The sequence below is a fragment of the Cupressus sempervirens genome, chromosome 7, assembly GCF_028749045.1.
Source record: "Cupressus sempervirens isolate cs-2001-9-10 chromosome 7, ASM2874904v1, whole genome shotgun sequence".
NCBI classification, from domain to species: Eukaryota; Viridiplantae; Streptophyta; class Pinopsida; order Cupressales; family Cupressaceae; genus Cupressus; species Cupressus sempervirens.
In genome coordinates, this window is record NC_143124.1 from 532,865,095 (window position 1) to 533,009,273 (window position 144,179).

General features: G+C 35.6%; 1 protein-coding gene across 1 annotated transcript; it reads left to right on the top strand.

The window, feature by feature from the left end:
• The first annotated feature begins 6,035 nt into the window (after positions 1-6,035).
• On the top strand, positions 6,036-79,806 carry LOC149547857 (aspartyl/glutamyl-tRNA (Asn/Gln) amidotransferase subunit B). The gene is made up of 2 exons (XM_089791908.1): positions 6,036-6,122; positions 79,091-79,806. Exon 2 carries the CDS (start codon positions 79,144-79,146, stop codon positions 79,480-79,482), a length of 339 nt encoding a protein of 112 aa, XP_089648034.1. The 5' UTR covers positions 6,036-6,122; positions 79,091-79,143; the 3' UTR covers positions 79,483-79,806.
• The last annotated feature ends 64,373 nt before the right edge of the window (positions 79,807-144,179 follow it).

The following is a 144,179-nucleotide window of genomic DNA, read 5'->3' on the forward strand; positions in this document are numbered from 1 at the left end:
TACTCCCATCCTATTTTGTACAAGCACTCGAGGCATGGGCGAGAACCAACACAATTATCTTTTTAGGTTCATTTAATCCCCATTTAGTGTGTAAATATTATCACTTATTAACCAAACTTACAATGAGTTACCCTGGCAGCCACTTAGGGCCCTAGCTCCCATTGCAAGCCACTTTCCGACACTACAAGTAGATAACCTACCCTAAGCTCATGGAATCATAAAATCACCCTAGTCCTATACAAGCGACTGGAAAGAAAATCCAAAAGATAATCCATAAAAAGAATCATCAAATATCCATGATAAAAGTATCAAATATCCACAATAAGAATCATCAAATCTCCATGAGCATTTGAAAAGCATCCATAGAAAATCATGACCACAACAGTTCTCTATTGGCAACTGAAGGCGTCACTGATAATCATAAGTATCCATTGGTTCTCAATAACCAAAATATATCTCAAAATAAATCACCATATCCATTGGTTCTTCAACAAGCAACCAAGAATATCTCAAAATCATACTGATCGAAGACTCTGAAATGGTTGAGTCAAACATGTCACAACATGACATCATCAAGAAATAAATCAACATTTTAGTCCCATCATGGCGACTAGAAAATAAACCAAGGATAACTGATCGATGACTCAAAAATGATTAGGTCAAGTGTCTCATACACATACATCTCAGCTTCACACATGAAGGCTGATGAACAATAACAATCAGTAAATATAAACATTTTATAGAGCATACGATCACATTACCATGGTTGGGTTTATAAAGATCGAGACCAAATAAAATCAACATGCCATCACATCTCATAACCCCCGAGCCTCTGGTAACAACCTAAGACTGGTCAACACTAGTCAACCCAAAACCCAAAACAAGAAGCATAGAGAATACACAATGCAAACACATGTTTTGGTTTACTAATATCACATAGATGAGTTAAGTGTAGAGGTTTCCAGTTTTCTGTTTGCAAGAATACTTCAAGTGTATAAGATTTACCATTTGACCTACACGTCATCCCATTTGTTTCCCCGATAGCATTATCCTTCCATTATTTTAAAATAATATTCTAAGAATAACTTAAGGGTAAATATACTTTACTCATTAAACTGATCATCATTGACCTTTAATTAGATTGCTCTCTTTATTTAACTAAGATCCATATTCTAATTGATTAACTCTTCTTTTAAGGTTACCTCAACTTCCAACATATATCAATGATCATTGTTTGTTAAATTATAAGAGAGCCAATTATCAATCTTTCGAATAAGAAGATTATAACTTTATTGAAATGATCAATTAAATCAATCAATTAACATAGGTTCACAATCCATGACCTATTAATAGTTCTCAATTAAATATTACTAAGTCTTGAGCCTTTTTAATTTAATTGTTACAACTAATAACCATTAAAATATCTAAAGTCATTATTCAAGTCATTAGAATAAGACTTATCAGTTTCAATATAAATACTTCACAATTTCGCTAGAGAAATCGATATTAGTATATCAATTAAAACTTTGTAACATAACTTAATTATTAATTAAACTTAATTATTAATTAAACTTAATTAACTCTAATTAATTTAATTAATAATTACATATCCATGGCAACGTTCCAATTAATATAAGTTGACTAATAACTAACTATAATTTTGGAAGTCAAAAGTCAACTATAATTCAAATATCTAATATTCATATTAATAGTTTAATAACAGCTTGTTATTATTTAATAGCAAGTTATATTGGAAATCTATAATGACCACATTCGTCACTCTTTAATGAATACTAATATTTCCTTAACAAATTCGTATTAATGATAATCATTTCTAATAAGACTCTATTGCACAACTTAATTATTAATAACAATTCAATGAATATCAATTGATTAAAAAATCAACTATACTCCAAATCCAAAACTAATATCTTTTACAAAGCTTCAATTATTAAATAATCTCCACTAGATTAACTCTAATCAAATTTATTGATAACTTTTTAAACCATTATTTATTAATAGTTTGTTAGACCCAACAAGCATTAATTAATAATAAACTTATCAAAACTATTATTAATCGATCTAGAGAACCTTTACATAAACTTCATTAGCTAACTCTAATTATTAACCAATCTCAATTAAATTTAATTGAATTAATTAATAAAAACTAACTATACTTATCATTTATTAATAATTTGTTAATCTTAACAATTATTACTAAATAGTAATTTCAATAATAATTTGTTAATCTTAACAATTATTACTAAATAGTAATTTCAATAATAATTCCAATATTATAATGATTAATATTTGAATCATATTCATCGTTCATTTAATCAACCATAAAAAGACTATCAAATCCTCCATATCAATATCTCTTTCTATTTAATCTACGTCAACAAATTATTATTAAATAATAATTCATAATCAATCATAACTCATTGCCATATATATATATATATATATATATATATATATATATATATATATATATATATATATATATATATATATATATATATATATATATATATATATATATATTTTCAATCTTAAGGTATCAACTTCTTTATTAACAAATCTTAATTAATTCACAATTAATCAATTAATGGGACATATAATTCACCAAACCAAATTATGATAATAGTAACTCAATTAAAACTCGACTAAGTATTACCATAGTCCGAATCACTTAATTGAATTATTCATAATAATAATAACTTATTAATATCAGTCATTAATAACTAATAAAATCATTAACAACTTATTAATAATCATAAAGCTATTAATTAATATATATATAATATTCCATATTTGAAATTTATTAATATCTAATAATAATTTATATGTGAAAATCAAAATAATTAAAAACAATTTCACAAATCATATATTATAAACATTTAAAAAAAAAATGTAATCAAAATTTATAAAAAAAATGTCATTGTCATTAAAGCGACTGTCACGATGTGACTTTCGTTGCGACAGTCCTTCCGACGACAACCCGTTGCGAGTACTCTACTCACGCAGGTACCCTGTGACCACTGCATCAGGGTAGTAATATGTCGCGGGTACATTGCGTAGCAAGTACCCTGCGACATGTGATCGCAACCACCATATCCGCAGGGGGGGGTACGGGGAAAAGTATAACCCGCCCCTCCATACTTAATAAAAACATTTTATATAACATTTTTATGCGATTTAGTATTAATAAATTTTTTTTTTCTATCGCGTTTTTAACAAATGTATACACACACACACACACATATATGTATATGTATATGTATATATATGTATATGTATATGTATATGTATGTATATGTATGTGTATATATATATATATATATATATATATATACAAATTGTTAATCAGTATCATAGTGTTGTAAATATATATATAGGTACTTATATATATATTTATATATAAAAGTATGCAGACTTTATATTTAAAAAAAAAAAAAGAGAACATAAATATATATATAACTTTTAAACAAAAAGGGCTTTTCATTTCGATGAATTAAGGATGGTAATTGTTTTATCCATTAATTTCTCTGATAGGTTTGACTATAGATTTAGAAACCCTTTTTCAAATCTATTTATCAATTTTGATTCTAATTCGAACCCAAATCCGATTTAGATCTAATTTCCTCCTTAATTGGATCTAGGGTTTTCTATTGTTTTCTTTGCAACCTACATATCTAGATTCCAATTTCAAATTGCAGATTCAATCACAAAGAGTATTCAGACACATATAACAGACACGATGAAGACAGGAAGAGAAAGAGTGCAAATAGAATATGTGATTATCACGAGTGCACCTGGACACTAATGCTAATTTGCCATCCCTCAAAAGTCCATAGCAAATCCCTTCCTTCTCCAACATTCGCAATTCCTCCAAGATCTAAGTCAACCGAAATTCTCACGTAACTAGAGGTGCTTGAAGAAGCATAGAAGCATGTAGAAACATATGACCATGTAGAAGCATATGAGCTTCTCAAATGCATATAAGCTTTGAAGCTTGAAGCTTGTCCAAACACACTAGGAGTGCCTCCATTTAAAGGCCTCTAAGATGCTTCTAGAATGTGTCTAGAAGGAACTAGAAGATAAGCATGACAACTAAGCATGAGTCTACTCCAACCTTCTAGATAAGCCATAAGGTTGTAGACACCATGTGCTCAAATAAAATGCTAACTCCTAAGTGTAAACAACTTGTGCATTCTTAGAGTGCAAACTCCTGTGTTGTCTACATGACAACTCCCGAGAATTTGCAAACTCTTATGTGAATAAATATTAAAATAATGCGCATCATTAATATAATATTTACTTTATTCTTTCCAATTTTTAATTAATTTATTTATTAAATCTCATGCACTAACTTTAATAATTCCATTTATTCTTATTTTAATATATGTGCACACATCATGCAACCTTTAATCTTTTAATAATTTTAATATATTTTTCACTTTTAAATTTCATTTTCAAAACTTAATTGCTAAAATATTTATTAGCTTTAATAATAATATTATTTAGTCATTTATTTAAAAATGAACTCCAAATATATTATTATTAAAATAAATATTGTCACATTCCAAATTTAAACTTCTAACTTTTATCTTCAAATTTAATTATTTTATTTAATTAATTAAATAAAATAAATATTAAAATATCATATTAATTTTTTATTAAATTAAATCATTAATTAAATCTTTTAATTAGGCTTAATTAATAGAAAATACATCAAAGACTCATAAGGTAAAAATACGAAAACCCATCATAGCCAGAATACATACAAAATCAAACCAAGGGTTTATATCACGAATTACGTCATCCAACGTATTCGGAGGGTACTCAACTTAGATACTTGTCCTAATTTTCAATTATGACAAATGGCTTAAATGGTTGGGATTTGGACTTGAGAATTTATCTCCCCTCTCTTATCATTGAGATAATGTGATAGGGTACGCTTATCTTGGCAATTCAGGGAAGTCGATACCCGGTACTTGCAATCTGCATAAAAATCATGCATGTACAAACACAATATATACTAAGCTAAACATGCAATGGCAGGAAGTGGTGCATTGTGTAGATTCCGATTAGCAGGTGACTACGACTCCCTTCCTTAACCACATCAAACACGCCATACATAAGAGCAAACAAGCACACCATACACATGCAAGTATGGGGTAAGTATCCATAAGAAAACACATATAATATTAACCATCTATCTAATCATCATCAATAACTGAAATCACTTGAACAATCATCATGCATACATGAAATGTGGAGTCTAAGTAATCTTATCACATATCAACTGAATCTATAGCACAATATCTGATAGTCTCAAAACAGTGCTACTAACCATCAACATGAAACTAGCCCTAAAAGAGATCAACAATGATAACAAAAATGCGACCTAGGGGCAAGCACTACAGGGTCTCTGACTATGCATATGGGAGAATGACATTCGACATGTGCAAATATGTTGCATCGTAGCCCATGCCATTAAGTTGAGAGTTAAAGGTCCATTTTGCTGTGGGAATATAAAAATAGGAATAAGAATACTTATTCTCAAATAGAAAATTAGGTTACGTATTCCTATTCTTGTTTGGTTCACTAGAATTTGATACAGAATTCACAGACTCAAAAATTTATTTTTTCTAAAATAAAAAAAATTGGAATAGGAATACGTATTTTTATTCCACCTATTTAAATGGAATAGCAAATCCTCATTTTTGAACTAAAATTAGAATAAATATTCTAATTTTATTCCTATTCCAATTTCGACTTGGTGCATTCAAAGAGAATTCAAAATTTTAAGAATATACATATGCCTATTCCACTTATATTCCGATTACCAAACCAAATTACTACCTGGCAATTATAAGTTGCAAAGGGCCATTTACCACAATCAAATTGCAAACCTGACCCCGAGTCGAGGGCTGTCGTCCGCTTAATTAAAGAAAAAAAAAGAAAATGAGCTAAAACCAATGAAAAAAGAAAATGAGCTATAAAACCAATGAAACCTAGCCTTTCAAGATACATGCTTCGGTTGTTTTGGCCGACAAATCGCTCCGCGGGTGGCTTTTGTAGAAGATACGAGTCTGGAAAAATGAAGGTGGTGATGTGTAAGCTTCTTGCCCTCTCTTCTTTTCTTATTGGGCATATACCCAGAGTCTGCGATTACTTATCATATGCCTGTGTTCCCCTCGAAATTGAATGCATCTTCTCAACTGCACAGTAGCTATGATATTATTAGCAAATGTTATTTTTGCCAGTGTTCTAGAATTTTACAAAATTTTTCAAGTTTTACTGCAAAAGGGCCAAGAAATTAATGTTTAAACAAAACTCCTAAGAGAAATATGGAAGTGGATTGAATTTTTTTTGGGGGACCTTTTGGCTGCGTATAAACTCCAAAGTGTCTCAGCAACACACACTGACAAATTTGAGGTGCGGCCGCTCCGTTAGGTCACTGTCTACTCGTTAAGAATTCCTGCAACATGAATAAACATTTACCTCAAATGCGTGTGAGAATTCTTACGTATTCAATTGTCAGGTTGAATAAAAACAAGATTCGTCAGCCAACTGGCGGTGCGTTGCATGTTTTCTGGCATATCAGAGTAACAAAGCTATTTCCATTTAAAATACTTCACCATCGGAAGATCTTTTCTCAGGAAATATGAAACCAAATGACGGAGATACGTGCAAAACTTTGAGTCACTATTCTGTCGACATTAATTGACTATCGCAAACTCACATTTGGAATTATGTAGCTTGATTGTAAGAAGATAATATTGGTTTGTAATTCCAATACTTTTACACAATTGGACACAGGTATGCGAAAATGGGCTAGGGAGCTAAATAAGGCTGGTTTTTCGTTCCTTACAGGATTTTGGGTAATTCAGCAAATTCAATAGTGCTTAACTGGGTTAGATGCTAATATAGTACTCGTTATGATGTGATTTGTTGCAAAGTAATGCAACTGAGTCTTTGGTTGACTAATAAGCATTCATTACATAAAAACTTAGCCATTGGCACCTGCCACAATGGCCATTTTTTTGAGGTTTTATGTCCTCTTTGGTGCCTGGCTTCCTACTGGGCCTTGATGAACTCTAAACCTAGAACATTTGGAAACGTTTCCTTTACTATTTTTATTTTTGTTTCCCTTACTTGTTTTGGGAGTTTTCTAGAATTTTTTGGATTTGTATTTGTTCCTCAATTAGTTTTCTCTAGTGTCCATGATGACTTCCAACACCAATATCGTTTTCTTTTTTTCTTTTTTTCTCTTGAGGCAACTTTACTGAAGGAGTGATTTCTTATCTAAGAACTTAACTGGAAGGAGTGATAGGCTATCAAAGTATACTAAGTATTTTCAAGAACAGAATATGAAATACATTTGAAGCCTGCCATGTTTTGGAAACTCAAGCTCCGTAGCAATCTCTTCAATCCTTCGCATGATCATGTAAGAACCATAAAAGGGAGTCTTGAGTTTCTTAGCTTCACTTCTCTCCAAAGAAGATTACTTGTAAGGCTGCAAACTTAGAAAATCATATTTCCAACCTCAAAACTCCTTTCAATTTAGTGCTGATTTCCATATATCTTTTGCTGATTTTGTGCTTGTGGGAGATTATTTTTATCTTGTCCTTGAATTATTGTTTGTGATAACCAAATCCACAAAAGTTAGTTCTATTAGGATCAAGCAACACTGAGAGGGGCGGGGGGAGGGGGGCGTATCAGTGTTGTAGCACCTCTATACAAAGTAAAGCATACACAATAAGAGAACTCATAACACCATAATTTGTTCTTGATGAAAACCCGGCCAAATGAAAACCCCGGTGGGGATTGAACCTACAAGATAATACACTAATTTGAAAATGTCCTTGTTAAGAGACTTGACCTCATTAGGAGTCTTTACATTACATTTAGTACATAAGTCCCTATTAGGAGACAAAACCCTATTAGAGGTCTGCAACCTTGTTAGGAGTTGAGAGAACAAAAAGGGAGCTCATTGCTTCAGGGTGAAGGTTGAAGCCTGTAGGTGTAAATACGTATTTACGATGTACACTTACTTAAGTTTACTTAGGTTAATGCATTATTTTATTATTTATTTACGTGAGACACTTAGGAGTTTGTGTACTCTCATGAGTTGTCATGTTCACAACATAGAAGTACGCAACTCTAATTTAGCGCATGGTGTCTACAACACTGGAGTTTGCATCATTCACTGAGTTGTCATTTTGACAACATAGTTATTCGCACTCCCATTTTTTTTTTTTTTTTTTGGGGGTAAAATTTTTTATTGAAGATCAGAGAACAACATTACAAAAATGGCAGGGGACATAGGTCCCAAGTAAAAACAAAAGACCAACAACATCAATTGTTGCCATTCTCAGCCTTATCTTCATCAAGAATATTCACTAAATCTAGGCGGATCCCCTGGGGAATCAATTCCCACTCCTCAACTCTCCACCCCTCAGCATGCTCTGAAGCCCATTTTGCCAAACAATTAGCTGCCCTATTCCATTCTCTGGGGATATGGACAAATGTCACCATTTCCATCAAAGAACTAACTCGTAAAATTTGTTGCACCACACTAGCCAACTGCCAGCGCACATCAGCAACTTTCTGCTCAATAAGCAAATTGATCAAAACCTGTGAATCAGATTCACAAACAACTCTCCGCCACCCCAAAGCATGAGCTCTCTCAAGATCGTCCAAGATAGCCAACCCTTCCACTAGGTTGATGGTATGTATTCCTTCATATATCGAAAAGAGGAAGATCACTGAGCCTAGGGAATCCCTACCTATCCCACCAGTACCAGCCGGACCCGGATTGCCCTTAGAAGAACCATCAATATTTATCTTCAAAATGCCATAGGGAGGAAGTTGCCATTTACCATTCCTATCAATTTTTTGTTTCTCCCGACCCCTTCACTTAGCACTAGACAAGGCCAAGGAAGAGCCCATAATCCCCAATCTCTCCACCAACTCTGTGTCCCTTTTCCCCAAAGGGAATTCCACATCACATCTGGCTCCCACAGTCTCTTGAACCATACCTAATAACCTCTGCCAAATTTGCTGCACTACTCTTTGTTCTCCTTGAAAAATCCTTCGGTTACGTTCTAGCCAAATTTGCCACAATAGGAAAATAGGACCCACAAACCAAACTTCCTGCAAAAAAGTTGCCACAGCAGGAGGTTGGCCCATCCCCTGCCAAAACTCGATCAATGAAGAAGCATGAACACAAGGCGCTATTCAGACTTCCCACCAAAAATGCCAAAGTTGTAGGGCAAAGGAGCATCGGAAGAACAAATGGGAGGAATCCTCCTCACTAGCACCACACATGACACAAACAGAAGGCCCGCTAAATCCTCTCTTCCGAATATTATCCCAAGTCAAGCACTTATTCCAGGTCAACATCCAAGCAAAGCAATTGCATTTTGGCCAAGAAAGCTTGTTCCATACCTTCTTCCACCATTGAATTTCAGGTCCAACCAACTTCTGAGATAATAACCTATCATAGCCTGATGTTACAGTATAGATCCCCTTGGGATTGGGTGACCAGGCAAGCACATCATCTTCCGTGAGAGAGCAACATCTTCTACTGGAAAGGATGTTCTGCAACATAGCACATTCCTCCTGCAAACCTGCAACTGGCCACTCATCTCGAGACTTCCAACTAGCCAACACCAGCTGACCACAGAGGGCAAAAGATTTAAAGTCACTCACCCGTGACCAACCAGCCTCCAGGAATCTCTGACAGAGAACCGCTAAGTTGGGAAACTGAGAAACAATGGGAGGAAAACCATCCCAAGAATCAGACCAGAATTGGGCCTCTGATCCCCTCTTACAGATCCAGAATAATCCATCCTTAATAAGCATAGCCCCTTTCTTAAGGGTATCCCATATCACAGATCCCTTACCTACAAGGGGGTACCTAGAAATTTCAAGTTGAGCGATCCCTGGGAGATACTTCTGGGAGAGAATCTTGGACCAGCTCTTATCCCGCTCAGTACACCACCTCCAGTATAGTTTAGCAGCCAAGGCCTCCCCAGTCACAGCTGATTGCCTCAAACCTAATCCACCATATTGTTTCGGGCCACAAACCACTTCCCATCTTACCAAGCTCCATTTGGAAGACTCCAAGCAACCCGCCCATAAAAATTGTCTCACCACAGAATCAAGATCTTTTAGGAATCCTATAGGGGCAACCTGAAGCATGCACCTATAAATGGGCAAAGCCTGCACAACTGACGTAATCAACTGGACCCGACCAGCAAAGGATAGCCAACGATGAGTCCAATGATTAACTTTACCCCAAAACTTATCCAAAATTATCCACCAAGACTCCTTGGGAGGTCTCCGCACTGAGATGGGAATACTAAGGTAAGTCAAAGGGAGGTTGCTGATCTGAAATCTTAGAGTACGAGCAATCCTTTGCTGAATGCGGCCCAAAGTATTAAAAAAGAAAATGGAAAATTTTCCTTCATTAACCTGCTGCCCAGATGCAACCAAGTAAACATCCAAGACCCTTCGTAGATTAGAGGACTCCTGCATAGTAGCCAGCCCCATCAAAGCAGTATCATCTACAAATTGTAGGTGAGTTTGGGCAGGTAAGGTGCCACCCCATCTCCAACCTTGAATGAAACCATCCTCCACATTCCGCTTAATCCATCTCCCCAAGCCTTCTGCCAAAAGAATGAACAAATAAGGGGAAAGGGGATCTCCCTAACGAAGCCCTCTAGAAGCTCCAAAAAGCTCAGAGTGGCTTCCATTAATAAGCACCGAGAAGGACATTGAAGTTACACAGCTCCAAACCCACTGAATCCATTGCTCTGCAAAGCCAAAAGCACTTAGAATCCGCCGAAGGAAGGACCACCTCACCCTGTCATATGCCTTAGCCATGTCAAGCTTGATAAACATCGCTTTTTCATTTGAATTAGCCATAGAATGGATAACCTTAGTTGCAATAACAATTCCATCTAGAATTTGCCTACCTGCAACAAAACCACCTTGCTCTTTAGAGATCAATTCCACAAGCCCCTTCTTTAACCTGTCTGCAATAATTTTAGCAATAATTTTATAGATGACATTGCATAAAGAAATGGGTAGAAATTGGCTTAACTTGTCCGCCCCCTCATTCTTGGGAATAAGGGCAAGAAATGTAGCATTCAGAGCCCTTAACATCTGCCTATTATGTTGAGACTCCTGAACCACTGCCAGAAGATCAAGTTTGATTATATCCCAAAATTCCTGAAAAAACTCTATTGGGAAGCCATCCGGCCCTGGCGCTTTCCCTTTCTTCATATTAAACACTACCCCTTCAAGCTCTTCTAGCGAGATATCTCTCATGAGCTGCTGATTCAAATCTCCAGACACAAGAGATGGAATACAAGAAAGAATCTGCGCTTCCTCAGGAGACCCCCCTTGCGAATCCTCTCGAAAGAGGGATTCAAAGTACTGCACCGCCTCCCTAGACATATCCGGAAAGGAAGAAAGACAATCTCCCCTATCATTCACCAATCCAGAGATAGAGTTACCATGGCGCCTAGCTTTCACCAAGTTGAAGAAGAAAGCTGTGTTCTTGTCCCCCTCCTGAAGCCATTCAATACGTGCCTTCTGTTTCCAATACAATTCCTCTCGTAGCTCCCACTCTTCCAACAATTTGTTAGCCTTAGCCTCATCTCGAAGCAAATTAAACTGTAACCCCTTCCTCCCTTATCCTTCTCGTGACACCATCCAGCTTAGCCTGAGCCGGTGCCTTTTCACGGAAGATATTCCCAAAATGCAAACGATTCCACTGTTTGAGCTCAAATTTAACATACTGAAGTAGCTTAGCAAAGACATACATTGAGGTGCCATAGGCTGGTCTACCTTTCTTCCACCACTCAGAGACCAAGTCATACAAAGATGGGTCCCGTAACCACATAATCTGGAACCTAAAAGAAGGTTTTCGAAGCCTCTAAGTTGACTCCGTAACGAATTTAATAGGCCAATGGTCTGAACCTCTCCAATCCAAGATTTCAGAGTTAGAAGTCCACATTCCTCCAACCCAATAACAAGAGACTAAAAAGGGATCTAACCTTTCTTCAACACAAAACTCTCCAACCCGACGATTGTTCCAGGTAAACTGACCATTGTTGGGTTTGACGTCCACAAGATTCAGGGCATTGATATTATCTTGGAACAACAGTGCAGAAGGATCCAACCTCCTAGTTCCACCGTGCTTCTTAGCTAACTCACAAATAGCATTGAAATCTCCAGCCATAATCCAAGGATGAAAAGGCAACATGCTACGGATCAACCTGAGGTGAGACCACAAAACTTGTTTACCTTGAAGATCAGTAGGAGCATAAATATTGGAAAATAATATGACGTCCCCTGACTCTAGGCAAGTAGCAATCATAGACATAGAAGCTTTAGAGGAAATCCACCAAAGAGGCTGGATTTTTCGAAGATTCCATAAGCATGCCAGCCCCCCCGAAGCTCCTAGAGCTCCAATGCATTGACACTCCCCACTTCTCCACAACCTAGGCATCACACCTTGCATACTTTCAACAGATAACTTAGTTTCCTGTAAGAATACAACATCAGGACCTTGCCTTCTAATTAACTCATGAACAACTTTTTGTCTAGGGCCGTAGTCCATGATATAACAATCATTTCAAGGGGGCTGAAAAAATAGAATCCAGAGGTTTGACTGCCCCTGACTCCACCAAATTTTCACCAGCCAATTTGATCTTTTCCATATCCTTTTTCCAGCCAGGTTTAGCAAATTTCTCTGCCCCACCCTTCTTGATATCTTTTTGCAAAATGCCCAATTTGGGAGGAGGCTTAGGCTTTGCTGCCAAATCTGATCCACTATTCTGCCCAATAACCGGGGAATCGGCTCCAACTGTAGAAACAATGGCTAAGGGTTCCTGCACTTCAGAAATCCCCTTTTGTTGATCTGCTACCAGTTGCCTACAATCCTCCCCTAGGGGTTCCATAGAGGAATCAAGAACAGGATCCTCTTGGGTTAAGCCCACTAGCCCTTGATCCAGATTAACCAAACCTGGGTTAACTTCCTGTTGGCTGAGCTCATCCAAAATCTCAAATCTATTGAAGGTATTGTCCTCCTGCCTTTCTTTAAATGGCCTCTTTTGACCCCTGTTCCTGTTGCAAGCCCTAACCGGAGCAAATCCATCCGAAGTACCTACCTCATCCTGAGAAATACACTTCCCTTTATCTGTCTCAGGAGGGTTGCTCACAGGCTGTGAAGGCTGGGATTCTCGAGGCAAATTTCTTGAGCATCGCCTGTGCAGATGACCATATTCTCAACACAACCGGCAGCGAAAAGGAAGAGATTTATAGTCTAAATGCTGCACCCAAGAATAGAACCCGCACACATCTCTATTGCATCTGGTAAAGGCCTACTTAGGTCAATTTCAACACAAATGCGTGCAAAAGTCATTACCTTTTACCCAAGGTCTGGGATGAAGTCCCGACAGGTTTTCCAAGCACTGAGGCCAAAAGGTGTAACACATCCTCTCAACAGCACTCCACCGGAAGTCTTGGCAAGCGAACCCACACTGGGACACGATTTGGAAGCTCCTCCGCGGGATTGAAACCAACATGCCATGGCTTAATGAACAACTTGACCTTATTATGAAAATAGGGCCTCCCTCAAATACCCGATTGCAATTTGTTGTGCAATTAAAAGTAACCATGAAATAGCTATTAGCCAACAAAATTATCTCCATTTCCCCTTCCGGCTCCCAAGTCCTTCGAGCCCAAACCTCCAAAAATTGTAGAGAGACTCTCATCCCCAAAAACTTACAATATAAGGAGTGTTGTGAGTAATACTCCACATCTTCAGCAATCATTTCAGCTGGAATAACCGGCTTCGGCCTCTCTTCGCACCTCTCGAGGCATCCATTAGTCTTTGTAATCCTTGAAGCATTTGATACTCCAAAATCGGCAGTACCAAGTTTCGAGACAAATAGATTGTTGTCAAAGGTCTTCATCCCTTGATTTGAAGCCTTAGGGCCTACAGCCACCCGAAAATCCAATTGAGAGCTTCTCCCAGCCGCCTCAGCCTTGGCATCCACCATTCTTACAAACAAAGAATGGGGAAAGGGCCTTCTCCCACCTTAAATCCACCCGCACCAGCAAGATCTTCGCAAAGAAAAGCAGACCAGAGCCCTATTTGCACACAGCACAGAATAAGCAAAAAAACGCACTCAAAAAACTCCACCCGCGTCAAAATGAATGCTCGACCACCAAAGAACAGACCCAATCTGCCTCCCAACAGCAAAGCCACCCACTCTGCACCTTGCAACCACCAATCGACCACCACCGCAGCGCGAGAAAAGAACAGACAAAGCTAGGGCACGGGTGCCCTAGCTTGAGTAGCGTCTCAGACGCCCGTCGCAAGCCATCCGATCGAATTTAGCATTCTTCGCACTCCCATTTTAGCACATGTTGTATGACTTATCATATTGCTGATTTCTATGCATTCTAGAAGCATTCCAAAGGCCTTTATATGCAGACACTCTTAGTGTACTTTCACATTGAATTGAATAGCAATAAATTAATTATGGATATTGTTATTTTGATCATACCTTGTTGGTCTACTGTTGTGCTTGTGTTTGAGTTTTTTGATCTTGGGTGAATTTTGCCCTAAGGCAAATTCTTACATGGTATTGGAGCTTGGGGAATTTCTCTTCACATAGCCATTCGAGACCATTCTTGCTTCAGCACCTCGACCCAGATTCGGAGTATCATAGTCATTGGGAGTGTCTAGAGCCAAAGCGAACCTCGTCATTGCATTCAGAATGTCAATTTGGTGAATTGACTATAAATTCGCCTATGTTGGGCCATAGTCAAAATTGAGGCAACTTTTTTTTTCAAACCGGCAACCCAAAGGCTCGATTTGCAGAATTGGTATGATCATTTCAGATCTGCATTTTCTTTCATCTGCATCTCTACAATTTTTTCGGATCTGCATTATTTTCCAAATTTTTTTGGCCATCAAGCCAGTAGGAGAGATTTTTGCAGGTGAAGATTTGAAGTTTGCTGGCACAAATTAGATATTTGCATCACATTTAGAAGGTCAAAAAACCCTCAAATCAGATTTTGTTTCATCCAAATCGGACATTTGAGGCAAAATCTAGAGCCATTTGATTTTTGGAGGCGCGACGACGACGATTCAGAAAAAAATAACAGCAGAGGTGATTTTCAAACAACGATATCTCCTTCATACGGACTCCTTTTTGTGAGCAATTTTTTTTGTTTTGGGGTAGAATTTCGTGATCTACACATTGGTGTAGGAAGTTTGACATCTTTGTTCCTGAATTTTTCCGCAACTCCCAAATCTTGAATTTTGCCACTTCAAATGCTCCTTATGGGCTCATCTGGACTCCAAATCAGGTTCTATTTTTTTTGAAAGTGAATATTTTTTTGTCTATTTTCCAAATTTGCAATTAGATTATAGGTTCTGTGGACATAAATACTGCTTTCAGAAATAGGCCCTAAATTGCCCATTTTAATCGCACTATCTATAAAGTGCCAAATCATATATTAGGGGGGGTTGATTGATTATTTTTTTTGCATTTTGGGGGGTTACATTGATTAATCCATCATGGAAGTGGAAGAATTAATTACCTTGACACCAGACAACTATCAGGGGTGGAGTCAATTGGTTATGCCATATCTTAGTCAGCATAATGCACTACCATATGCGAGAGGACTTTTATATGATGAGGACACATGTTCCATCCTTTTTCGTGCACTTTTTCTCTATATGGATATGGAGGTTATGGATTCACTTGATGACTTGAAGTCAAAAGATTTATATGATATTTGGATCTATCTTTGGGAGCTTTATGGAGATCCACAAATTCCTCCATTCCCCAAAGACCTTTTACCTCCAGTTGCAGTTGCATCCTCTCTGGATGAGATAACACCTCCAGATGCTCCTGTTGCTCCTACTGATCCTATTTCAGCCATAGATGCTTCGGATTCAGTGCAGCAGGATCCTTCATGTCTTCCTAGTTTACCTTCATGCGACAACTTCCTTCCAAACATTGTAGGTTTGTTTGTGGAGTCACACATAGCAGACTTGGGAGACTTCTTTGATAATATATCACTTCTCTTTGATGAGGACGATCTTTCTACAATTGTTGCGAGAGCTCACTCTGACCCTCATGTCCATTCTCTACACGATCAGTCTTTACAGGCTGGTGTGATTGTGGATCCTTATGTACAGCAGTTGCAGGAGGTCTCTCTCTCATTTGAGGAGACTATTGGTTCTTTGAAACAGGTTCTGTAGCAATCCTTGCTAGATCTGCACTTCTTTTTAGCTGTTTTGGAAGGAGCCACCATCAATATTGACACAAGGACACTTGAACAAGTTTCAGAGACACCTTTCATCATCGAGATTCTTTCTGCCATTGTTTCTTCCAAAGGGGAGGAACATTATTCAGCGGTCATGGATCAACTTCTACATTGGAGCATTTCTCACTGGTTGGCACCTTACATTTAGGGTGGGGGACTACCTTGTCTCCTTCTTCTCTTTTATGGGGGGGATTTTTTCCTCCTAAGGGGTTTTGTCCTTCTCCCATTTCACTATTGTATATACTTGATGTATGTCGTAATGGGGGGGTCTTGATTACTCCATCCATCCATGTATCTTGTCTTTTCATCTATCTTTTTTTTGGGGGAGGGTTTTTCCCATGAGGTTTGCCTTCTTTCTCCGCTTTATGAGAGATTGCATTCCATTATGTACATGGGTACCTAACATGGCCTAGTAGCTAGGACCCATCATGCATTTCATTCTAGTTTTTTTAAGCTTAAGGGCATTCCCCTAAGTTGCACTTAAGGGGGGGTGTTGTTGTAAATACGTATTTACTATTTACACTTAAGTTTACTTAGGTTAATACATTATTTTATTATATTGCATTATTTTATTATTTATTTAGGTGAGACACTTAGGAGTTTGTGTAATCTCATGAGTTGCCATGTTGACAACACAGAATTACACAACTCTAATTCAGCACATGGTGTCTACAATACTGGAGTTTGCATCATTCACTGAGTTGTCATATAGACAACACAGTTATTCACACTCCCATTTTAGCACATGTTGTCTACAACATTATTTTGCGTGCTACACCTCTGTAGGCTTATCCTCTCATCATCGCACTTACTCATGTGCTTAATGGAGGATAACCCACTTCTGGTGGACATGTGCCTGGTTGTATGACTTATCATGTTACTGATTCCTATGCATTTTAGAAGCATTCTAGAGGCCTTTATATACAGGCACTCCTAGTGTACTTTCACATTGAATTGAATAGCAGTAAATCAATTGTGGATATTGTTATTTTGATCATATGTCTACTGTTGTGCTTGTGTTTGAGTTCCTTGATCTTGGGTGAATTTTGCCTTAAGGCAAATTCTTACGAAGCCACCTTCATTGCCGTAAGGCAAATTTTTACAAAGCCACCTTCAAGGACTCACTGTCCAATACAATGAAGTATTATGATGAAAGCTTTGATAACGTTACAATGCTTGATTAGTTCCAATGGAGTTCACATCTGCTGTGCTCTGACGTCCATCATCAAGGCTTGCATATTACATCACATTACCATCATATCATATATCCTCACATAGTGAAATACCTTCCTTTATTCCATTTTGATTCTTTATTCCAGATGGCTCCAACTAAGCTTTACAAAATGTGTTCATATACTGACCAAAATATAATTTCAATCCATGTTATCCAAGATTTAAGACCTTGGATGTCATCCCAACACTGCTAAGTAATTGAATTGACAAGGCAATTTAAGTTACTAAGCCAAAATATCTGATCTCCATAATTTGTGTTGAAACACTGTCTTCCTGGACCAGTTCGATTTCACATCACTGTAATTCACACTATTCTGAATGCTAACGCTGGTGACCATAACAATGTCTCACATACATCATATATAACACATTCACAAAATTATAGCCTTAACTGATAAGTCCTCTGCCGTTGCTGACCAAAATTGTCTGACTGTGCTCTGTATTCCTTTCCATGGCTTAGGCATTTTTCACCTTCTTATCATACCAAAACTAATCACCAACACAGGCAACCATGCTGATGAAGTATGTTGTGATCAATGATAACACCTAATAAGTCACTAGGCATTAACTTGCCAACAAGTTCATCATATCCATATAAAGCTTAGTAAGGAGTCATGCCAATGGATGTTATATTTTGAACCAGAATGACAATAATGCAATGTACTGAAATCCAAAACACAAAGAACAGTCAAGAGAAAAGACTAATCCTGGGAAAACCCTCTACTTGAGGGTGAAAAACCTAGCCCACAAAAATGATGATACCTTAATTGTGTTCTCAAAACAAATACACTAATTTCTTGTTTATGATTGATGACTTCAAAACAGTCAATCAACAAGCCTTATTACTTTTTACGGATTGAGCTCTTTGTGAATATATATATCAGAATAAAACAAAATCAGTCTTACAGAATAAGGATATTGATCATATACAGATCAAATCATACCATCAATATAGCTCTCAATCAATACACCCAAGATTAGCTGCTGAACACTCTTTCCAGAAAATCATGATAATTCCACTACATACTCAGTGATTGCATCAACTCTGAGAGTCAGAACCAATACGCTAAGCACTGCGTGAACCTGTACACCTCAGATTATCCAAGTCTATGTCCCGTGCAAGCGAATAGACTCCACCAAGAATACAGAACAATGCCCATTCCATGACAAGGAACTGACGGCAGTTACACATGAGTGTTTCATATCTATTATCAATATGATTCACATGAGCCTTGACAAGTGTCATGGACAAACATATAACCGTGTATGAGGAATGATGACAGAGTCAAACATAAATGATGCTCAGCTGGAGGTAGATGAAAGCTACAGTGGAAACATGAAGAAATCCCGATGAAACATTATGAATACAGAATGCATACAGCTCAATAAAACTCTCAGCTGGTTACCACAAAGTTGATAGTGACAATTAAGAAGATGCTGATTCACCTTTGGATGGACACAAGGCCTTAAAGAGTGAATAACGGACAGTAACAACATCCCAATAGTGTCTCTGCTAAAGATGTGAATCAGCTCATAGCAAAGCATAACAGAGAACCGAGAATTTTAGGATGACGTTCACACAGGTGTTTGAACCAAAAAAGAAGAAGCTGAAGATGCAATTCAGCATAACAGGTATTTACTGATAAAGCTGCTTTAGACAAATATGGGTATGAAAAATTTATCTCACAGCTACCAGAATTTCAACAATGGATATGTGATGTAAAGTTGTAGCAATGCTTACTGATATAGAGCCATTTGATTCATGTTGTTTGCTACCTTGCTACGTAATTCTTCAAATACACTTAAATTGACTTATTTACAATCTCTGTTTTTCTATCCTTTTGAGAATTAGTGCTTGTTAATTGGGTCTTTACGAACTGAAAGAGCTTGTGCAAAAATAAACTAAGGAATTTCTTGTTCCTATCACTCATTATGTTCTTAGGAAAGCCATGATGTCTGAATACCTTGCTGAAAAAGAAACTAGCCATTTATGATGCTTTCAACATAGAAAATTTAGCTAAAAATGAACATACTCAGTGAGTGTTGACTACGAATGCACAATCCTTATCTTGAACTCTTGGAAGGTTGGTGTAGAAGTTCACACAGTTGCTCTCTCATTTTTGATTGGGAATTGTTACAGTTTGCAACAATCTTGCTAGAAACATCTGTTTTGTTTTGTTTGGATTTGGTGGCATGTAATGTACTCTAATAAATAAACTATACTTAGCAAATACAAGAAAAAAGTAGCTCTAATATGATCTGATTTAGTTTTATAATGCAGTACTTAACTTGCTACACAACCTTAGTGACTTCAAACTGAAACAACAATACCATACTTCATTGTATAATAGTCTTAGTCATTACAATGAATAAATACCTCACGAATGAAGTTCAGTTATCTCAGGTCTGATTTGGAGACCATACTTGGAAAAGTCAATGATAATTGTTTAGCATTGGACTTCTAGTGACTGAAACAATACTTTGGATGGCTGCCATCAAGTCAAAACTACCACAAAGCTTGCCAAAGAGTTCATGAGACTGCTTAGAAATATATGAACATCAATTAGACACCTTTTTTGATGGATTAATACTCAGAGATCTCCCTGGTTATATGGTGTAGCTAATTTGCTGCACTTATTCATGGACAGCTAGATTGTAAACAACATCAAACTCATTCGGTAACACCACCACCCCTCCAAACTCAAATAACTTCTCCTCCAACACTAGATACCTTAGCTGGGTTAGTTTAAATTTGCAAAAAGGTAGAATGAACACACTAAACACCACGTGTCAAGGAAGATATGGCGCTAATCTCTAGGTAGGGTGATTCCTTTCTGAAAGTTCAATCCTTCTCCAAAATAAACATGTGATATATAGAAATGGGGTGCCTGGATAAAAGAGAACAAAATAAGATAAGCCCTCCTCCAAGAGATTGAAGCAAAATACAAATTTCTTGTATCTCGAAAATGAAGATTAATACATAGAAAAATCTATGTAAACCTGCATAAAATACTTGAAAAAAAGAGAATCTACATAAAATGCCTAAGAAACCTTCTTGATCACCCAACCAAATTCACTAACTGCAATCCAAATCAATGAAAACTTGAATTGTACAGCAAAATCATCTAGGGTGGATCTTCCACCACGAAAAATAGGCTAACTAATAAGGGATGTTGGCCTTAACAGTCTTCAGAAGTGTAATGACCCCTTCCTTGTTTGCCCTAGAATCACAATTGCAACCAACTAGTGTTAGGGTTACATCTTACAAAGTAAATATAGCTTTACATAATGTCAATGTTTTGGCCCAGAAATAGAGATAAACAATAAAAGTAGAACAAAATAATACATAGAGATTCAAAATATTTATTCTGGGAAAACCCTTCCACTTGAAGGGAAAAACACAGCCACACCAGAAAAATCTATTTTATTGATCAAGAAGTGTTCATAGTGGAAGGCTTTTACTTGATTGATTTACAATATACTAAGCAATCACTTAAATAGATTGCATTAGACTCTTCATCTTTCACCCAAATGTCTTTTTGAGTCCTGAAAATAAGACCTTTTATATTTCCACATATTCATACACATGCCTCTTCGCATGATATATGACACATGTCTTTTGCATAATATTAACTTAAATATAATTACAAATATCTTTTTCAGCTGAAGATGACATATTACGATGTAATTGGTAAAATACTTGCTTGCTATTAACAGAGTCCGAGAGGTCAATATATACAAAAGAATTGAACGATGTTTCCTTAGGAAATGATTTTAAAGAATAGAAACATTCTATTCTAGCTAAAAGAAAGCTAAATAAAGCTAACAGATAGCTACATACTAACTAATATTAGAAACATTCTAATATTTACAATAGATAACCATTAACTAATAATAGGAGCTTATCTATTATTATTATACCCTCCCTTAATGGTGAATCTATCCTCAACAACAAGTTGTCCTCTAAATTTGACAATCTTATCAGGACCAAGAGGCTTGGTGAAAATGTCTGTAGTTTGATCCGTGGTAGGAACATACTGCAAGTCTATTGTCCTGTCTTCAACCAACCTTCCTATGTAGTGATAGTGAACATTCACATGCTTGGTTCATTCATGAAAGATTGGATTTCGTGCTAACTTGATAATGCCTTTGTTATCAACAAACAAAGTGGTTGGTCGTACTAGTGACATTTGCATATCCCCAAGCATTCGACGAAGCCAAAGAACTTCACAACTTGCCTTGACTTTCCCTCTGTATTTGTCTTTTGTAGAGGAGAGAGAAACTTCCTACTGCTTCTTACTGGTCCATGTGACGACACCAAATCCCAAACTGAACACATATCCAAAAGTTGACTTTTTATTGTCAACAGAGCCTGTCCTATTTGAATCTACGAACCCACTGAGTCTAGGATTAGAACTTCGAGAGTAAAGAAGTCCAAAATCTGTAGGGCACTTTACATAATGAATCCCATGCTTTGCTGCCATCAAATGATCAGCCTTAGGAGTTGTCATAAAACGTGAAATGTAGCTGACTGCAAAGCTGATATCAAGCCTAGTAGCAGAGAGGTAGATGTGGCTGCCAACTAGTTGCATGCATGTAGTATCATCAACAGGGGGAGAATCAGACTTGGCTGATAGCTTGAGACTTTTCTCTATGGGTGTATATGCAGACTTGCAATCCTGCATACGAAATTTGTCTAACAAAGCCTTGACATATTTGGACCAAGAGATGAATATACCAGAAGATTGTTGCCAAACCTCAACACCTAGGCAATAATGCATGAGCCCAAGGTTAGTCATATCAAAAGACTGGCATAAATTCTGTTGGATTCCCTGAATCAAAGATGCCGAACTGCCAGTGATGATCAAATCATCCATGTAAATAATCAGAAAGATGATGTCATTGTTAGTAGTCTTGATGTACAAATTTGAGTTTGAAGAACTCCTTTGGAATCCTTGATCACTAAGGTACTTATCAATCATGTACCATGCTCGAGGAAGCTGCTTCAAGCCATACAGAGCTTTCACTAATCTGAGAACTTGATGTTCTATATTGACAACCTTGAAACTAGGAGGTTGTGTCATGTAGAGCTCTTCATAGAGATCACCATTCATGAAAGCACTCTGGACGTCCATCTGATGGACCTTCCAGCCAAACTGTGCTACCATTGCTAGGATTAATTTGATTGTGCTCATCTTTGCAGTAGAGCAAAGGTCTCATAATCAATGCCCTAACGCTGAGAAAAACCTTTTGCAACTAAATGAGCTTTGTACTTATCCAAAGTACCGTTAGACTTGTATTTGATTTTGGGTTTCTTCTTTGGTAGAAGATTTAGAAAGGACCCAGGTGTTATTCTTTAGCAAGCTCAGGTGTTCAGATGTCATGGCCAGTTCCCACTTTGGAGTTCCTTTAGCCTTGGAATATGTTTGAGGTTCAAATACACTATGAATGTTGGCCATGAGGGAAAAGTTAACAAACTTTGTAGGTTTGTTCTTTTTCCGAATGGTTCTCCCATCAATGAGCTCAGCATCATGAAGATCAACGAGTGGCTTAGCCCACCACTTAGGCTAAAGAGGAGAATGACCAACATTAGTATCATGAGATGCTCTATGATCAAGTTCTTTAGTTGAAAAATTTGGATCAAACTCAGGTGAAGCATCTATAAATTTAGGTGATCCTGCAGGAGAAGTTGGAGGTGTCTATACAGGGATCACTGGTATAAAGGGAGCCGCGGGAGCTACTAAAGCCCTCCCATCAGGTGGACCTAATGGAAGTCTAACTCCCAAATCATGAGCCTTGATAGGCTGATTTGCTGGATCAGGAACAAGAGAAACAAAATTGAATGGTCCCTGCTGCTTATCAAATACTACATCACGATTTACAGGAGACAAGATGTCTTAGTGTTGATCAAGCGATACGCTTTGTGAAGACTACTGTATCTAGCAAGCATGAGTTTCTAACTTGGCATGTCACAGATCAGGGATCCAAACGAAAGCAAGGTAGCCAAAAACTTTCAGGTGATTGATTTTGGGCTTAAGACTTGACCAGGCCTCTTTTGGAATCTTACCTTTGACCGCTACTATGGGTGACTGGTTCAAAAGATAAACTACAGTGTTAACTGCTTCTGCCTAGAACTTCTTCGAAACATGTTTGTGTTCGAGCATGGATTGAGCCATCTCGGTGATTGTTTTGTTCTGACATTCAACAACATTGTTATGTTGTGGTGTGTGGGGTGTGGTTAATCGACACTTAATGCCATGAGTATCACAGAAGCTTGAGAAGTCATTTAAACAAAATTCCCCCCCATTGTCTGACCTAAGAGCAATAATAGATTTCCCAAGCTCTTTTTCAACTAAAGGTTTAAACTTCTGAAAGATAGGAAATGCATCTGATTTCTTTTTAAGAAAATATACCCACATTTTCCTATTGAAATCATTATCAAACAACAAAAAATTCCTGGATTGAAGAATAGGAGTGGCCATTGGACCATAGATATCGACATGAACAAGCTGAAGTACCTGAGAAGCTCGCCATTAATTGCCAATGGTGAAAGGTGTGCAATGTTGCTTCCCAGCCTGACATGCATCACAAACTCCAAGTTGCTGAGTCAGAATTTTTGGCAAACCGAGGACAAGCTCTTCTCGAGCAAGTTGAGACAGATAATGCACATTTAAGTGCCCATACATTGATGCCAAACTGTGCTAACAGAAGACGTTGAGTAGCTATAGCTAAGTCTCGAGAATCACCAGGATCAATAAGTAAAAGACTATGATCCTCAAGACCCACTGCAACAATAGACTGAGTGGCCCTATCAGTGATGGTACATTGATGTGAACTGAAGGTGACATCCAATTGTGGAGAATGTCGTAGCAACTGACTGACTGAGAGTAGATTTAGTTCCATCCCTAGAATGTCGTACACATTGAGGAAAATGAGATTCCTCCCAACAGATCGAATCTGAATGTTGCCTTTGCTGACAATTGTGTACTCTACTCTGCCATAAAAAATAATAGAATCTGAATAAGGTTGATAGTGAACCAGTCTTTGCGGTGGATGAAGTGACGAGAGGCACTCGAATCAATATACTAGGCAGACGACTTCACATGATCTACGGTTCTTCTAGCCATGAAGATGTAAAAGGCAGATCCAATCTGCTCAATATGTTATGCACTGTTCACATTGGGTTGCGAACTTGATTCCTTAGATTGTGCAACTAAGCATTTCCAACATTCAACCTTCATGTGATCAAACTTTTGACAATATCTTCTAGCCATGAAGATGTAAAAGGCAGATCCAATCTGCTCAATATGTTATGCACTGTTCGCATTGGGTTGCGAACTTGATTCCTTAGATTGTGCAGCTAAGCATTTCCAACATTCAACCTTCATGTGATCAAACTTTTGACAATATTTGCATTGAATGTTCTTCTTCTAGGAGCCTTATGAATTTGGGGCAGAGGATTTCTGCTAAGAAGACTGCTGAGACTTGCCTTTATCCTTCTGAAAGGATTTAGCAACAAAGGCTTACTCTGTGGGGGTTGAGCTAGAACTGCTACCGAACTGTTGTTTCCATCGATCTTGTTGAAGCAGAAGTGTGCAAAGATTTGTGAATTTCAAATCAACACTAGAAGAAGTGATGTTGAGAGTCTCGATAAAATGCTCATAGGACTTGTGTAAAGTCCAGAGAGTGATGACCACAATGTCCTCTTCCTCCATCTTTTGCTCATTAACAAGCAATTGATCATGGATTTCCTGAATCCTATTCAGGTGAGCTTGGAGTGATGTTCACTCATCCATGATAATAGAAAATAAAGTGTTCGTCAAGAAGAAAGCTCTGTTTTTGTTAGAAGTCTCATGAAGATTTTTGAGATGTGCCCATATCATGACAACTGTCTTGCCAGATGGAATCTGAGAGAGTTGATCATCAACTACGAATAATTTGAAAAGCATCATCACCTCCTGATTATTGAGATCCCACATATCTTGATTAGTACCAGGGGCAGTCAGACGCTATGTAACACCAAGAACAATCTGATCAATATTCCGATATTCAAGAATTGCTATTATCCGCTGCTTCCAACTGACATAATTTTGATTATTGAATTTTTAATTGATCTTGAGCAAAATATTAGTCAAAGATGCCATAGTGCATTTTTCAATAACAAAAGCAATTTGTAAAGGCATGTACATAGAGGCAAAAATGGAAGATTGAGAAAAAATTGAAGGGGTACCCAAAAGAAAGCTCGAAAAATCTAGCAAGAATATGTTGCCGATTTTTGAATCCACTGGCTCGAAAATCAAGGGACCAAAATTGAAGCACCTAGAAAAAAACAGACGACAACCTAGTTGAGATCTCGAAAAGCCCATCAAAGAATCTGTAATTTTTTAGACCCAGTGCAAACAATTAGGGTTTTGAACAAAAACGACCTTGCTGCAAAACACAAAAAATGGCAGAAATGTGCAGAAAAACAGACGGTAGTTGTAGAAAAATGGCCCATAAGAAGCAGATACCACAAAAAATAATTTTGAAAAATATTGCTATGATAATTTTGAACAAGAAATTATAATATTTTTTGAATTTTTTTTAAAGAATTGGCTTTGATACCATATTACAATGTAATTGGTAAAATACTTGGTTATTATTGTCAGAGACCGAGAAGTCAATAAATACAAAAGCATTGAACGATGTTTCCTTAGGAAACGATCTTAAAGAATAGAAACATTCTATTCTAGCTAAAAGAAAGCTAAAGAAAGCTAACAAATAACTACAGATTAACTAATATTAGAAACATTCCAATATTTACAATAGATTACAAATAGATAACCATTAAGTAATAATTGAAGCTTATTTATTGTCATAATAGACCATAACGATCATAACAAACATATTTTATCTCATAAAATTAGAGATGATGATCTCTATCGCAGCTACAAACTTCAACACTTTCTCTTAGCAAGAGAGATTTTTAGTTAGGCATGCACACATAGCTACAATCAAAGATGATAAATTCATATGTTATCTCAATATAACATTATCCACCATAGTTACTTCATGAGCACATAGAATGAAGTCACACACATGACTTTCACCATGCTAGCTTGTAGAGGGTAGAACAAAGACTTTTATCTCAAAACTTCTCCCAAAGAGGCATATAGCTCCATGCCCACTCGCAAAGGTTGGTCCACCATACCTACTCATAGAGGGTGGAACGAGGGCTTTCACCTCAGGCTTCTTCTAGAGAAGAGTTCATTTCCACCATGCCTACGCACAGAGGGTGGTCCACCATGCCTACTTGCAAAAGGTGGTCCACCATGCCTACTCATTGAGGGTGGAACGAGGGCTTTCACCTCAAACTTCTTCCAGAGAAGAATGCATTAATAACTGAGATTTTCTCTTAACATAGACTCCCTCTCAGCAGGGACAACTTTAATAATTGAGATTTTTTCTTAACAGAGAGTCCCTCTTAGTAGGGACAACTTTAATAACTGAGATTTTCTCTTAATAGAGACTCCCTCTCAGTAGGGACAACTTTAATAACAGAGACTCCTCTCAGCAGGGACATCAATAACTACAGCAAGATGGCTGACTATTGCATAAACTTGCAAAGGGTTGGACATCTTCCTTTGTTACATAATCTTCCTCTAAAGCTTAATAGTCTCTCTCTAAACATGATCTTTCTCTTTTAATGAAGATAATATGCTACCAAGACTGCAAACAACGTTGCAAAAATCTCTCACTATCCCATTGCACCCTACAACTAAGAGAGATTTATAACAACTCATAAGATACACTTATCATAGAGATCAAAGCAAAAATATACTCTCTTGCAATTAGATACAAGAATTGTAGAATAGTTATCTCTTTGAAGTCAGATCTCAACATTCACACAAAAGAGATTTTGTCTTGTGCCTCTGCAGCCAATGCAATGCTCATTGCATAAATTTTACTATTAACAATCTGATAATACTTATCTCCTTATCATCTAGCAACACCTTTGAATAACTTCTTAAGGAACACCACAAGCCTCAATATTGTGGTTTAATCTTTAAAAACACCAAGGCATGATAAGAAATACATTGATCTAAGAAATTGAGTTAGCAACTTCTGTGTGTGCTGGTATCTCCAATCATTTCCAAAACACTCGCATAAATCCAGACCAAGATTACAACTCAACCATAACATGAACAATTTGTTGAGAGTCTTCAGACACTATAATATCCCTTAATGAATCACGAATTATGGTACTTGGTCTGTTACTGCTTGTTTAATTAAACAAAGCAGCCATATTCCTATTACTTCAAAGATTTGAAATCACACATTGATTAGAATTTTATGAAATGCAAACTGTCACAATACTCGGAATCAATATTCCCGATTCAAAAACATCAAAGATGTTATCACAAAATACTTATCAGAACACATTGTGCCAGCTTGTGCGTATCGTGCCGTTTTCAACAGTACTGAAAAATATCTTTCATGCACAATCTTTAGTGATCCCAAACAATCTACCTAGTGTCCTCGATCACAACCTTAACAAGGATACTTGTACATTGAAAATATTCAACACACGATCTCTTCCAGATATACATGCATAGGACAAGAATAGTATGAACTCCTGCGATTATTGATGTGCCGCTACCAATTCAACAAAATCTTCATAGATGATATATTGCCAATAAAGAGGATCTGCAGAATGGCAGGAGATGGTAGATGATATTTAGAAATCTCTAATTTCTCAACGATGGCAGAAGCGGTAATAAGAGATCTGCACAGTTCACAACCCTTGAAAATAAGATTTTGATTTACTTTTTCGTCCAGAGACGGAGATAAAATTCCCCCATGATTACGATCTTTGATGCACATCCCTTGATTTCTGAGACTTCTACTTCTATTACTGTCAATTTCAATTGCAAAAGAGAAGTTGAATCTCCGAACACGCAAAACTCATAATTAGATGCGATACACAAAAAAGGGAAGATATAGAATTTTGAACACAAACAAGAAATTATCCTAGAGAAGAACAAGATTGATCATGGAATTTGATCAAAGTCATCATCCATTTGAATCTTGCTATCATCTTCAACGCTCGTTTCTTCATTATGGTTACAAATTTAACACCATTAATGGCAACAAACTTCAAGCAAGGAAGAGTGTTGATAATCCAAAGCTTGTGAGAATCTATCTTGAAGCTTTCGTGCTTATGTGGATACTGATGGTGTCGTTCTTCACTCTCCTGATATCTCACCTTATTGGTTTCCAAGTCATCTTTATATAATTGGCAGTGATTTGTATGCCAAGCATATCTGACGTGAGCATCTTGAGTTGTATGACAAAGAAACGGCTTCACCTCTTGACCTTCTCTATCAGATTTTCTTTGCATGAGATCCTCTTTTCAAAGCAAAAGGTAAGTTCGAGGGATATAGCGAAAAGGGTTTGAGCTTCAATATAACTGAAAGGAGTTTGAGCGAGTGTGATAACAATGGCATTCATATAATATTCAGAAGCTTTTGAGAGCTCAGAAATCTTCATACATAAGTGTTCAAATCTATAGAGGTGTTTGAATTTCCTTTGACTTATTGAGCACTCAACCATCTAGTTATCCGCTCGTAATGCAACCTTTGTAGATGGAGATAGAATCGCAAGTATAGCTCCGTTATCTAACATGAAATGACAACGATACTCTACATAGAAGTATCTAAAAACTTATATCATTAATGCCACAAGAATTCCGTCAAAAGAAACCGCTTTTACAATTACAAAATGTAAAACAAAACTTTGTCAGGTACGTTAAAAAAACGTATATCCTTCAAATTTTTTTATGCACCACAATAGTGTAAATGAAAGATAAAACAATACTTATCTATCATAGGAGTTATTGCCTGCAAGGCAAGACTTGCATAAGATGGATAAGATTGATTGCTCCTAGTCATCTACCTCCGTGACTCGCAACAACCTCCGTGATTTATTATATAATTGGCAGTGATTTGTTTTTTTATGTATGTGCCTTCTTGTTGCTAGGAGCCAGTTTTATGATCAAATCTAAAGTGGTCTACATACTGTTCTCTTCTAATTCTCCTCTTACAGCCTAGGCCCTTCCTACAAGATGGTTTTCTGACAGTTGGGCATATTTTATATAATATTATGAGAACATTTTTAGCATTATCTATGACACATAAGCAACATGTGCACATATGCCAAAATTGATAGTAAGAAGGGAAGTGCTGAGAAGGGCAGATCTGAAACAATATCAGGCTGCTGTATCATGCCCAATCTATAGGTTAATTCCTTCTATGTATTGCCGTTAGATTTCTATGAGTCAAACTTAGGATTATCTGCTCTTATGGTTGGTGCTTTGATCTTTCTTGACTGATCTTCCTTGATGAATAGTATAGGTTTGGCTGATTGTGTTTGCTCTGCTGAAATGACTTTTATGCTGATTGTACTTGAGTGAATTGATTGATTATTGCCATTGGTGCTGTTGATTGATCAATTGGCCTGATTGAGCTTCTTTGGTGTGACTGTACTTATTATATATGCTTTCTTGTTTTGAATCCTCATTTTATCTGCTGATGATTTGATGCTTTAATGGATCGCTGTATATTGTTTCCTTTCTCAGTAGGATTGATATTCCTTTGAATTGATTGCGTGATCTTTCTCACGAGTCTCTATTCTTTCCGTCCATTAATCTCCGTTTAACACGGCTTACCAACTGTAAATAATCTGCAACATTTTTTATATTTCCCATGCATTTATCTTTAACCGGATCTACTTCTGCAACTTGTTTATTCTACTTAGGAATTATTTTTTATTCTACTCCTTTCTTATCACTCCCTGATTCTATTCTTCTTATATGTCTTCTCTAGTGTCTTTTTGCCCAAAGGAGGTGATTTATCAAGGAGATGGCACTTTATTCTTTAATTAAATGTATTCAAGTGCTAACACTTGTCTAAGGCGGCCTTCATTATATATAATACTGTTTTTCATAAATCACTGCCCTTAATTGGTATTTATTTGTTACCATTGCTGCCATTTCAATTTATTTGATATAGGTTGGCTTCATATAATTAATTCTATTTCATTGCCTCTCATTAAGAGTGGTTTCGAGCGGGGGTAAGACAAGAAGAAATCTAAGTTCATTCCAGCAGCATTTCTGTATCATAACAATGGCATAAGCAGAATGAGAGCCAAAAGCTTTATTTTATTGAATTTCAGTGAAAAGTTAGGGCAACACCAGATTAGGGCAAATTAATAATAAAATAATATGCTTTAGGCCTTTTTCATAATTCATTTTTCCTCCTCAAGCTTGACGTCCCCCTTTTTGCAACTCAAATATAATTTAAATCTTTTATTTTTTATCTTAATGCTCCTTAATGCTTGATGCATCCATTAGGTGGTCATATTCAAAGGCATTAAAATATTATTTCACCCACCTAGCCTTTGGGTCCGCTTTTTTTGGGCCCACAAAATAATTTAAAAAACAGCTGAGGTGAAATTGTTAAAGAGTGAATGAAACATTGCCAATACCAATGCAACAATAAATTAAGTTCTACAAATGATAATAAAAGCATGAACCAAAAAACAAGTAGTCTAAATAAAGACAATGTCTAAAAAGAAAAAGTAGACTAAATTAAGACAATTAAGAAAAAGTAGACCTAAATGACCATTAACTAAGATTCTAGAACTAGTAGGAATAGCAAGAACCTAGGAAACTTAAAATATAAAAAATAGTCTAATACTGAGCTGGCCTCCTTTCCTAAGGGTAGCCCAATAGGTCACTTCATGGACACTCCATTTCACTCAAGTTACAAAGGTACTTTATTAAAGCACTTAGGTGAAATAAATAAACTTTACTCTTCTAACCTAAGGAAATTCATCAAGGTCTGAAATAAAAAACACTTCACTCTGAAGCTGAGATCAATTGCCATAGATAGCTCTTACTATAAATAGCATATACTAAATATAGAAACACTGTCAAAACTCACTGGAAACACAGGCTCAAGCACCATCAGACAGTGATAACACCATATATAACTTAATGGATATCTTGTCAAGATCACTGAAACATTTATCTTCCAAAGTGACATTATTCACATTATGGTATTGCCAACAAAGGAACACGCTGTTAATTGGACGGAAATTGGCATTGGCTTAACCATTCATCACGTGCGACAAGAATGATCACTTATGGTTATGCCATCCAAAAGCACATGCTAGTAGTGGCTTCACTAAGAAAAAGTGTAGAAGACATCTTCAACCCCTTTCAAGGTTTCATCCTCTCATTCATTCATATTTCTTCTCCTTCCATCATGACCATTATCGATCAGGATCCTCACCAAAGGCATTGGCTTAACCATCCATCATGTGCGATGACAATGATCACTTATGGTTATGCCATACAAAGCATGTGCCAGTAATGGCCTCACTAAGCGAAAGTGCAGAATACATCTTCAACCACTTTCAAGGTTTCATCCTGTCATTAATTCATATTTCTTCTCCTTCCATCATGACTATTATCTGTCAGGATCCTCACCAATTGTTATCTTGGAATCATGGATCATCCTACAAAAGTTGTTGGTTGAAGTAAATAACTTTTAATAGGACGATCTTACAAATTGACTAGGAGAAGACATGATTGACGGTTTGCCACAAGATCAAGAGTCAAATGACAACAAATCTGATAAAAAGGAGCATAAAAGATGATTAATATATAGGTACCAACAAGCCACATAGAAGCCTCCTTTTAGTTTGTAACCTAAATGTCTATTGTTGGGTATCTTATGGTCAAATAAATCAATAAAATGTAATGTGAGGACTTTTCAATTTAATGTTGCAGGAAAGGATAAAAGGAAGACTGAAAAACAGTGCACTTGGGTGTGGGCACCCCATGAAAGGTATGGATGTCCTTCACTTCATTGAAGAGTGTCTCCTTGAGTAGAACCACAATTACAGGACAAAGAACACAGGGGCAAGCATTCTGGTCTCTGACATTAAAATGACCACATTAAAAATGAAGATTATTTGATAGAAATAAAAGCAGAAGTTTACAGGAGAAAAGGAAGTTAGCTGCTTTCATAGTCTTGTATGCAGAATGTGAGAGCATTGTCAACACACATGAATTCCTTGAGAAGTGTCTAAAAGAAATGTAGTCTCCTAAAATCCAATGATAATAGGATATGCAAAAAATCACGTGTTGAGAAGGCTTTAGAAAATCTAAAGCAAACATAATGGGAAAGGGCATTAAGGTGACAGGAGAGGACAGGAAAAAGACATGTTCTATGAATTCAGACAATGAAAATGGGACGAATAGAGGTCAATTGGAGAAGGAGAACTTGAAAAGAGAAGATGGATGTGCGATTGGATAGATCATGGAGAAATTAAAGAAAACCATTCTAGCAGAAGCATTTTAGATGACAAAGGAAGAAATTTCTGGGCAGTTTTAGAGGCATAAAAACCTCTGTAAGTGACTGAAAGGAGAAGTTTTTGAGAACTCTGGAAGTAGAAAGAAATATAGATGCATTTGGGGGAGAAAAGGAAAAGAAGTTGTACAGGTTTTACTAATTTCTACCTATTTGTAATAGCAGCAGCTGTCACATTAGTGATTAGAAGAAGATTCAAAGCTTGGCAATGTTGTTTCCTGAGCATTGAGCGTCAGTGTTGAACATGGCTTCAGGGAATGCAAAAGACTGCAAGATTGCCTAAACTGATTTTTTCCAAAGACTTAAGAAACCTCTAAGCAGGAGCAGTTTGTTAGAGAGCACAAGGAAAGGAATTTGTAGGGAAAAGGTAAGGGAGCGACCTTGTAGAGATAAGATAAATTTATTAATGTTCAACAAGAGACCACATGGGTCTAAGGAACTAAAACACACACTTGCAACAAAAGCACAAGCGGTGCCTGGGAAAAAACAAGCAAAAAAAAATGAAAGAACAACTAAACAAGAACCAGAGGAAACTAAGAATACCTAATAGTCGAGAAAAAGTCCAAAACTGAGGCTTACAGTCTGGGGCAAATATGGGTCCTAGAACGTTTCGAAGAGCTGCTAGAGATAGTGACATTGCCGAGTGTACTCTCAGCAAGGCCTTACAGACTTGGTGTGGCTTGAAGAATGGGTGAGAGACCTCTTTGTCCCTCGGGTAGAAAACCTAGGGAAGAAGAAGGTGATGAGCTGGTCAGAAGTTTGGCCCAAAGGGAGTTGAAGCTGGAGAATGTGGTTCCGAAAATGCAAGGTCTCCTGGAGTTAGAAGACAAGACACTGCTAGTTAGTGTATCTAAGGAATGAAGAAAGGGTTTGACACTCCCTGAACAAACAATGAAACCTTCCCTTGATCTCATAGTAGGTGGGACAGCGAAAAACAAAGTGAGCCTTAGTCTTCGCCTCCCCAAGCATAGAAAGGCGACAAATGTTGTCCTCCCTATTAATCCGGTGATTGCTCTGTATATGCAGTCGATGTGAGCCCACCCTTAAAGACCCCAAGGAGATGTAAAGGGTGTGAGTCTAACAATGGGTACCAAGGGCGTACAATAACCTTGTCCTGGATATCCATCTAGTGCTAAGCATAAAAATCCATCAAGCCCCTTGGGGGGTTTCTCTATATCGTGATAATGTACTACCTATAGATACCAATCCTGACATGCTCATTTAGCTCCTGTTGTGAGGGAAGCAGGTGAGCAGGGGCATCTAAGGAGAACTAGAAGGAAGGAAGGCGGTCCATCATGATCCCAACTGAACCAAGAAGAGAAAGGGCTTGGCAGAAGCAAGAACAAAATCTTCCTACAAGTTTGGAAATTGCCACTGCCTTGGAAGAATAATAGGCCAAGTAGGAATCTCCGTGGTGACCCTCAGTATACTCAGCAAAACTCCAAAATTGATGAAGAAATTAGAGCAAGTCAAAGATGGTTCTAAGCCTAAAAGGATGAGCCCTAAACTCAGCCAAGATGATATGGTGTGGAGTGGACCTGATGGAACTTTGAAATTTGACAAAATTTAGAGTCCCAAATCCTATGCCAAATAAGTTTTTTGTATGAATGGTGGAAAGAATACAATATGGGGGATGATGTGTTGAAGATTTGTTACCAGTTTGTAACATATATATAATAATTTTTTTTGTATAGGTACTATGTAATGTATGGGAAGCTCTGGTTTGCAACAAACCAACACATCGCTCCTCGAGTTTTATAGCAAAACCTGTGGAGTCAATATAATAGATCAATCCAGAATGCCTACTTCCATAATGTAACTTTTAGAGATATTGTCAGACTGTAGCTTCGTATTCAAGTCTCATTAGTGGAAAAGAAGTTGAGTCTATTTGTCATTTGTTGGATAATGATGAAGGCAACAAAATTCTAGAAAATACCTCATTGATCAACAATGGAGCAAATCTTGCTATCCTGCTATCATTTGGGGCTATGTGTTTGTGGATGTTGCTACAGTTGTTTGTGAGAACATCAAGGTCTTCTAAATAAACTTCAAAGTTGTCAAAGTGAAAGAATAAGAGCATTGAGCAAAATGAAACACTTGTTGAGTTCACCATAACCCGTGGGGAGTTAAAAAGTAGTGCAATGAATCATGGTATATGCAGCCGGTCTAGCAGAACGAAGAAGAATGGAAGATTAGTTAAAAACGTTGGGAGGATAAGCAACACGAAAACAAGGGATCTATAGTTGACGACAAAGGAGGAACACACAATACTTCTTTAAATGACGGATATGAAGAAGAAATCCAAAGATACCCCTAACAACGATAATGAAGCGTGCGGAGAGAAGGAAAAGTGCAACACGACAACTGGGAAATGTTAATATTATTACGTAAAGTTCCACAGTGATGATCTTCAACAAAGAAAAGTTGAAAGCCGTCAGGAGCATTTATGTAGTAGAAAGTAGGACGCCATATACCGTCAAAGATGGGAATGCAGAACAGAGCCGTATAATATCGAGAAAATCATATCCTCGTAGGTCAGAGATAAATTGATAAGTCTCGCCGTTAATAACAAATTAACATGTCAACATAAAAATGCTATAAATGTTTCGATTAAAAGAAAATTAAAATAATATCCACTATGATATAAAAGTATCAAAGGAATCCTTCTATGGCAGTAATAAAAAACATTTGAATAAATTTGTTATGAAGAAATGTGACCCTTTGAAAAGTCACTCTATGAAATATAAATAGGAGTGAGAAATATATTCTAGAAAAAGAACATACGAACATTCATTCAGATATTGATAAGAAGCATTTTATATTTTATATATTTTTGTAAGGAGGAATAAGGGCTCAATATGGCTTTGTAGTATAAATTCCATTATTTTATTTTTAAAAATAAAATAAAATATCTTTTGTTTATTTTTAAATGGCGTGGAGATTTAAACTGCAGGCGAATCGTCCTTTGTAATTGTTTTTTGGAATTCTGTATACAATTTAAATATCGGATAAGTGGACAAGGTCATTTAGCGTTTAAATTCGATCATCACAGATACGGCGAAATATTTAATTGTTTCTGTATTTGTGTCCAATTTGTCTCTCAGAGGAGTTAAAATTCAATTTGGACTAATTTAAAGATTGCGTATAATTGATCTGTCACATCTTGATTATTTAATTGTTGGCAATAAAGTGTGTAAAATATTATGAAGTTGTATGTGAAAATTCACTGAAGTTGACTCTATTGCCCAGATGAGTAGAGGCACTGGTCTTTTTATTATTGAAGTCAAAAAATCTATAATTTCCTTCCTGCAAGCATCAAATTAATTATTATTCAATTATACAAAACAGCCAACCATTATTCAGCATCCAATGCATTTTGATTGAGTTTGAGGACTTTGCCAGCCAGAGAACTCTCAAGATTTGAATTCGCTTTAGAAAAGCTCTGAACCAAGTAAACAGGTTCGAGGAGAAGGTCTACCCGCCTAGGTGTAGTGAAGCCTGAAGTGTAGGGGAATCGAGTAGTATTCCTGTTCGTTGGCCAGAACTAATTGAGAAGTCCTATCGGAGAAGTGACAGGCTCTTGGATTTCCAATCTGCGGTTTTGGGAACCAACAGGATCGATGCCATCTGATAATGAGATGAAGGAGGGTCTGGACTCTCTCAACCAAAGCCCAATTTGACTGAAGGAGACAGGGCCCCTATAGAATAGAGTCGTAGAGGATAGTCAGCCTGACCAAGGAGTCTAAGAGGGACATCTTGGTGATTTTATCCTGGAAGTGGTGTTTGAAGCACTGCCTCTCAAGTATAGCAAGGGAACCAAGGCCCTTGTTAACTCGAGGCTGCATGGCGGGTTTCAAACTAAAATGTGGTCCAAATAACTTGATCCCCAAGTAAGTATAGAAGGAAGTGATCTCTATCTCCTTGCCCTGAAAGTAAAAGTGGAGAGGTAGGGTCTTCAAGGAGTTGAAGACCATCACCTGGGTCTTACATGGCTCACAAATAACTAACGCAAGTTGCAGAAGGAGGCCAAACCGTCGAGGAGGTGTTGTAATTCCTCGATGGAAGAGCCTAAAAGAACCACGTCGTCGGAAAAGAGCAAAATGAAGATAAAAACTTGGTGGAAGTAGCAACCATTGCTAGGAAGCAAGAAGCCCTAAAGGAAAGCCTCAAGCTTGTCAATGTATATACCAAAAAGAGTAGGGGAGAGAGGACATCCCTATTTCACCCTGATAGTGCTTGAGATAGGATTTTATAAGCCTTGAGGAGTCCTGAACTTGCCCACCACACACTCGTATAACCTCATGATAGTTGTCAATGAAGTATTAGACACCCAATATCCCTTAGCTTCTGGAAGAGAGACTCTCGGGGAATAGAATCAAAGACTTTGCAGAAGTCAACAAAGCAGCAGTAAACCTATGTTGAGTGATGACAAGCATCCTTGATGATGGCCTACATAATCAAAATATGGTGCATGGTTTAAAAATCTGTACAAAAACCAGCCTACCCTCTAGCCTGACAATACTGGTGGTCAAGCTCCTTGGATAAGATAGTATTTAGCACGGTGGTGTAAAGTTTGGCAAAAGTAAGACTGACAATTATGGTCATGTAGTTGTTGGGGTCAAAGACTAACTTGGTCTTGTAAATTGAATAAATAGTGTGCCTTGACCAAGAGTTGGGAAGGCTAGTACTAACAACTTTGTTGAAGAGCATTGTGAGAAAGGGGGCAAAATTGTAATAACAAGCTTCAAGAGCTCTGCTTGGAACCTTTTTCCTCATCAACGAAACTGCTACTATTCATGCATCTAAGTGCCTCACTAATGTTGGAGAAGGTGAAGAGATGACAATGAGACTGGGGGGTAAGGTGGAGAGGGACCTGACCAGGAACCTCGAGGAGAGTGGCAGCGTGGGAGACAAAGGAAACATGATCTAGAGTGGACAGGGTTGGAGGGTGGCAAGGGAACATGGTGCACCAGAAAACCTTCAGAGACTGCAGGAGAGAGGTGCAAAAGGGATGTACATTACAACGAGATGAACATTCGCCAACTGGATGAATGAGGGGGAGAGAGTAGAGAAAGCCGAGCGGACCAAACAGTGAAAGGACTTACAGTCCTCATTAAATCACTAGTTCATTGGGCAACTGCTCCTACACTTTGGGCCATGGGAAATGGAGGCAGTGCAATGGGCAATAGAGAGGACATACTACTACATCTCAATGGCTAAGAGATCAAACATGGAGGGAGCGTTCTCGGAATCAATGAAGAAAGCCTGGGTGAGGAGCTATCTAAGTTGGTGGAAGAAGAGGTCACAGTTGCCCTCGGGGAAACAAGAGGAGGTAAACTCAGAAGACGCAAGGGGAGAGAAGGGGAGCGGGGGAAGGAGGGTAGAGGGAGGTAGAGCATGGTCAACGATGGGAAGGCAAGAAAGGGTGAAGTGACTAATGGAGGGTATGTCTTGCCCCACCACAATGAGACCAACAAGTAAAAAGACTAGAACCAAGGAAGCAGGAAAACCCATTTAGGATCACTAGGTTTGAGGACTTGCATAACTGTAGTAGACGACAACCATACCTAGTGAGGGATCCTTGCAAGTCCTTGTTAAAACATTGTAGACCATGAGTGCTCATATCTTACTCTATCGTACAAATCGAATTTGACCTACTGTTGTGGAGGGGGGTTTGATGCTCTTTGGTCTGTGTATTAAAGTCCCACAAGAGGATGATATCACCCATGGCAAAAAATCTCATAATATGCTCTAGAATGTCCTTGAAAGATTCCCCGTTCTTCGTGTTATGAATTACATGGTACGAGGAAGCCAATGAGAAATAAAACATTGCAACAAAGATATCCCTATGATGTGATGTTGTCTTGCCAATGCGGATCCACAGGAATTTGGCAAAGCTGGTAGACTAGACCACAAATTTGTGTTGAAGAGGTGGTCCTTGACTAGACAGGAAACCACATTAGAAGCCTTGACCCCAACATAAGATCTGACTTCATACCTAAAGCAAACAACCATTGGAAACCAGAGAAGCTATGGAGAGGACGAACAAGGGTCTCATTGGTCTCCGTGACAAGGAGAATATTAGCTTGTTAAGTTTTATGAGAATCACTGCAAATGTAATTGCACTGCCTGATTGGTATGTACTTTCCAAATGACAGCGTCCTCTTGTATTTATATGAGAAATGAACCAAGAGAAGAGACATGCTCCTCAATGAGATATGTCTATTCATCAATATAATTAATATAATGACAAACTTAATTATAGTTAGTGTTATATATATATATATTTTTTTCTCTTTGATCTAACAATTTATCCTACTAAAGCTACCAAAACATCAACACTCCCTCTTAGCTAGGGAGGATAAACACATGACATGTATTACACCATTGGTAATATTAGGTATTGCAAATTTTGAAGATATCTTTGACTAGAAGATAACCACCATTTTGATATCAACATATGATATCAAGAGTATTGGCCTTCAGAATATCAACATATGATATTCACCAAAACTCTCAGTAATGGTCTCCAGAATATCAATACTTGATATTCACCATGTATTCAATAAGGCAATGGTCTCCAGAATATCAACATATGATATTCATCATTTTGATATCACATTTGAGTATATTACGATAATAGATAGTTTCTATCATCTCTGTTTAGTATCTAATGGTTATCTATTGAAATCTTCTGTAAATATTAGAATGTTTCTAATATTTAGTTTTCTGTTTCTAGAATAGAATGTTTCTATTTTTTTGTTAGTTGTAGATAACTATTAGTTTTCTCTTAACTAGATTAGAATGTTTCTACTCTTTATGATTGTTTCTTAACAAAACATCGTTCAGTCTCTTGTATAAATTGATCTCTTGATCACTATTAATAACAAGCAAATATTTTCCGGTTATTTCGTAATATGGTAGCAGAGCCAATACTCTAATTTTTTTCGAAAATAATTAGAATTTCTTGGTTGAAATTATCTACCTTTTATTTTCAAAATTATTTGCATGCATATTTGCTTCCCACTCTCTATAATTCAACTAGGGTTTCTGTTCTAAGAGATCTGCATCTGCATACTTCTGGTTCGGTTCTGCAATCCATTTTTGTCCAGATCCCTCTATTTTTTCTGCACATATTTGCCATTTTTCGTGGTCTTTTTGCAGTAGGGCTGTTTTTGTTCAAAACACTAGTTTTTTGGTTTGTAAAAAAATTCTATTTCCAGATTTTTGGTGGGTTTTTCGAGAGCTCAACTGGGTTTTCATAAGATTTTTTTGGGTGCCTTGATTTTCGAGTCAACTGATCTAGAAATCGACAACATATTTTTTCTAGGATTTTTGAGCTCCTATGTTTTTAGAGTTTTTTGAGCTCTCTTTTGGGCCACCCTTCAACTCTTTTGGGTCGCTACTTTTTGAGGGTTGCATGTACTTGCATGTTGTTTACATGTGCTGCTTTACCATGCAAAGTCTATTGTTTTGCTTCCCTTAAAAATTCTAATGAGTTTTCATAAATTTTTCCTCGAGAACAATAATTTCTGATGGGTTTTCATATTTTTTTCTCTATTTTTTTATGGGCTTCTAAAAATTTTCCCTTAAAATTTTTTGATTATGTAATTCGCAAAGTTGCGTGGGATTCTTGGTGGGTTTGTAATTTCTTTGTCACAAATTATCTGTTGGGTTTTACCATATTTCCTAAAAAAAGGCCTTTTGTAATGTTGGGTTTTGTTGATTTTTCACAAGAAAAATCATGTTGGGTTTTGATTGATTTTTCAATTCAAAAATCATGCTGGGTTTTGATTGATTTTTCACCTCAAAAATAACGTTAGGTTTTTATTGATTTTTCACTTCAAAAATCATGTTAGGTTTTGATTGATTTTTCACCTCAAAATTAATGGCTTTTTGTATTTTGTTTTGGAGCATTATCCAAAGTACCATCAACAGTCTTCTTAGCATACATCCTTTGCTCCATATTCAGAAGGCTCCCAGAAGAAAAACATTCGATGCAACTATAGCCACAAGAAGGTTGAATGTCAGAAGCGCTTTGTTGCCTTATCTAAGCAATTTGGTTTGCACCCCATAGCGAACAGTGTGGATCCCCTTGAGTAGACAGAATCTACCTTTTACGCTTTTTGACAACTTTGTGCTCTTGATAGATTAACCATTAAGGGAGGGTATTACGATAATAGAAACTTTGGGCACAAGAAGGTTGAATGTCAGAAGCGCTTTGCTGCCCTATCTAAGCAATTTGGTTTGCAGCCCATAGCGAACAGTGTGGATCCCCTTGAGTAGACAGAATCTACCTTTTACGCTTTTTGACAACTTCGTGCTCTAGATAGATTAACCATTAAGGGAGGGTATTACGATAATAGATAGTTTCTATTATCTCTGTTTAGTATCTAATGGCTATCTATTGAAATCTTTTGTAAATATGAGAATGTTTTTAATATTTAGTTTTCTATTTCTAGAATAGAATGTTTCTATTCATTAGTTAGTTGTAGATAATTGTTAGTTTTCTCTTAGCTAGAATAGAATGTTTCTATTCTTTACGACTGTTTCTTAAGGAAACATTGTTCAGTCTCTTGTATAAATTGATCTCTTGATCACTATTAATAACAAGAAAATATTTTCCAATTACTTCGCAATAGAGTATTTGTCTCCAGAATAACAATATGTGATATTCACCAAATACTCTTTGAGTAATGGCCTTTAGAACGTTGAGATGCAAGATATTCACCAAGTACGAGTAATAGTCTCTTGAATATCAAGTTGTATGATATTCACCAAGTACTTCATGTAATGGCCTCTAGAACATCAATTTGCATTACATTCACCATATACTCAGAAATGTTTATAAGGTATGTGCACACACATTCTCATAATGTGTACCATATAAATATCCACCATGCAAATTATAATCTATCATGATCTACATAGATATCGTAAGATATCAATCATAATAGCAAATTAAGTTATTGTAAGATCGCCACCTTTCAATAACTTCTGCAAATACAAGTGATAATGATTTGGAAGTCGTCACTTCCTCATGATGTACACAGGGGGTAGGCCCATTCAATCATGTAGTCACACACATGACACCAAAGCTTACATGAAGTCAAAACTCTCTCTGATTCTAATATGATCAAGATATTCAAAGATCAATTGAAACATATCCTCTATCTTCTCCTTCAAATGTATGTGTCAAACTCCCTCTGAACATCAATCTTTTGAGCTTCCTTACCTTTGAAGAAGTGTTAGACTTCATCTGAATCTAATATCAATTTCCCTTTTCCTACAAAATCATTTTCAGAGGAAAAGATCAAGGAAAATAACTCTTATAGTATGTATAGAAATAAAATAAGAGAGAGACTAATATAGTACTCAAGGATAATAAATACTTATTTGCTTGATACAAATTTCTCCAATTGGAAAATATCTTTATACAAGTATTTCTCAAAAATGAGAACGGTTCATTGATTATTATTGAAATAGATGTCTCTGTAGTTTAATGCATATCATAAAACATATGCTTTGCTTCCAATATTAAATCCCCTTATTCTTGCAAGGAGTTCTGCGATATCCAATTATATTTCTACGTATCACAATACTATTTTTCCTCCTTATACTCAAGTATGTGCCTTATTTGTAGTCCAGTCCAAATATTACGATTTTTATCAATTGTTTGATGGACAAGCCATTTGACTTCATATCTCTTTCGCATGGCTGTCTTAACTTATTTATAATTCTTATCGCATGTTAATGTGGCTTATCGAGCACTAAGTTAGCCTTAGCTTACGTCACTCCACTTTTTTATTTCAATCACCTTATTGAGTGGAGAGCCTCCTTGTCCTCCATGGCATCCGAGGGATGTCTAATCCTCTATTTTTCTTGTCCTCTGCACATGGTGAGTCTTCTCAGAGTTGGCATGTATATATTATTTATCCTTCGTAGATGGTTTGTTTTGCAGAAATATACACATTTGTTCTCAAAAAATGCTTCCTTTGTATTATTTGTCCTTCGTGCAAAATGCAAGATACATCATCCTTCCGATTCACTGCAAATAAAATTTGTGTTGAGGAGTCTCATAGCACTCACCCAAATATGAAATCTTCATTCTCGCATATACATCAAGAGTTTAGATATAACACAGATTCTCTTGAAAATATAATATGTTGTTCGAAGAATGTGAGATGATAGCATATAATGTATTTCATGCTTATACACTTTAGACTTTGTTCGATTGCTTCTTTTTAGTTTTGAATATTATTCATTTCCTTGGACTTCTCTACAAATATAGTGGTCTTGGAGAAATACGATATTTCATAATGTGTTTCTTTTAATTTTCTTTTCTTATTGTCGTATATTCTTTGGCCCCCACTTCCCACTTAGATGATAATCACATGGGCATTTCATGCAGGGTATGCAAAAGTGTATATCCCATTTTAACAGTTTGCACTGGTAATGTCATCATTCATAAACCGTCGAGATGAGATTGAATAGTCTTGGATCCCTACGCGAGACACAATGAATGTGCTTGACCAATCGGATCAAAGGGGGATTACACTTATAGTGACGGTGAGATATATAGGCATCGATAGGGGTATTGTAGTCCATATCCTTTTTATATATTCTCAAGTTGGAAGTGGCCCACTCTATTTTCTGGTGATGACAATATATTGTTTGATGTGTATACTTCCCATTTGCATGAAGGGAGATGAGCTTTTAATTCGCACACAAATAGATATGTTTCTAGTTCACTCTTTTCCAAATCCAACTAATGGAAATGGGCATAGGCTCATCATTCTCACTTCTAATCTGGCTATACTAGATGACTGTCTCTGTGAAATTCCTAGCACCTCTTGCTGCTTCACGTTCTCATCATGCGGTTCATATTGTGGTGATTGCAGGGATTATCGTCTATTATGACACAATTATCATCCTTAGATTAATTACAATAATTTTCCTCGCATTCATTGTGGCATCTATGATTGCATTTGCAACCCGCTCTGATACCATGTTAATTTTCAGAGATCGCTGCAAATGTAATTGCATTGCTTGATTGGTATGTACTTTCCAAGTGGCAACGTTCTATTGTATTTGTATGAGGAATAAACCAAGAGAAGAGACATGTCCCTCAATGAGACATGTCTATTCATCAATATAATTAATATAATGGAAAACTTAATTATAGTTGTATATATATATATATATCTCAATTTCTCTTTGAACTCATAGGTTTATCCTACTAAAGCTACCAAAACATCAACACAGTTGAACCAATAGCATCCAGAAGAAGTCCCGACAAGGTCTAAAGTATACCATTGCCGATCCATTAGATGACATGCAAAGAACCATAGGGAGTTTCCAACATGCTAAACTGCTAAGGGGACCATCATTTGGCTATGGTGTCCGACCTTGACTCCCATCCAAAAGGAGGAGAATCTCGAACAACTGCCCTAAGATTCTTGATAATCACCCACTTCCCATTGTGCCTAGCGTCTACAACAAGTCCTCGAGAGTGTCTTAACTCTCTCACCTATGATCTAGTGAGATCTTGATCAAGAAAAATCTTAGTAGAAAGATAAAAAAGTTTCCTTTTCGCCCTAAGAGCCCAAAGATAGTCAAACAATGAGAGGAACTAGAGAAAGAGGGTGCCATTTGGGCCAACCTGAGCCTTTTCGAGTGTAATATTTGAGATACCAAGTTGATCGCTGAGGTAAGAGTACCTTGAAGAGATAGGATCGATGGAAGGGGCGGGGGACACTACGAACTCTAAGATTGAGCTCATGATCCCCCCTAACCCGCTCATCAGTCAACCTAGCATGTTAGAGTTTTTCCACACTAGAGGGGTATAGAGTTGGTGGTATTGCAAATGGAAGCATAGGATTTGAGTTGCTGCTCCATTTTGGTCACAAAAGAGGTTTTCTTGCTATCATGTTCCATTTGTTTTTCCTTGATTAAATTGATATCACGAGCGTGTTCTTTAGTGGAATTTAATTGCAATAAGAGGTCTATTGTTTCAACTTTCTACCTCTACAGGCTGGGCTCAATGTGCAGTTGCAGGTTTGAAAGAGTAGAGGCAAGGGACAAAATACTGTCCTGCAGGCTGAAGTTCTCCACCTCTAACTTGGTCATGCGGTTAATGAGTTTCTCATAAATAATCAGGGTAGAAGGCATCTCCATATTCTGAAGCATAACAAGGAGGAGGAAGAAATGGCCCTTGGAAGGCAGACCTGACAAAAGAGAGAGAGCCAAGGGTTAGAGAGGCCTCTGTTTGCCAAAGACAATATTGCACCACAAAGACAACCAACTGCTGAGGAGGAAGCAAAAATCAAGGAACATAACCAAGCTGAACAATTCACCAACAACAGACCAAACAAGAACTAAAACTGTGCCAACCTTGAAGCAACTACACCAACCTTGTAACAACACCATAGAGGAATAACAGAGATAATCAACAACAAAAGCCAAGAGGAGAGCTAATGTTGAAAGGATGGACATAGAGGGAGAACAAGACATGAGCAGAATAGAGAGAGAATGCAAAAAAGAAACCAAACAACAAATAGAGCAACTTGAAGAAGGGCACAATGAGGTAAGGAGTGCAGGTCAAGAAGATCCCTCAAAGTTAGACTCAACAAAACACAGTAAGAAACCTTGAACACAGAGGTAAAGCATTCACAAAGCCAATGACTAGACACGAACACCATAACAACTTGAGGAAGCCGAAAGAAAACCAAGTAGAGACGACGACAAACAACGTGACCACAAAGATTTAAGGGTTTGAAAGACCAGCCCACAAACGATAACAAGGCAACACAATGATTAACAACCAAGGAAAAACGATCAACAAAAAGGCAAATGACAGTAAAGTGTGGGCTGATGACCAACAACAACAACTTGACTAGGCACGATGAAGACATGCACAGGTCTAGATGTAGGAGAAGCCATCACCATGCAGGAGAAGATGTAGTGTTAGTGCCAAGATTGGTACGGGAAATATCGTGTTGGGAGCCATCGTCGGGAGCATAAGTGTAACTCATCAATAATTGTCACAACTTAAGACTTGACTAAGTTTGCTTCTAAGTCTACAATATATGATCTTCACAAGGAGATCTGTGCAAACCTTACCAGACATTTTGCAAACAAAGAGAGATCAATGCACCGAGGAAAAAAAAAAGCAAAAACAAAAACAAAGAGAGGGATTTCTAGGCTTTACTGTGCATATTCTCTAAAATTAAAGGAGCCAAACATAGGGAAGGTGGAGGTGTTGGGAAGTTCCTCGAGGAAATGTGGACTTAGGGAATGTTACCCAAGAAATTGGACTTAATGAATGGAGTTTTTTCCAGAAAAAGAGTGCGTAAGTGAAAATACCAGACAAGATACTTTTGATGGCTTCTTGTTTTCCTTCGATGAAATGAAAGCCTTCCAATGGGTCATGTATGTCGCTAAAAGCATAAATGATAGAAAATCTTTATTGGAATGGTGTGTTTATGTAGAGAAGTTATTCAGAAAGATATGATCGAGAGATTTATGATGAGGAGCTGGTGAAGAGCAAGCTGCGAGAGGTTGTTTAGTGGTGGCAAAGGGCCATACTAATGCGAGATATACTGCTTTGTGCTAGAATGCTTTTGTTCAAGACTTGGGAATGTGTAATCCACAACTTGATAAGGCTATATTAGAGGTTGTTAATTCTTTTATGCAATCCTAATTGGTTTTACATTTTTAATGTTGACTGTCTCAAAGATTTATAATTTCATGGTTGTCAAAATATTGGAGCCGGTAACCAAAAAGTGAAGTCTAAAAGTTCTCCAATCTGCTGCGTACTGATGAAACTATGCCAAACTAGCAAACAAAGTATTTGAACATTAGTTGGCCATGAATGACAAACAACAGGTTTTGATTTGGTTATCATGTATGTTATCAATTGATGACCACCTCAAATAAGTGCTAACTATGTCAAGCCACACATCATCATTATGATGTATCATACCTAGAAGAAATCTCGTATTGTCCATGAACTACCCTTCAACAATACAACTCCTATGCTCATTTAAATTTTCCTCTATATTCAAGCTAGCAAAAAAATTATGTATTATGTACCCCTTCAATGTCGTCATCTCCATGTAAGCAAAGAAAAATTAACCCATTGTGAAGAATCATACCCAACGTGGAGCTTGGATCCATAATTGCAACCTCATTTTTAGCCATGTAATCTTGGTTCAAACGATGCTTCATAACACAATCATCTGTATACAACATATCTATCAACCCATGATGAAGGAAATTTTATGGAGAATGAGATAATGGTCTTTAGTTCACAATCTTAAAATCGATATGTGCCTCATACCTTTCTTTGATAACTTCATAAAACTATTTCATCTCTTCTTCAAGTTACTCAACACCAATTACCGATCAATCAAGCGTACCCCTCTTAAATCTGCATGCATTACCTAATATAGCAGCAAACCCATGCTTGCAAACTACATCATCATGTGAAGATTGATCCTCCAATTTTTAGATTTCAGATTCATGGCGTGGTTTTCAATCCCTATCACCATATTGGAGATCCTCTGAATGTAAAATGTTAGAGTCATTGTGCCTCATTTTATCCCTAAGGAATTCATCAAGCCCTTGCACTCGCCTGCACTTGTTGGGCCTCTACTTCACTTTGTAGCCGCCACCCTTTGTGTAGCTGCTAGTCCTCTGTTCCTTGTTGCCTTGTCTCTTTGGTCTCCTTTTTCTGTGTTTACTTGGCAGCAGTGTGGGTCTTGCTATTTCTGCCATCATGAACGACTTTGGGGGAGGCTAGGAGAGGTTCTCAAATTCCACTAAGGATGTTCAAGAACCTTTGTCAGCCTTTCAACTTTCATACCATTATAAGTCGACTTTTAACGCAATTGCTTTGTAGGAGCTATCTAACAGGGTCAAATGGCTAGAGGTAGACAATTTTATTCTCAAAAACTCTTTGTAGAGGTTGTCTAACAGCATGGAACTTGTCCTAGTAGAGAATGCAAAACTTAAAAAATGACTTTCCTTGTTCGAACAAATTTCAGCAAAGGACTCGAACATTCGAAACCTTAGAAACAAGCAATTTGAGTTGGTCTCAATGCAAGATTCACTCAATTGTGAAACTGGAAAGTAACTACAATCCTATGCCTATGTTTGCAACAACAATAACATTGCAGTGCCCCTTATTGGGGTAGAGGAAATGGTCCATGCTAAATTCACTAAAGAGTGCACTAGGAGGGCTCGAGATTTGAATTTGAAGGTCCGGGGCCTTCCTTGTTCCTCATTCGATCTACTTACAGTAGGGTACTCTTTTTTTAGAGATCAACTAGATATCTAGGATATCACTCTTGACAGAGCATGGCTTGGCTTTGATTGCACTCTTTTCCTCCATTTTTTCCCTCAATTGATTGCCTATAGGTCCTTAGAGCTATGAGGAAATTGTTTCCTCTCCCCACATAGATTTATATGTATGAAGAACTTACTAGGTCATAGGTGGTTGAATTTAAACATTCCCGTGGACATGTGGTAGCAACGAGGCACAAGGGCAAATGGGCTATTAGTAGGAAATTGAAGGCATTGATTAGAGATTCGTTCCCACTAGGTTAGGAAACTTGGGAAACTACAAGTACCAAATGACGATCCTAGGTACAGTTGGGCATAAAGGAGTACAATATCAGTTTCTTGCATGTCATTTTCGAGAATGAGAATGGGTCATTTTGGTCAATGTTGGGCTTCCTTCTTAATGCAGTTGGCTCTGTTGACCTTGTAACTGAGACCCATGAGATTCACGCCCGACCACTCCTTGGTATCATTGGTTTTATTCAATATCAGTTTCTTGCATGTCATTTTCGAGAATGAGAATGGGTCGTTTTGGTCAATGTTGGGCTTCCTTCTTAATGCAGTTGGCTCTGTTGACCTTGTAACTGAGACCCATGAGATTCACGCCCGACCACTCCTTGGTATCATTGGTTTTATTGGCCTTTAGCTCTTAGAGAAGCGGTTTAGTGTTTTGGGGGTGTGGGGCTCTGGTGGGGTGGCTTGCCTTGTCAGCAGTCAACTTCGGTGGCTCACTTCGATAACTTTGCTAGATTTATGTGGGTTTGCGTGAGACATGGGGACTCATGCCTCCGATATACCTACATTGTTGTTTGTTACTTCCCACCAACATTATATTTTTATGCCATTCATAGTGGGCTGAAGGGGGATATCTTTACAAACTTATTTGACAGTATTACTAGGTACTCTTCCCATGGGTGGGGGGGGAATTCTTATTGTTGACGACTTCAATGCATAGTCGAGGCGTGCAAACCCTCCTCCACAATCGGTTCTCGTATTCAATGTGCATGATTGAGTTAGATTCGGTCCCATTTGGTCTTGAGAGGTCTTTTGATGATTCTTCGAGCCCTCTCATGAGGCATGACTATTTTTCTCTAGCAATACGAGTCCGTAGAGTTGGTGATTCTGAACAAGCTTTCGTGCCTCCTTGGTTCTAGGTGTTTCACTTGTTGGCCTCATTATGGGGGTGTGATCGTGGTGGGCTAAGCCCTATCCTATTCCTTTCTCATTCCCTTTGTTAGCCAATTGTACAGCCTTAGTTCGCCTAGTGGTGGAGAACTTGTACTCCTAAAAGATAGGTCACAAGTTCAAATCCCACTTGGGGGTAGGGTATGTATGACTTGTTTGTAGTGTAGTTAGGTACCTCCCGAAAAGGAGTACAAGGTAGTCCCATATCATTGTCGCCATATGTCAACCCACAAACTGTGGCTGGTGTTGTGGACTATAAAACTCCCTTTCCTTTCCTTTCCTAGTGGATCATATCCTCCTTAGCCTTACCTTGGTGGCCTCCTCCTCTCATCCACACCCTCCACAATCCCCCACCCCATCCGATCCCACTCCTTTCCCTTGACTTCTCCTCCCTACATCTCCTTTTGCTTTGACAACCGATACTAGGATCTTTTCACATTGCACCTCAGAGGTTGCTTCCCCTAGACTCTGCCCCCATACTTGAGAGTGCCTCCACACTACTCAGTTGCCTTTCCGCTTCCAATTGGGAGTCTCCCCTCCTCTCTATGCCCCATCACACCACCCCTTGGACCTTCTTATTCATTCGCAAGAACAATCGCCTCGTAAACTAGTGGTTTGACAATGATTGCAAATCTTTTCACTACACCTTGCGCTTGGCCTTGACCCTTCACTTGACTTCTCTTGTTCAAATAATGTACTATTGCCACTTCCTTCTCTCTAAAAAGCGGGTCTTCTTCTTGCACCATAGACAATCCCTTCGAACCTCACTCCTATAGTCTCCCAAGGCCTTTTGGCACACCCTTTTCTCTCGCAAATCCTCCCTCTCCCCCAACTTAGATCACAATTCATTGGTCTCCCACACCTCCAGCCTCTACGATATCCCTTGCTAACCCCATATAGTTGTCACCCCTCCCCCACTGCCATCATTTCAATGTCTCCAACATCAACAAGGCAATTAAGTACATGAATAGTAGTAGGGCTGCAGATGAGGAAGGGTTCTAGGTTGAACTCTTCAAGTATGGCATCAGGTTGCTGGGATGGTTCCCCACAGATTTGTTCAACAAAGTGCTTGCAGGGGGTCCCTCCCTCTTGGTCATGACATATTATCCATCTGATTCATAAAGCTGGGCCTGCTCTAGATCCCAACAATTATAGGACCATCATGGTTGGGCACACTTTATCTAAACTTTACGCTACAGTCTTGCATGCTTTTCTTTCTTGGGAGTTGGTTTAGAGGCATATTAGGGCTTGGGGGCATGGTGGCTTTAGTCTGGATTTTCAGACTATGGACCACATACTGACCCTCGGAGTGATAATTAAGGAGGCGTGTGTTCGCTCCTCAAAGGTCTACTGCTGCTTTGTGGATTTTCGCTAGGCATTTGACCGAGTTCCCTGAATGACCCTCTTCTAGAGGCTTCATGACATTGGTATTTCTGAGAATTTCTCGACTGCCATCATGAGACTCTATGAGATGTTAACAATCATTTAAGATTAAATCAGAACGAGTGCTATAATCAAATGTATTTCAATCACTTACACTGGTCATCAGGAAAAAACAAACAAACAAACAATCAATTTAATTAGTAATTGTCAGAAAGTCTAAGCCAGGGGCCATGATAATAGCTGCTATAAAGAAAATAACATGGAGAGCATTAAAACATACACACTGGGAATAACATGTAAGAAAAAGAAAATACGTTAATAATAGAAGTAATTAGAACCAGCCATATCACCAGAAAAAATAACATTCGTACCCGATGAATAAGGAACAATAGCATTTGTAGCAATTGATAATGGAGCAATTAAAACACTTTTTAGTATCTGGAGATATAAATGATGGCTATCCCTATATGCTGCCATTCCATGTACAAGAATAATGACAACAATAGTGGGGATGAAAATATTCTTATTCATGTCATCTTAAAATAATCTAAATTACTTTCCCTCAAATTCTGTAATGCTTCATCCTTTTGAGATATTCTGTAAAATGGTCCATCATTATGTCAAGCGGGTTGGAAAGAATGTTTCCAGAGTTAGTGATACCTGCCATGCATGATGCTCAAACATCTCTCTCTTAAACAGAATTCTATTTGCCATTTTCACAGCAGTCAAAGCTTTCAACGAACCTCCAAAAAGGCTCCAAAATACCTAAAACTGATATCTATATATATATCTATATATATATATATATATATATATATATATATATATATAATTGCTACCTTTTAGGGCTTTACACTATCACTTATTATTTTGGCTATGGGCAGTTTTTTGAGCTTACATTTACTTGACATAGATAAGTGGAAATACACACTTCACCACTGCAGTTGTGGTGTTTCAACCGGAACCCTCGGCTTTTAAAATTCCCTACACAAAAGGATCCTCCCTCATAATTCTAGATGATATCTTTGATGCCTAAGTTTTACCTGACCAGGTAAAGCTATTTACTAAATCTATGAAAAGATGAGAAAAACATGGAGTAATGGTGGAGGAGCTGATCAGAGAAGACGATGAGACATAGCAAAGAAATATACAAACATTGATTATGGAGGAAGAACAATAATTAAATAAGAATGATAATATATATGCTTTCCAAGTTAATAAAAGCAAAAGCTATCAGTAAACAATAATACAACAGATTCAAAAGTATCGATAATGAATAATGACCCTGAGAATACTACTGAGAAACCGTTTTGCCAAAATAAACATTACAAAAGAATGGTTGAATGATTACATAATTAATCGAACATGGCTTGGTCAATGACTATCATCTGCATTGCGTAACAAAAAATGATGAGCGAAATTGATTTGTACAAAGAAGACGTGATATATAGACAGTGATCTATCATGCATGTGTGGGTGCGTACCCTTTTAACCTTGCAAATGCAAATGAGAAGGATAAAATAAATATGATATGGAGCTGTGTGTTAAACAAATAAATTATATCAAGCATATAAGTCATATCGAAGTGAGAGCAGCACTATGATATAAGCTATGGTGATCTAATCAGAGACAACAATGGCTTGATTATTTGATAAGAGAATGCAATGCTAATAAAGAAAAGGTGCAATCATGAGGGGATACCATCATTATAAAAAAATGTATTAACAATTGATCTAAATTGTTTAAACAATCAGATTAGCACATACACATCGGTTATGATGATATTGTATGTTAAGAGTAAAACATTAATTAAATGACATAATAACGATTATCTCCAACTATGCAACAACTCACATAGAAAGATATGATTGGTAAAGAAGGTATAATAATTATAATATTAAGGAGGATATGGTTAGACTTGAGAAATAGAAACCAATGGAAAAGCAATAAGGAAGGACAATCCACAAGGGAAACAAATATAATGGAGTAAACGCGGTGAGCAATCAGTTTGACTGATTAAAGTAGATAAATCAATTGTATTGTTATTGAGACCAACCATATAATATAAGAGATCATAATATTGTTCTTAAGTAAAATGGGATAAGAGGATAACAATTGATTGGATAGAGTAATATATATATTTTGGATCATTTAATTATTGTAGAAGAAAATAGAATATGAGGTAACATAAAAGAATTAGAAATCATAATAAGAATAATATATATACTAAAGAAATACATATCGTTCAAAATAATAATTAAATAATTACAATTATATATTTTATACATGGTAATGCGCGCGCGCACACACACACTCACACATTCGAGATATATAATTAAAATATTATATACAAAAATTATATCCAGCTCTTATTACTATTTGGCTAAGGAGGGAAGATTGAAGTGTTATTAAGGCGCATTCTTGTTTAAATCCAAGCAACTAGATCTTTGTGACAAGATAGGGTAGGGGTCAGCGATCCGTAATCCTTTGAGATGCGGACTTGGACTTGTAAACTTTGAGGGAATCCTTTGCAAATTTGGTATCAAATATATTATTATTTCCTTTTAAGATACTAATAATATTTAGTTTGTTATTAAAATTGATCAACTCAATAATCTTGTACGTGTGACATATTTCATAATAGAAGAGGATACTCATGTAGTCTAGAATGCATGCTTATCAATTTGGAATATAATGGTGAGTGACTACATAATATGGAATATACATGTCATTCACTAGGTAAACGTTATGTCAACATAAGTTTAATGTAGATATTAGATGATAAAAAATCTACATCAAAGAAAATAGATTGTATTATAACACAAATCTATAAATTTTAAATATATGAGATTAAGCATAATAATTTTTTTTTTTATATTATAAAATTGAGATATATTTGTATATATAGTTATCATGATAGTTTTGATAGAAAAAAAATTCTCTTGAAGTTCTTTTTAATCTAAATAAACAAATAAAGATAAAGAGATATCTATGAATAAACATACGTATAAATTTTCAATTATTAACATATTTAGTTATTGATTGTGTGTTTTTGAGTTGTGATGTAGATATATCTAAAGCTACGAGGACAATAGCTAAATTGCAGGGGGGAATTGTTATATGACTTTTTTCCAAGATGAAAATAAATGATATTATAATCCTTTGGTTAAAAAAAAATAGTAATAATGATTTTTTACCAAAAATACCTTTAAAAGATAAAGAGTGATTATATTCATTAAAGGGTAATTAAAGGTTACCTTTCCAAAAAGATGAGATGGTTTGGAAGCTAACCATTAAAATATATATAATTCATTTGTGAAGAAAGGAGGAGATTACTCATGAAAGGACGAGAAAAGAAGAAAATAAAATATAAAGGAAAAAAATTATATAGTGGGTACATAGAGTGCATAGTGAGGGAATTGGTTGGGATTTCGTGCATTGGAAAAGGGGCACATAATGTGTGTCCAACTCAGGGTACAATATATATTTGGGAATGTCTTGATCAAGGCAGTGTTATTTTCATGCTGTGAGGCATGTGTTTCATACCATGAAGGTATGTGTGGTTCTGAGCAAAAACCATGTTCCTCCTATGAATGCTTCTTACTTAGTAAAATGCCAAGACCAGTAACTACGCCAACGTCTATCAATCTTCTTCTGTGGACAAAAACTTCTTTGTGATTAAAAGATATGCTTAAATACAATTCATATGTTAATACTTGTCTCATAATTTTTGTATTATATCATTTCATGTTATGGCTACTTTGGCTATCTATGTTTAAATTAAATTGATGATCACATCCGATAATGATCTAACATTAATATTTAATCTACTATTTTTGCTGCAATTACTTATTTAAGTCTTGGAGAATAGTGTCATTATAGATGTGGTCTTCTTCGCCTCTTCCTTTGATTGGCTGCAGAGACTTCTTGAGGCCTCACATCTTTTTGTGATACACGACAACTGGTAGTCAACTTGAGTAGGACCAAGGTGATGGTCTTCAACTGTCTCGAGATCTCACACCTCTACTTTTTTCACAACATAGTGGTTGAGATCTCATCTTCCTACACATATCTAGGGGTTAATCTTTTTGGCCCTCATTACAACATGAGACCAACTCTTCAGCCTTGTATTAATAAAGGGTATGGCTCTTTGGCCCTTGTTGAGAACAATGTTTTTGGCATTACTTCAAGGACACTACGTCCAAGTTGATTTTGGACACTTTGATTAGACTGACGGTGCTTTATGGCTCTGTGGTTTGGGGACTTCCTTATGGGGTCGGATTGGGCCTCATTTGAGCCGGTTTAGACTCTTTTAATTTGGTGCAGTATTCATTATTGGCAGTCCACTCATTGCTTGTTTTGGTGGAGCTCAGAGTTAATCCTTTTAGATTTGGCATCATATTTGAGTTGGTTTGGTTCTTACATCGCCTATAGTTGTTCGTGGATCCTTAGAGGGGCGCCTCAAATAGTCATACCTTGCTAACCACTCCTCAAATGCTATTGTGTGCTCGAATCCCACTAGGCAAGCTTGATGTTGGTTCGCTCAGGTTTTGACTCTACTGGGTTTTGCCAAGATTGACATTGATTGCCTTCCTCTTTTCTAGTACTCCTTAGATGCCCCTTCATCTTCTGCTGCCTCAACATGAGTTGGACTTCTACATCAGGATGAATATTTACAAACATTATATTCTTACTACTTGGGTTAACCCGCCCGAGGGGTTGGGGGGGGGGGGCGTAGCCTGAGAATGGCTCTATGTGGAGAATTTCCTTCATATCTAGGATGAGACCATTGTTTGCCCTTCATACCTATCCCACAATTGGTCCCATGTGCTTTGTATTTCTCTTCCTTCATAGTTGGTTTGCAGCTTTGCATTTAGTCTGACCATTACTTGGCTAGGGAAGACAAGATCTGCTAGTTCTGTGATATGGGGGCAGCAGAGGTCGTGACCCACTTCATTTTCCACAACCTCATCTACTACAAGATCAAAGAGAGATTTTACTGCTGGTTTAGGGAGGCTTAGTCTCTCTCTTCCTTTTTCACGCATACAGATTAGGGGCACACTATCTGTTGTAGCTCTCCCTTTAAGACTGCTTTTCGATCAGATCATCACATCATTCTTCACTCTAGTCTCCCCCCCGCATCCTCATGACCCCCTGTAATGTCCCCATTTTTGTTAGTATTAGAGTTTCAAGGATTAGCCTATTATTGTGATCCTCGTAGGCTAATTATTGTGGATAGAGCGTCTTTTGAGGCAGTGGCTTGGGTTGGGAGGGTCTTATCTTCTCCACAATTTGCTACAGGTTGGTCTTTGTTTGGCTCAGATTGGAGTCTCTCTCTTCCTTTTTCACGCATACAGATTAGGGGCACACTATCTGTTGTTGCTCTCCCTTTAAGACCGCTTTCTGATCAAATCATCACATCATTTTTCAATCTAGTCTCCCCCCCCAAGCGTCCTCTTGACCCCCTGTAATGCCCCCATTTTTGTTAGTATTAGAGTTTTAGGTATTAGCCTATTATTGTGATCCTCGTCAGCTAATTATTGTGGATAGAGGGTCTTCTGAGGTAGTGGCTTGGCTTGGGAGGGTCTTATCTTCTCCACAATTTAGTAAGCTACAAGTTGGACTTTGTTTGGGCTTAGTTTTGTGTACTTATTATTTGTGGTAAATTGGGTGTTGATAGAGATGGACCCTTTCTATTTTTTGAAAGTGCATTTGGTCACATGGAGAAATAATAGATATGACTCCTATTTTAAACGACATAGTCAAATGATGTTTATTTTAAGAGTTATATTTTTAGTGACCAAATTATTAATAATTTACTAAATGTCTTATTATAAAGTTATAATGTAACTTTATAATTTCACTTAAGTTGAGAGTTGAGTTATCATTGGAAAGAGCCATTTATTAATTAGTTAAGCCAAGTCAAGTGAAAAAATCTAATGGAAGCTTCTAATTAATGTTGTGTGGTGAAGCTTCTTGAGTCAAGTTACATTTTGGCAACAAAAAGGGCTTTGGAGGTTATAAATACAAGCCCATTTGTTGAGAAAAACATGCTTGGATATTTATTTGCTTTTGTTGCCTTTGTGGCTTTTTTAGAATTCTAATTTTTGTGCCCTTGTTGAAGTATAAGAGTCTGAGTTTTGAGTTGCATTGACAATTTTGCTGATGTATACAATTGGCCATCTCTCCTATTGTATTTTCCTGTGGCTAAGGAGAAGTCTATTGCTGAAGGTTGTGATCACTCCATTTCCATTGCCATGGCATGGGATATAGATGGAAGAGTGGTGTCTATTATTGCAAACGCCACTTTGATTTTTGGTGGTCTGTTTCTGCTCTTAGTGTTCAGCCATAGCAGGTGTTCATGCCTCTATTGATAGTGAGTTTGTGTGTGAGATTATTCCCTGCACTCCAACTGTATAAGAATTGATGGTTTGACATGCAAAGCAAGGATTGTGGGATTTCTGTAATTAGACCAAATGCTGGAAGTTAACAGGTTTATTAATTTGTAAATACTTCAATATTGTTGTAGCAGTAGTATATGAAAAAACTAAATTGATTTTGTAGAGAATTCAATTGTGTATTTCTAAATGATAATTGGAAGATCAATATGTCAGTGCCTTATTAATTTCAATATTAATTATTTAATTAATCTTGAAGTATTGGAGGATGATTGCCAAGTGTTTGATTAAATGTCAAATTATGGAGTTGTAAAAGAAATTTTTTGATTGTGTAAGTTATAACCAGCTAGGGTTATTACATTGGTATTAGAGTGGTTTCCTGCTAGCTTGCAGGAATTGGCCTCGGTTATTATTTTGGCTAATGCTTACTTCTGAGATTGTTAGATTAATTTTGTGATTGGTATAGTGACATGGATGGTGAGAAGAGATTCATTCTAAGTAAATATTATACTCGCAGAGGGGGTACTTCTCTGTCTAGGGATGGAGAATCTAAGATACAAAATATTGTGAGAGAGTTGGATGTGCTAGTGAATGAGATGAATCAAAATCACAAACAGATCACCTAATTGATTTTGAATCCGAGATTTGAGCAAAGTGTCATATCACTTTTTCGACGAGCAAAATGTGATGATACAGATGCATCTAAGGATTTGCGGGACATTTCTTATGAGACACCGCTTGAGTTGGGCGTAGTTGAGGTGGAATGTGATGAGAATTCATGTCAGGTTGAATAAGATGATTTAGTTGTTGGCATGAGTTCCCAGGATCATGTATTTGATGGCGATGCAACAATAGTGGGAGTAGGAGCATGCAAGGATACTGTCATATCAACAACCACTTCTGTGCCGGTTGAGCCATCTAGCATGGAGTTTAGCAGTATGCATGTAGTGGTTGTAGATGTGTGCCTTGATGATAATCAACTTGCCATTGATGACAAGGTGAGTGGTGTCAAGGCATAGTCATGTTATAGTTCAATCAACATAGTGGTGAGGTACACTTCGTGGACAATCCTATGTTTGACATGGATACAACATTGTCTTTCGACAATCTGTTGTTTGAGGTTGATGTTGATCACTCACTAAATGGAGTTGGACTCAATTTTCACCATCTGTAGATTTGGTTCAGTTTTCTGTTGCGACAATTGGTGGTGTTCTTGCGTCCACATATTTTAACATGACTACAGGTACAGTTGGCATGAGTGCATATGGTTCTCCTGTGGCTACATCTTTTTTTGGGATTGTTGGTGATGATGAGGATTCTAGTCCACTATGTATTATATGGGTGGCTACAAGGAAGAAGAGTATGTTGAGGTCTCCTATGGAGTTATCTTTTGGTGATGCCCTAGCTTTCACATCATTACCTCAAGTGTTGGGTTCTATATTGTAGGCGATGTTGATGGACTTGATGATATCGACATGCAATTGGTTCAGTGTTGATAGGGATGCCATATGCTTCTTCGTTTGGGATCTAGGTGGAGGTTGAAGTTCACTGTGTTGTTGGATTGCTTGAGGACAAGTAATCTCGGGGAGGGAGGACTGTAATGTCCCCATTCTTGTCAGAATTAGAGTTTCAGGGATTAGCCTATTATTGTGATTCTCATAGGCTAATTATTGTGGATAGAGGGTCTTCTAAGGCAATGGCTTGGCTTGGGGGGGTCTTATCTTCTCCACAATTCAGTAAGCTACAGGTTGGTCTTCATTTGGCTCAAATTGGACTTTGTTTGGGCTTAGTTTTGTGTACTTACTATTTGTGGTAAGTTGGGTGTTGATAGAGATGGACCCTTTTTATTTTTGGAAAGTGCATTTGGTCACGTGGAGAAATAATAGATATGACTTCTATTTCAAATGACATTTAAATGATGTAATTTGGGAGTTATATTTTTAGTAGCCAAATTATTATTAATTTATTAAATGGCTTATTATAAAGTTATAATTTAACTTTATAATTTCATTTAAATTGATAGTTGAGTTATCATTGGAAAGAGCCATTGATTAATTAGTTAAGCCAAGTCAAGTGAAAGAATCTAATGGAAGCTTCTAATTAATGTTGTGTGTTGAAGCTTCCTAAGCGAAGTTACATTTTGGCAACAAGAAGGGCTTTGGAGGTTATAAATACAAGCCCATTTGTTGAGGAAAACAATGTTGGATATTTATTTGCTTTTTTTGCTTTTGTGGCTTTTTTAGAGTTCTGATTTTTGTGCCCTGTCTAAAGTATAAGGGTATGAATTTTGAGTTGTTCCATTAGATCTATAGCTGAAGTATTGTAGACTCAAATCAAAGATTTGGTTTAGAGTTGCATTGGCAATTGTGCTGAGGTATACAATTGGCCATCTCTCCTATTGTATTTTCCTGTGGCTAAGGAGAAGTCTATTGCTGAAGGTTATGATCACTCCATTTCCATTGCCGTGGCATGGGATATTGATGGAAGAGTGGTGTCTATTACTGCAAATGCCACTCTGATTTTTGGTGGTCTATTTCTGCTGTTAGTGTTCAGCCATAATAGGTGTTCATGCCTCTATTGACAGTGAGTTTGTGTGTGAGATTATTCCCTGCACTCTGACTGTGTAAGGATTGATGGTTTGGCATGCAAAGAAAGGACTGTGGGATTGCTGTAATTAGACCACATGTTGGAAGTTAACAGGTTTATTAATTTGTAAATGCTTCAATATTGTCGCAGCAGCAGTATATGAAAAAACTAAATTAATTTTGTATAGAATTCAATTGTGAATTTCTAAATGATAACTAGAAGATCAATTTGGCAGTGCCTTATTAATTTCAATATTAATTATTTAATTAATCTTGAAGTATTGGAGGATGATTGCCAAGTGTTTGATTAAATGTCAAATTATAGAGTTGTAAATGAAAATTTCTGATTGTGTAAGTTATAACCACCTGGGGTTATTATCACTCTTTGAAAAAATGCTATCATGCTCTGCTCAAATCTCAGATTTGAAATCAGCTGGTTCATCTATTTGTGATTTTGATTCAGCTCATTCACTAGCATATTCAATTGTTTCACAATACTCCGTATCGCAGATTCTCCATCCCTAGGTGGAGAACTATGCCCTCTGCGGCTATAATGAATACCAAACCTCTTGTCACCATCCATAACGCTGAAAACCGAAACTCTAAAACAAAGCACCAATCAATCTAAGCCCAATTTGTCTAGGCTAGCAGGAAACTGCTCATATACTAGTGTAATATTTGTGTTCGGTTATGCTTCTAGCAATACCATTTATTTAGACATTTGACATTTCAACAAACACTTGGCAGACAATCCAATTATCACTTATTATATGGTATTTAAAATTCCAAAACACAGTATCGGAAAATGCAACAATCGTCCACAAATTCAGTTAACCTTAGCCTTATACATTGCTAAAATAAATATTAAGCACTAGTATATAAATCTGCCATGTGAATTTGCATATTTATATCTAAAACAACAAATGGATCACAACAAATTATGAATTTATTCATTAACTTAGTACGCTTCAGAGAATTCTCGCTTGCAATCACATAAATATTTTATCACAAACAAAACCACAAACATCCAGCCTTGAGAAATCCAAATAAGAAATTACCAAAAATCAGAGATATAAATTACCAAACTCTCCAAGATAGAATTGCCCTCTCAGCCACAGTCAATATAGTAAGAGAAGACACTGAATTATTACAACCAACATTTGCTCCTCAGCCAAAGAGAATACAGTAGAGAAAATTCAACCAATATCCCAAAATATAATTAAATCACTATACTTCAACAGTGATTCAGAACAACTCAGAAACTAATTCACAATACCTCAGCTGTGAATTAAAAAGCATTTCTCAGCATCAAAACCCTTATACCTCAGCAAAGGCATCAAAATTCAGAACCTCAGAAAAAGCCACAAAGGCAACAAAAACAAATAAATATCCAAGCACGCTTTTTTCAACAAATGGGCTTGTATTTATAACCTCTAAAGCCCTTCTTGTTGCCAAAATGTAACTTCACTCAAGAAGCTTCACCACACAACATTAATTAGAAGCTTCCATTAGATTCTTTCATTTGGCTTAACTAATTAATAAATGACTTTTTCCAATGATAACTCAACTCTCAACTTAAGTGAAATTATAAAGTTAAATTATAACTTTATAATAAGCCATTTAATAAATTAACTAAGTTACTAGATCCTCTCCAGCAATCCTCAAAGTCTGGTTCAATTTTGCCCAAAGTCTAGTCCTTGTCAAATTCTCCCCAAATTCTCCTAGAGAGCCACAAATTTGAATCTCAATTTTTGATCTAGCTTGGTTAGAAATCCTCTAACCAATATTAAAAAAAAATCCGATAACTACACTTATCTTTTGATGATTCGTTTCATTCTCAAACTATCCCTTGATATGGAAATATGTCCCATGCATGCGACCAAGCAAGTGTATGATGTTGTATGTATGGCTAAATGATGCAATTAATATCCTATTATGTTGAAACATAGATATGGTGGTGTATTTTACTATGTTGCTTTGCTTTTAGCAGAATTTGTTGTTGCATACACACACATTTTTTTGTTTAAAATAATATGTTTTGGTATGGACAAACCCAAAATGATTCCGAACCCAACCCAAAAAATATCTAGACGAGTTTCGAACCCAAATCTCGAACCCACATCCATACCAGAATCCGAATTGACAACTCAGTAAATTAATAATAATTTGGCCACTAAAAATATAATAACTCCCAAAGTACTCATCATTTAAATATGCCGTTTGAATAGGAGTCATACCTAATATTTCTCCGTGTGATCAAATGCGCTTTCCAAAAATAGAAAGGGTCCATCTCTATCAACACCCAACTTACCACAAATAGTAAGTACATAAAACTAAGCCCAAACGAAGTCCAATCTAAGCCAAATGAAGACCAACCTATAGCTTACTGAATTGTGGAGAAGATAAGACCCTCCCAAGCCAAGCCACTGCCTCAGAGGACCTTCTATCCACAATAATTAGCCTACGAGGATCACAATAATAGGCTAATCCCTGAAACTCTGATATTGAAAAAAATGGGGACATTACACCCCCTAATCGGTCCTCTCAAACCCGTGGACCCATATGGATCCTTTATGCACTTGAGATCCTCTACCTTCTATCCTAGAGGCCTTCAATGACGATTCAGGATCCCATCTTGCCTTAGTGCTTATTCTTCGGTTCTGGATTTTCTCTTTGCTAATTCGGGCAACTAGTTGGGTGGTTTGTTTTGTTGGGTCTTGCACTTGTTGCATCGCTTTCGTTCTTTCTTTTCCCGGACACTGTTTGGTGGCCTTGTTGGCTATCCTCGTTTTGGCTATCCCTTGGACCCTTTTATTGGACATTAATAAAGTTATCTTATCTTATCTACTATTTGTTTGATCTCCATCATCCTTGTACTTGCCTTGTTCCTTGGTTGTAGTTGTAACTAATATCTGATTTTCTGCTGTGTATAGAGAGAAATGAGTCATACTTGGTAGCAATGATCATCAACTTCATTTTACTTATCTTCTTCAAATTTCATAGCAAGATCTCCATTCATTAACATTTTCAAGTAATCTGGTTTCATCTTTTAGAAAGCTTCTTTGGTTGTGTGCTATTGAGTTCTAGTTAATGCACTTTCAATCCCTTTATGCCTCTCTTTAATATGGGTTGTCTGAATAAGATCTATGTATTAATGATAATCATTTGCCTCGGTTAATACTTGCACAATCTTCTCTTCTGTGAACAATTATTTTTATTTCAAAGCCTAAATGCTAAAGGCCTTTGTTCAAATTCATCTAGGGAACATGGGTCGTTGCACATTAAAATTTCTGATTTGTTCTCAATTATAGGAACACTATCACTATCACACTCAATTGTCTTTCTAGTTGATGTCATACACTCTTCATATAGAATTATAGAGCAGCATTATGATAATGCATGGATTCATAAAAATAAGTTTTTCTCTTCATGCGTTTTATCAATAATCATCAGTAGGTCACCAACAAAGAGTTTTGAGTATTCCTCACCTGGAGCTATTGATTTTTCCTCCATAATATCAACCCTAGCTAATGGAAGCCATTATCCATTTTGCTTTTATCATACACAGTAACAGGTGTATCAAATCTGTTATAACAAATTTTAGCTTGCTCCTCATGAGTCAAGGCAGCATTTACATCTGCATTTTTGCCCTCATCACCACTTGGCTACAATAGATATTTTTCCTTATTAACTCCACAATTGAGATAAAATGTCCAAGCCTCTTGACATGTGAAACAAATCTGCTAAGTTCTCATTTGGTTCTTGCTCTTTTTTGGAGATCCTATAACCTATAATCCCAATAAATTAATTCTTATTCAACCAATTGTTTTTTGAACAACTGAATTTTCTGCCCACTTTGTTTCAGCACCTTGTTGACCAACTCATTAATAGATTTAGAAACATCTTGTTCTTGCCTCAAAATAGCTAACAACATATGCACACTCTCATTTACTGACATATTTTAATAGTCTTCATGGCAGCAGTAACATTTTCGTTGTGTTATTTCTTGATTGTGACCAAGAAGTGTTGAAACACGCTATGTAATAAATCATACAATCCTCAATCTGATTCATGCAAATGCTTTTAGGATGGAAACCCTTCTAGAGAAATGATGATTTTTGATCTCCCCAAGATCTTGAAGGCAATCAATTATTAGCTGAAGCACCTCCATTGTGTCATCTTCATAAAGTTCTTGAGGTGCTAAGATTCTTATTATCTCCATTAAACAATCAGTAACCACTACCCTTATCTCACCATTTCAATGCCTCAACCACCTGTGTTGACTCAAAACAGTCACTGTAGGAGCAAGAGAAATCTGCAACCAATCAGGAGGTGATTGCTCTACAATGGTCAAACATCCCTCTAATTGGATCAAAGTGATGAGAACATTTTTCCTTGTTTGTGATTCCAAACTAAGTTTGCTACATGTCTCATAAAGCACTTTGGCTAACTCCAGTTTCACATTTGATGCCATTTTAGACCTGAAAATCAGTTTTTGAATTTGCCTAATAAGTTGGCATTAAATTCTGGGCTCTAATGCCAGTGAAAGATGCAACCTTGTTCTGGTCTGATTTTTTTTGCTTTTTGAGTCTAAGAATGTTTGATAGAGAGAACAGAAAGAATTGATTTTTATTGCAACAAATACAATACTATGACAACAAATAAGAAGAAAATGCTTACAATATTTGCTTTAAAAAAATGAAAAAAAAAGCTGAAGATATTCAGATGGACAAGTGTCATTATAAACAAAAATACAACATAGCCACTCACTGGTAATGAAAATAAATGAGTGCAACAATAATAGATGAAACCCTAGGTTCTTCACCAAACTTCTCCAAATGATAGGGCTGGGTCTAGAAGTGTTAAACAAGAGCTAAGACCTTTAGGGTCCATTTGTATCGTGGAATTGGACTGGAATTGGGATAGTGGTAGCCTGATTTTGTCAAATTTACCGTTTGTTTCCAAAATGATAGTGAAATCAGAATTTCAGAATTCAAATTTTGCTACAAAATCAGGTTACTAGTCTTCCTTTCAAATAGGTGGTATTGGGAATTGACTTCCAATTGTACTTTTTAAGGATCGGAAAAAAATTAGAATGTATTAATTTTCAAGTCTGATGATTTTAAACCTAATTTATGTTACCATTATACTGTTCGAATTTTTACCATTTTACATTTGTGCATTCGGTTCGTGAAATTTTACAGAAGCAGGTAATGATCTAAGTCGTTTTTATTTGCTTATTATGTTCCATTTTCATTTGCCAAGTTCCTCAAGCTGCCATGAGATTAACAGCTCCGTAGAAATTTAGCAGCGATGAGAGCTAAAGGAAAGCATAAACCGTGAGGAAATCAGTCCACACTGCGTCAACTTTGGTGCTAGGAAATCCGTAAAAAGCTGACTCTATAAGGACACATATGTGGTATTTTTGCTAAACCAAGCTTTTGTATTGCTTCCTTTGACATTACATTGTCAGTAGACCATGAGTCTAAGATAACTTTGCACACCTTACCTATTATTTTTGCATGTAGTCCTAAATAATACCCTTCTCTGCTTGGGTTCCTCCTTTACTGGTTCTTTAACTAAGACTCTCCTCAACATGAGGTTCTCACCCTTTTCTACATCAAGGTCCACCTCACCTGTTCTGGGATTGTTTTCCTCTTGGATGTAGGTGATTTTCTTCTCTCCATAGGATGATGATGCCTTCTCTAGACATCTGTAGGCAGGATGCCCCAACTTGCCACAGTCGTAACACTTCATATTATTGAAGTGTGAGCCTTTGCTGCTGTTCCCATTTCTGCCTCTACCACCATTTTATGGATCCTCTTCCTCTATTAGAGCTACCCCTTTGACTGGTTTCACTAGTCTGCTCATTCCATTTGGAATCCCCATAGCCTCTTTGTTCATTTGTCCTTCTACTAGAGCCTCCTCTTGAGCCACTTATGAAGTCTTTACCTCTGTCTTTGTTCTTGGAACTTGAGTCCCCTTTTTTCCTCAACTTATCTTCCACTTTCCTAGCCATCTGAAAACAACTCTGTAATGTGGTGAGACTAAACAAGCTCAACTCATCTTGAAAAGACCACATAAGGCGATTTAGATACCTTGCCACCTTGATGCTCTTTGCCTCCTGTAGGTAGCCACATCAAGATCCTTCTGTTTGAGATTCTGCCTCTGCTTGTGTAACTAAATCTCATAATCCTCTGGCAAATAGGTTTCTTTTATCTTTGCCAACATAGCCTTCCAACTGGCTATTGGTTTCTTCCCTTCACTTTCCCTCTCCCGTTGCACAAACTTCCACCAAGTTAGTGCTTGTCCCTGCAATCTAGATTTTGCAAATCTCACCTTTTGTGCCTCTGTTGCCCCTTCACATTCAAAGTAGTTTTATATACTCTAAATCCATTCTAGGACCGCCTTAGCATCCATCTTGCCATGGAACAATGAGACATTTTCTAGGTTCTTTTCTCCAAATGCCTTGAGGGCTTTGAGGAATGGTTCTTGTTCACCAAGTGGAGGATTTGGCTCAGGTATTTCATCCTCCAAATTTACCTTCTCCTTACCTTTGTTAAGGTATTCATCTTCTTTTGCTTGGGCTGTTTCTTCTATCTCTTTTAACTTGTCTTTCATCTCCTCTATGGCCTCATCAAGAAGCTTGGTTTTGTAAGGAAACTTGGCAATAAAGAATATAACCGTTTCCACATAACCCATAATAGATTTGAAATAAACACGGAATTAAAATCCACATGCAAGAGAATAGACAACACACCCATAAAATGTGACACAAGATATACCCTGGGAAACCCTCATTGAGGGAAAAAACCCAGCCTCCAAAAGCATCCATCGCCATATATTATTCAGCAAAAAATACCATTGCCATACAACCATGGAAGCTTTCATGGCCATAGCCACAACCGAGAAAACTATGTGAACAAGCATGAATCCACACATCCCATGCCATACTTTCAACCTTCACAAATGCTCCCTTGGCTAACCTGTCAAGCCTTGTCCCGCTCGACTCTTGCCTTTTGTCTTCTCCTTGTCACTCTCTATACAACAACTACCCTTGTGGCTGCTTATATAGTAGCATGTCCCACAAAAACACTAAGTGGTATTACATAAACTATGTGCTACCTAACCCACTGACCCCACATTTAATATTGGGCATTTAATTCTTTTCCTCAATATTAAATAATTACATAAAATATTATCACAATGTTACAATACAACTCATCAAGAATATACCATGGGAATCTTTACATGTTGCATGTCCATCTAGGTACATCATTACATAATAAAATAAAATAATAAAATATAACAATATTATGCAATGTGTGCAACACCCATTATCTCAACAATCTCCCACTTGTTGTATACATTGCATAGGGTCAATCCGTAGCCACATAAATGAACAAGGGAACAATCCCTCCCAGCACATCCACCATCATGGATCAAAATACACCAAGTGCTCCATCTTGGTACCCGCAACAAAATCAAAGTATCCAGCATCTCAAACATGAATGATCTCACCTCCTATTATGCCACTCCCATTGGACATACATAGAAGCCATCCAAAGAGAAAACCACCCAACCTGTCGCATTAGAAGATCATAAAATTCTGTACCAACTGAAATTCCAAGCACAAAAAATCTGATCCAAAGGTAATTACATGTATCCGTAGTTGTCAAAATATCCATAGCTGAAATAACACCCACAACAAGTGCCAAACCCATCCAACTATCTATACCTCAAAAGTATAACAAGTGAATCTCATGTCATTGACATATCCAATCTATAACCTACAATCACAAGCCTCAAGAGCAATACCTGCCACATATATACCAAGAAGCTCCCACTGCAAAAGATAATGTTAAATCTATAACCAATCCACTCAACACATCTCAAAGAAGTGAATCCATGTAGTATCAAGGACGTTCACAATACATAAACCAATATCCTGCAAAAACAACTCTCATAACAAGTCTCCAATAGTCTCCCAAATTCTCCACAACTAACAGAGGAAAGAGAAAAAAATAACCATGTCATCTCTCACATGACATACATGAGCACAAACCAGTGATCACAATCTCCAGTCAATCTCAAATCCAATGTAGGCAAAACTGAACATCCAGGAAGATAACCAAGATTAGAGAAACCATGCAAATCATAACCTGTATCATGTCCTTCTACACACACTTCTAGATGTAAACTATGCAAGTATGATCTCCTCCATAAAACTCCAACAAGAAGCCTCAACAACACCCAAACCATACCATATAGCTAATCATGGATGTAAGCCTCTCACAAGAAGATCAAACTCAATAAACTCATTCCTAAACCAAGGAATAACCATTTTTAATCCAAAGGAAAATGCCCAATATAAAACCATCTCCCAAACTCAACCAGCATAACAACATATGCACATGGAGATAACCAATGCTTAAACATCTCTCAAATGAACCCTCCAGAACTAACTCATGTACCATAGCTCAAGATCCATATCCATGAAAGACAAGCATAAATATAATGCAACTGAGAGAAACAATGGGCTATACCTCTCAAGTAGCAAACCGCCGAGTAGACCAAGAGTGGGGAATGAGAATGCTCATCCAGATACCCAAGTCTCCAACCAAGACTCATCTAAGAACAATCTCCTCTCAAGTTCATATCAGGTGATTGCCTTTCGGACTTCCTGCTGAAACCATCAATCATCTCAACAAATACTTCTCTAATCCAAGAAAAATCAGTGTCACCACCATCTCTAAGTATCCATGAGCACCTGTAACCAATCAATCCATGCCAACTCCAAATGCAACATAGCAATATCATGAAGTATCCAGCTTATGATCAGTGTACTCAATACTAAGAAACTAAACCAAGATCAATGTCAAAGTTCCAACCATGGCCTCAGGAACATAAACATGACAACATGATCTTACCATTTCAACTAAAGAGATAACATGCTCCATATGAACACACCATAACATGTCACAACTCTAAACGCGTAGCAAGAGTATACCATGACATAATAATGAAACCATCCTCACACTAAGGATAACATGCCAAATAAAAGCATAAACCACACCTTTGCCAAGAACCCTGTGAGTCCTCAAGATGCAACCATCTCCACACACCATGAAGAAAACCATCTCCACATACCATGAAGAACCATTTCCACACACCATGAAGATAACCAAGAACTCCATGAGTCCTCAAGATCTAACCATCTTCACACACCATGAAGATAACAAGTGCACCATGCAAATGTCAAAGACGCTTCTGCAACAACAGGATCTAAGACAAACCTGCAATATCTGCAAACACTCAATAAATATATCAATGCCAACAACTCCCACTCAACTGTGGTACCAAGTCACCTATGGCATCATAAAATCCATCTCCTACTTGAAGATCCAAACCAAACCAGGAACTAATCCTGCACTGTCACCTCATCACTGTCACAAGCTCCCACTAAACCGTGTATCCAAGCTATCCATGACATAATGATGAAAAACCATCCTCTAACCATGAGAATCAACCAAGGCATCAAACTATCAAAGAACTCAAAGTGCACATCATGAGCTCCTCAAAAGAAACTAAACTATGATCCTCAACCAAGAAGATATACCACCATAACTGAATCAGAAATCCAAGCTAATGAACATCAAGGATGTACCTGTATAACCAATCATGTCATGCCAAAATTCATGACACCATGATCACATCCATGAACCAAGCATCCAGCTCTCAATGTGTCCAACCTGCCAGCATAGTCAACCACAATCTTCCACCATGACTGTACCTGGTAACAACATCTCATCCCTTCTACATGAAAATAAAATCATGTGACTTAAGGCATAGACAACCCAAATCCAAGCCACCAATCTGAATATGCATCAATAATGAAAGATCAATGGGCAAAGACAACCCATAACTAGCCATAAATGCAACCTGTAAGTATAGACCGCTTACAACACTGCACAACTTGTAGATCCAACAAGTCATCATGCATATCCAAACCAAATACTGATAACCATATCATCATGAGACCAATCTGAAATATGAACTGAGTATACAATGACATCAAATCTTAAATTTCCAATGCCATAAACTCACAATGTTACCATAGTCAAAATATACCTATAAGCTGTTCAGATAAATATATCACCAAATAAATCATGTCAAACCTGCACCAAATCTGAACCAATGTGTAGAGCTCTCCAAGAGCTTTCTGTTGACTACTCGAAGTCCAAAATCTGACTCCGTATGCCCAAGTTATGCCCTAATCCGTGCTCAAAATAAAGAACATCCGACTTTAGGGCTCTGAAAATCTGACAAAATTTTAAAATCACAGAACCAAACCTATACCATGTTGTAGTGCTCTGAATTAGCTTTCCAACGCCTGTAAGAACTTTGAAATCCGATATTCTGAGAGAAAGTTATGGCCATTTTACTAAGACAGTCTTTTTACCATTTTCAGTACGATTTTTCATTTTTTATTTTTTCAGTGATGAAAATTCCGACAGGATTAAATCTGACAGCCATCATGGGTTGAAACTAAAAAACTCTTTCATTTCCTTTGAACATGGCCAAACTAGGGCATATTATATATCAAAATTTATGGAAATGTCGACCCGGATCCAATGGTGAGGTCTATTTTTACTCAGGAGGTCATTTTTGCAAGCTACCCCCCAAAACCCTCATTTAAATAAAACATCCGAAAAAATCTTTTTGTTCAACAATTTCACATGCCCAAATCTTTTAACATCCCATCATAACAACAAATCTAAAACCCTTAGATCTGTAATAAATCATTCATATATCTTGCCTTTTCTTTTATCCTCTCATGCATTCTCATGGATTCAATCTAGGGTTACAATAATAAAACCATAGCTCTGATACCACTTGTAAAGAAACTTGGCAATAAAGAATATAACCGTTTTCACATAACCCATAATAGATTTGAAATAAATACGGAATTAAAATCCACATGCAAGAGAATAGACAACATACCCATAAAATGTGACACAAGATATACCCTGGGAAACCCTCATTGAGGGAAAAAATCCAACCTTCAAAAGCATCCATCACCATATATTATTCAGCAAAAAATACCATTGCCATACAACCATGGAAGCTTTCATGGCCATAGCCACAACCGAGCAAACTATGTGAACAAGCATGAATCCACACATCCCATGCCATACTTTCAACTTTCACAAATGCTCCCTTGGCTAACTTGTCAAGCCTTGTCCCGCTTGACTCTTGCCTTTTGTCTTCTCCTTGTCACTCTCTATACAACAACTACCCTTGTGGCTGCTTATATAGTAGCATGTCCCACAAAAACACTAAGTGGTATTACATAAACTATGTGCTAATACCATGTGCTACCTAACCCACTGACCCCACATTTAATATTGAGCATTTAATTCTTTTCTCCAATATTAAATAATTACATAAAATATTATCACAATGTTACAATACAACTCATCAAGAATATACCATGGGAATCTTTACGTGTTGCATGTCCATCTAGGTACAACATTACATAATAAAATAAAATAATAAAATATAACAATATTATGCAATGTGTGCAACACCCATTATCTCAACAGGTTTTCTCCTCCATGAACTTCTTCTGCTCGTCTACCTCCTTAGCCAGTTTTGCATTGGTAACCATCTTTGAAGACCCACTGGATTCAGGAGTATACAACATACCATACAAGCCACAAATCTCATGGCTTTGATACCAATCTGATGGGGAGGTCGTCTTCCACACTAAGCCCTACTCTCTTTTAGGACTCCTTGGACTCACTATTGAGCCTCCTAGGGCTACAACCTGACCCTAGCATTATGGGGAACTAATTCTCTTCCCCTCCTCAAGACTTCCTACCCACTGAAAGGCTATCCAATTACTCTTCTCTCTCCTCTCATGACTGATATAGATCAATCATGCTCTCTCCACTCTCATCTTCTTACTGCAAGTTCCTAATCGAGACATGCTTTGCTTGCCTAGGCCTTGCTTGGATTCTCAACTAGATTAACCACACACACAAACAAAAAAGAAGAAGAAATATTTATAGTGGATTCTTCTTGACTTTGGTAATCCATTTGGTCGAACACAAAGATCAAGAAGAATCCATTTATAGGATTGCTCTTAAGCAACACAATCCTACTCTATCAAGTCCTACCAATAACTGATAAATTTACAGATTGAAATCACTTAACACACACTGAAACTATCTTTATTGAATTCTGAATATCACATTACATTCAATAGCTTCTATCTCCTAGAAATTTCTTACTGGTTCTTAACTCCTAAAATTGGTTCTAACTTTTCCTCCTAACTCGTGCTTCTAACTTGTGCCACCCGAGAACATTCGGCTGCTTATAGCTCTGCTTCTACTCATTCCAACAAATCATCAAGATTCGATGAACTGAAACGTTCAACCACCCTTCGGGTCTACAACTCGACTTGTGATTGCTTCTTGGGCTGACGTAATTTTCTCTCTTTCCACGTGTCCATTCTCTCTTTGTCCTTATTGGGTTGCGACGTCGCGAAGATGTCACTTTCGCCCCGTTGCAACTCCCTTCTCACTGACTTCATTTTAAGTCGTGATGATGTGCTCAACTGTTTCTTGGCTGTTTCGCCGTGTCGCAACTCATTCTCCAACTGTTTGCATTCACGTTGCGATGTTGTAAATGCTTGGTGTGACTTTGCACCTACTTCCTCTAGCCGTTCACTTAACCTTGCGATCTTGCGAAAAGTGCTTTGCGCAACTTCGTTGCGGTTTTCCCTAACTGTCCACCTGCCCTTGCGATCATGCGATATGCCTTGCTCACAACTTCGCGGTGGTTAACCTGACTTATGCTTTGAGCCTTGTGATGGTGCAATATGCTGTTGACGCAACTTCGCTGCCATCAACTTGACTTAACCTTTTGCGGTGGCGACGATGCGAAACTATCCATGTTGACTTTAATCACATCTTCGTTGGCTTACCCCACGGTCATTCCTTAATTGCTTCGACGTTGCGTGATTGTTGAGTTCCCTTTATCACCACTTCGTTGGCTTCAACTGCGGTTAGTCACTGACTGTCTTGATGATGCGAAAACACCACAATTCCTTCTATCGCCCCTTTGCAGGTCTAAATTGTTGTTAGTCATTGACAGTTGCGACCATGCGCCAACCTTCATCTTAACTGTGTCACCACTTCGCGAGTTTAAATCGTTCTTGCTTGCCGGCTGTCGCAATCACGCAAAACATGCAACTTAATTGTTATGCCACTTCGCACGGTTATGAAACTAGGTTGTCTGATTGGCTGCGATCTTGTGGATGTCGGACGAATGAAAGTTTGAAGTCCTCGGTGGCTTATTCGATGGTCTTTATTTGATGTCATCTACTCCTGCGATCACGAACACGAAACTTGAACTAGGGTTGGAGTAGACCCTAGGGTGCTCCTACACTAGTGTTTAAAATTGAAATGGCTGTGAATGGGATGGCAGATTCCTCCCTTTGTCACCCCTAAATGCCCTCCAAACTTGCCTCAGATCTGATTACTTGTGAATTTGTGTTGCATATATCACTAGGCATGTGTTGGGAAGATTTCACTCTAATTTGAGTGCTGCCTATAGCTTCAAATTTGAACTTTACTCACACATCTATGCACATAAGAATAGTAGGCTCACTGAGAATTTTCTGACCTTTGACTGTCATCAATCTCAACTATCTTGAATCCAAAACTTAGACATTAAACCTAGTCGTAGACTTTGAAATGATCTACTCTAACAAGAAGGTCCGAGCTTGTATCCAACTATCACTTTCTTTAGGGGTTTTGTCCTTGGAAACCAATCACTGAACAATATTCTCATAACATGCTTTTGAAGGAGGACAAGGTTCATTTATAAAGACTCCTCAAACTCCAAGTGAACCTCCATGCTTAGTGTGAGATAAATCATCCATTACTCTTAATTTTTCCTTATGAAAATGACGTAATTATACTTTCGTATATGTCATAATATCATAAAGTCATTTAATATAATTAATACTATTGAAGTGAAACTAATTTTAACTAAAATCATTAAACCTTTGATAATTTCCAATATCAACTTATGGGAATAATCCATCCACTTCCCAAATATAGATATCATGCCAAGTGATCAACTGGATTACTTACTATAAATAGTGAGTATGAGCAAAATATCTAAGTGACTTACTAAAAATAGAGAGTGTGAATCAAAGTGTCCTGAATGGTCTTCTGAAGGCATTCACAAATAAAAAAGGTCTTTGAACCTAATAGTGCTGAAATAAACAACAAAATTTGGGTACATTACTCAAACCAGCAAGAAGAAGCATAATCTCCTTTAAGAACAGAATCATAAGCAACAACAATATTCAACATGCTCAAATGAGAAGCCCAATCTGTGATATCCCATTATTTCAAATAATTAAACATGTAAATAAGGGCAAGGGTAAGAGGCATCCTTGTCTTGTACATTACCATTGTCTCCTGCACTTTGCATAGCCGTTAGATCTGATCCAGTGGATTGAAGATTGCTCACAACCATCATCATAAGATTACCATCATAATACATCTCACTGACTCATATGCATACTCATTCATGAAGTACCATTACACACATATACATATGTATGATACTCCATTTAGATAACATCATATTGTCATGTCCACAACATCCATAGCATTGCATCACATCTCATATACTTGGGCATCCACATGAATGCATCAATCTATGACATAACATTTTATGCACATTCACATACACTTGGAACATTGCGTGACACATAAGTGCATTCATATAGATATCATTATTGCATTCATGGCATATGGCATTAAGTACCATATTCACATATATCTTTGTTTGATAATAAATCTGATGAGAGTATGCATCATTGAGACTAATATTACCACGCATCGCCATGATTGAGTAACCCTTCTGATTCATGGATCGGGCCATACATATATCATTCTAACCGATTGTATTCTAGGCTAAACTACTAATTCAAACTATCAGTACAACTAGTAAACTACTAATTCAAACTACCAATTAAACTTTACTTTCAAAACATTAACTAAATAATTGCTATAACAAAAAACTTAGATCACCGATCAATCACAGCACATAACACATAACACAATCATTTTGGTATTGTGAAAAAGCCATATTAGAAGGTAAAAAACACAGTGGAGATGATACCCACAAGCTTTTCATTGCAGGTAAAAGGTTGCCCTGTTAGGAGCTTACAAATACCCTTTCTGAGGGTTCACCCTATTAGGAGTGTTTGGTACATTGTTAGGACTACAAGAAGATCTGTTAGGATCTCCATCAGTTAGAGGATTTAGAACCCCTTCTAAGAGTCCACCTTGTTAAAGGATTTACAACAATAAGACCGATTAAGGTCCACCCATTTTTGGGATCGCCCTTATTGAAACTGCATCTGTGAAAGCACTACTTGCCTGTTAGATCATTTTTGCTCTGCTCACTCTATAATATTCCTCTCCTCAATCAATGTTTTTTGCTTGCTGTAATTACATGCTCTGCGTTCAGCTTTTATTGTCTTTGTGCTCCTGTTCTCTCTTTTTAACTATGTTCTTCCCATCGTTCTCTCTTTACTCACTGCTCGTCTTCTTTAACCAGTACTCACTCTTTTGCTGCTTAATCTCATCCCTTCATTCAAATTACAAGTTTGCCACACTCTTACCTAGTTCACTTCACATATCCATATATCCTTAGCTTGTTTACAATCACTGCTTTTATCGTCATTAAGTCTTCTTGTGTAATTCCCTAGATTAGTCAAAATGTATTTGACCTGCACTTGCTTCATCTCAAATCATCTCACCTATCTTGCTTGCATCTTTGAATTGTTGAGTTAATATCACTCTTTTCAAGAAAATTCATCATCTCTTCTTTGCCTTACACCACATCGATCATACCAATCATCCTTCTGTCACATGTAACTGATCGGGAAAAGAGGGGTAAAAATTTATTAAGACATAAAGGAATACAACAAGGAGAGCTCAACAAGGAGCTCGATCCTGAGCAACAAGATCATCAAATTCTTGCACCATCTCAAAGGACAGTTGCCTCCTATCCCTAATATTCCAACCCGGATCATGACTACATGTAACTGATAAAGATACAGTCTGATTACATTCTAACACATAGAATATTGTTTACCTCTCATCATTATGAATTGCTATCACAAGCTTGAGCATCATACCATCTTCTTTTGTGATCATTCCACTAGATTCACACTTCTTCATGATTGTTGCCAACAAACTTCTTTTAACCTGTCGCTTCTCCTTAATATACTAGTCGTGATCAAGTGTCACCGATCGTGTGCCTTGTGTCACGGATCAGTTCGGTTCCTTCTATTACTGGGTTGCGATCAATGAAAACTTGTCACCTATTTGGCGCACCAGCCAATCAAACTTCTCTTGTTAATTCCAAATGTTATTATATTATACAATCCTCATGGTGCTTAAGCTGCCTTTTTCGGAAAAGCACATTTTTTAGCTTTTATTAATGCTGATAGGCATTCTACAATGACAAAGGGTGGAGGGGGATGGTGTGAGTGTGTTAATGTTAACATTTATCTTTCTAGGTTAAATTTGACAACTATCTACATGTCAAACTCTTAATATTTATTACAAACAGAGTATATATTTAAAAATAATTTAATTAATATTACATAAAATATTTGCTAATATTATGAACTTTTAAAATATGAATAATCATTTTCTAAGAAATTAAAATAAAATCTTCAAGTGCAAAAAAGAATTGAGATACACGAAACATAAATGTTTTTAGATATAGTAAATTAAATTTTAATCATATCTATACTAGTGTCAATTTTTTGGGACTATTTTCCTGGGAATGCATTATCTTGGGAAATGCTTTTCTGCTTTTTTTTGGGAGTGCTTTTGTCTTATTTTTCGAGACATCTTTCTCTAGCTTTTATTTAGGAAAGCTTTTTTGCTATTATTGTGAGTGCTCTTTTCACTATTTTTTTAAGGAATGCTTCTTTATGCTTTAATTCTATCAGAATAACTTCCCTTTTTAATCTCCCAATTTAACATTAAATAATAGTAGGCCATTGATCAAATAAATCACTTTGGATTTAATATTTGGCTTTTGTAATCAATTAAATAAATAAAAATAATGATAAAGTTAAATATTTAATTTAACTTTATAAATCAATAACTTATTGTTATTTACTCTATTAAATAAATAAAAATAACGATAAAGTTAAATATTTAATTAAACTTTATAAATCAATAACTTATTGTTATTTACTGTATTAAACTATATCAGTATATATCAAGTCTCATGAGAAACATAAAAAACCGAGACTACCGTCTTTGTCAGATCATTGGCTTACTAAAAGTAGTAAATATAAATATAGGATAAATTGTCCTAAAATGCTCAAAAAAAAGCATTATACTCTTTATACTCATTTGAACAAGAAATTGCTTCTGTCAGCATATCCTGGATTCCTTCTAGCCTAGGGTAATTTCATGAATAGGATAACATTCTCTCCATGCCAAACTAACTTAAAGAAAGAAACATTACATAATATTGAAGGAAATTCTAATTGACATAGAATAAAATTGTTAATTTTGGATGCATAGTTTGTGAAAAAACTGTGCGAGTATAAAACATATTCAAATCTGAAATATTTTTGCATATAAGTCTTGTTGGGTACATTACAAAAGATTTCGTAATTGGCTTATTTTTGGGATAGTCTGTTGCCTAAAAAATGTGGCTAAGGTTGGTTTGTTTATTTTATCAATTTATAATCAAACTTTTAGCCTTTTGGGTGATTAAGATTTTTAGTTAATGTAATTAAAGATTGCTATAATTTTCCAGTATTTTTGTTAGCTCATGTATTGACATCAGGTAGTGAGGTAATTGATTGTGATAAATAGTTGTTAGTTTTGTAACCAATAGCCAATAGCATAAATTTTGACAATCAAATACAAATTATTGTGACTAGTGAGGGTGTTGTTTATGGGGTCCTCACCACACAGAGCACACTAGTACCAAATACTAATATATATATATAGGAAAGTTCTGATTATCCCTTGTCCATTGTGTTATAGTTACTTCTGAGATCTTTTAAATTGCAATTATCTGGAAATGAAGAATTTAGATGCAAATATTTTGGCACCATTGCCTTTGTAGAGTTGGATAATCAAAAGTGGGTTTGAAGAAAACATTATTCAATAATACGCACCATAAATGGGTTGGCCTATTGAAGAAATAGTAAAAATGATCGAACAATGAGAAAATGATTTCACAAAGGAACACTGAAGATGAAATTTTGAGTGGTCAATTTTTTTTTGTTTGGTGCAACTGGAATGCCTTACGGAGGAAGGATTGTTGAGAATGTTCCAAAATACTTTTAACACAAATTCTTTCTTGTGGACTCTCTACGTTTTCCACGGACCATTGTTCTATATTTCCATATGCAAATTATATGTCCCGTGGTAATGAAATCCACTAAAGAACTCAATGTAAAGGTCGTTGAAATCTCACCATAGTGCCATAAGATCTAGTTAAAAACGAACGATTTAATAACCCTAGAATGACAAATACATAAAATAAATGATGTGTGATTCACCACAGAATATTAATAATAATGCATTTTGGATTACATCAGAGAGGAAGGACCGTGATCATGAGTTACATATTTTTTCAGACGCGGCTAAGCTCCCGGTAAAATGCACTTTTGACCAAAATAAAAAAATTGAAAACATAACAGATTTTTCTGAAATTTTCAGCATTGATCAAAATTTAAAAATTGAAAACACAACAGATTTTCCTGAAATTCTCAACATTTGTTCTTCATGATCTGTATATTTTGTAGTAAAAAACAATAAAAAATTTGAAATAGAATCACTGTGTTTGCACAAATCTGGAAAAGAAGAAGTATGACCATTTTTTGTCTTTGGTGCATGTTGTCTGGAACCTATCCAGCGCCATCTCTTCCTCTATTAATACAATTTTTTTCCCGTACTGCTGTATTTTACTTTTAGTAACTACATGCTTCAGTACAGCTTAAATTATTACTTTATTGAAGGTTACTAGTTTTTGAGTACTTAAATTTAATTATTTGGTATAAGAAATTCTTATTACACAAACATTTTTCCTTTGGACAATGCAGGATCCAAGGACTTCCATAATTCAAGTTAGTGAGTGATATTTTGAAAGAAAGATATGGAGGCTTTGAAGACTATCATGGGAATGATCAATTATTCGATGAGTTTAATGAACGAATTGGGTCAGCGCGATCCAGTGAAACGGGTGGAGAAAGATATGTCTGAGTACGTGAGGGCGATGAAAGCACTGAAATATTTCCGAAAGCCGACTAGGAAACGGCTACCGGGTCCCATAGTTGGCAAGACTTTTTCTGAAATAGATAAGAAATATTTACCATATTCTGCTAAAACTGTACATCCCATACGCCCAAATGATCATTATTTAGAGATTATGCAACTCAAAGGATGGCTCGATCTGGATTTGGATGATCCAGATTTAAAGCCATTACTCAAGTAAATACATTCAGAGCAAGTTCATACTTGCTGCTGCTGATAGTAACATTGGCTCGAGTTTCGATTTAGTACAGAACTTGCTTAGTCTGGCAGATATTAGAACAATATTTGGATTCTGGAATGATATTGTTAATCCTGCTTTTCTGCTTTAATTCTAGTATTTCAACCACTCATTTTATTATGAGTTATATGCCATCTATTATAGTAGTAGGCATGTGTAAGGCGTACCCAATACAATTATCCGTCTGCAAATTTTTGTACATATTTTATCTGCACATCACTACGGGGAGGTTTTTTCTTCAATATTAATACTGTGAATTGAAAATCACTAAGTTGTAGAAGTTTACCAGATTAATACCGTTAATTGTAAAATCTATCCACGAAAGACAACGCAGTGAAGAGATTCATCTATAAAGTATCCCTAACATTGGTAATAAGTCGTTAATAAATCATGTATGCTTCTAGTATTTATTCTTGGACGTGGCTATCCTCTCCCAAAAATGTACAGCTGACCAATTTTGAAAAGATTGAAAACATTATGATTTTTTTTGGAAATTTCATCATTTGATCTACATGATCTGCATAGTTTTTAGTCGAAAATAACAAAATTTTTTGAAAAAAATCACTATGTTTTTGTGAATCTGGAAAAAAGAAGAAGTTTGACTTTGTTTTTATCTTTGGTATTTTTTGGTGGGAGATTAGCCTATACCTTTATTCTTGCTTTTTGTTTTCTTGGCTGATTTTCCTAGATGCATAGTAGAGTAAGTTATTGTAATTGAATTAATTATATATATATATATACACACACACATACACACACACACATACCATAGTTACACCACTCTGGGGTATGGGGGATAGAGGAATGGGGGGAAAGTTTTTGGTATAGGGGGATAGAGGGGCCTTAATTTGGGGACGGCAGGGGACAGCAGGGGGATGCCAGTAGGGGGACTGAAGAGTTGTGTATATTATACATATGGTACTAAAAATCCTAGTTATGAAAAAAACTATTGCAATATAAGATATAAAGATGTAAAAGAATAAATACTTGAACATTGTATTGAATTGTTTGAACATAAACAGTCAAATCAGCAAATAGTTAACACCAGGATGTTCCCCCATCTTCAATAGAGGTGGTGGAATTTGGTGGCACCGAGGAGTTCCCAAGTCTGCGATGTGTGGGGCAAAAAAAAGAGGGGAGGGTGGGACGCATCCTTGTGTTACTGATTTATACTGAATTGCTATTTTCAAGTCATTGAAGTGGACATCTTTGAGTTTGTTGTACTTAACAATAAGTAAATATTTGATTTAGAGTGATGATTTTCAATGTCTATAGATTTAATTGGAATGGCTGTGCAGTTCTTTGAAACTTCATATGGAGAGAGAAATTTATTTAACTTCGACCTTGTTAAAAGGTGCTAAAAAGTGTCTATACATGACATTGTTAACATTTTGAAAATTGTTGGAATGAGTAAGATTCCAAATTTTTAAGAATGTTTTTTGATATGATAACTATTGACTTTGCTGGTAGAATAAGACTAGGTAGGAAGAAGGGAAACTCACTAGATAGGTGTATTATTCCAAATGATAAACTAACCACCTCATTTTTAGTCACCTATATATAATAGGTAAGGAGCTAATGTTTAATGTTTTATGTAGAGCCAAACAATTAATTTTTCCAATAACTTGTGCCTATTATTCTAATATTTTAAATAATTTTTATGTATGGTTTGATGGGGAAGTATTTTCGAAATAGGGGAGAAGACCCAGATAATTGTGATAGGAGTTGTTGATTTGATACCTACACTTACTGACTTAATGCCCAATTTTTTTGACAACATTGTACCAATACTTGTGACTATAAAGTTGTAGTACATTGATGACTATCTAAAATGAATAAAATGTACCTTTAACAATAAAAATTAAACAATGATGTGATGCCACATCAGCTGTGCAAGTATGGCTACCCTTTATGCACGACCATTGGTCTCACTTTTTATTTGGGTTGTTTTGGACTACTTGGCAAAAAACATTATGATGTGGCATCATAATGGGTGATGTGGACTTGGAACTTTTATTATAAGTAGACGACTCACCAAATAAGCTTCTATAAAAAAATAGGAGTGATTTGAAATTTCCACATACGATTTTGATAAGTGTGAAGTTAGGGTGTATAGGGTCCTCTCCCCTATATTTATGTTTACTAATTTCTAAATTTCAATTAGTTACTATCAATTTTGCTAGGGGTTAAAATTATTTTTTAGACTAAAAAATTAGGAAAAATGCAGTTTAGGTTCATTCCAGTCTCCTAAATCTAGTGTATTCATGGCTTCTCTTCTAGTTCATTTAGATAATTGTCGATGGTGGAGGCCTGAGCCACAAAGCAGCTTGTCATTATTTAGTTGATAAGGTTATCCATAGATGTAAAGACTGAAAACCTAAATCTTATGCCATGTCATCATTGTAGTGAAAAACAAATCGCAAGACAAAAACACTTATGCATAGTCGAAAGACCCCAGTCAAGTCCATATTAAAATTTCACAAACTATTTTATCAAGTAAAAAAGTTTGACCATAGAATGCCAAAATAAGAACATTTCAATTTTGCCTATATATACAAGTGACTATAAGTCGAACTAACATAATTTACACAATGATAAATCTAAAAATTAAAATGTCAACTATTTGTCGAACGTATGAAAAAATCCAATGGTATAATGCATGTAGAACTCATTACTTCGTGTATGATAAAAATACATCCCAAATAAGACCATCTTGGTCTAGTCATCTAGGCACCACACTGAAACTTCAACCCTGTCTCCTAAGCCTCTAGATTTCATGTCCACCTGCGAATCCAGAGACATGAGTGTGGCCTATATGCTTTTACCGCCCAACCACAAAGTGGTTAGCTCCCCCAGGGCTCTTCTTGAAATGAAAAGCGCATCGACCCTTGCTTGAGAAACCTAGCAACTTGGCATTGATGAGTCGGAAGAATATTGCGAAATTGTGCACCTATCTTCCAAACATTCTATAGTCTAAGAAGAAATCATATACACAAGGTGGCACAGAGTAGCAAAAATAACTAACCAAGCATATTTTAACAACATATGCGATCTATACTTTGGCCAAAGCATCTTATATTCCCAAATTAAACTGGTAGGTAAATAATTTTATCTTATTTACCCTTCTTTGTCTTTCACATTACAACCTATTCTAATCTTTTCCTTAATTCGAATATTTTCCTATCGAACAATATTTTTTTTCAACAAAAATAATAAATAAATAAGTAAATAGTATTATTTGATAAAAAAAATCATAAAAGAAAATAATATTTCAGATTTCATAATAATAACATCAGAAAATAATAACACATTTCTATTTAATAATATTAACATAATTTCAAAATTAAACAAATGCATGAGATCTCCCACAATTAGTAACTCCTTTTTAAATCTTAAAACTAAAAAAAACTAAAAAATCATGCTCATCTCCTCATGAGAAAAGAAAAGAAATTAAACTTGTCACACAACTTTTTTGTTTTAAAACTAAGATTCTTCTCCTTCATATATACATACATATATATATATATATATATATATATATATATATATATATATATATATATATATATATATATATATATATATATATATATATATATATATATATTACAAATAATACCTTTTAATTCTTAAACTAGAATACGTGTATTCTTGAAGGAAATTTCAATATAAAGAATTGATTCTTATAAATTTATTTCAGATTTGGTTTAGTTCATTTTCTTTCTATTTAACCATAAATTATGACAGAGATTTTATTTTAGATCCTAAAAATCATTGAAAAGGTAAGATAACTAGAGTTTGTTGTTACTCAAGGAAGATAAAATAACTTCACAATTTCAAGTCATATATAAAACAATATATAAATAAATCATCCAATGAATTGAGTAAACAAAAGTTAGGCATAGCATTGAAAGTTTAGGTATATAATTTAAATATATTTAGTACAACACGCTTCCAGCTTTCATTTGAGTATAAAGAATAATGCTAGAAAATGAGTAATTAAACACATATGTAATATCAACAATTCCAGCAATCAATACGATCAATTGTTTGTCTTTGAACAAAGAGTTTGAATTAAAATTTAACTAAAAATAAAATAAAATGGGGCTTCTTATTTCTTTAGAGCACATAAACTTAGTTGGAATACTATGAGGCCTCACCCGATCCATCATAGTATAGATGACATAATTGCATTACGATACTTCTAATTTGATATTTTGATATACTTTCGAGACTATAGGGTTTTGTTATTTTAATATCTGCATTTTGATGATCCACATTTATGTCTGCACATTAAGACCTAAATGATGTAAGTAATGATTTCGTTTATTTACTAACCCTTTTCAATTGCTTTGATAGAAGCTGAATTGCAGAAATGCTTGTAATAAAATGTTAAGTGGGGGTATGTTACTTGCTTTTGATATTCAAAATTTGGATATTTTGACATTATTCAAGATTGAAGGACCATGGCTTATTTTATCTATTGATTTTGACATTTACAATAGTATTCCACATCTATGATATGTACTATGAACTTGATATTGTGAATGGAATGATCAAACCATACATGGATGCAACTTTATGACATGATAAAATTAGATTACGATATGATGATTACGATGGTTTGTGATTTAATCTGATATGCAGATAAATGTTAATTGATTATGGTGGTGTATAATTTAATGTAATTTGCAAATTTTTGAGGTTGAATGATTAAATGGTTTATAAGCAAATGATGGGGAGTAGGAAGTTATTTATGAAATGTGTTATATGTGAATTGTAGAATAATGAAATTATTATGTATCTTTACTTCATATGTATTTTATATGTGTCCTTTCATTGGACTATTGATGCTCAAGTTTAGTGTGTAGGAAAGGAATCCTATAAACATAATGAGGAAACAAGGTATAAACACATGTTAATATGACACTGCTAAGGTGAATCTTTAGAAGATTCCTAAACCTTGTTGTGATGTGTTTATTTTGTAAACGCGAGATGCATGTGTGTAGAATGTATTATATGAGTAGATTCAAAACATGTCATGTGTGATGTATAGTGAATTTTGTGTGTGTCACTTGACACTTGTACTCATTATGTGAAAATGACATGTTCTTTGAAGATGGATCATGTGGCCACTTTATCTCAAGTTAAATTTCTTAATTAAGAATTAGACTTATTGCCTTGACTTAGTAAGAGAAACAAAGGTTATCATTGTAGGAAATTCAAAATTGGACTTTACCTAGCATTATGAGGGCCAAAAAGTGACTCTAAGGTGAATTTGTGATAAAAATAAACCCTACCCCTAATAACACTTTAAGTTAGGGGGCTAATAGTGACCCCTAGGGTGCCTATAAGACCTAGGAGACCCTAAAACGAATGCATTTTTTTATTAAATCCAAAAATGGGAGTCTTATATAAAGGAATGGTCAAATTAGAAACCACTTATCCACTCTCTAACTTTAGAGACATTTAGGGTTTGGAGGGAGAAGATAAAGAGCTCTACAACAACTTTCATTTGCCATTGCTTGGATTGAGGTTGGTATCCATGACCCATGGTGTTTCTTCATTCCATTGCAAATTGATATGGTGTTTCTTCATTTTATTGTAGATTTGATATGGTGTAGAAGCGGTTTTGTGAAGAATCTTGTTGTATATGAGTTGAATATAAGAAGTTTTATGTGGTTTCTTCTTTGAATTTTGTTTTGTTCATGTTTCTTGTTGTGTAAAATGGGTGTGAAGCATCAATCACCTTGGGAGGGAAGAGATGCTTGGGTGAAGGGGTTAGTTGGGCACACCCATGTAGTTGAGAGACTCTCCCATGTGTGGAGATGAATTTGATGTGTTTCAGTAGAGTATGAACTTCATGATTACTTGCATTCTTGGGAGGTATAAGGAGGTGTATGAAGAGGGAAGACATTGTTAAGCCTCGAAAGGGCAGGTTGCTTATGAGAAAATGTGAATATATGTGATTCATGGTTTGACATTCTCCTCATAGAGAGAGCCCACCTTCATCCTATATCTTGATTCTATTGTTGAATCTATGTGCAAGCCTTTGGATGAGTTGTGTTGTGTTGTTATGGATATGCATGACATGTGAATATGAGTAGGTGCAACCATTTCTACCTTGTTTCCCCTACTTGGTGGATGGCTTCATAGAAGCCTAGGATGGGATGTGAGCCTCCATGGTTCCAAGATTTGTGTGTTTTATGTGTAGGTTTTGTGAAGATGCATCCTTGAAAGTATTAGGGTTTCACCCTTGATAAAGTGGAAAAGATCCAAGTGTGTAAAGAAAGACCAATGTTCATGTCATCTTAAGGGGGTTGTGATTTTGTAAGTCTCTATTGTTATTTCATTGTGATGTAAGGAGATTGTATCATTGTTTATCATCTGAATTGTGAAAGGAGTAAGGTTATTATTAAGAAGTTGTATATAATTTTACTTGCAAGGAAATATTCATTGTAAGATTTGATGTATTAGGAGGAAGCCATGTATGAGATCTTTCTTCTCTTTTAATATAATTGGTAGACATATGTTATAAATGTTTTGTGGAAGAAAATTATGTGTATAGTCGGTGGATTAAAAAAAAAACCATAGTTGTTGCTTTGCAAATTTATATGCACTCAGTAAGATAGAAGAAAATTGTTATATTGAATAGCTCCTTGTATATGCATGATTAATATTTCTTTTGGATTCTTAGTTCAAACAAAATCCTAGTAGATAACACCATCTCCTTATCAAACGATCACTAAAATTCTTGGTAGGAAAAATCAAAATTTGCTTGGAAAAAAAAAAGCATTTTTCTCAATTGTATGAGAAAGTCTTGGTGGAGATATACATTTCTTCTCTGGAAAATGTATGAGGAAACAAATTAGGTCTCTCCCCAAAATACAGGGCATTAAAATAATCATCTGAATATACCCTATAACCAAGTACATTAAATATTAATAATAATATAACATATACCCTATGAACAAACAAAAGGTATATATCTATACCTACATATATAAGCTAACACTAGTCAAGGCTAGGTTAGTGCCTACCCCTTAATACTAGCTTATAATCAAGTTTACAACATTGGTTTCCTTGCCCAACTTAGGCGTTACTTTTTGCTGCATGTCATCATATTTTAATATGGCATGGGGCTATGGTTATTCCCCCCTTGGCGTGTCTTGCTTTATAAATATATGTTAAATGCATACCTTTTGATTTGGATTTGACACAAATTTAGGAATCCCTTTTTCTTCTCCTTGGAATAAGACAAAAACATTTACCTTAGGTTTATTGTTAAGAAAATGTCCATTGTTTAGGAAATGTTTCCCTCCTTCTAGGCATACATGCTTAGGTTAGAAATCATAATTAACACCTGACATAAGTTAGGACTCTCAATTCAGGCCCCTGCACCTTGGGAAGGGAGAAAAGGTTGTGTTTTAAAATATGTTAAGCCTTGACCCATCCCATTAAATTAGAAACTTTGCAAATGTAAAACTTTGAATTCTTTCAATCCCACCACACCTAGGAGGAGGAGCCTTGCGCTAGGAAAGAGGGAAGGAATATAATGAACTGGGGAGATGGTCATGTCAAGTTGCCTAGGGATCTAATGATGGTCTAAACCTTGCATTTGAGTGCTTTAAGGTCCCGTTTGGTTGCTCGAATATGAGTGGAATAGGAAAAGGAAATTAGAATATGTTTTATATTCGCTGTTTGGTAAAGCTCAATCGGAATTGGGAATAGGAAGACATATTCCAATTTTGCCCCTAAAATGAGCATATGTCTATGCCAAAAAATATCTGTTATTGGAATAGGCCATTTCCATTCCCATTCCGATTTTCCATTAATTTTAAAAAAAAAATTTAAAATTTTTTTTTCAATTTTTTTTGGATTTTTTTTTTTGAATTAAAATTTTTTTTTTAAAACTTTTTCTTTTTGAATTTTTTTTGTTAAATTTTTTTTATAACAATTTTTAAAATTATATCTATTTGTTTAAAAAAAAAAAATGAATTAACCAAAAAAATAATAAATTAAAATTTTTTTTAGGAAAAATGTTTTTAAAAATACAAAACTTAACCTTATTCCTATTCCATTTTTGTACAACCAAACAATGGATTAACATATTCCTAGTCGAATTCCAAGTGCACCAAACATGATTGGAATTGCCCATTTCTATTCCCATTCCCCATTTCTATTCCCATTCCATTTTTCTATTCTAATTTTCTATTCCTATGCTAGCAACCAAACGGGGCCTAAGGGGGAGGTAGCAAATCATTGCTAAATCCTTTTTGCAATAATAGAAAAGGGGGCACGTGACACTATGTTGCTAACAAAATTCGAGGATAGTAGGTTAGTGGTTAGGATTATAGTTAAGTTGTAGATGGTAAAGTAGATGGATAATGGAGCATTAAAATAAGTTTATTTCATTTTATTTGTTTTAATGTCAGGAAAAGAATGGGATTCTTGTGTAAAATGGTTTTCTTTATTAAAATGATTGGGATTAGTTGATGGAGTTATAGTAAGCTTAGTGATAATAAATGGTAGTTGAGGTGGTAATAGTATAGATAAATTTAGTAGATTAATGGAGGTGTTAGGAATTATTATTATTGGGATGATAGACTTTAACAAACAGATGATAGATTTCTAATTGGTATTTAATTATAAATAGTTAGTAAATAAAAGAAGAATTAGAAAATAAAAGTAGAATAATAAATAAATGAATATATAAAAGTATAGTATGTATAACAATTATTTTGGAGACAAATATTTAAATAATCTATATAACGTCCTTAGTACGTACCTGAATTTAATATATGAAAGGATGCTAGTCATAGGGGACACATTAGGTGATATGCAGATCCTTAGTAATGATGTTTGGATTAAGTATATGATTGTTGTTAGAATTAACTTTAATGTTGTTAGGATTAAATGTCTTCTGATTTGATTTAAATTGAATAATTAACAAGGGTAGTATTGGGGGTTAGTAAGTATTGTTTTATAATTAAATTATGTATTTAGGAATAAGTGAAAAAGATTGAATATCATGTGCTTAATTTATGATGTGTAGTTAGGAGCTAAAGTTTGGACATAGGGGGATGGAGAATGGTTGTCAATGAGTAGTTGATGTTTAATAAGTTCTATTAGTTGGGAACCAAGTATTATGAAATTGATAGGTTAACTTTTAAGTGCAGACTTAGTTCTTCCAAGGGATAGGTCTAGAATATTATACTACATGAATGGTATCGAAGTAAAACCCAATGAAATTCATGCAATTGATTAGATAAAATGATGTGTAATTAAATATAGATAGGTAAGGTTCTTTAAGTTGTTAATTTGGGATTAAAACCTCAATGTGTCAATTGAGAGGTGAGTTCTCACCCTCATGTCAGAAGGTGAAGCCTGTGATCCTAACTTTACTAAATTGTACTTAACTATCTCAAATTCAATTTGGGAACTTGGAAACTCTAAATACCCCCATGATTGGATGACATACCCTAGAAATCATGAACCTATGGTTTAATTAATCGAACTCGACCACCTCGGGCTATGAGTTCCTATAGCACCACTTATAGTTTGAACTAGTGAAATGTGTTTTTCATTATCAGCTCTAAATCTTAATGAAATGTAATTAGAATTCAATTATTTGCTAAACCTGGAAACAAGAGCAAAATCTTTTATGCGTACCCTAACCATATCCATTTATCCTTACCCAAAACAAAGAAAACACTAGAATTATAGTAAACCCTCTATGCAGCTTCGAGACTTGAACTCAACATTACCTAATCATTAACTTTCCACAACGTATTTGATGTATGTATTAAGCATATCTATTATCTCCCTTTCAAAAAAAAAAAATTTGTTGGTTGTGTTCTGCCTTGTTAAATTTAGGGCATGACAAATACTGGAGATAAAACAATTATTGTCCGATTGTAAATAAAATGAAAGAAAGGATTAAGAGATTATGTAATTTTATTTTTGAATTTGAATGAGCCGAGATAGCTAAAAATAGGTATCTCCATTATAATATAACCAAGCAAACAAAAATATTATAAATATGTCTAGTTTAGAACAAAAAATGGAAAAATAAACTCGATTGTTAATAGAGACATCATGTAAAATTAAGATGGCAGGTGTTTTGGTCTTTCATAGATTTTCTAGTGAAAAACAAAATATAATAAAATGTAGATTTTTCCTTTCCAAATGTTCCTAAACAAAGTTTCTATATTTGAACTAAACTATTTCATTTGTTTCAGAACTATATTAACCATTTAATTAATTGTTGATCATATATTTCCAAAACTTTACTACACTTCCCAGTCTCAAAGAGGAACAACAAAAACAAAATAAAAACTAATCTTAACGACTTCGATCAACAAAAATTATGACCAAGTGAAAAGAGTCAAACAAGGTCAATAAATCATAGTAAAATATAAGAGTGTAAAAATCGATTGTGAGAACAAAGCATCCACAATCTGAGATTCCACCCTCTTTGCGTCATGCTTCCTGTGAATTTCACATTTGACTAATGATTTTGTTCATTCTTATGATGGAAAGATTCTTAATAGCCTTCCCAGATTAAATGATGTTGTTGTAATTTTGAGAGCATCTTTGATACAACAGACTTCCATTAGATCAAATAACCAAAGTGCGATGAAGGAGCTTAAACCACCAACCTTAAATGTTGGATTTGTTGCTGAATGTAACCTTGATGATATGCTGTTTGGGTTTCTCACAGCATTCAATTTGTAAGTTGTGCCCTTCCAGAACAAATTCAAATGGAGGCTCTTGTCATTGTGGAAGTGTTTATAACTTTCGTCCTCATATATTATGATTTTTCTTGCAAAGATAGAAATTTAGGATTAATTATCAATGAAAAGCTGATAGATTCCAAGAAAATCTTGTTGGACTACATTCACAAAAAGCATTAATCTGAGGCGGTACATCACTGAACTTGGTGCCCCGATTGTTTCGTCAAGGTTGCTGTCATTGTCAGCTTCCACAAGGATTGTATTAGATGGACCTCTCCCCACAAAAAAAAATGTGGTTAATTTTGCAATGACATTTCTATCAGTCGTGCTTCTTGAATGTAATAAGTAAATGAAATGCCTCGCATGTTTTCAATTAGAAGATAAACCAACTGATTTCTATGTGAGCTGGATGAGTGCCTACACATATTTTTAATTATAATAAAATGCTTTTGTAAGAATAAATTTTCATTTGATTTAATGATTGATAATTTCTGTGGGCTTTTAATCTTATTATTTTATTTTATGTTATTATTTTAAATTTCTATATATTTTATTCATATAATTGCTTTTATAAATTTTGATATAAGTCGCGAAAGATCATTATAAAACTTAAAAATATAAATAAGTTTATAATTTGTAATTTATATTTAAGATTATGTTAAATTATAAAAGATTTTAAAGTCATTACAAGATTCTATGTCTATAATTTGAATTTAAGACTTCATATTGAATGTAATTTGAACAAATACCATTTATAAATTAAGACGAAAATATTTATTATATTATGAAACCCAAACATTCACAATGCTCACTTTTTCATGTAAATATGTTTTAGGAAATTGTGATTTGTGATCTATTGGAGCATGTTGCATTTTTCATATCCCACAAATTTTCACTAAGGACTTCCCCAGCTTTAGCCTAATCAGTTAGTGCAAAATTTGATAGTAAATAATATTTACTTTTAATTATGTTTTGATTAGGGAAAAATAGGTTTGGAGGGGACCTGAAACCCCATAAAGTAATAGAGACAAGTACTGGTTTTACAGGGATTAGTAACCCAGAGTTTCAAAATATAATTTGGAGGCTGGCTTTACAAGGACCAACAACCAAGTCTAGCTAGTTTTACATGGACCAACAACCAAAACAATTCAACTAAACCAGCAGGCCAAAATACCAGTAACATACAAAAACTTAAAACCAATTCTTTAATAGCTCTAGAAATAGAAGAGCCTAACAAAGCGACCTCTTTGAGAGAATCATGGATGCTCTTCAAAGGAATCTGGACGTCAGCTTCCTTGGAACTTTGTCTGGTGCACCTGCTCGGACCACCATCTGTCATTGGAGCATGACTAGTTGAAGTTGTACTTTTAATTACTTTACTATATGTGACAATTATGGCCTATTAATCAACAAAACTTCAACACGGTCTTTACATGTGAAACCATCTCGGGATGAACATTGAGTCATTCAACCGAAATGATTTGGCAAATTGACCTGTTGCCTCCTAACTAGATGGATTTTTCCCTTGCTCTCAGAATGAGAAGCTGACAACTAGACCTCTAGTACGAAGGATTTTGTAAGCTATATGAGAATGAATTTAAAGCTAAGTGAAATGCATGATTAAGCTAAGAAATAAAAGAAACATATTATGCTAAATGAATGCATTTTAGAATCTAAATGATATTAATATGCAATAAAGATAATAAGTTATGAATGTATGAGCAAGTAAATATTCCAGCATAGGTTCGATGCAAAATCAATTCAACCTCTATAATGAGGAATTGAAGGCCTCTTAAATAGAATTCTAGAAATCAATCAACAGTTGAGATTAATTGGAATGATTTGAGATTGAAGATGAGATTCAGTCAAAATGGAAACTTCCTTGTGCAAATGAAGTTAACTGTTTCAGATTTGAGTGTGATGAAGAGTTAACTAATTCTGTTCCGAGTGTGAGAAAGAGTTAACTGAATAAATACCATTTCGAGTTCTAATTCACTTAGAATTTCCATTTCTAAACTGAAGAAAAAGATTTTGGAGAAGATATTTAATTTAATAAAATAAGACGTGACCTCATAAATGCATAAACTTTAATTAATTGAATAATTAAATTTAATAATTAAAATGAAGACATTATTAAATTAAATACATTTAATTCCTTTGTACATTAGCTAAAGAAGTAATTTAATTTAATTAAAGTATGAACACTTATAATTAAATTAAATTCAATCAATACGTGTAATCTAGATAATTTGAGTTGATACTCAGGAATTAAATAAGAAGTGTGATTAATGAAGATTAAGATTTTCTGCATTTGACACTTAGGTCAAGTAGTGAGTATCAAAATCAGAATTGCCTAGTACAATAGGACTTAGAAATGATTGAATAAACCAGAATTGGTTAACATGGTAATGTGCCAATTTTGGGGTATTACATTTGCCCCTTTTTGAATGAACATGCGAGCAACATGTTTGATTCAAAGAAATCAGAAGTATGAAGCATAGATTAAGAAATGAGATTGGCTTCAAAATTGATGATATGAAGACCAATTGATAAGCTTTTTAAGGTTATCTCCAGAACGGAGCTTAACCTTAGGGGATCTAGATAGAACACCTAGATACAGAGATTGATGAGATTTTAAAGGTTATCTCCAGAACAAAGCTTAACCTTAGGGGATCCAAATAGAACACCTAGATACCGAGATTGATAAAATTTTTAAGGTTATCTCCAGAACAAAGCTTAACCATAGGGGATCCAGAAAGAACCCTAGATACCAAGATTGATAAGCTTTTAAGGTTATCTCTAGAACAAACCTTAGGAGATCTAGATAGAACACCTAAATACTGAGATTGATAAACTTCTAAAGGTTATCTCCAGAATGAAGCTTAACCTTAGGGGATCCAGATAGAACACCTAGATATCGAGATCGGTAAGACAAAGATTGCCAAACTTCATAGAATTGTTCCCAGAACAAGACTCAATTCTTAGGAGTCAGGGTTTAGACTGTCCCCATACCTGTCCGTTAGAAGATGACAAGATCAATCATGATTCATAGAATTATCCCCAAAACGAGGCTTAATCCTCAGGAGTTGGGGTTTAGATTGTCCCAATACCTATCCATTGAATAATAATAAACAAAAAGAGCTTAGAATTATCCCTAGAACGAGGCTTAATTCAAAGCAAGAGTTAGGATTATCCCTAGAATGAAGCTTAATCCTTAGCAAGGATTTGGAATTATCTCTAGAATGAAGCTTAATTCCCCTGTGTCCAGACATAACATCTAAATAATGGTCCATGAAAGAGATAAAAAAACCTATCATAAGTTGTAGAATCATCCCCAAAATGAGGCTTAATCTTTAGCAGTTAGGGTTTAGACTTTCTCGATACCTGTCCATCGAACTCCTAACAAGAACTGCTATAAGACGTGATCAACTGATCAAAAGATGAGATAGATGAAAACTGATGCTAGATAGAGAACAAGATGCTCCGAGTGATGAGGACATAAGATTCAAATTGAGTTGAAGCCAGATTTGAAAGATTCAATGATGTAGTCATCCTGCCCCCTCCGAGTGAAATTGAAAGATGACACACTAGAAATGTGATGCAGAGTAGTATGTTGAGAGATATTGAAGAAAGTTGAGATTTAGAAGAATGTAGAATAGATTATAAGAATTTGAAGAACATTTGGAGTCAATTCAGAGCAATTTTGAGGTCCAAAAGACCAAGTTTGACCAAAGTTGACTAGAGTTGAATTGAGTTGACTTTTTTTTTAGAATTTTGGAGAATTTGAAGAAATATTTGATTTGAAAAGATTCCAAGGTTTACAAAGTATCAAAAAAATTTAACTGCACAAGCGTTCAATCGTGTTGGTCCCAAAATTTTAAAATGTGATTTAAAGCTATTTAAGTGTGTCATATTTCAAATTCGATCCTGAAAATGAGTTCAGAGTAGCCAAATTAGCTAGGGGTGATTTGTATATGGGAAAACCTAACCTGTCGGGAGCATGCGTAAACAAGTAAACGTTAGTAGCATATGCATTCAAGATTCAAATAAGATTTGATAAAACCGCTAAGTCTACTTGAATTTAACTAGTTGTGGAACCACAAATAAAGTCCCCACATAACCTCCAAGTAGCTCAACAAGGGCACCCATAAGAGGCCTTGTTGGTGTTCTCAAGTGTAAGGGATGTAGATGTGCTCTCCCAAAACACAACTATTGAATCCCTTGAATGATAAAATGATATGCCAAATGATATGATTCTAAGACTAAATGAATGGAGAAAACCTTGAGAAAATGGCTATGAGTGAGCCAATCCCCAAAGGATTCTAAGGTGTGAGATGGAAGCACAATGAAAGAAAGAAACCTATAACATCATACTACCATGAAAGCTAAATGAAAGTTAGAAATCTAAGTAATGCAAACAACTACCAAAGGTTAGATCTAAGCATGAAAATCTCTAAAAAGCTCTAACAACAAACTAGCATGATAAAAATGCAAATGAGGGAGATGGATAATACTTGAGACAAGGGCTCTATTTATAGGCTTGAGAGAGGCCTTAGGGAGGTGGCATCTATGTGGCATCCACATAGGTGCTACACGGGAGACATGGAGACAAGTCATGCAAAGGTCAACATTCAAAGTTTGCTCACACATGTGTGAGCAAACTTGAAGGAAGGAGTCGGGGAAAAAGGTGTAAGAAGTGTGGAAGGTGTGAGAAGTGTGAAAGGTTCCTTACACGTGTGAGCACACACTTAGGAACTAAAAGGGGTTTAACAACGTGTTTAAGATAAATAAGTGAGATTAAGTAGTGGGTAGGCTTAGAAAGATGAAAGTGATGGGTGTAGACTAGATTTTAGGATAGGTTTAAGACTAAATTAAATAAGATTTAATTTAACCATAGGTTTAGAGAATTTAATGGAATGGAGGGAATTAAGTAAATAAGATTTATTTAAAAGAGGATTAATGGAGCACTATGTATTAAATTAATTTAATACATTGGGGGGGGGGGGGGGAGTATTTAAATTAAATTAAAATACATCAGGAAAGTGAACCTATTTAATTAAATAAATTTAATTAAATAAGTAGAAGAATATGACAAATATAATTAATTAGAAAATAATTAACTATAATGTCAAAGGAAATATTAAATGAATTAATATAGTGTTTAGGACAATTTTAAGTGTCTACATTTTGCCCCTCTTTGATGTGATGTCGGAATGGCATTATATCAAAGAAAATAAAATATAGGTTGCTTCAAAAAGGATAGGAGTCCTAGGAGTGGTGTCGAAGTGACCAAAGAGGAGGAGGGTGTCCCCTCGCAAAAATACCACAAAAAGTAAAATTTGGGCAATTTTCACGAAAAGGTCTTTAGAAGAAAGAAAATGGAAAGAAAAGGGGATAAATGAAGACTTTGCATGACTTGGGGGTAAACAAGGGATTGAAGCAGCTTGGAAAGGACACAGGCTCAAAAAAGGGGCCTTGGAGGGCCTTATATAAGCCTCCTAGGGGCTCAAGGAAGGTTCATTTGCACACCTAGAGAGTAGAGAACTGTACCTGTGAATTATGGGCCTTTGAACCTCACAGACACTTCAACATGGTCATTGTACGTAGATTCATCTTGGAATGAACATTAGATTGTTCACCCGAGATTAGCCCTATGAGCCGACCTGTTGCCTTCTATCTAGAAGGATTTTCCTAATTAATGTCCTTAGATTTGAGGTGTAGGCAATCCAGACCTTCTAAGAACGAAGGATTTAAATGAAATGCAATTAGTCTATATGATCGTGCAAAGTATTCTAGAATGATATCAAAGAAAATAAAATATAGGTTGCTTCAGAAAGGATAGGAGTCCTAGGAGTGGTGTCAAAGCAACCAAAGAGGAGGAGGGTGCCCCCTCGCAAAAATAGCACAAAAAATAAATTTTGGGCAATTTTCATGAAAAGGTCTTTAGAAGAAAGGAAATGGAAAGAAAAGGGGATAAATGAAGACTTTGCATGACTTGGTGGTAAAAAAGGGATCAAAGAAGCTTGGAAAGGACACAAGCTCAAAAAGGGGCCTTGGAGGGCCTTATATAAGCCTCCTAGGGGCTCAAGGAAGGTTCATTTGCACACCTAGAGAGTAGAGAACTGTACCTGTGAATTGTGGGCCTTTGAACCTCACAAACACTTCAACACGATCATTGTATGCGGATTCATCCTGGAATGAACATCAGATTGTTCACCCAATATTAGCCCTATGAGTCGACCTGTTGCCTTCTATCTAGAAGGATTTGCCTAATTAATGTCCTCAGATTTGAGTTGTAGGCAATCCAGACCTTCTAAGAACAAAGGATTTAAATGAAATGCAATTAGTCTATATGATCGTGCAAAGTATTCTAGAATGAAAGATGCATTCTAATCTAGGAATATGTAAAGTAAATTAATCTAAATGTATGCAAGATTAAATCTAAATGACAATTAAGCTAACAATGAAAAGATGTAAGAGTATGCTAAAGCAAGGTGAGTGCAAAATGTGACAGTAATTCGATAGCATGAAAATTCAACCTCTTTGATAAGGAATTGGGAGTCTCTTAAATAGAGTTCTTGGAATCCATCAATGGGTGAGATCAACTCGGATCAACGGTCAGGATTGAAGGAAGATTCAGTTGAAATGGAAACTTCCTTAAGAAAGGAGAGTTAACTGAGCTTTTCATGAGTGTGAGAACAAGTTAACTAGATTGTTTCCAATTCGAAAGAGAGTTCACTCAGAGTTTCCATTTAGAACTGAAGGGTAGAATCAAGAAAGATATTTAATTTAATAAAATGAGATATGACCTCATAAATACCTTTTATTATTTAATTAAATAATTTCATTCAATTAATTAGAATAGGCATATTTATTAAATTAAATAAATTTAATTCCTCAGTACATTAGCCTTAAGGTATAATTTAATTTAATTAAAGTATAAATACTTAATAATTAAATTAAATATTAATCAATGGGTTTTTAATGTGGCTAATATGAGTAAATACTATAGGAATTAAATAATAAGCATGATGAATGTAGATTAGGGTTTTCTGCATCTGACAATTAAGTCAAGTAGCGAGTAGTAGAATAAGAATTGCCTATTAGAATAGGTCTTAGAATTGATTAGAATAGACTAGAATTGGTGATCATGGCAATGAGCCAATTTTGGGGTATTACATTTTGCTCCTCTTTGAATGAATGTGCAAGTAGCACATTCAATTCAAAGAAAATTAGAAAGCATGATGTGAGGATCAAGAAATGAGATTGGTTTCGAAATTGATGATACAAAGACCAATTGATAAGCTTTTAAGGACTATCTCTAGAATAGAGCTTAATCCTAAGGGATCCAAGCAGAGCGCCTAGATACCTAAGATTGATAAGAATTTAAAATACTATCTCTAGAACGAAGCATAATCTTTAAGGATCCAAACAGAACGTCTAGATTCCTAAAATTGATAAGCATTTAAAAGGTATCTTCAGACCAAACTTTGACCTTTAAGGATGCAAATAGAACACCTAGATACCTGAGATTGAAAGCATTTAAAAGATTATCTCCAAAACAAAGCTTAACCTTTAAGGATCCAGATAGAACACTTGGATACCTAAGATTGAAAGCATTTAGAAGATTATCTCCAGAATGGAGCTTAACCTTCAAGGATCCAGATAGAACACCTAGATACCTAAGATTGAAAGCATTTAGAAGATTATCTCTAGAACGGAGCTTAACCTTCAAGGATCCAGACAGAACGTCTAGATACCTGAGATTGAAAGCATTTATAAGATTATCTCCAGAACGGAGCTTAACCTTCATGGATCCAGATAGAACACCTAGATACCTGAGATTGAAAGCATTTAGAAGATTATCTCTAGAATGGAGCTTAACCTTCAAGGATCCAAACAAAATGTCTAGATACCTGAGATTGAAAGCATTTAGAAGATTATCTCTAGAACATAGCTTAACCTTCAAGGATCCAGATAGAACACCTAGATACCTGAGATTGAAAGCATTTAGAAGATTATCTCTAGAATGGAGCTTAACCTTCAAGGATCCAAACAGAACGTCTAGATACCTGAGATAGATAAAGCATTTAAAAGGTTTCTTCAGAATGAAGTTTGACCTTTAAGGATCTAGATAGAACACCTAGATACCTGAGATTGAAAGCATTTAAAAGATTATCTTAGAAATAGAGCTTAAACTTTAAGGATCTAGATAGAACACCTAGATACCTGAGAGATTGAAAAAATAACAAGGTCCAATTATGAGTCATAGAATCATCCCGAGAACGAGGCATGATCTTCAGGAGTCAGGGTTTAGACTGTCCCAATAACTGTCCATCAAATTCTAAGAAGAATTGTTATAAGATTGATCAGTTGATGAAAAGATAAGATAGATAGCAAAGATGCCAGATAGGAGGGAGCAAGATGCCCTGAGTGATGAGATGCCCCAAGTGATGAGGACATAAGATGGGAATGATATGCCCCAAGCAATAAGTATTCAATGATGTAATCATCCTACCCCCTCGAAAGCGAAATTGAAAGATGAAACACTAGAAATATATGTGAAGCAATAGAGCAATAGATACAGAAGAAATCTGAGATGTAGCAGAATGTAGAAGAGATCAGAACGATCTAAAGAAAAGAGAAGAGATCAGAATGATCTAAAGAAAATTTTGAGTTGTTATCTAATGATTGCAAGGTCACAAAGACCGAGTTTGACCAAAATTTGATCAAATTTAGCCATGGTTGACTTGAGTTGACTTTTTCCAAAATGAGATGTGAAAACATGGAGAATGTAGAGTTGAAAGGATTCCAAGAATCACAAAGTATCAGAAAGATTTGGGCTACATAAGCATTCGATCGCGTCGGTCCCCAAAATTTTAAAACACATTTTGGAGGCTCTTAGGTGTGTCAGATTTCAAATTCGATCCCGAAAAATGGTTTATGAGCAGCCAAAGTAGCCAAGAGGGTGATTAATCAATCATTTGTGTAGTTCATGAAAGAACATGATTCTTTGAAGACATCAAAAATCCCTCATCAGAGAAGGTGAAAGTAGATTTGCAATTGAATCGCATGCTTATGCAAGTGAAGTATGCAATGCAAGACTATGTTAAATGCAACCCTAGGTTTGGTTACCAAGCCTCGACAATTTATCATCACTGGACATAGAACAAAGCTCATATGTTATACAATTCCCACTGACATTGCAATCATGGGAATATGAATAGAACATATGTTATAGGTTTGTTGAGATTAAATGTAAGCATTCGAGGCACAAGAAGCCAAAATGACTAGAACATTTGTCCCTTTTAATATAGCAAGTTAACATAAGCATCAAAGCATAAATGCTAGGATGACCAGAATGTTGCTTGCATGATAGACACACCAAACACATAGGAGATCCATCTTATTCTAAGTATTCAGTATTTTTTCTATCCTCAACGACCCTTACGTTCGTAACCTGAGACAGAAGTGTGCTATATATACTCACAGTGACCCATACGTTCACTTAGCAGGATGAGTATCAATATTTATTGTAGCATGAAAATTTCACTCCAATAAACAAGGAGAAGAACCAATGGTATTGACGTATTCGTATAAAAAGAGTCGAGGTACACATGGCCATCCAATACGAGATGGAGGCTCTTATAGTGGACACCCCTTTTATAGGAATAGATCAACTTATTAGAACTAAACCGCAAACAAAAAGCAAAAAAAAGGTCATGCCCCCGATCATTCTTTCTCTAGTCGAAGATGACATCATTGAGTTGCTCGAGGAGATATGATAAAGCAAAACAAAGCAAACAAAGAAAACAAAGCAAATGCTCAGTATATCCAAACAAGTATGTCTTTTTTTTGAGTTCAATGTTTTCGGGATTGATGTTAGGTGTCAGTGTCCAGAACATGTTTGAAAGAAATCTCTTTAGTAGGGTGACGACAGTAGGTAGTGTAATCATAAGGACTGGTGACTGAGGTCAAAGAGGAATCTTCACGATGAAGAACCTAAGAAGGACTGAGTGACAGTAGACAGACACAGCCAAGACGACTGGTGACCGACACAAGAGAGATTTTTCATAAAGGAATTTGGAGACATGACTTTAGCAACAGTAGGCAGACACAGCTGAAACAACTGGTGACCGTTGAGAAAGAGATTCTATGAGGAGAATCTTGAAAAGAGTGACACTAGCAACAATAGTCAGACACAGCTGAAACAACTGGTGACTTTTGTGAAGGAGATCCTATGAGGAGAATAAAAAATAGTGACACTAGCGACAGTAGGCAGATGCAGTGAGGACCACTGGTGACTGTCGCAAAGGAGATTCTATGAGGAGAATCTCAAAAAGAGTGACACTAGCGATAGTAGGTAGACATAGTGAGGACCACTGGTGACTATCGCGAAGGAGATTCTATGAGGAGAATCTCAAAAAGAGTGACACTAGTGACAGTAGGCAGATGTAGTGAGGACCACTGGTGACTGTCACGAAGGAGATTTTATGAGGAGAATCTTGAAAAGAGTGACACGAGCGACAGTAGGCAAATGCAGTGAGGACCACTGGTGACTATTACGAAGGAGATTCTATGAAGAGAATCTCAAAAAGAGTGACACTAGCGATAGTAGGCAGATGCAGTAAGGACCACTGGTCACTGTTGCGAAGGAGATTCTATGAGGAGAATCTTGAAGAGAGTGACACTAGCGACAGTAGGCAGATGCAATGAGGACCACTGGTGACTGTCCTGAAGGAGATTCTATGAGGAGAATCTCAAAAACAGTGACACTAAGGGGGAATGCCCCCGAGCTGTGACAAGACTCAATCCATGGATACATGAGCAGAAAGCAGGAAAAGCAGGAAAATGAAAGCATGAAAGTGACTGTAGAGAAAGCTTGAAGGTGCGTTGCAAGATGGAGTGTTGGGAACAAGAGGCACTTGTTTAATGAGGTTGTTCATGGAAGAAAAGGATTCTCCATCTCTTGTTGCCTTAATGATTCTAACAAATGAGACATGGGATTAAATGTGAATCTGTCAGATCGTAGATGTACCATACAATAATGACTAAACCAATGGGTGGAGGATTATGGAAGAAGAGAAGAATGTGTGGGAGAGCAATTGAACCTTATGCGATAAATGGGGCCAACAACCTAAATGTAAACAAAATACCTTGATTTAGCAAACAAGTGTGATTATAGGATAAAAGTATCTTTTCCTAGCAAGGATGGTTAAATGATCTTTAGGCAAGATAGGACACCAAATTGATTACCCACTATTTGGAGATGGACTTGTGATCCCAAATGAGTGAGTGCAACTATGATAGATGTTTTCTTATGGATAAAGTTCTAGCGTTGTAATCTCATAAGATGTTTTTATGCACAAGTTTTAAGGTTCAAATGATCAAGCTCTCTAGAGGAAAATTTGCAAATGGAAGACTAGAAAATTGGGAAATGGGGTTGATGTGGAAAATGAAGGTGTGGTGGTTACTTATGCGGTTAACTCAATCCTCTCTCATCGGGAACAAAAATATTGGGTTTACTCTAGGGAAGGTAGACCAATTTCAAAGTTTAGCATTGTATTTGATTCTATCATAACGGTCTTGTTCAACTTCTTCTTTCTTGATGTCTTTGATAGCATATCGGAATTGTTTATCACTGTGTGCTAGGTTTTTCCTTTCCTTGTAGGAAAATGGTTTGGATAATTTCACCTTCTTTACTTTGAATTTTTAAGTCATGGAAGGAAAAAAACAAAACCCAATTTTAAGCATGAAAAATTTGCAAAAAATTGTAACTAGACTCAGAGTCAAGAGGACCCACTTACCATGATTTCACTCATTGAAAGTTTAGCTCAGCATTTCACTCATTTTTTTGAACTTTTTTGATGTTTGATGTTGGTTTTGGATGTTTAAACAATCAAGCACATTGAAAACATCAACAATCCTAATAAGGCTGCCACTAAGATGTATAAGGATTATCTAAAGTGAGTCCTCGAAATACACAAGTTACGTGAGGCCCAAATCTGTAGATGAAAGTAAATATTGCCACACAATTAGAGGGAGATGGTAACCAAAATCTCTACCTTCACTTCCCAAAGGTATAAAGTTCTTTGGAGCTTAGCCAAGAGTGACAAGATTTTACTTTCAAGAGAGGTGTCTTTCGATTCACTTCTCGATTCTTATACTCTGCCAGAACACTGGAGTTGAGGTCATCCCAAGGGGTGATGAAATCCTTAAGTAGGCCTCCTAAAAAGAATAAACAAGACCACTTATTTCATGTGCACTCAAGATCACCTGAAGGCACGAGAGGAGAGAATACGTAAGTGGCCTTGGGGTTAAAAGACACTTTTTCTTTCCCAATGAAGCTTTAAGTTTTGTAATCTACTCTTGAAGACACCCGTGTTTAAGCATGCATTTTTCTTTCCATCTTGACAACATTGTTAACATAATAAAAAGTGAGGATTTGTCAACAAAATAAATCGATCATGAATATAAACAAATTGCTGAAAATGAAACCGATTCCTTTAAGTCATTCAAGATTGAGTGAGTTCATTTTAAGCACCAAATCCAAATATTTCATAGCAAGCTTCATTGACCTTAGGCATTCAAGAGTGTATTTGCTATCTAAAAATTCATTCGAATGAAAGCATGTCAATTTTCTTAAGGCATTCAAGATTGTGTTTGACTATCCTAAACATGCATTCCAATGAAAAGCTTGTTCATTCCTTAATGATATTCAAGAGTGTGTTTTGAGCATCATTCATTCCAATGAAATGTATGTAAATTGCCCTTAAAAAACTCAAGATTGGATGTAATGTTTTCACCTTAAAGCATTCAAGAGCGTGTCTAAATTTTACGTATTAGTTTGCAACATACATTCCAAAGAGAAATGTTTATTGCATACAAGTTCATTAACCATCTAATCTTATGAGTGATCAAAATTACTATAATTTTTTCAGGTGATTAAAATCATTATAAATTTTTAAATCCTCTAAAGTTTGTTTCCTGCAATACACACTTGTTAGAAATCCCTGCCAAAAAATTAGTCAGCGAATTAAGTGTTTAAAATTTAATTAAATCTGCCAAAAATTAGAGACAACAAAAACCAGGTGCAGATGACAGAAAAGTGTAGATGCCAGAACTCGTAGATGACATTAGAGCATAGACACCAAAACTTTCAAACGACATAACATAGGGGCGTACATTTAGTAGTTTTGTGGTAACTTGTCAGATGCAGACAATAGATCAAATTCCCAAATGCTAAAATTCAGAGATGACAAAGTACTCGATACACAACATAGATGACAAACTATGGATTGTAGATGACAGTTCTTAGTAAAAGTCATAGATGAAAATATGGGTTTCATAGCAAGTTTTAATATCTTCCCACCACATAGACGACAAATGAAATGATGTAGATGCTAAAACTCAAGTTTAATGTCAGAACAGGTGGATTTAAAATAGTAAGGTTAGAGATGCTAATCTGTGTAGATGCTGGTCTATGTAGACACTAATCTGTAGAGACAACGACTTCATAAATGACACTTTGTCTAGCGCAGATGATAATGCACGAGTTTTAACAGTGGGTTACAATTTTGTTATAATTTTTTGAAGAAAAAATAGAGATATGGGTCCCACCAGATGTGCCAAAATATATATGGGAAAACCTGACTTGTCGGGAGCACTCTAAACAAGCAAACATTAGTAGCATATGCATTCAAGATTCAAATAAGATTTGATAAAACCACTAAGTCTACTTGAACTTAACTACTTGTGAAACCACAAATAAAGTCCTCACATAACCTCCAAGCAACTGAACAAGGGCACCTATAAGAGGCCTTGTTGGTGTGCTTAAGTGTGAGGAATGTAGATATGCTCTCCCAAAACACAACTATTGAATCCCTTAAATGATAAAATGATATGCCAAATGATACGATTCTAAGACTAAATGAATGGAGAAAACCTTGAGAAAATGGCTATGAGTGAGCCAATCTCCAAAGGATTCTAAGGTGTGAGATGGAAGTGCATGCAATAAAGAAACCTATAACATCATACTACCATGAAAACTAAATGCAAGCTAGAAATCTAAGTAATGCAAACAACTACCAAAGGTTAGTTGTAAGCATGAAAATCTCTAAAGAGCTCTAACAACAAACTAGCATGATAACAATCAAATGAGGGAGATGGATAATTCTTGAGACAAGGGCTCTATTTATAGGCTTGAGTTAGGCCTTGGGGAGGTGGCATCTATTTGGCATCCACATAGGTGCCACAAGGGAGACATGGAGACAAGTCATGCAAAGGTCAACATTTAGAGTTTGCTCACACATGTGTGAGAAAAGTTGAAGGAAGGAGTGAGGGACAAAGGTGTAAGAAGTGTGGAAGGTGTGAGAGGTGTGAGAAGTGTGAAGGGTTCCTTACACATGTGTGAGCACACACTTAGGAAGTAAAAGTGGTTTAGCAAGGTGCTTAGGATAAATAAGTGGGATTAAGTAGTGGGTAGGCTTATAAGGATGAAAGTGATAGGTGTAAACTAGGTTTAAGACTAAATTAAATAATATTTAATTTAATCACAAGTTTAGAGAATTTAATAGAATGAAGGGAATTAAATAAATAAGATTTATTTAAAAGGGGATTTATGGAGCACTATGTAGTAGATAAATTTAATACATTAGGGGGTGAATTATTTAAATTAAATTTAAATACATCAGGAAAGTGACCCTATTTAATTAGATAAATTTAATTAAATAAGTAAAGCAATATGACAAATATAATTAATTATAAAAAAATGATTGACTATAATGTAAAAAGAAATATTAAATGAATTAATATAGTGTTTAGGATAATTTTAAGTGTCTACATGATTTTCATGCAAATCAGAGCACTTTGAAAAATTAGGTCAAAACCTATATAAGGGGCCAAAGGGTCATTTAAAAATCATTTGTGCTTTTATCTTTTGTGAATAAGAGAGCTCTAAGGAGAAAGATAGTGGCCCCCATGCATTCACATTGATTCAAGCACTCTAGATGACACAACTGGCTGGCAGAGTATGGACATCCGATGAGTCATCGATAACCTTGCTTCACATTTCAATTTGCATGCTTTTTGAGATGTTTTAAGCATATTTTGGGCATTTTAATTTTTTTTCATGTTGATTCTCATGTGAGGATGTCTCTCCTCGCACATGCCCAATCACCCTTCACGCAAAGAAGTACCAGGCGAGTACTTCTTCACCTAGTGTAATGGGTTTCCTTGCATGGGAGACACCCATGTTTCATGTGAGAAGCCCTAAAATGGGTGACTTTTTTGCTCATTGCTTGATTGCTCTTCACGTGAGAAAGTGTGTCCTCATGTGAAGATGTGCAATATCGTGTAAGAACTTGAAATTTTTTTGTTTGAAATTCTGGCATAAAATGCAAATTTTGATGTTTGAAAAGTGATTTTTTTTGTTATTTTTCATCTTCATTTGTCTTGTTCATTTATCTAAGATTGATCTTTTGCCTATTGTGTTTGTGTGTGTAGGTTAACTTTCCTAATGTCAAATTTAGGTCCCATTACCCACCTTACAAAGCTTTTTGTGGCAGTTTGATAATGCTAGCATGGAACACATTGATAGACTCAGATTATCTTATCTTTGCTAGATCTTAGCAGTGCTGGTGAATCATGACTTTTGGCTGCACTAGTGGAGTGTTTCCATTCAGAGACAAACACCTTCTATTTACCTTAGGGAGAGATGACCATCACCCCAAAGGACATCTATAAGATATTGTGGATACCATTCCATAGGCTACTAGTTGTGTATGACATAGTTCGACGAACAGGGATAGAGGCACTAAGGGTCATCTTTCAAGAGGATTTGATCATGGGTCGAGCCATCACACGGGATGAGCTAGTACACAAATATGGGTCCACTCATAGGTTACCAACAGTTTTTGACATATTTGTTAGTTGCTTCCTGGTGCAGATAGAGGTCAACATGGATTGGAGTGTGGATGGGGTAGGATGTTATAGATGATGCTAGAGACACCAGAGAGATACACATGGGATCACTGCATGCTTTCCCACATGTTCCATGAGATGCACAAGATTGTTTATCATGAGAGGAAGAGCATGGCCGCTAAGTTCTATGTTCTTCAGATATGGGTATGGGAGCACTTACTAGTCACTAGACCCATTTTTACAGATGAGAGGTAGCCCATGGAGCCCTATATATGCCATTATAGAGGCTAGTTGACCTAGGTAGCTCTAGGGAAGACTGAGCAGTGGAGAGGCTGACTAGATGACTTGGTAGCACTAATATGGTGATTGTGGAGAGAGACAAATGATTGGGATGATACACTCGAGAGCTAGGGCACATGTTCACTTCTCGACCACTAATAGGTCATTGTGTGTAGATTGTGGAGAGATTCCCACCAACTTGCATATGGAAACAATATGGGCACTCATAAGATATATCATAGGAGTACTATTCATATGCATCGCTCGCTATAGATTTGGACTATGGATGGTCCCTGAGATTAGACCTAGGCAAGTCAATGATTAATGTGTGCAACTTAGCTGTGACACAATGGGATTATGCTGCTATAGTAGTAGATGGGGGGATGACTCCCACATGTCAAGCCTATTTTGCAAGTCATCCCTTCCTTTAGCTGATAGATCTAGTGGGGATGGTCACACCCATTCAGCTAGTACAGGCACCATAGGCACCACCATAGCAGTCCCAACAGGAGGGAGTTAGGTATAGGACACAACAGGTACTAATTTCTCCTCGACAGATGAGAGTAGACCTAGGTGCTGGTGGTAGGGTTATAGGATAGAGATGTCCTTGGGGCGAGATGGATTCCTTAGGAGCCATTAGAGGAGACACCTAGAGGCCACCGATTGAGGTAGAGCGGCTAGTCGAGCACTTTGAGGGTGATGAGGAAATGCATGATCATCCTATAGGACTACAAGGTAGAGATATATTGGCACCAACCCAAGAGGCCCTTAGGAGAGTGAGAGAGTGTAGGTAGCACAACGACAACTAGGCAAGCTCCATATATAGGTTGCGGTTAGAGATACCTAGATCGTAGAGTAGGATCGCGAGATCTGTGAGCTATGAGAGTAGCTAGAGTGAGAGGCTTGGAGATAAAAAGTAGGAACAAGATGAGGTTTGATTGCAGTTAGCTAGGGCATCATTTTTTTTTAGTGTATGCGACAGTAGTGCCAGATGAGGTAGAGTAGGTGCCCAGATTTTTACAATATGCACAAGAGTTGGGAGGTGCACGACCTCCAACAAGACCAAACATGCCTCCTCCTCCTCCTCCTCCTCCACTACTAGAGGGGGGTGAGGGGGAAGGAGAGAGTTAGCTCTATTTGTTCCATTTTTTGGTCTGGCTATGTATCGATTGGTGTGCCAACACCATTTTGTACCATTATTGAGATTGACAACTCTTGAGTAGTGTCCATTTTTGCACCGATGTACACTTTTGACTTGATATATATATATCTATATATATATATATATATATATATATATATATATATATATATATATATATATATATATATATATATATAGATATGGGATTTTGATTTGAGTGCCATTTGCATGTGGCGATTTCTCTCTTTATAGTTTTTTGTACGTGAGATATTTATGCTATGATTGTGAATGTAAATTTGATATGATGTATGAGTGTATTATAGATGAGATGAATCATGATAGTATGTATGAAATGCAAAGTGTGAATGAACTAACATATCATGTAGTGTTCTATTTTGTTGATAGTGATAGTTATCCCATGAAGATTGATAGGATGAACCAAAGAACCGAATGCTTGTGCAACTGTGAAGAAATGTGATACTTTGAAGAAGGAAACAACCCCTCATCATGAAGGATGCAAATACATTAGTGATTTAACCTTATGGTTATGCAATACAACCCTACACTAGATGCAACCCTAGGTCTGGTTACCAAGCTTTGACAATTATCATCACTAAGTGTATAGCTAAACCCCATATGTCATATGATTCCCATTGACACTGCAATCATAGGAATACGAATAAGACATTTGTTCCAATTTTGTTAGGATTAAATGTAAGCATTCGAGGTACAAGAAGCCAAAATGAATAGAACATTTGTCCCTTTTGATATGGCAAGAAAACATAAGCATCAGAGCATAAATACTAGGATGACCTGAATATTTGTTGCATACAAACACACTAGACACATGAGAGATCCTTCTTATGCTAAGTAATGAGTAAGTATTCTATCCATAATGGCCCTTGTGTTTGTAACCTAAGACAAAAGTGTACTAGGTATACTTGCAGTGACCTGTACATTCACTTAGTAGGATGAGTATTAGCATTTACTATAGCATAAAGAGTTCACTCCAACAAGTAAGGAGAAGAACCAACCTCACTGATTTATCCATATAAAAGGAGTTGAGGTACACATGGCCATCCAATACAAGATGGAGGCTCTTATAGCGGACACCCCCTTCAATTGGATGTGCTAGGTCATTGGAACTAAATCACAAACAAAAAGCAAAGAAAAAGATCATGCCCCCAATCCTCACTTCTCTATTGAAAGGAGACATCATTGAGTTGCTCAAAGAGACATGATAAAGTTAAAGGAAGGCAAAAAAAGAAAATTTCAACATATCCCAAACAAGTTCATTGTTTTGAGTTTAGTTTTGTGTTATAGGATTGATGTCAAGTGTCAATTTTTAGAACATATATGAAAGAAATCTCTTTAGTAGGGTGGCAATAGTAGACAAACACAGTTAGAACAATTGGTGACTAAAGTCAAAGAGGAATCTTCAGTAAGAAGAGCCTTAGTAGGAAATTGAGAAACAGTAGATAAACACAATTAGGACAACTGGTGAATGATACAAGAGATCTTCCATGAGAGGAATCTCAAAGTGACACTAGCAATAGTAGGTAGACACAGTTAAAACAACTAGTGACTGACACGAAAGAGATCTTCCATGAGAGGAATCTCAAAGTGACACTAGCAATAGTAGGCAGACATAGTTAGAACAACTGGTGACTGTCATGAAAAAGATTCCTATGAAACTGTAGGGCATTGCCCCTAAGTTATGACAAGATTCAATCCATGGGTGCATGAGTGAAAGTAGTAAACTAAAGTAGGAAAACAACTATATAGGAAGTCAGAAGATGCGCTATGCGATGTAGCATTTGAAACAAGAGGCACCTATTTACTAGGTTTTCACCTTCTTGGAAGAGATTCTTTTTTTTTTGCTGCCATGATGCCTATTTGCCAAGTTTTCATCAATGACACTTTTTTTTTTCTTTTTTCAATTTTTTTTTGTATTTTTGTATTTTAATTTTTTTTGTATGTTTTTAAAATTTTCCATTTTTTTGTTATCACCAAGGTGCATGTTGCTAGGTTTTCACCAAGATAATATTTTTTAAAGGACTTTTTGCAATTTTTAGACTTTTTTCAGGACTTGTAAGTATATATAGAGAGCTTTTGAAATCAGATCAGCTATAGAAATGCTTCAGATGGAGAGTGTTGATGGGCACCTTGAGCACAACTCCCTCAGTTGTAGAAAGTTGGTAAGCACCAGATCTAAACACTGCAGTGATTATGTATAGACCAAGCTAGTTGGGTTTGAACTTCCCTTTTTGTACCCATTCTTGGTAATTCTTAGGGTTTTCATGCAAAATAAGATCACCCAATTGGAAGTGACGTGGCTTAACTTTCTTATTGTAGCTTCTAGACATATGCTGCTAATAAGCTTAAAGATGATCACACGCCACTTGTTGACATTCATCTAACAATTCTAGCTCTTGAAGCTAAGATATTCAATAGTCATCATCAGTAATGAGGCCGACCCTTCATGGAGATTCTCAAAGTAGGAATCTGAACCTCAATTAGAAGCACAACATCTACTCCATATATTAAAGCAAAGTTCTGATACTTGTTCTCTAAGCCCAAAAAGCTAGATTAATCTGAAGGTGCTAGTCCCTTCCAGATTTGTTAACTGTGTGATGCAAGATCTTAAGGATCACCTTGTTGGATGCCTCCACTTGACCATTACCCTGGGGGTAATAAATAGAAGACCAATGTTGCATAATTTTGAACTTTTTGCATAACTTCTTAAGATCCTTATTTTTAAACTATTCTCCATTATCAATAATGATGGAGGAAGGTACACCATACCTGCATATGATGTAATTCATAATGAATAGAGCTATGATTTTTTTAATTGCTATAGAGAAAGGGACTGCCTCTACCCACTTAGTGCAATAATCTATAGATGTAATGACAAACTTGTGTCTATTTGAAGAGGATGGGTGAATCTGAACCACAAGATCAAAGGCCCATTGTTGGAATGGCCACAATGTGATAGATGGAATTAGCTCCCTGGTTAGAGCATGAATCAAATTCACATAGAGCTCACATTATTCGCAAGACTTGTCATATTTGATTGCCTCTTGCTCCATAAGTTTACAAGCTAGTATCAAGTTGTTAGAGTGAGATCTACAATTGCCCTCATGTACATCAATTAATGCACATTTGGACTCATCAGGTTCTAGACACCTAAGGAGTGTTTTTTTGAAACATCTCCTAAACAAGTCATCAGTAATAATAACATACCATGAAGCATTGCAAATAAGGTGACATTTTTCATTCCAAGTAAGATTGTCTAGGATGGTTTGGTCACTCAAGTAATGGTATATATGGTGGTAGCAGGATGAATCATGTCCTACAATAGGATAGATCATCTCAAATTTAGGGGAATTATAGGAAGGGTAGAGTAACATTTCCACTAGGAACTTGTGTCAAAAATCATTCTCTAGCATCTATAACATGGAAGAAAGAGTAGCTATGGCATCAATCACCTTGTTGTCTGCCCAAAGAATTTGTTGAAAAGTGATGTGAGCAAATTATTTCTTTAGGTCATCCACCATGCATTTATACAGGATCAATTTCTCATCTTTCATCTGATATACATCATTGACTTGGTTGATTATGAGCTATGAATCACCAAAGATGTTTAATTCATCCACTCTCCATTAAACTTCAATCTTCATTCCATTAATTAGAGCCTCATATTTTGTGATATTTTTGGTACAAGGGAACAAAATCTTGTACACCTTAGACAATGAATACCTCTGTGGTGTTATGAATAAGAGCCCAACATCGAAACCCTATTGTGTGAAGGAACCATCAAAGAATATCACCCAAGTTTGTTGTGTAATCATTAGAATTGATTCATTGGGGAAATCAATGTTTAGTGGAAGAAGACTCTACATTGGTGCTTCTACTAATTGATCAACATTTGCTTGTTCTTTGATAGCCTTTTGTTCAACATATTGAATGTCAAACTCTCTTAGTATCATGACCCACTTAGCCAACCTTCCTATTAGAGCTGCCTAGTTGAGTAAGTACTTCAATGGATCAATTTTAGAAACTAGCTATGTAGTATGAATGAGCATATAGTGTCTCAACTTTTGGGAAGAAAAGAAGACTACCAAACAAGCCTTCTCAATGATGCTATAATTCATTTCATAAGAAATTAGCATGCGACTCAGATAGTAGATAGCTCTTTCCTTGTTATCATTATCTTTCTGAGCTAGCAAAATACCAAAAGATGACTCTATTTCTGTGATGCAAAAAATTAGAGGCTTCCCATAGATAGGAGGCATCAAGATAAGTGTATTAGTAGGGTATTTCTTTATCTATGTTAAGTTCTAATCACAATCTTGGATCTAGTTATATTTCACACCTTTATGCAGAGTCTTGGTAAAAGGTTGTGACCTATCTGCCAAGTGTGAGATGAATCTGCGAATGGATTGAAGTCTTCCTTGCAAGCCCCTTATCTGACTGATATTATGGGGTGGAGGCATGTCCATGATTGATTGAAATTTCTTTGGATCAACCTCGATTCTTTTCATAGACACAATGTAACCAAGTAATTTCCCAGATGTTACACCAAATTCACATTTCTTGGGATTAAGTCTTAGACTAAATTTCTCCATGCGATCTAGGATAGGTCCCAAATCTTGGAGGTGAGTGTTGTGTTTTGTGCCCTTAACCAAAGTATCATCCACATAATCTTCCATTTTTTATTGAATCATGTTGTGAAAAATGGTAGTAATTGCCCTTTGATATGTAGCACCAACATTTTTCAAGCCAAATGGCATCACATTCCAACAAAAGGTTCCCCATGAACAAGTAAAAGAAATCTTTTCCTAATCTTCTAGTGCAATTTTGATATGATTATAACCAAAAAATCCATTCATGAGTGAGTACATTTCATATCCTACCATCATATCCACTATAATATCAATGTTAGGGAGTGGAAAATCATCCTTTGGACATGCTAAATTTAGATCACAAAAATCTGTACAAACTTTGACAAATTTGTCATGCTTGGAGACTGGAACAATGTTTGACATCCATTTAGCATAATCAATAGCTTGAATAAAACCAACTTTCAAAAGTTTTTCTAGTTCAGCTTTGACCAATAATGTAACATGAGGATGCATTTTCCTGAGTTTCTGTTTGACTCTTGGTGCAATATACAAGTGATGCATTATGAGATTAGGATCTAATTTTGGAATATCTGAGTATGTCCATACAAATTTTATCTTTTTCTCTTGGAAGAATGCAATGAATTCCTCTTTTTCTTCTAGAGATAGCAATTGTGCTAGATGTATCATGTGAGGTTGTTCCTCTGTTCCCAAATTGATTGACTATTTTGGTTCTATCAACATTAATGATCATTATTGAAATTGACTAGGAAGTACATCAAATATCTCATCCATAGGCTACTCAAAGAGGTTTTCACCTTTGGGTACATATTTTATTTTTACTATTTTAAGTTTTGACATTGCCACAATGTGGTTTTCACCATTGGACCTTTTATTTCTTTTCTTTTTGATTATATGACTGAGATATTTAATGTTAGCTTCAATTGTGTTGATGCTTTTTTTGTTGGTGGAAGATGTTATAGGTTCAAAAATGTTTAAGTAACAGGCAAGAGCACAATCATTTTAGAATGTAGGGACTTCCCTAGATGCATTGGGATTAAAGTCTATGAGCTTGGGATAGGTGAGTAAAAGAGATGTGGCAGGTTCAATAGCGTTCACAATGTAGTCATCAAATGTGTGGACAAGCAATTCAAGACCTAGTGTGGCTTTGACCACAAGTGTGTTTGAATACCTCTGAGTTCTGACATCATTAATTAAAGACTCAATGAAACTAGTTGGATAAGACCCATCCGACCTAACCCTAGATGATTTAGCTACTTTGAGGAGATTTTCATAGACATGAACTTGATCTATGTCTTTGTCTATAGTTGCTTCAGAGAGAGAGAGAGTCAAATTCATACTCTCGGGAATTTGTGCTACATTGTAATAGACTGTAGAATTCTCCAACAGTGATAGGGACAAATTATTCTTCATCATCTAGATTTTTACAATGGTACTCAATGCATAAAGCATGACTAGACTCTTCTTGTTCTTGTTGGGTATGATATGAATCAGTAGTATCATTAGAAGACACACTATCACCATCCATGGTGCTGAGACATGGTACAAAATCATCTGGTTCAGCAAAGAATTTAGCAAGATCATCAGGAATGGGATAAGGATAAGGATATTCATCATTAGCATTGTCTTCATGGTCATTAGACTTAGCTTGTGACTCATTTTCAGATGAATTCTCAGGTTTTGGTATAAATTTGTTAATCCCTAAATGGAAGGGAATCTTCTTGAAACCTAGACTAGGTGTATCTCGATTCCTTTGAGCTATCACTTTGATAGGATCAATCTAACCATTTTTGTTGCATCCAATAGGACCAGTCCCCTTATAGCCAAATCGTTTCATGAGTTTAAGACCTGGACCATACTTTTCAAAGTAATTTCATGAGGCTATTCTGTGAGGTCAACTAGGGTTTCCTTTTTGTAGATCCTTGCATCAATGATTCTAGTTTCACTTTCCTCCTTGATAGGGATAATATCTTTGACAAATGTACCATTGTACTTGGTTTGAGGTGTCAACACAAAATGTCTCTTCACTTCAGATGGTCTCCCATAATGATGGGGAGACTAAGAAGAGATGTCAAAGACATAAGTGGTTCTATGCGATATTCACCCATTACAGTTTCTTTCAGCTTGAGGGATTGCTCAATTTTCTTTAGCTTGTTATCATGATGGTATATAGATTCCCTATTATCAGGTACAAAGTTTTTAGCATATTTCAGCATGTTACAAGTGTAACTAGTGCATGCAAGTATGGTAACTTTAGAGCTGTGAAATGGGAAGTTTACGGATTGATGGTAAGTGGAAGGCACAACTCGCATCTCATGTATCCATGGTCTTCCTTGCAGAATATTGTAAGCTAAGGGAATGTCTAGGACTTGACAAGTGACATTCCTTTCTATAGGACCAACCCAGAGAGGCAACACAACAAGACCTAAAGATTTTTTCTTGACTTCGTCATATATGTTGATAGTTATCTTGTGGCGAGGGTCAATGGAGTCTTCATAATAGTCTAATTGTCTGAGAAGAGTATTAGGGACAATGTTTAAATTGGCTCCATTATTAATGAGCACATGACAAACATGTTTCTAGTGTATCATGACCTCAATGTGTAGAGGTCAATTATGCGAATGACTTAGTGAATTGTCATCATCCTCAAAGAAGGACATATAGTAAGGTGAGGTTAGATGACCTACCATAGATTGGAACCTTTCAAGATCAAGAACTTGATGGAATTTTTCCTCAGTGAGGGCTTTTTCGAGAATTTTCTTATGGACAGGAAAGATTTTGAGTAGTTCATAGATCATGATTTGAGCATTTGTTCGTTGTAATTTCTCAAGGATACTAGAGCTAGTAGCTATAGAAATTGTTGCAAGTTTTGTTCCTTTGCCAGATGGACCAGCAAGAGGTTTGTCTTTGTGTTTTTCTAACTCAAGAGAAGAAGGCATAGTACCTTTGAGCACTAACTTGGCATGGGAACACGTAACAATGTTGGCACACGTTTGTGATGGTTCATTGTTAGATGTGTTGGAAGTAGGGCCCCTTAATACAAATGGTGTCTTAGGTTTAGTTTTGTCTTGTTTTCCCTTGATGGTGATAATATCACAATAATCAACATCTATTGGTTCAACCATGTGGACTATCTCATCATCATCATTAGAGTACGTATAGCTGATCTTGTTATGAGATTTTTGTTTTGAGTTTTCTCCTTTTTCATAGTGTGGGAATGACTCTTTGAAAGCCTTGTGATATGAGTTCTTGTTATGTCCATCCACAACAATGTCACCATCATCAATTAGGGATAGGACTTTGTGATGTAGGTTAATGAAGTTGCTAATTTTGTGACCTTTGTTTTGGTAGTACTCACAAAATGTAGTTTCATTCCACCATGGTGGTCATGGTTGGAGATCATAAGGACAAGAGTTTTCCAATGGAGAAATGAGTTTGTTTTGTAGCAAGGTCTTGTAGACCATATCCAAAGGTTCACCAAGAGGTGTATATTCTCATTTTGGGTGTGTGACCTAAGATGCATTCTTCAGTTTTTTTCTAAATGTCTTGTTGTCAAAAGGAGGTTTCTCAAAAATTTTGGATGCTTTGAGACTATCTATAAGATTGAAAGTTGCTTTAGTAGGTTTAGGAGTAATATTGTCAACAACTCTGTCATGTACAACCTCTCAGTTTTTGTTCACATACTTGGATTTTTCCTTATTAGAGGTAACCTTTGTTTAGTGTCCTTTTGAAGGGTTAGTTCACCCTTTTTGACCATGAATTTATCTATCTAAATAGCTTGTGTGACCATGTCTTCAAAGGTGTGTGGACCTTGACGGTGAACTTTGTATCCAAAATCAGGTAGAAGATTATCTGTAAAGATATCAAGTTTATCTATTTTAGGGTTTTTGCATGAGTATTTGGTGTAAAGTTGTCTCCATCTCTAAAGGAATTCAAGGAAAGGTTCCCCAAGTTTCTGTTTAAGGTTACACAAGTATCAAATGTTAATCGAGTGTTGTATGTTGTACGAGTACTATTGGACAAATATGTTAGCAATCTCATCGAATATTTTGATACTAGTGGGCAAGTGTGAAAACCACTACATAACCTAACCACCTAGACTTCTTGGGACTAAACACATGAGATATATTTGATTATGCATAAATTCCATAGACAAGGTATTGAATTCCTGCAAATGATCTTGGGGATTGAAATTTCCAAAGTATTTATCGTACTTAGGTAACTCAACTCCTCTTGGAAAAGGAGGCATGTCTATATTCTTGTCAAAAGGAAATGGACAAAGAGCATCTAGGGTGTATGTTTTTGTAGGTTTTTCCTTATCACACATCATTTGGGCTAACTATTCTTGCATGATCTTCAGTTGCTTTTTCAATTTGGACTTTTTAGTTTCCTCTTCAGGTGTAATGATAGTTTCAATGTTAAAGTGATGAGGTAGTTTGGCTCCCTCTTGGGAAAGTTTGAGAAAGTATTTCTCTTTATCTTCATTAAGAAAGATTTCCATGAATTTTTGGAAGTTTTTGTCCTGATGACATTTTTCAATATGTTTGGGAAGTATTTCTACCTCCTTCTCATTCTCATCAATAAAAGGTTCCTTATGTTTTTCATTCTTGTGTTGATATTGGTCTCTACTATGTTCTCTGTGTTTAGGTTCTTGATCAACCATTTTAGGAATGTGATAAGTTTCAATCTATGTTGGTTGAAAAGGTTGTCTAAATAAGAATTCAGGTATGTTGTTAGGAGATGTATCATCTTTGCTAGTTTCAAGATCCTCTTGATACAAGGGGTTCCTAGTTTGTTATAAGTTTATGAAAAATATTCTCTAAACATAATGTGATCTAACAGGTGAAGGAGATCATGAAGACTACCCACTAGATGAACTAGACACAAACTATGTGTAAATTGAGAAGTGACCTCTATTGCGATTACAACCCCTAGCTCTACGTCATTTAAGTCTAAGGGGATAAAACACATTTCCTCTTCTTGTTGCCACTATCATAGACAAGGACAAAAAGAAAAAGCTTAGATAAGGACCACATTAGAATGTAGTCTCAAAGAAGCAAGATAAGAGTGCTATATACTAAGGTACGAGTCATTTGAGTAATGGCTAGAATAGCCAAAGATTATGACTATCATAACACAAAGTATGAAAAACATGAGAGGAAAAGAACAAGATAGACAAGTAACGAGACTAATTTGTGTGTAGATCACAAGTTTTTAGCTAAGAAAGAAGCCATTGTTTGATACTGATTGCAGACAAAGAAGTGGTAAATGTTGTAGATACAGATTAGACTTAGAGCATAGATAGTTCTAACAAAAAAAAATTGACAATTCTGAAGATAGGATTCCATGTGAAATTCTCAGGGAACTACATAAGGAAACACAAGGAAGGACATGAAGAATTAGAACAACAATTTTTGATTAGGTTTCTTGTGTGAGGACTTGCACAAAGCCATGTGAGGAATTGGTAGACCAACAAAAAGACAAAGTTTTAGCATAAAGGAAACTATTTGGAAAAATCTCGCATGAAGATTTGCAGGGACCCATGTGAGGAGTTCCATAGAGTCATGCAAGGAAGTGCTAACAAGGTGTTTTCTCATGCAAAATTTCATAGAATTGGGTGCAAGAATCTGGAAAAACTAACAACTTTGACTAATTTTGAAGATATTTCGTAAGTTTCAGATAATTATGGATAGATGGTTGATTGTGTTTATAGATTTTAGATAGATAGCAAGGTAGTTTTCAAGTTTCAGACAACATTTTGTTTTTCAAAAAGATAGTTGTTTTTATATAGACACGGGAAGCAAGAAAAAGTCATAAACAATCTAATCAAGGACAAAGAAACTCGTAGAGACATAGGAGTCTTGACCTTTTTTTTGTTTGACATGTTTAGGCAAGTTTAAAGACTCAAAACAAACACACTCTATCCCTGAAATGAAAAATGGTAGAGAAGGCAAAACCTTTTTCTCACAACTTATGTTCATGCATTCACCTCACACAACTGTGTCACCCTACTAGAGGGAGCCCATGTTTTTGGTGTATTGCAAGGGCCCAATAATATATACACTAAATGAACACCCTTGTGGAAGGGGTTAAGCACGTGTACTACTTTCCAACACCTAGGTACATGCCTATGGTGAGAATCTATAGGAGAGATTCTTCCCCCTCCTTGCACAAAGATTATGCCCCCTTTTGGAGGTGAACCAACTAGCAACCAACTAAGAGGTTTTTACTTGGCTTCCATTCATATCAACCCCTAGTGGCTTCATGAATGAAGTTGAGGCCAGCAAACCACATCAGCATTTGTAAGTGCATACACTTGACTAGAAAGATTGGGGCTAGCACTGACCAGTTTAGTTTATAGAGCCTCTTCTTGATATGTGATATTTGAATGAAGAAGAGAAAATTAATACGGATTTGGAGTCCTTTTCTCTACAAAGATTCTTTATTATAGTGAGTTGGATTCTCTGGAAAAAGGAGTGTGCTCATTTGGGTCATTCTTAGAGGTTGGATCACTCTGACAGGCTCTCTAAAGGTTAACTTAGATTGGTGGTTTAGATTTAAGGGTCCAAGTTTCTGATTCCCTCAAGGTGAAAGAACATACTCCTCTACCCCATCACCTTGCCCAAACACACAAGACATGTTAATCACTGAGTTAACTTAATTGATCTAGACTTGTCCTTTCTCAAGATTTTGATTTCCCAAAAGGAAATCATCATCCCTTCATAGAAAAGACTCATATAGGAGAACTGCTAACTTGCTTGCCTCCCTTGGGTACCATCTTTCAGAGGCTTCTAGGTTTTTGATTTACTCTTAGGCATCACTTCCAAGTAGTAAAGAACATACTCCCCTATTCCCCTATCTTGCACGCTACGAAGTTCACAAGCCCTATTTATACTATGTGTGAAAATCAATAAAAGAAGACTTGACATTTAAGTGGGTTTGAAATGAGTCTGTGACATGTGTATCTTTGAAAAATGTCCTGCAATCACATAATTAGTACATATTTCAAGTGTTTTGATAAGGTGTCTTTGATGAGCATCCTGCAAACCACTATCAAGCTATTTGAAAAATAGAAATTAGAAAGAAAATGGTTTAGAGAACACTATTAGTCAAAATATGATGATAAAACTGAATTCTAGAAACTGCATTTGCATTTGTTGATGTAAAATTTTGCACAAAATCATGCACATACCTATGTGAGAAAATTATGTGTACCATACGATGAACTGAGCATTTATACACTTTTTTGTGAGATGAATCGCAATGAAAGGGGCAAAATCCTCAGTTCTTCACGTGAAAATGAGATTTCTCACACGTGAATTTGGAAAATTGTATAGTTGACAATGACAAAATAATTAAAAATGTAGAAAACATAATAGATGAGGCAAAAAAACTTGATTTCTTGGCCCCACAATGGGCACCAGAAATTTATGCATCAATTATGGCTTGTTAATCAACCACACTTCAACATGGTCTTTACATGAGAAACCATCCCGAAATGAACATTGAGTCATTCAATCGAAATGATTTGGAAAAGTGACCTGTTGCCTCCTAACTAGATGAATTTTTCCCTTGCTCTCAAAATGAGAAGCTGGCAACTAGACTAATACGAAGGATTTTATAAGCTATATGAGAATGTAATATTTAAAGGTAAATGAAATGCATGATTAAGCTAATAAATAAAAGAAACATATTATGCTAAATGAATGCATTTTAGAATCTAAATGATATTAATATGCAATAAAGATAATAAGCTATGAATGTATGAGCAAGTAAATATTCCATTATATATTTGATTCAAAATCAATTCAACCTCTGTAATGAGGAATTGAAGGCCTCTTAAATGGAATTCCAAAAATCAATCAATGGTCAAGATCAATTGGAATGACTGGTTGAGATTGAAGATGAGATTCGGTCAGAATGGAAACTTCCTTGCAAAGATGAAGTTAACTATTTTAGATATGAGTTTGATGAAGAGTTAACTGATTCTCTTTTGAGTGGAAGAAAGAGTTAACTAAATAAATACCATTTTGAGTTCTAGTTCACTTAGAATTTCTATTTTTGAACTAAAGAGAAGATATTTAATTTAATAAAATAAGACGTGACCTCAAAAATGCATAAACTTTAATTAATTGAATAATTAAATTCAATAATTAAAATGAGGGCATTATTAAATTAAATACATTTAATTCCTTTGTACATTAGCTAAATAAGTAATTTAATTAAATTAAAGTATAAACACTTATAATTAAATTAAATTAAATCAATAGGTTTAATGTAGCTAATTTGAGTCAATACTTATGAATTAAATAAGGAGTGTGATTAATGAAGATTAGGGTTTTCTGCATATGACACTTAGGTCAAGTAGTGAGTATCAAAATCAGAATTGCCTAGTACAATAGGACTTAGAAATGATTGAATACAAAAGAATTGGTTAACATGGAAATGTGCCAATTTTGGGGTATTACAGTTACTTATATATGTTTATTAAGATTTCTTAAATTATATATGTTTGAAATGATAATAACAATTACCATTACAATTAAAATTGTAAATAATGTTTCTATTGATTTTTTTCATATTATCTATATAGTATATATTTCTAATATATTTTTGAAAAATGTGAAACTAATGTTAACTAATTGAATATTTTAAAGTTTGAAATGATTTGCATGAAAATGCATGCAAATCATTACCAAATTGTCAATTAGTTACAAAATTTTATAAACAAATTATCCAACCTAAGAAAAATATTACTAAAGTAAAAAATAGTTCTATAAAAAACTATTCTATTTATTTCTCGTGTACTGTAGATGTGAGTTTTATTCCACTACAACATACATAATCAAATATGTAATGTTTCAAGGAGAAACACAAAATGCTCAATCCTCTCTTGATGTAAGGTAATTTCTCATGCTAAGCTTGCAAAGTAAGATCATGAAATGAATTGAAGGTTCCTTCTTAATCATGGACTTTACTTAGTTTTATGACGTGATATGTTGGTTATCACAACTGGACTTACATTATTCATTCAATGGACATCCCTTCCACCTCTAAAGATTAAACTCTACAATGTGCAATGAAAATGTAATTTGATTTTTTGCAACCTTTTCACTTCAAATTAAAGTTAAATTCTACTACTACTTCTACATCTAACTAGGAATGGAAGGAATCATGGATGGACTTAGACTCTACTAGGTGTAATCTCAAGAATGACTCCACGCACCTGGTGCAAGCTTCTAAGGAATACACAAATAATTCTCACATCAATCTCCTCTCTCCAATCCCATCATTTGGATGCAAACCAAAGATTGAACATCAACTGAATTTAAGTGTTCATCAGCTTACCACACAAGGAAACCTTACTATTAACAAGAGGCTAGTGGCCCATATTTTTTCAAGTCAAATAAATAAACACCTAGAATAACTTCCACTCAACCAAACTACCTCAACATCAAAATAAATCTACTCCTAGTGAAAGATTGAAGGAACTATGCAATAATTCAAAGCAATATTAAGTAATCCACCATGAAAAACCAACAATCAATTATCCATTACTTTGAAAAGTATTATAGTAACAATTTCATCAATCATCTGCCTTGGCTAGCCTATTCTAATCCAGCCTTCTAATCTTTAGCTAATCTCCTAAGCTCATGCAATCTAACCCCCTATAAATGAGAAGGCTTTGGCCTTTTATAGTAGCTCGATTACAATGAAGGGCGAAGATAAAATCAAGATCAAGGTCAATATTTCTTCTCACAAACCCCAATTAGGTTTACTAAATTCACAACCAGTTACACAAAGACACCAATTTATGGCGTAATAAGAAAATTATAATGATTTTGATAGCCAATGAGAAAATAGGACACTTGGCACAATTTGATTGACTATGCTTGAAACTAATTTTTTTTTATTGGAGGAGGCAATCAATTGCCACCTCATCATCCTTATTTTGTGCTTGGAGTCTTGGCTTGTAGAGTATTCCCAACATTTGTGGTTTTCTCCATCCTTCAAAATTTCCTCCTGGAATTGACTTAAACCACTTACATCTTTGTAAATCCACGAGCTTGATTTTTCCTGATTCTGCCTTGAGTTTGTGGGTTGATAGCTTGATCATGAATCCTTCCTTCTCACTTGACTCCTCAGGCTTGATCCATCTCCTTGTAGTATCCACTTGAAGTTTCGAGGCCTTGATGATCACCCTACCCTCTAGCCTTTCCTTCCCATAGATGTGATGATGAAGTATATGTGCATTAATAATGCTATAGTTTTCCAAGGTTTTCCATGAATTTCTATCTACCATTCCCCCTCTTGAATTTACCTGAAAAAAAGGAGAAAGCATTAAGTTCGTGAAAAAATTTGAAAAGTAAAATCACATCGATAAACAAGATTCATCCCATTTTGCATTAAAATTCAATTATCTCACAACTCTACCCATTCAATTGGTCTTGAAGTAATTCAAATTTCCCTTTTAGATCTTCCAAAGTTAGGCATATTAGTGGTGATAAAACCCATATATTTTTAATTTAATTGCAAAAATTAAATCACCACCCTTGGAGCTAGGGTCACATTAACATCATCAATCTTGAATTTTTACTCTTAGGAGGCAAAATATTTCCTTTTGAACAATTTTAGCACTTGGTAGTAGATGGGAAGCGCTAAGTGAACTTTTGGAAGATTCAAAATTTCCACCAAGGAGGAGATTTCAGAAGATCCAAAATTTTTACCTAAGGGGAGATTTCAGAAGATCCAAAATTTCCACCAAGGGTGAGATTTCAAAAGATCAAAAAATTCCACCAAGGGGATATTTTGGAAGATCCAAAATTTCCACCAAGGGGGAGATTTTAGAAGATATGAAATTTCCACCTAAGGGGAGATTTCAAAAGATCCAAAATTTCCACCAAGGGGGAGATTTTGAAAGATCTAAAATTCCATCAAGGGGAAGATTTCAGAAGATCCAAAAATTCACCAAGGGGAGATTTCATATTATCCAAAATTTCCACTAAGACTTGGTGTACTTAAGGCATCTTCATTCTAACATTCCTTGGCAATTCTATAGCCCATTCTTGATTGTGATGTTGCCTCTATGCCACAAAAAAATTTCTAATGCCCTAGGGGATTCAAAATTGGGAGACTCAATGTGGGGAAATTTTGGAAGATCCAAAATTTCCATCAGTGGAAAATTATGAAGTTGCACAATTTCCATCAAAAGGAAAATCTTTGGAAAATCTATCAATTTCTTCCCCTCACCTTAGTAATTTTGCAATGCTTGAGTTGCCATCAAATGAAAGGTCTGAGCTTGAGATTCTTTGGGAGAAATGAGGAGGGAGATATTTTAGAAGATGTGAAATTTCCACCAGGGGGAGACTTTGCACAAACTTCATCCCCTTTTCAAACATATAAATCCAAAAATTTTAACTTTCCCACTAGACTTAGGCCACAAAAAATATTTTCTTTAAGTGGCATCAAAATGCTCACAAAAATTTGAGATTAGAACTTGTTTCCCAACGATCCAAAATTTCTCAAACCTTCCCTTGACTTGGATTCCTACAAAAAAAAGTAAAAATGTTGCCAACCAAAACCACCTAAGACAACTACTCCTACTAGTTAAAGAAAAAAGGGGGGGTCCCCATTTGCAATGGGGCGATGGTGTGAAAACCACACAACATCTAGCACCCACCCAAAGAAATGTTCTTGATAATTTCAAGGATAAGACTTGTGCAGAACCAAGAACCTTTGATTGACTTCACTTTCACCTATCAAACAACTAGGAAATGCATTCAAAATGGAAGCAACCATGAAATTGAGCTAAGCCTCTTCATCCTTGATTACACACATGTGTGAAAGTGTATTCATTCCCTGCCTAACAAGAACCATAAAATCATCTCAGATCCATTAGACTTAGCTATTTTGATATCCTTACTCCAAAAGCATCCTAGATAGAGCCTCGCTACCAGTCAAGTGTCCATATCCCCAACAAGGTTATCATTGTGGTCAACAACAAACATTTCTCTACCTTTAGTGATTGGTAGAGATATTTACACATCCAAAGCCAAACTATTTGAATTTTCACTTTTTTTTGATATTGTGTTTCTCTTCTTTCCAATCTTCTATTTTGGCTTACAAGCAATGAAGCTCATAATAGGTTTGGAAGACCATAGTGGCACTGACGCAGGTGTATTATTTTTACTAGTCCCAATTTTACATTGAGAAATCTTGAAGCACTTAGAGAATTTAAGTGAAAGTAAAGATGTTATAATCAAAAGACTTAGATACTCAAACCCAATGAATGAATTCAATCCAAATTTAGTACAAACTCTTTTTGCAAGATACAGTTAATCATGAATCTCCAATTCAAGGAAACCTCACAAAGAGATCTGGGAAACATACCAAATGAATTCACTAGGAGAAATAACAGAGTGTTTTGTCTAAAACCCTACCTTTCTCATAATTTTGGATCCCTCTAGCTAGCTAATCACACAAAAAACTAAACTAAAGAAGCATAGACAACAAAAGGAAACAACTACTAAACTACTCAAACCAAATGAATCATGGCAAACCTATAGACTAATTTTCTAAAGAAAACTAAAGAAAACAACTAATAAAGCCACTCAAAGAAATCTCAAGTCAAATGAGTCAAGGCAAATTAACATCTTGGAATGACAAGGAAATAACTATTTGAACCAACAAAAAGGAAACCTACCCTAACCCTCTTGAGCCAAGTCATTCAAGAAAAACCTACTCTAACTATATACAAGAATCCTAAAGGGATGAAACAAGCCAAACTAATATATATATATATATACTTGATCTAACATGATTTCTCAAGATGTTCAAGAGAAACAAGTCTTGGGTAATGGTTCTCAGTTTTGCAAATTTATCCTTGTACTCTTAAAAAATGTTTGCTAACTCATTTTCAAACTCAAGAAAATTATCATGAAAGATCAACGATTGAGCCAATTCATGTGGTCCATGGTTTGTTCAAATGCAAGTTTTCTTTCCTAAATCTCCATAATCAAAATAAATTTCAAAATATTCAACATTAGAAGCAAGGAAAGAAACAACTTGGCATATCTCAAGTGGTAATTCATGTTGAAATCCTTGTTGATCATCCATAGCTTTAGGAGGCCACTGTTGGTGGTGGATTCCCCTTTTAGTATCAATATCAAACTCATGGGTGTTCAAGGAAAGAGTACTCTAGAGACCAAGCCCTTGGAATGTTTCTTTAGGTGGATTGTCCTTGTATAGCATGAACCACACATCCTTATATGTATTACTAAGTATATACTCAAAAATCAAGGATTTCTTGATAATCTCTCCTAGCTGATGAAATACAAAGTCCCACTATAGCACCAATCAAAATTATTCTTCACCATACTCCACCATCGTGTTGCATGTAGATATCTCTTTAGGAAAAACTTACAATTATTCATATATAACCTCATCAATCTTAGCCTCTTCAAAATTGGAAGAAAGCTCATGGCCAAACATCCTCATGAGTTCATCAAATTCATTCTCAAGTGGTGAAGTCTCAAGAGGTCAAAGTTGATGGTGAACCATGCCACTTGTAGTAACTTGATCATCTTGAAATATATTTACCAATGAATCAACTTCCTTCAAGACATCCTTTATCCCCCCCAAAGGACAAGATAACGATGATGTCATGTGATGACTTGTCAAATTTATCTTCATACCTTGATTCATCTATAATAACTTGTAATTCCTTGTTCAACTTGACCGATTGACTAGCTTCCTCCTCAAGGGTATGTGAAATTGCTTGCAGTTCATCCCCAAGAATCTAATTTTGTAGTATGAGGGAAATTTCACCAAGGAATGCTTCTTCAACTTATGATGATCACCTTCTAGTTCTTCAAGATGTTGATCTTTTCCTTCCATGTCTCCTCTTCCTTGAATAAAACCTATCACCTCCTTGATTTTTTTGTCCACTCTTTCTAGTGAATTGATGTGTGAAAGTTATTCCTCTTGATTATCACTAACATTATACTCATCCATGCTTCCTTGATGCAAATCATTGCTATCTTTAACCTTTGGTTCCCAACTTGAGTGGTGATGACCACCTTCCTTAGACATCCAACTTGGGAGTCAGAAGAAATCCTTGCCCCCCATAGATATTTCTTGATACAAACCCATTTGAAACTTAATCAACTCAAAAATGTCTTGACAAGATGGACAAGTAGATTCCAAATGTGAAAGGAAATGCACACTACACCAAGTATTGCCTCCATATTGAATCCTTTTTTTCTTAGTTATATCCTCTTTGAAATCAAGGAACTCTACTTATAAACTGACAAGCACCACAAGATCATATACTTGTGAAAAAACATTCTACCTTGTAATGCCAAGTCCAACCTGAAAAGAAATATCAAACAATTCATTTCTTCATGCTCAGTAGTGTTATGTATCCTACATTGCCCCTTTGTTGTGAGTTGAGATGAATCCCATGGATACAACCTTCTGTTCAAATCAAACCAAAAGGGAAGAACATCCATTTGCCTATCCATTTGAGAAACCTTTTCCTTTATTAATTTTCAATTTTCAATTTTTTTCTGTATTTTTGTATTTTTTTTGGTTTTTTCAACTTTTCACTTTTTTGGATTTTTTCACTTTTGAAGAGACCTCCTATCTCAAGTTCAATTTGAAAGATCACATGTTGGAAATTCCATGAATGGACATTGTTCATGCCCTCCTTTTAGTACCAATTTCTATTGATGTGAGTTTTATTCCACTACAACATACAAAATCAAATACTTAATGATTCAAGGAGAAACACCAAATGCTCAATCCTCTCTTGATATAAAGTCATTTCTCATGCTAATCTTGCAAAGTAAGATCATGGAATGAATTCAAGGTTCTTTCTTAATCATGGCCTTCACTCGATTTTATGATATGATATGCTTGTTATCACAAAGGGACTTATGCTATTCATTCAATGGATATCAACTCTTCCACCTCTAGAGATTCAACTCTACAATGTGCAATGAAAATGTAAATTGATTTTCTACAACCTTTTCACTTCAAATTAAACTTTATTTCTACTGCTATTTCTACAACTAACTAGGAATGGAAGGAATCATGGATGGGCTTAGACTCTACTACATCTAATCTCACCAACAACTCCATCCACATAGTAAAAGCTTCTAATGAATACAAAAATAATTTTCACATCAATATCCTCTCTCCAATACCATCATCTAGACACAAAAAAAAGATTGAACATCAATTGAAGTTAAGTTTTCATTGACTTCATCAGTTTACCATACAAGGCCACCTTACCATTAGCAAGAGGCTAGTGGACTAGATTTGTTCAAGTCAAATAAATAAACATTGAAAATAACTTTCAATCAACTAAACTAACTCAACATTAAATAAATCTACTCCGAGTAAAATATTGAGGGAACCATGCAATACTACAAAGAAATATAAGTAATCCACCATAAAAAACCAATAATGAATTATCCATTACTTTGCAAAGTATTATAGCAACAAATTCATCAAGTGTCTCCCTTGGCTAGCCTATTCTACTCTAGCCTTCTAATCTCTAGCTAATCTCCTAAGCTCCTCCAATCTAAGCCACTAAAAATGATAAGGTCTTGGTATTTTATAGTAGCTCTATTACAATGAAGGGCCAAGATTTCTTTCCATAAACCCTAATTAGGGTTATCAAATTCATAACCAATTATACAAAGGCACAAATTTATGGCTGAATAAGAAAATTACAATGGTTTTAATAGCCAATGAGAAAATAGGACACTTGGAACAATTTGATTAAATGTGTTGGAAACTAATTGTTTTTGGAAGAGGCAAAAAATTGGCACATCATCATCCTTATTTTATGCTTGGAGTCTTGGCTTGTAGAGTATCCCCAACATTTGTGATTTCCTCCATCCTTCAAAATTTTCTCATGAAATTGACTTCAACCACTTGCATCTTTGTGAACCCATGAGCTTAATTTTTCTTGATTCTTCCTTGAGTTTGTGGGTTGATAGTTTGATCATGAATCCTTCATTCTCACATGAGTCCTTGGGCTTGAGCTATCTCCTTGCAATATCCACTTGAAGTTTTGAGGCTTTGATCATTACCTTAACCTCTAGCCTCTCCTTATTGTAGGTGTGATGATGGAGGCTATGTGCACCAATAATGCTATGATTTTCCAAGAATAAATTTCCATCCACCATTCTCCATCTTGAATTCACCTAGAAAAACAAAAGAGAAATCATTAAGTTCCTGAAAAAAATCTGAAAAGTAAAATCACATCAATAAACAAGATTCATCCCATTTTGCATTAAAATTCAATTATCTCACAACTCTACCCATTCAATTGGTCTTGAAGTAATTTAGATTCCTCTTTTAGATCATCCAAAGTTAGGCATCTTAGTGGTGATAATGCCATTTAAAAAAAAATTAATTGCAAAAATAAAATCATTGCCCTTGGAGCTAGGGTCACCTTAACATCATCAATCTCAAATTTTCACTCTTCCGAGGAAAAATATTTCCCATTGAACAATTTTAACACTTGGTAGTAGATGGGAAGGGACGAGGGAAATTACAGAAGATGCAAAATTTCCACTGAGGGGGAGATTTCAGAAGATCCAAAATTTCCACTAAAGGGGAGATTTCAAAAGATCTAAAATTTCCACCGAGGGGGAGATTTTGGTAGATCTGAAATTTCTACCAAGGAGGAGATTTCAGAAGATCTGAAAATTCCACAAAAGGGAGATTTTGGAAGATCCAAAATTTCTACCAAGACTTGGTGTTCTTAAGGCATCTTCATTCTAACACTCGACAATTCTCTATCCCATTCTTGATTAGTAATGTTGCCTCCATGCCACAAATCAATTTTCTAATGCCTAAGGGGATTAAAATTTGGGAGACTCAATGTGGGAAAATTTTGGAAGATCTAAAATTTCCACTAGTGGAAAATTTTGAAGTTGCAAAATTTACACCGAAAGGAAAATATTTTGAATTTTTTTTCAATTTCTTCCCCTCACCTTCCTAATTTTGCAATGCTTGAGTTGAAATCAAATGAAAGGTCCAAGCTTGAGGTTCTTTGGGTGAAATGAGGAGGGGGAGATTTTGGAAGATGCAAAATTTACACCAAGGGGGAGATTTTGGAAGATCCAAAATTTCCACGAAGGGGGAAATTTCAAAAGATCTAAAATTTCCACCAAGGGGAGATTTCAGAAGGTCTAAAATTTCCACCAAGGGGGAGATTTTGGAAGATTCTAAATTTTTGCCAAGGGGGAGATTTTGGAAGATTCGATAATTTCCATCAAGGGAGAGATTTTGGAAGATCCAAAATTTCCACCAAGTGGGAGATTTTGCACAAATTTCGTCCCCTTTTCAAACATAGAAATCCAAAAAAAATCACTTTCCCTCTGGACTTAGGCCATGAAAAAAAAATTCCTTTAAGTGGCATCAAAATGCTTACACAAACTCAAGATTAGAACTTTCTTCCCAACAAGCTAAAATTGATCAAACCTTCCCCAAACTCAGAGACCTGTAAAATAAAAATAAAAATGTGCCAACCAAAACCACCTAAGACAACTAATTCTACTAGCTAAAGCAAAAAGAGGGGGTCCCCATTTGCAATGGACTGACAATGTGAAAACCACACAACATCTACCTATGTTGAACTCTCTTCCTAAATTGTTAGTTACAATCTTTCTAAAAGCATTGCTCTAGTTAGAATATGAAAAATCTTTCTAACAATGTATATTTTATCATCCACAATAATAAAAACTCTATTTCACAATAAATGTTTGCTAATCTAATGTTTATTTTATTCTCAAAATATGAATCATCAAGAGCACAAGGTAGGGACTGAAGCTCTCCAAGAGCTCTTATTTTCCATGCCTTCAAAATAAGTTGTAGCAAATGATTTAAATCATCATAAATAAGGAAGAATCCAATACATAAAGGCCTTAACTTGATGGGCCTACATGGACCCTAAAAGACATTTTTTACCTCTTGATATGTCGATTGCCAAGTGGCCTAGAAAAAGTTTTTTTTTAATAATTGTTTATTGATATTGTGATGCATGCAACATGTAGATGTCTTAGGAGTCAAATTGAAGCCATTTTGGTGTGTTGACTTGGCCCACACTAATAACTTGCTTGTTGTACAGTCAAAAATGGAGATGGTGGTTCCATCACATTTAATTATATGACCACCATTCAAGTCAACTTCAAATCATTCATGGTTTGCAACTATCCCGCTTTCTTCTTTTTAGTGGCATTAACTGTGTTTCCCTTCTCCTTATTTTTAGTGCATTGCTCACAAATTTTGAGCAAAATGGCATTATTGATTTTTTCAAACTACATTGCATTGATTACAAATTTCAAGAAGAAGGCCCTTGAATGATCCTAACTTTTTACAATTGAGATAAGTTTCATAGCCTTCTCTCCTTTGTCTTCTCCAACCTTCCACACATTTCAAATTAGATTTTGTTCACCTAGGTGCTCTGCAAGTTCATCTAGTAATCCAGAAGGTACTCACCTTGGTTACCAATACAAATGCAAACTTGTTAATGGCTACAGTCTACCTTATCATCCATTATTATGACATGTGATTCTTTTCTTGTCATCTTATGCATATATAGTATGATGTAGGAGCATGTTGGGTGTAACAAAAATTTGGCATCACCTAAAAGTATTTCCTTTATGTTCTTGATTAAGGGTTGTCTCAGTGTAATTTTGTTGTTTATAGAGGTTTTCTACTTACTAAGTCAGTTATACAAGCTCAAAATTTTGTAATTTAAGAGGTGGAGGTTCATCTTGGATAGATTTTAATAAGAGTTAAATAATAATAATATGAGATTAATATAGATAGATACATAGATGATATAAAATTATTTAATACATATATTTTGATATATATATATAATGATAATATGTATAATAATCTATGAGATATATAGAATTATAACAAATAAAGATTTTGATTATAAATAATATCAAATAACAATAATAATTTTATAATATACCTACATGATTTTTATTATGAAATGGACATATTCAAGGATAATATTATAATATAATTGAGAATTAAATATTATTATAAATAATTTATAAAGAAAACATACTATGTAATAGTATTAAGAATAATGATATTACTAATATTATTATTAATATAATATATGATATGTTATCAATATTTATAAATTAAACTCATATAATTGATATAATATATATATGAATATAATATGTGTTGTTATTAATATAATTACATAATCAATATAATATAATTATTATATTATGAAAAGACATGTCTCTATATAATACCATATATATATATATATATTGAATATTAACTGCCGAGAAGGGATATATATGGATTATTATGAAAACTTATGGAAAGAAGAAGTGAATAAGAAAATGTCTTAAATGGGACATTACAAGTGGTATCAGAGCATTGAACCTGCCAGCATGTGGCATTCAAAACCAACAAGTTTGATAATTTTTCATCAATAAAAATATTTGTAAAAATTGAGAGGTCAACAATCAAAGGGAATCGAAAGCAATAAAAAGCAGGAGTAACAATAAGAAGTAAAGGAAGTTGTGGTGAAAACACAGTCCACTGTGAACTAGAAAACTTTGCACCAAGATGCTGCAGTCATACTCCACAACAACACCAAGTCACCACAGCCTGTACCCCATAGCAACACCAAATTTGAGCCACCGGTGGTCCACCTTTGTCATGTCATACCCAATAGTAGCGGTTAATGGATAGAAGGAGGAAATTGTAAAGAAGCACCATTGGAAAAAGAAGAGGTGGAATATCCCATTTGCAACAAAGGTTGATGAGCACATGTCATGCTACACATGTGGATTAAAGTGATTAAGATAGCAACTCAAGAGGAATGACATAATACATTCTAGTCACAGTCAAGATGTGAGCGAAGGGTGTGATAGGACTACTATCGAGGTGGAATGAAGACATTCATCAGAATCCACATGGGGTTTTGAATACATTGCAGCAGTGCTCGGTGATGTGGATGCCAAGTATATAAGGCATTGGGCATACAAATAGTAGCACCAAACATTCCACTCACAATGAAGGACGTGGAACAAGGACAAAGGAGGGAATTAGGGTCAACAACAAGGCATTAGTATCGAATGTTACATCAACATTAATATAAAGAACATGGAATAAAGGTAGAGAGTATATCCAATGTTGTATGTGAAAATAGAGAAACATGAAAGATTGAACATATTCACAAAGCCCCAATGTTAAACTTGATAATAAGTAAATAACAATAATTTTAGGGGAGAATTGGAAGAAAAATAAATCAATTAATAAGAGAAGAGTACAAGGAGAGATTCCAAATTTTAAATATATTCTATCTTATATACAAAGTTATCATTTATATATATAACTAAATAATTTTGATATCCTTGGAAATAAATAAAAATTCTATATATTTCCAAGTATAGAACAAATACTTGGAGTCATTCGTAAGACATCTACACAGAAAGTTTCATTGTAGCACTCACTGCTAAAGGAATTCTTCACATTGCTAAAATTACCATGATTAAAAGAACATATCAAACATGGCAAAGCATTCTTAAATTGGAACTATGGAGAATTGTATGAAGCATCAACCCTATGATATCATTACCCCCATGGCTCCTTTTACATGATCAAACAAGTCTCCATCATCGACCACTTTTTTTGCCACACTTGTGAGATTTAACTTAAATTAGAGCACATACAGAGTATCTTCTTCATCTAATAACTCCTCACTCCACCAGTCATCTACTATTGGCACCAAAAATAAGAAGAGAAGCAGTATGCAACCATTTTGGAGTGAAGTAGATGCATATCACACACTAACATAGAAGGAAGATAAGATGGAAAAGACCAACGATCATGCTCTTTTCACCCCTATCAGGATAGGAAAAAGTAGAAGATGGTAGCAATTAAAAAAGTAGAATAGAACTGCTGAGAAAGGAAGCAAATCGATATTTATGATAATATGTTTACCTCGTAGATGCATGTGGAAGGTACACTGACCAAGGTAAATAGGAATCTCTGCCATGAGACATTGAAATAGAAGACTATAACCACATGCAACTTTAAATCCCAAAATTATAGGGAGTCCATTATGTGAGGTATATGATTTTCAAAAGTAATATGTTTTATTAAATAAGAAAGCAAACTTTTCTTATAGAAGGTATCATAAAAATAAATATTATAAGATATTTCCATGTAAAGATTCTAACATAGAATTGAAAATGTTATTTTATTATTGACTTGAACATACATACAAACTATTTTATATTTATTTTGAATATAATTTGACATTATAAGAATATGATGTTTAAATATTTTTTGATATATTAATATTAAAAATTATAAATTAGTGAATCAAATTACCTCCTAAGTAGACCACCTTGATGGATGCCAAGGTGCTATTGTCAAGGCCAAGGGGGCCAAAGTTTCACTCTTGGGCTTAGGTAGGATATTTATGAAGAATAAGATTTTCATCTAAGTAGATCACCTTGATGATGCCAAAGTGCTACCATCAAGGCCAAGAGGACCAAAGTTTTGCTGTTGGGCTTAGATTGGGAAAAGAATGTAATGATGAACAACTAAGTAGACCACCTTGATGGAATGGTAGAATATCTCTAGCAAGGCCAAGAGGGCCAAAGTTTCACTCTTGGGCTTAGATTTGTCAAGATAAGAATCATTGACATCATTCGGATAAGAATCTTCTAAGTAGACCACCTCTTTGGATGACTAATGTCTTCCATTAAGGCCAAGAGGGCCAAAGTTTTGCTCTTGGGCTTGGTAGGATATTGATATAGAACTAATTTATCATGACTCATCTTTATTTGGAGCTATTATATGCTAATAATTATTTGTGTTTGTAGGCTCCATGATCAAAAGGTGTATTGGGGAAGTATATTTTATAAATCATTCCCTTTACTCTACTTCATTGTGAAAAATAAATTATAGAGAATCGACAAAGAATGTATGATGTGTTCGCATCATGAATGCTTTGTGCCTTCATGCATTATTTGTCTACATCATGTATGCTTTGTGTTTTCATGCATTCATGTGTCTACTTCATGCTTGCTTTGTGTATTTATGCATCAATATTTATATTCAATATATGCTTATATTTTCTTACATCATATCTTTAAGGATACTAACTATACATGTAGATAGTCTTATAAGTTGTCTTTGCTTGAGGACAAGAAAATTTTGAGAGGGGAGGACTGTGATGTACCCAATAATAGAATAGATTTTAATAAGAGTTAAATAATAATAATATGCTCAATTAATATAGATAGATAAATATATGATATAAAATTATTTAATAAATATATTTTGATATATTTAAATATAATATATATAATAATCTATGAGATATATAAGCATTATAACAAATAAAGATTTTATTTATAAATAATATCTAATAACAATAATAAATTTATAATGTACCTACATGGGTTATATTATGAAATGGACATATTCAAGGATAATATTATAATATAATTGAGAATCAAATATTATTATAAATAACATATAAAGCAAATATACTATGTAATAGTATTAAGAATAATGATATTACTAATATTATTATTAATATAATATATGATATGTTATCAATATTTATAAATTAAACTCATATAATTGATATAATCTATATATGAATATAATATATGTTGTTATTAATATAATTACATAATCAATATAATATAATTATTATATTATGAAAAGACATGTCTCTATATAATACCATCCATATATATATTTATTGAATATTAACTACTGAGAAGGGATATATATGGATTATTATGTAAACTTATGGAAAGAAGAAGTGAATAAGAAAATTCCCTAAATGAGACATTACAAAATCAACCTTCTAGCTGAGGCTCAATGCCATATCATGAGTATTCATGAAGTTATTATAGATTTTTGGTGCGTAATTTTGGTAGAAAAATTGAACTCATTTTGAAGGCCTCAAAGGCTCAAGATGGGCTTCGAAGTGAGGTCTATTGGAGCTTGTGCTAGATAAGGCCTATGGATTAGAAGATGAGGATTCTAGAATGAGTTTATACTAGCCAATCAGATCAATGATTCACAAGTTATGGTCTTTTGAAGTTGGGTGAACCAAAATTTCCAAAACAAATGTCATAATTAATTTGATTTGACTCTATACATAATTTTAGTGTTGGTTAGCCTCAAGGGTCAGGGTTTGATGTCTAGAAACTTCCTACGCAGTGTAAATTTTCCTATATAAGGAAGACCTATAGATTGTCTATGATAACTCTAGGTGATAGTTCACAGCTTTATTTTGCAAATTATTGTAAGGAAGGCACCCATTGTTAGATAACTTAGAGGGGGTGAGGTTAATTAGTTATGTTTAGTTGTTCTACAATCCCTTTTACCACTTTCAGTACCAAAAAAATTCATGAACATCATAAATAATTACTTCTTGTATTCATCCAAATTAGCACTTAACTCACTCAATCACTTTACTCCAAACTATGTATTCACTATCCTGTTTTAACTAAATAACAATAATATGACATAGTTATTACCAAAAATTAATTTAGTTGTTACCGAGTTGAAATAAAATGAAAATAACATGTAAATAAACTTGCAACATAATATATTCACACATCTGAAACCAAGATATTTAACGTGGAGACCTTGCAAAGGGAAAAACCATCTGAGATTGACAACCCAAAATTTCACTCTTTTGAAGTGAGCTTAGCTAAGAGAAAACCTCATTACAAGTTACATACACATTATTAATGTGACCTTGTTATAGATCATCTAGACCTTATTACTCATTGATCTTTTCTAAAGAGTGGCTTTCTCTAAAGGACTTACATATATCACTAATTGATGTTACTATATAGGATTTCATAGACTTGTTAGGTCCACTGAATTTACGAGATTATTTGCTACAATGATTATAAAGTAATAGTATAAAATAATATATTTAGATATAGCACTACCTTTCTTGTTCAAATCTCATTTCTAATCATTCTCTTTGTGATCTCTATCCTTTGATTTTTTTTCTCTGTTCTTGATTGGCTGATTCACTCCTTTGTTTTTCCTTCTTTCAACTCTTCTTGGCTCACTTGGCTCAACTATCTTCTTTCAACTTTCAAAAACTTTATGCAATGAACACCTTAACAATCAACATGAACATCAACATCGATGAACAATTGAAAACTATCTTAGACATCTCCTTAAATATTCATCTTTGTGCTTTTAGATTCTTCCATTTATTGCCTCTTAATCATAATCATCAATCTAATATTTTACCAAATATAGAGATGATCTAGCCACATAGAAAATATAACTTTCATAGAACTTTATGCTCAACTTTATCCTTCTTCAATCTCCATCATTAGATCTTTATTGATTTTTCTTAGTTGTTGATCTTGTAAACTTTGGCTTATTCCTTTGACCATCTCGAACATTCCATATTTTTATCAATAGTCAGCCTTAGATTCTATCTTTTCAATCTTGTTCTTCCAACTATTATTTGGTAAACATAACATGTTGCTTGGGTAATATAGTACTCTGTACTCAATCAATGTTAGAATTTCTCAAGCAAAATTGAACTTCCAACTTAACTTGGCAAACTGCTTGGTGAACACTATAGTCTCTCAATGAATACTATTTTCCTTCTTTAACCTTGCCACTCGATTTAGCTTGTGTAGCTTAATATATTACAATATTACATGATTGAAAAATAATCAAACCAATATTGCATTAGCACTATCCAAATCACTCAAGTGCCCATTGAATACCATACTTATCAAATCTATCTTCTACACAATTTCTTCAAATCCTTTTCATCAATCAAATGCTATGACATTCTACTGAATTAGCATAATGTCTAGACTACTAAGACTTGACATTAATAATAATATAACAAATGACATGACTCTCTTACATTTATTCATGGCATTACCAATTATATTATCAATTGGGGCTAACAATCTCCCCCTTTGGCATTGATGGAAACACATTACATATGATTTTACATTACAAAACATTACAAAAGATAATCAAATGTATGCATTAACAACAATACAACAATACAAATTTTCAACTCTTTGAATTCATCATCAAGTTCTCTATAACTTAGTCTGTATCTTTAGCAACAATAATCTTCATCAACTTTCCTCCCCCTTACTCATTCTATCCCCCTTTCACATCAATGCCATAGGTCATTATACATTTCAATATGAAGCATATAAAATGTTGTATTTATCCTTGTACCTTGCATGTACAATTTAGATAAGTTTTGTCATAGTCTTCTTTACAACTTCATAAATATTCTTAAATTGTGAACTCTTTGCATCAACTCCATAAAGATATTTCTCTTCATCGATGAATTGATGCAAAATGTATCTTCAACTAGTGAATTTTGGATAGGATAAGGACCCTTGATTTACCTCTTAGCTACTCAAAAACATCCTTAGGAAATGGCTTAGTAAACATGTTTGCAATTTTCTCTTTAACTTCACATATTCAAGCCCCACTTATTCCTCTTGTACTATTTCTCTCAAATAATGTCATTTGATTGATATGTTCTTTTTTTTTTGCACACATCACCATATTTTTTGAAATATTTATTGCATTATTGTTATCACAATAAAAAGTAATAGGATTGGTTATCTATTCTTGCATATCTTCTAACAGTTGGTTAATCCATACAATATTTGAACAATTGATAGCAACAACAACATATTCAACTTCAATAATAGATAGTGAAATACAACTCTATTAATTACTTATCCATGTTATCAGTCTTTCTCCTAAAAATAAGGCTCCACCAGTTGTGCTTTTTCTATCATCAATATTACTAGCCTAGTCAACATCTATGTAGACTTTAAGATTAAAGTAATCATATTGTTTATACCATGGGCAATGATCTTCAATTCATTTAAGATATATGAATAAGTTTTTCACAATAGTCATGTGTGCCTCCTTAGGATTAGATGAAAACCTTATAACTATACCAACATCATGTGCAATAACTGGTCTACTATGTACAACATACTATAACTTACCAATCATAGATCTATATTGTGTCTCATTTACCTCTCTAGTAGTGTCTTCTTTTGACAGTTTCACTCTAGTCACCATAGCTGTACCTACTCACATAGAGTCATCCATCCTAAATGTCTTTAAGATTTTTTTCACATACTTAAACTAAATCACATATATACCTTTCCTCATTTGATGAACTTCTAATGCAATGAAAAATTTAATTTCAGGAAACTGTTGGTGCTCAAAATTGCATTCCCATTTTGAGCGTCTATTTGAAATTTTGAGTCAAATTGAGCCTTATAAATGCTTTTAAATGAGATTGTACATGGCTATCAGTCTGAGGCCTAAGAGGTGTTTAATGCTTCTAGCACCTTCCACTCAGTGCATCTATGTGTTTCATGAAGTTAAATTGACATTCCGAGTCATTTGGCAAAGTCCTATTTTGAGCCAGTGTCATATATGCATTTTCACCTATGTCAAACAATGACATGAGGCTATGTTTGCACCTAAATATCTCATACCCAAAAATGTGTCATGACCCACCACTTTGGGAATATCTAGTGTCCGTACTCGAGAACCTATGTTTCATATTTTGAGTCATTTTGAATTCGTTTGACTAGGTTTTGAATCCCTCAAAGTTGGTAGTTTACTATTTTCATGCTAATGCAATTTGTAAATAATTCTAGGAAGCTCTGTTTGACGTGTTATAACTTTTGACCAGTTGACCAAAATGTTGAATTTCCTTTTGTGTTGCATTATATATGTCGGAGACTTGTTATGTTTCAAATTTCACCTCATGAAAAATCTGTTTGATCAGTTTTCAAACACGATTGCAAATGGAATTTCTATCTTTTTACTAGTGTCTATTTGCAGATTTGTTGAAACCCCTATTCGTGATGTTATATCTCCTAATATGTGATAGGTAAAGTCAAATGGATTGTACCACTATATTTTCCTTTGAAAATACTCCAAGTGTGTCAATTTTTTAAGTCTCGATGAATCCATTTGCACACTTTTCTAGGTCAATTCCATTTGCCAAAATCACTTTTCTGCCATTGTTTCAATCTGCAAAATCTAAGTAGCCTACTTTGAATGTCTGCCATTTGTCAATTATTCATCATGAGCCCAAATCATAGATCCATAATGTCCTCATGACAGAGAACCAGTGCCCCAAGTTTCATTTTCCCAAGTGTCAGTTTGCCCAGTTTTCCAAGCCAAATCCAAACCTAGTTTATTATTTCTGGACATGTTTTTGTGTAGGCAATTTTGAGAGGGCATGGTCAATATCTTTTGACTCTAAACTCGTCATGAGATGAGATTCGACAGGGTGCAAGAATGCATAACAAAGAATCAGTGCCATAATTTTCAGAGCCTGGTTAGTTATTCAGGTCGATTTTTAAGGCCAGTCAGCGGATCTCCTAGCGCATATTTGACAGTTAGCTGAACATTGAAATATGAGTTTTTAAGTATCAATTGGTGCTTGAATTGGATTCTAGTCAGTCTGAAAGGGTCGGTGGATCAGTTTGAGAATTCAGTTGTTAAAAAATGAAATTGTTTTAGCCGGACCCACTTTAGGGTCCGATTGATTCCATCAGACTAGTAAAGCTGATGATACATTATATGGAGTCTCTTCAAGATAGAAAAGGATGGAATATCTAAATCTTGAGATGAAAAGAGAATCAAAGAAGAACTCAAAGAATATGGAAAAGTTGAGAGAGTTCAATTGTTATGTAACACACCCAAATCAAAAAGAAAAGACTATGGTTTGTTCATTTCCCTTCTCATAAGAAGCCAAGTATGATAGTAGAAAGCTCGAGCATGATATGATAAACATCAAAGTGCAGTTAGAACAAAGTGATCATGCAGTGCATTCTTTAGAAGGCTTGGCCTTTGACAAAGGTTTAGTACTTGATATGAGCCTTGATCTCCCACTGATGCATTACTCAATTGTCATTGTGTCATTAGAATGAGGATATGCTTGGATAAAGTCTACCTTCTTATTGATGCAAAATGGAAAATCCATAACAATAATTGATTTTTAGTAATAAATTTCTTTTCGATCGCTTTGTTCCCAAAAGAAATTTATTATTGTGGATTTGTAAAAGGCAAACCACAACATATCAAAGAAGTTCAAAGCATCTAAAAGGGAGGTAGCTAATTAGAAGGGGGCCGAAACGCATCAACAAGGAGCATTTAATGTAGAGGATACATGCCATGGAAGGAGGGTACCCATGTATGCATGAAGGAAGGCGTCCCAAAGAAGGGCAGGGCGTTTAGAGGAAATCAACCTTGTAACAAGAAGACAGCAGCCAAGCAGTAGCATCCTACAACATGAAGAAGAAGAAGCTCGTGGCAAGGAGGGGGCTCACACCAGAGGTTTTTTTTTTATTAAAAATAAGCCCATGCCTTTAAAGGCTAAGACAAGCCAAAAATGCATAAAACAATAGTGGATATAAAAGGAAGACTAGGTTGGAGGAAACTCACAATGCCAAAGTAAATAAGTTTGAAGCTGGCTAGTGTTAAAGGGAGCACTAACACCATGAGAAGGTTGCAGTCGGCTATAAGGGAGTCATAGCAATACAAGGTAGAGCCCATGTTAATTATGAAGAGAAATTCATGAAGAGCTTCAAGGAGAATATGCCTAATTTTTTTGATTCCCATTTCATAACTAACATAGAGGCGGGTCTTGGTCAAGTTGGTGAACTGCTCATTGGTGGAAAAAATCTAACAATGACGCTGCAGAGCATACAATAGATTATTATGACTTAGATGAAAAATTCTAGTGAGGCATAGGGCTATTGGATTTCACTTGCATTGAAATGCAGGACAAAGAATATCTACCAAAAGCTGATTGTGGGCTAGAAGCTCTTGTGAAACATATCTTAAATGCAAGCTAGAGGGAATGGATTGAGATCTCTTGTGAAAATACTTTACCTCAACACGATAGAGATGAACATGAAACAGATGTCCACACATGCTAAGGAGGAAGCAAAGCATCCACCATTTACTAAAAGCAACAAAACAAGCTACTACAATACACATAGAATCAACATGAAGCCAGCTGCAATATCCCACATTTCCTGTGGGAGCGGCCTTTTATATCTTTAAATACTTTTCTACTCATATGGCTTAATATATTAAAGAAAGGGCCTTTTGAAAGGCAAGGCTGTGGTATGCATAGGTGGGCTCGAATGATGTCAGTCACCTAGAACAAAGCAAAATTTTGAATAGACATGCAAAAAAGGTGATGACATTAGCATGATTAGATGTGCTAGAAAAGTCAAAAAATTTGGCTAGTCGCTATGTCGCTAGCTGAAAAATCCCAAGTTTTTTGGCTAGCGACATAGCAACTAGTTGAAAAATTCAAGAAACCAACGAGAGACAAAAAATGGTCATGGGTCCCACTTCTAGCGAATCAAGCAGCATCAAGTGGCAGCAGATAGAATAACCAAGCAATGATGTGGTAGGCAAATCTTAGAGATCACCAGATCATGACACGTGGCGAATCGTGTGGATGTTGCTATGTCACCAAGCGAAGATGCTCACAGGTTGACCATAGCGACATAGTGAGGGTTGATATGGTGATGACATGTGGCAGATGATGCATATCAGGTGAGCCAATCATGGATTGACACGTGGCATTGGTCAAAGCTTGGTTGACCCAGATGACTCATTGGGGATAAAAATAAAATATTTTATGTTGTCATATTAAAATATTTTATTATTTTCTCAAAATACGTTCATAATTTTAAATTAAAAAGGGCCTTTTTCTAAATTTTATACTTTAGAATCATTTTATTTTTTTGAAAAATTTAGTTGCAGACAAGGTTTAATAGTAGAGGGACTGTTTTTCAAACTGATATTCTGGGAGTTTTTGGAAGGCTAACATAGCAATATTATATACCACCGAAATTGGGAAGAGATGAAATTTTTGAATATGAGGTTAGATTCTAGACAAGTGCTCACCAGTTCATGCTATAGGCCAATTTGTAAATTTTGGGGCGTTCTTAGTAGAACATGCAATTTTCATCATGGATCATTAGAATTGGTAAGAAGACAGTTTTAAAGGCTTGTTGGGATTTGAATGTGAAGAAAATAATATTTTAATAGTTTTTTTGCATTCTGGAGGTTACATTGAACTGATTTTCACTTTTTACTACGAATCCTTTTTAACACCAAAATTAGTTATGTTCTTTCATCATGAGATTTTTGAGATATTATGCCTTATAGAGGCAAAATGGAATGGGATTTGATATTCAGTTGAAGAGAGAGGGTAGAAAGAGGTTTTTCATCTTCTTGGGAAGGAATTCTAAGTGGACACATGTCATCTTTACAATAGATCTGAGAATTCACTTCGTACTATATTATTCCCATTCTTTCTCATTGTACAGGTTCCAATCTTTTGGAGAAAATTGGCACATTACTATGATACTAGGGTTTTGGTTCCAGTCTTGATGCATTCCCAATACTAAGATACCATATTTTTTAGCATAATTCTCTCATGTGAACAATAGTAGGAAGGAATATATAGATAGTTCAGATCTATTAGGTTGTTTAATGTTTTTCATTTCATGCATATGGTTGTATTGTTTCAAAGAAATTAATACAAAGAACAACAGGTTAAGTTTCATCTTGAATCTTGTCTCCTATCTCCATGAGCTTCAATATTTTATGATCTTTGAACAAAAAGCCTAGATCGTAGTTGCAGTCCCTTAAGGCTGTATGTTGTCTTATTATTTCTTGTAACTCAAGGGGTTATGTAAATGTTTCAGTGAATCAACAGGGTTGCAAGTTTATTGAGAAGGATATCATGTAAGAATGAGGTCTAGATTGAGCACAAATGTTTATTTACAAGGTAAATAGATAGATCATATATTTGAATATATAAACAAGTATTAGATATCCATATGTATGCATTTGATTCATGGATTTTCCCAATGGATTAGGCACTAGTTAGCTACAGGATCATTAAAGTGTTACCATTGCATATCTAAGGTTTTATTGATTTCAACGTTATTAATCAAACATTCTTTCCATTTTTATGTTGAAGAGCTAGAATATTTTAACCCTCACTCAGGTTGTGCATTTCATAAATTTGTTAGTTGCTACTACACTTCTTTGTTACTGCATAGGTTATTAGGAGTTTTAGGGGTTCCAATCTACTTAATAGATTCAGGGATATGTTTTGCACTGGTATGATATCAATTGAATCTGAGGTCTACCCACCTAGGTTTAGCAGAGCCTGAAGTAGAAGAAGGGTCAAACCTAATAGTTGGCCCTGTGTCTAAAATGGCATGTTGAAAATGGGAGTTAGCTGCCCCTAGATATATCATATTCTCATTGGGATAATTGAAATGCCTCCACCATTTTCAAACACCAACATAAACATTGACATTTCAAATTCTATACTCATTTGAATAGAACTTGTCTTACATAACTTGTCATTTCCTCCAAAAATTATATCATTAACAAATATTTTAGAAATTAACACCATACTTTTAGATTCACATTTCAAATATAGATTATCAATCTCACTTGTTCTAGAAAATCCAATATTAATTAAATATGAATGTAACCTTTCATACCATGCTCTCAATGCTTATTTCAATCCATACAATGACTTGTTCAATTTACAAACCATGTTCTTCTGATCAGGTTCAATGAATCCTTCAAGTGGTTCAATATAGACTTCCTCTTAAATAATTCCATTCAAAAATGTGCATTTGACATCCATTTGATAACTTTGAGCTTCTTGTATGCAGCATAAGCCAACAATGTTCTTACACCTTCCAATCTTGCCACAAGTGCAAAAGTATCACCGCAATTTATTCTTTCTTCTTGTGCATAACCTTTGCAAACCAATCTTGCTTT

What these genes read in the sequence shown, in the direction of transcription:
- LOC149547857 (XM_089791908.1), top strand. Translation starts at nt 79,144, where the DNA reads ATGGAGGCTTTGAAGACTATCATGGGAATGATCAATTATTCGATGAGT.